General features: G+C 35.9%; 1 protein-coding gene across 1 annotated transcript; it reads right to left on the bottom strand.

Moving 5' to 3' along the window:
- Positions 1 to 4,637: 4,637 nt before the first annotated feature.
- On the bottom strand, positions 4,638 to 76,061 carry LOC134751823 (homeobox protein OTX1 B). The gene is made up of 5 exons (XM_063687313.1): positions 75,676 to 76,061; positions 47,844 to 48,156; positions 13,420 to 13,574; positions 7,716 to 8,459; positions 4,638 to 6,503 (listed from the first exon to the last, which is right to left on the bottom strand). The coding sequence occupies exons 2-5, from the start codon at positions 48,073 to 48,075 to the stop codon at positions 6,213 to 6,215; spliced, it is 1,422 nt and encodes a 473-aa protein (XP_063543383.1). The 5' UTR covers positions 48,076 to 48,156; positions 75,676 to 76,061; the 3' UTR covers positions 4,638 to 6,212.
- Between the last annotated feature and the right edge of the window lie 33,193 nt (positions 76,062 to 109,254).

Here is a 109,254-nt window from a genome sequence, read left to right as displayed (position 1 = left end):
GACAGACGGACAGACGGTCATCGGAGTCTTAGTAATAGGGTCCCGTTTTTACCCTTTGGGTACGGAACCCTAAAAAATTACACATCCTTTTCTTTTGGGTGCTAGTGTAAGATAGTATGATTCTCTCTGCCTATGTTTGAAATGAGACAGTCTTTTGACAAACTATATACATAACACTGGCACTGCGTGTGCTGTCAAAATCTGCAGACTTTTCTTGGTCTAACTCTATCACTCTTAGCAACCGTGAAAAACCTATTTAGGGCCACCCCACACTAGCGTCTTTTCCAATATAGTGAACAACTACCATATATAATGCATGGAAAAATGTGACGTTTTCAACCAAAAGGTACCACATTGTCGCTTGTCGATAAGGTTGATTTCGAATTGAAGCTATATCGAAATAGCGCCTTATTGACAACCGACAATAAGTACCCTTTAGGTTGAAAATGGCAAAAGTGATCACATCTGTGTCATCCCGATACATTTTGCTTGCCGATATAGCTTGCACGATTGTCATCTTGGATACAGCCCCTTATACGTAATATAGTGTCTGTGTAATCATGGTACTACTACTGTACTAAAAGACCGAACTAGTACAGTTGTGAGATTGTACTAGTTGGGAGCGATTTTTTCAGTGAACGTGTATGCACAACTCTACATGGTATAGTACCTACCTAGCAGACTGTGGGGTTTAGGATACGGTCGAAAAAGCCCGAACAACTTCTTTCATTTTCAAACAAATATAGTCTAAACTGTGTTTTTTACAATATTTACTTTTCTAAGTTACAAATGTGAGTTAAACTTAAAGTACTACAGTCGACCGACATTCGCGAAGGGCTTCTGCCGTTGAACCCGGTGTTTGGTTACACAGCTAATCTATACGGAGTGCCACTGCTTAATGCTCTATACAAAATATTACTACATAATTATAAGAACTAGAATTAAATGAGCAATTTGTCGTTTTTTCTTAAGTAGTTCCCCCAAGCTGAGGATTGTGACATCATGACCAGTTGAAGCCCAGGTTTCTACGAAGACATCTGTTCCTCGCTAGTGCATCCGAGACCACCATCTAGCGGCCGTCATTCTGATTGTAACATTTAACATTACCTATTCGGACATAGTTATTTACGATACAAGTGCGGAAAAGAGGAAATTCGAAACGAGTGGCGAATTCGACACGATCCATTTTCCGATTTTTTACTTAAATTTACGCAGTATTTTAATTTATAAAAATTACATTTGTTTTAAGACGAAATTTGGAAAAAACCAGAAGTTGATGATTTTTAGTGGGGTCCCTTTGTTTGACATAATTATTGAAAGTCATAATGTGATGATTGGTTCATTAGTCATAATTCTGAAACCGTTAACTTTTCAGGATTTTCCTCGGGTTATTCTATAGGTAGATAGGTTAGGTTAGGTTAGGTTTGTTTTATGGCAATCCTGAAAAGTTACGCATTTCTGAGAAAAAACCAAATTATGACTAATGATAATATGACAGTCATTACATTATGACTTTCAATAATTATGTCAAAAACAATAGAGACCCGGCTTTTAGTATGTGAGTTTGGGCGTGTTTTTTGGGGTTTGTAATTGTTTTATATTTAAACACTTTATCATAGGTAGGATATCACAAATAGTGTAGGTACCTTTCTGATGGTAGTAAGATTTTTCATATATCTCTTACTGAAAATTATATATTTACATAAATATGATTTAGCCTATGCAACTTCTAACACTGATTTCGCAGTAAAAGTCGATGTTATATTTTTTTACAATTTTCCCAGAATCAGCAAACAATTACGTGACACATATACCTATTCATTTCGGGCAAAAAGAAAAAACCGGCCAAGTGCGAGTCGGACTCGCGCACCGAGGGTTCCGTACTTTTTAGTATTTGTTGTTATAGCGGCAACAGAAATACATATTCTGTGAAAATTTCAACTGTCTAGCTATCACGGTTCGTGAGATACAGCCTGGTGACAGACAGACAGACGGACAGTGGAGTCTTAGTAATAGGGTCCCGTTTTTACCCTTTGGGTACCGAAACCTAAAAATCATGCGAAGAAGGGTTAAATATTTTGAAACATAATAATTTTCTCATAATAGGTGATGTAAAAAGCAGTATGTGTCACATGGTAGCAAAATTATTTTCACCTTGGGCGTTAACGCTTGAATCCCTCACTAGGATTTTATTTTAGAATCCTACGCTTCATTCAGGATTAAATGTACGCTCTCGCCGTAAATATGTAATTTTGCTCCCTTGTGACACAATCTCCCATGCCTAGTCTCACTTAGCCAATTGTTAATCTCAGTTATTAACATAACCACGCTATAGTCAACTAAAATAACTTCTCATCTACCTATTTGAAGTGTTATCAACTAAGTAGGTATAGTTATATATACCATTTCTTTTATTTTATAATAAGGGCCACCCCACACTAGCGTCTTGAGCGTCGTCGTCTAGTCAGCGCTATGGAAGAGTGCGTCGCTGCGCAGTTGCGGTAACGTTGCGTCGAGCAGCAGCCATAGAGTTGACTCGACGCCGACGGTCGGGAGACGCTAGCGTGGGGTGTAAAAGTGTTGTTACAAATACACTTCCAGCTATTATTGTAGAGGGGCAGCCAGGGTATCTCTCCTGCAATAAAACACTACACCTCAATCATTGACTATTGTTTCAATGTTAAGACTGAACCACACCAGATACAAAAATGGTTCTAATTTGTATTTTCCGTAACCAGTAGGTAAGAACAGGCGGCCTGGTCAAGATTACTATCGTACATCGTACGTAGAGAAACGCCAAAACGAAAAGAAAAAACGGCCAAGTGCAAGCCGACTCGCGCACGAAGGGTTCCGTACCATTACGCAAAAACGGACGAAACGAAATCGAAATTACGAAAAAAATCACGTTTGTTGTAGGTATGGGAGCGCCACTTAAATATTTATTTTATCCTGTTTTTAGTATTTGTTGTTATAGCGCCCACAGAAATACATCATCTGTGAAAATTTTAACTGTCTAGCTATCACGGTTCATGAGATACAGCCTGGTGACAGACAGACAGACGGACAGAGGAGCGGAGTCTTAGTAATAGGGTCCCGTTTTTACCCTTTCGTTACGGAACTCTAAAAATGTATCGGGATGACAGATGATACGAAAAGTCACGTGACTTACCATACATTATCTAAGTTTCGACTAGCGTTTTCAACCGATGTTCACTGGCTTATATTTTTTACATAGGTACGATGTATCTTTTATTGTGCAGACCGACACAATGGTGATATTTTGTACAAAAGTCCCTGCAACTTGTTTTCGTACATTTTTCGTAATATGCTTTCTTTCCCCCTTAAAACGCGCGTATAAGCGGGTTCTACTGTAGCCTTTAATTTTCTCAAACTAACTAGGGAACAAATCAAATTATTTTTATGAAATATTTTGATTTGTGTTTTTAAGTAGTCACACTACTATATATAAATAATAAACTGAAATAGATATCATACACTAAAGATATTTTTTTTTGGTCACTTTTGTGACCAAGTCCACCGGTGGCCGAGGTGGGAATCGAACCCGCGTCTTCAGCTCACGGCGGTACCCGTCTCAAACTAAGGCAAACCGGTGGGAATAGAGTTCTATAAACGCTTTGCCAAGTTTCTGTACATACAATACAAGGGTGACAACATCACGGTTATTATTGTAGAAGGGGTAGCCAGAGCCCTTGCATTGTTAACACTCCCCTGGTGAAACATTACGCTGACGACAGACCATTGTCACAATTTCGGCAGTTTTGTGCAGCAGCATTTAAAACGTTAATTACGACGCAAACGAGCAGACGAATCGCCTGATGGTAAGCGATTACCGTCGCCCATGGTCAGAGATGAGGAGATCCGCAGGAGAACCAAAGTTGTCGACATAGCTCAAGAATTGCCAGACTTAAGTGGCAGTGAGCGGGCCACATTGCTCGCAGAACCGATGGCCGATGGGGCAGAAAGGTTTTTGAGTGGCGACCGCGAACCGGAAAACACAGCGGGAAAAGACCCACGACGATCTGGTTAAGGTCGCGGGGAGCCGATGGATGAGAGCAGCGCAAGACCGGTCGTTGTGGAGATCCCTGGGGTGGGCCTATGTCCAGCAGAGGACTTCTTTCGATATGTTGATGATGGACACCCACAACATTAGAGCCTGGAGGGGTTTCCCAGGTCCCAGGGTTTCATTTTTGTAACCACACTAAATTCACTGCCATCTATCGACACACTTTAAAACTAAAAATGAAGATTTTAAAAATACGTTAAAATATAAATATGGATAAATGATTTTTTTATTTGTAATAATTATTTTTATATGATTTTGACCCATGTTGTTTCACTGATATGCGTCAAAATTGTTAAATAACAAACGAAACCGTCAACGCCCTCTATACGAGAGTAGGCCAATGGTAGTGGCGCCATCTGTTCGAGAATCAAATTTTCTTGATTTTCGAGGCACGTTTTTTCCTTACACTGTATCCATCTATTACGGAGTTATATTTTTAGTGTTGTTAGCTTTATGTTTAAGTTTTGATTAGCCCAAAAACTTTAAAGTCCATGGTTGAGTCTATTCCACATTCCGTATTTTGACATTAGATAATACAAATAAAACAATTAAATTGTATTTTTATATGCATATATTCGGATTCAATATTTCAATAGCTATTTAATTCATACAACTTAACTTAAAAAAAATACACTGACTCGTATGCACCTAACTTAGCTATGTCCAAGCTTAATAGCAACACTATAAATTACAATTCATTACATTATACCTACAAATTTGAAATTAAAATCAATTATTTCATCAACTAATAATCTCTTTGTGATTAATTTCATATTAAATGCGAATTGAATCACTAAAAGTGATTTATAAATATAATACATGTAAAGGAATGTTCATGATATTTTTGGTGTGATGTTTTTAGGCAAAACACACTGTGCCGCGCCGTCTAGCGTCATACAGTTACGAAACTAATATAGACCACCGAACGCTGAAAAGAGTGGTACGGTGTGTTTTACGATTACGCCTAATAATGAAAATACAACAAAAAACTTAAAAAAAAAACCGGTATTGCTTTTTCCACAAAATCAGCAGCGAACGATTTCCATTTAGATTTAAAAGGTTAAAACTTTTAACCTTTCAATCAAATGTTGACAGTCCACTCAATAATTAAGCAAGATTACTTTGCAATAAAAAGAACATATAGCTCATATGATCCCTAATTGCCCAAAGTAATAAATTAGGAGTATTTGTATTAGACAATCACAGTTGTCCACTGGTCATAAAAATAAATCTTAAATTTAATCTAAACTATATAAGTCACATATACATCCGGAGCACACACATTTACAAATTGTCTTTAAAAATAAAACTCTTAACTTATTTACAGGATTAAAACTATATTTATTTAGCGAGTTATGTTACTAACATAGCCTATTTTCTTTAAATATAATAAGTGATATGACTGGTCTTTTTACATAGGAAGGAGGCAAGTATATGAAAATGAAATCTCTATACATTAAACTAAAGTTAGTGGGTAAAAACAATATGGCAAATTTCGATACAATATCAATTAGGCCTTTTGATAACCAATTTTCTTTCGTTGATTCTCGTTATTTGGTAATTTTTAGTTAAGCACTTTTAAATTTATTAGTAAATTATTATTCAAGCGGGAATTGAGAAAATCGCTGTCCAGAAAGGTGTTTTTTTTTTAGTTTCAAAATTAGCGGTACTTTTAAGAAAATTAACAGTGTCCGTAATATGAATTAAGTATCTCGGTAATTTAAGAAAAAGTAACGCTAAAGTTGTCGTTTTAAGTTGATTAATGTGAGAATATATAAGTAAGCGCAAAACGTAATCCCTCTCTCGCTCGAAACTTTAATTTACAAAAGAAACTTCGTCTCAATTTCAGCGCCGCCGGGAAAACCGCGCGCCGCCGCTCCGAGTTACCAAAAACGTTATTCTTGTTAACAATGATATGTCCTATAAACGTATATTCAAAACTCTTTAAAAGCTACTCAATATCCTGTAAAAGGAAATAATTTAGAACACGCTCACGAATATTGAATATCATTTTAAAGTTTAATGAAAATACGCGTCGAAAACAAGAAAGAACGGGAATTTCTCCGGCGCTCGTTTTTCCGGCGGCTAACACACTATTTACAAAATAACCTAAGAAAGACTAGATACACTAAACCATGTTGATACCGTATTTTTCCGGCGCGAAGTAACTATTACCAGTGTTCGAAAAATTGGTGATTTGCGAAGCTTGAAGCATGCTCAGGTGTGGGGAGTTCTGTGACTGGTTCTCTGGTGATTCCGGGCCAGAGGAGAGTATGTTGTGGTGGGACGGCCAGGCGGCTGGGGGCGAGGGGTTGCCGAAGGACACCTGGTTGTAGAGCTGGTTGCCGTTGGTGGTCAGGTTGTGGCCGTGGTGGCTGCCGTGCGACTGGTTGACGGAGGAACCGTTGAAGTATTCCATCTGTGAATTGAAGTGGACTTTAGAATTTTTACTCTTTGACGACAACAACGACAACAAAAAAAGTGAGATATACGATACTTTTGTGAGGTACTTTTGCGGTATACGAGTAGTCGCCTGCAATAATAACTTATATGTATAACGAAGCGCGAATAATATATGACATACTCACTCAAACATGACTAGCAATATGATTGTGCATATGTTTTTCCATGATACGTTGTGTTAGATATGATTTTAAGTTACTGGTTTTAATTTTAATTGTAAAAATGTTTTAGGGAAAACACTTAACTCAAAATTCTAATTCTAATTATTCACTTTCCAGGTTATGGTACATAATAGTAAATATCTGGGAGACCAAGCTTTATTATTATTAGGGGCTTTGCTCGGAAAAAATATAAAAACTCAAAAATGCGTGTTTTCCCAGAGATAAGACCAAGCTAGATCGATTTTTCGCCCCCGAAAATCCCCATATAGCAAATTGTATCGAAATCGTTAAAGCCGTTTCCGAGATCCCCGAAATATATAAACATATGTAGATAGATAGATAGATATATACAAGAATTGCTCGTTTAAAGCTATAAGATTATTTAATTTGAATTTAGATAGTTTTAATAATTTACTACTGTTTTATTGATTTTCAGCTCTCAGAATAAATCTACCAAAGAGATAAATCATTTCGTATGCAAAGTCTATTAAAAATAAATTTAAGAACCTGTTATTTTACGAGTGTTGCATTTTAAACTTTGAATTAGCAAAAACCAGTAGCAGACATTAAAGCAAACTTTTATTTATTACTTTTGTTAACAAGATTATTGATCGAAGATAAGAAAGTTAATTTTATCAGTGTGAATACAAATTACGACACAAGAGTTTTATTTGACAAAATTTCTACTAAAAATTTAAATAAAGGCAAAAATTTCGATTCACATTTTAACCTAAATCAAAATTTACCTTTTGTAGGAATTCTACAAGTTCACTAACTAGATCATAACATAAATAAGTAAATAACAAAATGACGCCAACCATCAAACATCTACAAAAGTAAGTGGTACTGTGTGATCGCCCGAACCAGGAGTTAATATCCTAGAACTGTCCTTCTCATAAGCTATGTCTAATTTGTCCACGATTTTTAAAAGACAAATTTGACCTCTTGGGCAAAAATGGATGTTCTCATGGTTATAAATATAATTTATAATAACATTGAATCCTTACCTGACTGGGATAATACGGGGAATTATAGGCGCCCTGCCCATACCCCTGATGATGATGCGACGACGAATAACTTCTTATATAATCCGAACTGCCCGGCCAATGGAAGCTGTTGTAGCTGTCCGGGTGGTACACGTTCCCTGGCCCGTTCAGGCTCTGGGGGGTGATGGGAGGGGAGGGGGTGGTCATTATAGAGGAATTCGACCCTAAAGGCGTTAGGTTACCGGTTAATCTCGAGCTGTACTGGTCTTTTACCAAGCTGCTACCGAAAGACTTTTCAGAATAGTCCACCTTGCCTGAGTAATCCAGTCTTTTCGGGCTGGAGTATAATTCCTGTTTCGGAGTGACTCCGTATCCATGGACGTTTGAGTCATCCTTTCCACTTAATCGTAAAGCGTCATTGGAGTAATGGTGGCTTATGGACGATAGTGTGTTGTTTTTGGTGGAAGAGTCGTAGTTTGGCGCGGACTCTTTCTTGCAGATGACATTTATAGGAGGACTCACAGAAGTAGTAGGGGTTATAGGGAGGTTTGGCGATGATGTAGCTATACTGGATGTGTTTGTAGTGAGACTGTTGCTTGAGCTCGTTAAGGACTTGGAGGTGGTGATTTTTGAGGAAGAGGTGTTGGAGGATTTGAGGCTGGAGGAGATGGAGGTTTTGGAGCTGGACGACTTGCTGGAGATCTGCGTGTTGGTCTGCTGCTGCAGCTGCTGCCGGCATTTTGCTCTTCGGTTCTTGAACCAAACCTGTTGGCAAAATGTTATTTGTGTATTAAGTGCTTAAATAAGCAAAGTTAAAGTTTGTTACGTTACACTGTTACATAGATTGAAATTCTTATTTATCTTTTCTTTTACACATCTTAAAGGCAGAAATTAATTACAATATCATTGTAAATTTCGGTAATCAAGATAAAATGTTTTTAAGTAAGTAAGTAACACTTTATTGTACGAAAAAGAAAGGAATCAAGGTTAGATCAGATAAAAGTAGTACAAAGGCCAACTTATCCCTAAGAGGGATCTCTTCCAGTTAGCCTAAAAAAGTCATTAAAATGTAATGGTTTTCTGCGTGTTTTAAAATTTTATATGCAGCATTTAGTATGACTGTACTTTAGTCGCGGACAAAATGCATATGACCGCATTTGCACAATCTTTAACAAACGGCAACTTCGTCGACTGTACAAATGTGTCGTTTTCAAGCAAAAGGTACATTGTCGCTTGTCATAAGGACGCTCTGACAGGTTATTTGTATAAAAATACAAGTAAATTTCGTCCTTATGGTAAGCGACAATGTGGTACCTTTTGCTTGAGAACGCCACAAATGTGCAAATTAAACAAACTACCGCCCTAACTCACGCACTTCTCGCCTCATGAATCAGTCGCAAATCGCTGCGCAAACAGGGGCGAGTACTCGTAATTGATACGCACTACCGAGGGCACTCGGGTCACGCTAATTGGTTTACTCTTTAACTAATGCAGTTGAAGAAGCAAAAGCGAAGAAATTCAAACGGGATATACCTAATTTCTAAGCTTTTTTCTTTCTTTAAAAACAAAGTACAGGGCTAATAAGTTTTCTAATAGATTTTCGATTTAGCGTAAACAGCGGGGCGAAGTAGTTGATAAAACTTGCTACCGAGGGTCCTTTGGTCACGCTAATTGGTTTAACTAATGTAGTTAAAGAAGCAGGAGCGACGTAAGGAATCAAACGGGATATATCTTCCTCGGTTCCTCATGGCTGAGAGTTGCGACCACATGAGGTCGTTATTTTGTGCACCAAGGCTCTTCATTCTGCACGATTTTCCGCCTTCCTGATAATAGGCGCCTGTGTAGATCCCTGGCAGGCCTTCTTGACAGTGTCTACCCAGCGGGTTAGTGGGTGTCCACTACCCCGTCCTCCATCCACCATGCCAACCATTATGCGATTTTCAAGGTTGTCTGGCTCTCGTGTGGCCACGTGTCCAAAGTAGCAAACGGGATGTATAGTTGAGCTCATATCTTTTGAACTTTTAATTTCACCAGCCCGAGCCAAAAAGTGCATCTGATATTAGGACGCCATTTAGGATCCAATCCACAAAAAACTGTCAATAGAATTCGAACTTTCTGTCAAAACGAAGTCTTAAAATGGCAAATTTTAGAGGAGAGGAGAATTTTCCTTTTCGCTAAATAGCGTCTTATATTGTCTATTTACATTGTTCGTAATCAAACTTACAACAGTTATAATCCTAAATCCTGATGTGCTGAACTAACTTCAACATCAATTCAGTACCTAATAATTTGGTGGGGCTATGGCATAGCCTTACTGAGAATCATAAGTGACTTTCGGTAAATAAGTGTGCCCTAGTTTTGAGAAGTATTCTTGTTAGGTCCTCCTAAAAAACAACCCAAAGTGTGAGGGAGGGTAGAGTTTTGTAGGGAATATTTTTTATTTAATCATGCATAGTAAATAATTTAAGGCATAGTTTATGTAGGTATATAACTGGGTATTATAACAATGATTCAAATCGCCCATATTAGTGAAATGCTAATCCTTCCGCCCCAATTCAAATAAAACTTTCAATCATTTGCTCTTTTCGTAAAAATTACTTCATTAGTCATTCAGCTGGCACAATGGCTACAATGGGGTACAAATGTGCACAATGGGTACAAGTTTGGGGCACTAATCCGTACGGGCCGTCGTGGAGCACGGAAGGAATGACTTTGGCGTGATTCAGGTTTTAAGGGAGGTTAGGTTAAATAACTAGCTGTAGACGTTCCACGAGCCAGTCGTAACGGCGGCACAGGTGATTCAATACCTATAAATGGCAGTCATAACGCCATAAAATTTGTGTTTTGGGGTGGTTTGGGTACCCACAATTGGTGATTATTTTCACTTTGTTATACTTAGTAAAAACTCTTTATATCCTAGTTTTCAGAAAGTTCGCATTAGTACACTAGGCAAATTTTGATTGTTATAGCAGTTTATGAATGTATCTAGATATTATGGATATGATTTGTCATTGTCAAAAGCGACATTTCATCAACCAGAAACGTCACTTTTGACATTGATAGATCGTATCCATAACAAATCTAGATCAAATTGATAACCTGTTATTACAATCAGAATTCGTCCCCAAGACAAACGGTACATCATTATGCTTCTAAAACTCTTGGCTTTAATGTTGACCTATAATTAACTTGTAAAAAGCCTACGAATATTTATAAGTAGGTATCTGAGCGCTAAATAATTACCTGATCAAAGTACATATATTAATTTTTCATTAAAACGGTTTTTGTTGATTATAATTTGTGCTGACTTTATGTTTATGCTGTGTGTTTATATCCTGTATGTAGATAAGTTCAAACTTCCTTACTTTCTCTGATATAGATAGCAAAACTAAGTTCAATAAATTTTCCGAGTTACTACAGCGGGACCCCATTATTTTTAATCCAACAACAATAATTACAAAAGACTGCACTATGACCAACAAGATCGTTATTAAAATAATTAAACTCATGTTTGTCCAATTATGTTCTCGATAAGATCTTCTATCGTCATCTTATCTCGCTAACGAGTCGCTGTCGGCGGCCATTTTGTATTGTTTGTTATGTTGGCTGAAATGAAAAGCTGCGCGCTTTGCTGTAGTCTATGGTTTTACAGGTCGACTGAACGAAGTAAATTAATGGGCTTCACAGACGTCACTGATAAAAGCAAGCGACTTGCGCTATTTTATCGATCGATGATTTGTTGCAAGAGTGCAACATAAATAGTACTATGGAACTAGTAAAATGGAACTAAAAAAATTCCATACTAAACTGTTGCCATGTTTAAGTATTTAACGAGAAAAATGTGACAGTTAGGTAAGTAGAAAGTGGTGCCCTCAATTTATGTTACACTATTTTATGTCGCACTGTAAGAACTACTTAAAGATAGAAATCAAAAGGTTTTAACCTTTTGAACGTCAATGCCCGATATATACGCACCGTGGGTTCAACGCCAAAGAAAAGACCGATGAATCGGTCATAGACCCAAGAGCAACATAGACCTACGTGCATATGCATAAAGTTCAATTTCAGTTTTGACACTTCGGCGGCGTCTGGATAACAGCATTTGTGTTTGACACGGCGTCGAAAAGGTTAAAGTTTGTGTCTCGTGAACTTGGTAAATGCGTAATATAGGTTAACACAATGTTTAAGTATACTAATACATTCTAACAGGCTATGTATGGACATAGCGGGAGGCTCAAAAATTAAATTTCCAGAAGATCAGACATGTCGGAGAGAACATGGGGCTCATAAATATCTTAACAGGACTCTATTGTCAATACGTCAACCTTTTGAACGCCAAGAGCCACTAGTGGTCGTTACTAGTCGTGCCCACAGCGTCAAGGACCACTATATGGGTTATGGCAGACGCTGTCAAAGTAACCTTGACACTTTCAAGTAAAGTTTACATTCGCTCGCTTGCGCCCGTTACCTTGGCGTGACAGTGACGTTTCATAAAGTGTTCAAAAGGTTAAAGTATATGTTGAGATATTTTTGAGCACCCTGCGAGTACAGACTACAGATATTAAAACTGTTCGATACACTCGAGGGCCGTGACTATCTCAGCATGTAAGACCCAATCCGGTTACCTCACTTATGGGTGGTTTCCCATTATACCGGATTATACTTTTTATCTACAGGCTATCTTAACTGAATTGAGAATATCGAAAGAACACAGACGGAGACCTTAAGTGAAAGCCATAAAGGCTGTTTTGGAACTAGCCTACTTAAAGTAGGGGGATTTAACAAATCACCACACTCTCGGTATTTTAACGTTATTATCTATAATTATCGGAGTAAATAAGCTACCGTTTGAAGCTTCTTGCTTTATCGATTGGGATGAGATTTAAGAGATAATCTTAATAGTGTAGGTAGATAAAGAGTTCTTGGCTTTTAACATGTCTCGGAAATTGGATTTATAGTTGGTCAAACCAAATTGTCAGTAAATAAAAACAAAAAAAAAAGTATACTCATCCTTTTCTTTTGGGTGCTAGTACTAGTGTAAGACACAGATAGTATGATTCTCTATGTTTGAAATGAGACCGTCCTTTGACAAACTATAACATAATTTTATTTAATATTCAGTTTGACATATGTGAACAATTCACTAATAAAAAAATTATACTTAAATCAATGCCTATACTCTTATATGTATTATTTTGCTACTACATATTTACCAAAATAAGATGGATAAGTATGTAACGGTTTGCTATAAAACCTCGTTCGCGTTTGGCGCTTTGTGCTGGCCGGTTGACAAAATTTAAATGTTTGCAGATCTCGTTCGGTAATCTGTCACAGGAAAAAATGGTTATCTTCTGAAGATTGTTGCAAATAATCTTTTAAATATCATTAATTTATAAATATCGTTAATATCTATCTTGATACTATGTGTGCGTCTACTGCGTTTCCCCGGATCGGGTAAGTGTTGTGAATATTTAATTTAAGTTACTATATAATAGGAATAAATTTACTTTAATTTCTAAACTAATATTTTCTAAAAATATGTCCAATATCCTAGGGACGAAGTCAAAACCAAAGATAATATCCTCTTTGTCAAAACCAAACGAAATGATCGTGATGAAAACGTTCGATTGTTCTGTGAAAAAGGGCTTGACTTCTACAATTACACACAAGTGTTATATTGTTTCTATTCTACAACCTTAAGTAAGTAAACTTTTTAGACAGTTACCTGGACTCTAGACTCTGGCAGGTTGATCTTGAGCGCCACCTCTTCCCTCATGAAGATGTCGGGGTACCTCGTCTTGCCAAATAACGCCTCTAAAACGTCGAGCTGCGCGCGTGTGAACGTCGTTCGCTCCCGCCGCTGCTTTCTAGGATTCACGCCTGAGAAAGAGAAAATATATTTGATTATTTATTTGCAAATCTAAAAAATCTATGTATGTATATGGATAAAGATGAAGTGCTTTGATGTCATACGAGTGTATAATTTATATGAATTTTGGGCAACTGAGCTAAGCTATTGACGGATTAGACAGGCAGACAGATAGACGACAGTCTATGATGAAACTACCAGGTTCTCCTACTGTGCTGTGGGTCCCAGAAGCTTGGTTGCAAAACCTGCGAAACAGCATTATGACATGCTTGCATCAAGAGAAATGTTTGGAATTGTTTGTTCTGAGATTACAGTAAAATTATGAAGTCTTAGTCGTATCTTTTGTACTAAGGCTAAGCTAACCATTGAACATACGATATATTCAGGCTTTCTCTTTTTATAGTAAAGGCAATTTATCAAGCTAAACAAACAAGCTACCAAAACTATTGAGTACTTGTAAACGTGTAATCTTGACAAACAATAACATTCCTTAACTGAAAATGAAAAAGAATTAGTCTATGCTCTATGGTACACAAAAGTCGAGACAAGCAGTCTGTCTTTGACCATTCATTCAACGCGCATAGACAAAATTAATCTTTTTAAACGTCTGAAACAGAGTTCCTAGTTGTAGAGATGTCGATTTTTTCTAAGTTTAGATGTAATTTTAGTTTGAAATATGATGGTATAGTTTATAATTGTGTAGGATTACAGGTATTAACATATGACCCGCTTTAGAGTTTGTTTTGTTGTGTGAATGATGACAGATAAATTCCTAAGTTGAATTGAAAGACATTTTTGTAAGAGTAGGTTGGAGATTTACTATGAAACGTTGTGTACGAGACAAATGCGTCAAGCAATAGTAGACCTTTTGCCTATGGTTTTAGAGTTTTGCGAGCTATTGTAACATGTTAGTGGTAACAGGGCTTTACATAAGGCACGAGCGAAGATTGCGTTGCGAGTACTTTGTCATTTACAAAATGAAAGTGCTACCAAAGGAATGTCTGTGATAAATTAAAGCATTATGGTAGGTACTGTAGCGTTTAATAAACTTCTATTAATAGTGTACCCAGGTAGATTGCAATTACAGCGAATCGGAAATGTGTTAATTTTGATTTAACTTATAGTAAGTAAGTATAGCCGGTCAAACAACTTTGTCAGTAGTAAAGGCGCGAAATTCAAATTATCTATCTATGGGACGTTAACACATTTTTTAAATTTGCCGCTATTTTCTACTGACGGAAATGACTTCACAGACTATAACTTATGGAGACGAAGAAAAAGTTGTGTCATAAAGAAAAGATAAACTGCAGTGGCCAGCATTATATTCATTGAGGAAACATGTACACGTTAAATTTTAAAAATAAATGGGGGTAAACAGGTAAAGCTAAGCACACTTTATTGCCGTTACAATGGTTTCAGTTTAAGCTTTCGTATGGTCAAGTTCTAGGCTTACTTTTTTTTTTATTAGTCTATAGTCGGTCAAGCAAATTTTGTCAGTAGAAAAATGCGGCAAATTAAAAAAAGGCGCGAAGGGATATCGTCCCATAGATAGAATTTCGCGCTTTTTAGACCTGTACCAATAACTTCTGAGGTTATAAGAATATTAATGTTGCTTATTTTTTATATATAGTTTCCAGACCATATACTAAACCTAAAAATAATATTTTGTGTCATCCTAGGTATTTGCTTAGGTAGAAATTTAGGTATTTCTTTTTTCAATCAGCATTCTGTAAAAAAAATATTCGAGACGAAATTCTTTGTTTCCCTGTAAAGGCAAAGTGGCTTCCGACGTACACACGCATTTTGTGTCATTTTCATCCACGGCTATAATGGCATTTAATAAATACCTAATATTGATCCTAAAACGCCTAAAAAAATATTAGAGTCGGTAAGTGAAGTGTTGTACTTTAAAGAACATTGTTATATGCTATTCAAACAAATCTGTGTCAAATTCATCCACCGCTTTTATTTTAAAAAAAATTTTTTCTAATTAACACCCTGTATCTGCCACAAAAAAAAATTCATATTATTAAGTTTACGTCTATAATATTATAATACCACATTGAGACATCATTCATAATTTGGGTCATTTTGATCCACGGTTTTTTTACTATCTGGCAAAATAAAACTCAATTGAGCAAGAAGGGCGTGCGCGGGGAAGGGTACCTACGCGGGTGGGGTGCTTATTATACTTGCCGCAATATCAGCTGGCGACTGAGATCTTAATACTATCTCCTTTACCCTTGTTAAGTTAAGACCAACCAAGAGAAGGCATTATGAGCTGTCTCGCCACTTAGTTTTGCGATACAGTGTATTTATTTCATTCGGAGGCATAATTACATTGTCTTATCAATCTTACCGTAGTAGGTATATAAATATAATTAAAAATAAACTGTAGGCTGCACTCCTCATACTGACCAACATTTGTGACGTTCCTAATCAAAAGGTACCACTTTCTCTGACAGGTTATTTGTATAAAGATATAATCAAATTTCGTCTTTATGGTAAACGACAAAGTGGTACCTACCTTTTGATTGAGAATGTCACATCAGCGACTTAAAAATTACTTTTGTTTCGATTTTTAGTAGACTTTTTAAGTTTATTTTAAGACGCAATTTATTGTGATTTTTGTTATGTTTAAGCGTGGCAAGCAACATTAATTACATTGATGATGATGTTCATTAAATACAATACTTTTTCATACTATACTGAACTGTCACCCTATACATGAGAATGAACAGCGCCCTCTTGACAATGATCATATATCAGTGTCATAATTTAGTAAAGTCCCCTTTGTGGATTCTAAGTTTCCGAGTTACAGCAGTTTAGTGAAAGCGTTTTTTTTTAAATATAAATTAAGGGTTGAATAAAGAGGAAAGAAAATTTGATTATTTTTGCGCTACGACGCACGGTTTAGGAGATACAGCCCTATAAAGTTTTTTTTATTGTTTTTTTTCTTTTTTACATTGTGTTTTTTGTATATTACTTTGGGGTTTCATAAAGGGGAACGAAAATTTAATTATTTTTGCGCTACGACGCATGGTTTAGGAGATCAAGCCCTATAAAAAAACTTTTTTTTTGCGTTTTTTTTTTGTATAAATTAATGGTTACATAAAGGGGACCGAAAAGTTGATTATTTTTGCGCTACGACGCACGGTTTAGGAGATACAGCCCTATATAGATTTTTTTCTTTTTCTTTTTTACGTTTTTAAATCTTAATTAAGGGCTTCTTAAGGGGAACGAAAATTTGATTATTTTTCGCTACCGTCACGGTTTAGGAGATACATCCCTAAAGTTTTTTTTTCTTTCTTTTGTCATTGCGTTTTTTGTTATTACTTTGGGGTTTCATAAAAGGGAACGAAAATTTTATTATTTTTGCGCTACGACGCACGGTTTAGGAGATACAGCCCTAAAATGATTTTTTTCTCTTTTTCTTCTTTGCGTTTTTAAATCATAATTAGGGGCTTCTTAAAGGGGAACGGATATTGATTATTTTTGCGCTACGATGCACGGTTTAGGAGATACAGCCCTATAAAGTTTTTTTGTTATTATTTTTTTCTTTCTTTTTCTTGTGTTTTTGTATATTATTTAGGGGCTTCATAAAGGGAAGCGAAAATTTTATTATTTTTGCGCTACGACGCATGGTTTAGGAGATACAGCCCTATAAAGATTTTTTTTTTAAATTTTGCGTTTTTTTAAATATAAATTATGAGTTGCATAAAGGGGAACGAAAATTTTATTGTTTTTGCGGTACCACGCACGGTTTAGGAGATACAGCTCTATAAAGTTTTTTTTCCTGTTTTTTTTTTGTTTTATTTTAAGTATTAATTACGGGTTTCTTAAAGGGGTTTTTTAAATTATTTTTGCGCTACGACGCATGGTTTAAGAGATACAGCCCTATAATGTTTTTTTTTTTTTAAATTTTGCGTTTTTTTTTAAATATAAATTATGGGTTGCATAAAGGGGAACGAAAATTTTATTATTTTTGCGCTACGACGCATGGTTTAGGAGATACAGCCCTATAAAGATTTTTTTATTGTTTTTTTTCTTTTTTACATTGTGTTTTTTGTATATTACTTTGGGGTTTCATAAAGGGGAACGAAAATTTTATTATTTTTGTGCTATGACACATGGTTTAGGAGATACAGCCCTATAAAGATTTTTTTTTTAAATTTTGCGTTTTTTTAAATATAAATTATGGGTTGCATAAAGGGGAACGAAAATTTTATTGTTTTTGCGGTACCACGCACGGTTTAGGAGATACAGCTCTATTAAGTTTTTTTTTCCTGGTTTTTTTTGTTTTTTTTTAAGTATTAATTACGGGTTTCTTAAAGGGGTTTTTTAAATTATTTTTGCGCTACGACGCATGGTTTAAGAGATACAGCCCTATAATGATTTTTTTTTAAATTTTGCGTTTTTTTTTAATATAAATTATGGGTTGCATAAAGGGGAACGAAAATTTTATTATTTTTGCGCTACCACGCACGGTTTAGGAGATACAGCTCTATTAAGTTTTTTTCCTGGTTTTTTTTGTTTTTTTTTAAGTATTAATTACGGGTTTCTTAAAGGGGTTTTTTTAAATTATTTTTGCGCTACGACGCATGGTTTAAGAGATACAGCCCTATAATGTTTTTTTTTTTAATTTTGCGTTTTTTTTTTAAAAATAAATTATGGGTTGCATAAAGGGGAACGAAAATTTTATTGTTTTTGCGCTACGACGCATGGTTTAGGAGATACAGCCCTATAAAGATTTTTTTTTTTAATTTTGCGTTTTCTTTTAATATAAATTATGGGTTGCATAAAGGGGAACGAAAATTTTATTGTTTTTGCGGTACCACGCACGGTTTAGGAGATACAGCTCTATAAAGTTTTTTTCCTGTTTTTTTTTGTTTTTTTTTTTTTAAGTATTAATTACGGGTTTCTTAAAGGGGTTTTTTTAAATTATTTTTGCACTACGACGCATGGTTTAAGAGATAATGATGAGATGTTTTTTTTTAATTTTGCGTTTTTTTTTAAATATAAATTATGGGTTGCATAAAGGGGAACGAAAATTTTATTATTTTTGCGCCACCACGCACGGTTTAGGAGATATTATATCTATATATATAGCTATAATAGCTCTATAAAGTTTTTTTTCCTGGTTTTTTTTTAAGTTTTAATTAAGGGTTTCTTAAAGGGGAACGAAAATTTGATTATTTTTGTGCTACGATGCACGGTTTAGGAGATGCAGCCCTATAAAGATTTTTTTTGTTGTTTTTTTTTTCATTGTGTTTTTTGTATATTATTTTGGGGTTCCGTAAAGGGGAACGAAAATTTTGTTCTTTTTGCGCTACCACGCACGGTTTAGGAGATATAGCTCTATAAAGATTTTTTCCTGTTTTTTTTTTGTTTTTTTTTTAGGTATTAATTAAGAGATCCTTAAAGAGGAACGAAAAATTGATTATTTTTGCGCTACGATGCACGATTTAGGAGATGCAGCCCTATAAAGATTTTTTTTTTGTTTTTTTTTTCATTGTGTTTTTTGTATATTAGTTTGGGGTTCCACAAAGGGGAACGAAAATTTGATTATTTTTGCGCTACGACGGTTTAGGAGATACAGCCCTATAAAGTTTTTTTTGTTTTTTTTTTTCATTGTGTTTTTTGTATATTACTTTGGGGTTCCGTAAAGGGGAACGAAAATTTTATTATTTTTGCGCTACGACGCACGGTTTAGGAGATACAGCCCTAAAATGATTTTTTTTCCTCTTTCTTTTTTGCGTTTTTCAATCTTAATTAGGGGTTTCTTAAAGGGATTTTTTTAATTATTTTTGCGCTACGATGCACGGTGTAGGAGATACAGCCCTATAAAGTTTTTTTGTTATTTTTTTTCTTTTTTTTCATTGTGGTTTTAGTATATTACTTTGGGGCTTCATAAAGGGGAACGAAATTTTTATTATTTTTGCGCCACCACGCACGGTTTAGGAGATATTATATCTATATATATAGCTATAATAGCTCTATAAAGTTTTTTCCTGGTTTTTTTTTAAAGTTTTAATTAAGGGTTTCTTAAGGGGAGCGAAAATTTGATTATTTTTGCGCTACGATGCACGATATAGGAGATACAGCTAATACAGCCCTATAAAGATTTTGTTTCTTTTTTTTTCATTGTATTTTTCATGTATTACTTTTGGGTTACATAAAGGGGAACGAAAATTTTATTATTTTTGCGCTACGACGCATGGTTTAGAAGATACAGTCCTATATATTTTTTTACAATGCATGTGCTCGAAAAGTGCGTTTCCTACGGAGCCATATCGTGCGGAAAGTACTGCTTTTCCGCACTAGTGCTTTTTGTTTTCAATTTTTTTTACAGTACATATGGTGGTACTTTCTCGCACTAGTGCGGAAAAGAGCACTTACCGTGCATATGTCGAAAGTTTAAAGGGCCATATGTACTGTAAAACGTACGATACACGTGCGAATAAGTAATTCGCAACTCGTGTCGATTTAAAACACTCCTTTTAATAATTAAACTTATTTGCCATGACATGTTTTTTTATTTACTCGCACAATGCATAGTAAAACATTGTATGATACACGTGCGTAAAGATGACTTCCGCACTTGTTGCATAAATAGCAATTTTTTTTATCAAAGAATGAAAGAAAGTCACGGTATTAATAACCAAATTTTACTTTAGTGGTACCTTTTCCCTATCACTGTCACAAATGTATGTGGCGTTCACTTAACGCGATATTTTTAAGATTTCCCTGCGCAATGTTGCCAGCTCGCTCGCAAATCAAACATGTACTTACAGTTCTTTTGCATAATGGTGACATTGTACAATATCTATGAGTTTTAAATAGGTAAAAGATAATTCGACGCATTCATTGCTTGCTTCTTGCTTGTTGTTGTGTTGTTTGCGTAACTTCTTTGAATAAGTTGCGTTAATTTGGCGCACAGGCGAAGTAAACATGCGTTGCGTACGGCAAGGTCACGCCGCGGCCCCACCCTGCACGGCCTCCGTTGCCCATTCAGACCGCCCGCTAGCTTCGTTTGAACGCAAATAATATTTTTGTAATATTTGTTTATGCAGTGGATGCAAGTGACACAAATTCATACATCTTATTTATCTTGCATTTCAAATTAATAAGATGTAAACTCTAATATCTTTAATATTCTTTTGTAACGGTGACAGCCTGTTACAACAAAATCATCAAATATCTTATGAAGCTATGCCTTAATAAGACACAAAATCATTTAATGGATCTATTTAAACGATTAAATTCGACCTAAGTAATTTTTTTTAACTCTAATTTTTTTTTGTGTCATTTAGAATATTATGACATAGTATCAGATTGCAGTGGACGTAATTGACACAAACTATGTTTTCACACTAAAAACACTATCCTAAATGCAACACAGTTACATGTGTTCTCTCGAATATTTTTTTCTCCAAGATAATTCAAAATAAAAAATAATTACCACAAAATAACAAATTACTAGAAAAGCAAATTATATATATGACACAAAACAAAATGTAAGATTTACATCTTAACAAAGTATTCATAAGCGAAAACAGAATTGACTTTAATATTTTTATAACCTAGGGGTCAAAATATAGCCAGCGGTACAGGTCTATTTTTCTGCTGACAAGATTTGCTTGACCAACTATAATTTATTATTTATGGAACGGAAACTAAAGGTATCATATAATAAAGACGTGACTTACTCGTATTTGGTTAAAAATAGTTTGAATCAGTATAATCTGTGGGGTTTTAGCCCCATTGCTGACAGTCTGCGATAGCATTTTAACTTTTTAACACATAAAATAAGTTGTAAATTCTAAAACTAATTTGTAATTGTAAATTTGGAGAGGAATTCGGTCCGTTTTATAATAATTATAACAATAAAATGAGGAATCCGAATACGCACAAATATACATATTTTAGTAAACATGATATTCAGCGAAAACTGGTTATTGTGTGATGTAGTCAATTGGAAGTCATTAATTATGATTAGTTTTTTTTAAACTACTAGTGTGAAGCATTTTTTGTTAGGTTATGGTCATGGTCATTTGCCAATGCCAACGTTATTAAAATATAATATATCATAGAGAAAACGGTTACGGGTCTATGTTTCTCATAAAGTTTTAACTTTTAAGTCATAATATATTGTTTGTCTGAATGTTAGTAAATAATTTAGGTTTTCTCAGAAACGCGTAACTTTTCAAGATTGCCATAAAACAAACCTAACCTAACCTATCTACAGAATAATTTTACGAAAATCCTGAAATGTTAACGGTTTCAGAATTATGACTAATGATAATCTGACAATCATTACATTATGACTTTTATACATCACAACAATAAATTACTCTTACTCTAAACTATACTACCATAGAAACTAATACTAATAATAGTAATAATAAAGCCCGCAGGGCAGCTTGTGGCGAGCTGTTGGGGAGTGACGACCTCACGGACCCGAGTGCTCCAGAGAGTCGGTCAGGGTCTCCGTCTCTGGCGTGTCTTCGTCGGTCGGAGTGGACCCTAAGGGGACCCGCAGGACTCTCAGCTCTGGCTTGCCTTCATTGGCCGTCCAGAGGGGAGTCGTAAGAGCTATATGCTCCAGGGGTGGAAGTGTTAAAGGGCATAACGCCGCGAGTAACTTCGGAGAAAGCGCAGCCCGACACCCCTGACACCCCTGAGCCGCTCACGCCGGTGTTGCGCCTGGCCGTCTTCACGATGGCGCATCAGGTGCCCATCTTGCGAGTGGCGAGTCACCGCCTGCCTCGATAGCACTGTATAGCACAATGTTATGGCAGGTGTCCGGAACTCTTAGCAATAGCCCAGTATTATATTCCACCTAAATTTAAGCCATAGACCAGGACTCTTTCCACTTTTCTATAATAGCTCCCAATGCCTGCTGAAACCGGTTTACGGGTATCTATTTATGTACCCGTGAATGGGATCCAGCAGGCGTTCTACATGACATCAAAACTCTCCAAACGGCCTCTACGTGTTGGATCTATATCCCCACGCACGCCTTATAAATGACCGGGCCTGAAAACCCGAGAGTTTGTAACGGAGATACAAGTAATAATAATAAATGTCACAATTAAAATAAATCCACACATTTCACATACACACATTCAGTCACATCTTAAATAATCGCCCGTATAAATCGTTCCGCGACCCCCCCCCCTCCCGATGCAAAGGTGCCCATCACGCTCGCCGCGTTGCCACGTTGAACCGCAATGGACAATCTTTGCATCAGGAAGGACCCAGAGCGAGAATCCAAACCTCAATATTTATGACTTTCAATTATGTGATCTAGTGGCATTCCCCACATTATAAACATTTCACACATATCATTTCAAACTCGAGTGAGTTCAAATCAGAGTTAGGTTATTAGACGGTTTCTAACTCTACATAATACTATGTCAAATCTAGTTTAAAAAAATGATTATTATTTTCATTAAAATCAAGTTAACCTTTGAATCTAATCAATTTTCGCTTTTGAATGCCCATTGCCAATTACAGAAATTTAAAAATATAACCAATTAATCTAATAACGAAAGTGACATTTCGAATATAAGCACTAAACACTCGATAAGTTTAACACAATTCCCCAAACTAGTAAGGTGAATGACCAGCTATTTTATGAGCGACGGCGTAATATTTCATCTCGGTTGCCTAATAGAGGCAATGATCAAATAAGTTATGATCATTTTTTTATGATCACTTTAGCACGTCGTCGGTTATCTAATAGGCTACGATGTGTGAACTTGGACTAATGGCACTGGCACAGTTGACTTACGTTGGTAGTTTACGTGGGGACCTTTTTATAATATTCCTTGATATTTTTAGAGGATGCTATTCTGATCTATTAATTTGTCAAATCAGAATCAGCCTCTTGATCATCAAAGCCGTGAAAAATCTGTGTCATTAGTTTGTTGGGTGTACCGTGTACCTAGAAGTTTTTAGAGCAGATGTTGAGCATATTAATTTGAAATAAGTTTATAAAGGGCTTTAGAGCGTAATGGAATATGATTTTTCGAAGATTTATTACCTAGCGGAAAGGCATATTCTTTATTCAAACAAACACAAGTATAAGTTTACAGCGACCTATGCCAAGACACATACCGTATGGGTCTCTATTGTTTGACATAATTATTAAAAGTCATAATGTAATGATTGTCATATTATCATTAGTCATAATTGGGTTTTTCTCAGAAACGCGTAACTTTTCAGGATTGACATAAAACAAACCTAACCTATCTATAGGATAACCCGAGCAAAATCCTGAAAAGTTAACGCTTTCAGAATTATGACTAATGATAATATGACAATCATTACATTATGACTCAATAATTATGTCAAACAAAGGGACCCCAATAGGGATAGTCAGTATCATAAACATTATACATTTCTAATACATAATCTCTAGGAACTTAAATTAAACATACATATTACAGTTACATAGGTAGAGTTTAAAAAAATCCTGACACTACGTTGTAAGGACCGCCACTTGTCTGCGAATATATAAAATCAGCTTGACAACAAAAGGTAGGTATAATATGTAACCCTTAGTGGATTTACTTTGTGAGTTTACGAAGTACTTTTCTAATATTTTGAAACATTATTTAAACATGTTTTTTTCTTTTATTTCTCCTCTCAACTGAGCGTTCTAACCTACTACTATCCACTTTAATTCTCGCGATGATTTCCAACTTATTATAATGATCATTACTGAATCTACATCTACCGTTCTGCCTGATACTTACTGAAGGGAAATCTATATGCCTAGTTCTTATTTTGCGGTTTATACCTTTATATAAAACGTACTCATTATTTTCCTTCGCGTCTGATATCATATATTTATGATTATGAGATATCGACGAACCTGTTAGTTTATCAAGAGATCTAGGTATAAGAGCGTTTTCACATTGTCCGATCCGATATCGGATGTCGGAAGGAAGTAAAATGAGATATGTGTTTCTCTGTATATCATAATTGCTAAAAAAACGATTAATAACGCAAAAAAGGCGGACTTAATGCCAATGGCACTCTGTTGCAGCTGTTTTTGTCATAGGCGCCTTCCGACATCCGATATCGAAAAGGCGCGCTTCCGATAAATTCAGCCATATCGGAGCCCCCCGTCAGCTGTCGGACCGATAATATTTGTTTATGTGCGTATGTGTAGGCATAATGCCTGTTGTACTGTGCGTGACCGCTAAAGACGGCGCCCGGGCGCGCCTCCGCGGATGTAGGATCCTACATCCGATCGGACAACGTGAAAACGCTCTAACACCCAAGAACTTTATTTACTTGTGTGTAGCAATCGTATATTATAATTTGCCCTCTTAAATCGCATTAAACGGCGCTACTCCTAATCCAAACTACGAAACTACATCTTTGCAAGCTTTTTAAACTGACAGGCTTACCATTTAAACTCAGCCTACACCTCGAACTCTATGGAGCGTGAAATTGTTAAGATTTGCATACACGGCGTGTGGGTTTGTTTATCGTAAACCAGTTCCGTGTTTGGATAATTGATAGATTAATTACAATTTGCATTTATGATTTAACATTTAAAAAGGGCGTCTAGCATTTTAGTGATGCCACAAGAGTCTGCTCTATTTTCTAAGTCGATAGATTTACGTACTGAGTTTCGTGTTTGGATAATTGATAGATTACTGATATTTCTATTACGTGAAAGTTTTAGATGTATACATCCTTTTGATTTTATTAAGAAAACAACGACATTCAACAGTTTGGTGATGATACAAGGTGCAATCTGGGTCCTGAAGTATTTTTGTACACGTATTAGGTGTGCCACAAGGCAGTCTGGTCTAGACGTATCGGTAAGTCGACTATAATTTAGTATAGAATGTAAAAATTTTGTTCCTAATATCTATGGGTGTTAAGGTAAACATTGTGTAAATTTAATCATTAGTTCAAAAGTTGAAGTTAGTAGGTAAGATTATTTGCTGGGATCTTAGCTAGAATTATGTTATTACTTGTACGTTTTGATAATGGCAAAAGGGCAATTCAGCTGCATAATAAGTGTATTTGTTTTAGAATGTAGTGAAACTCTCGGTAAGGCGTCAACATCAGATATCGATTTGAATTCTTTGTCCGCCGTTTGACAACCATTTTAAAATTAGCCTATCAGCCAATCTCCCAATAACCAAACACGATGGAGAAATTCGACCCAAAGCGAAACCACCATATTATCGGCTCCATCGCTTTCGTAACGAGACACGAATATACCATTAGCACCATAGACAACCCCGCCGTAAACAAGCGGTAGCTATCAGAAATCGGGCATAGAGATAAAAATCTAAAAAAAAAAACTACGTCATGTCACGAGGATTAGCCCCTATTGTGAGCTACGACAATTGAAATACATCCGTCCTTTTCCGACCCACGTCAGATTTGGCGTTAGAGAGGGACAGATGTCAGTCTATTTATTTTCACTTCTCTATGTCTAGGTAATGTGACAGTTTCGTATGAAATGTTTGTTTGGACGTCGTTTGAATGGACGGTTCGGTTGTATTATTCGGTTTTAATCCGGTATCGGTGGTGTAACGATTTTTCGATGAGCGCGCTTGGGACGAGCTCGGAGGCATGCGAGGATACTGTTTCAGGAAAATGCGGTTTGTGGTTTGGATATTTTGAATCCATTTCACTGTTACGTCAGTGACTAGCCCATTAGTTTGTTATTTTATGAATGAAAATGAATACCTACAGATTTATGGCGTTATTCATAAACGCGTTACTGGCGGCCTAGCCAAGGTGACAATCGCTACCGCTTCGCCATCGAATCGCTTTGTGTCTCTCTATCAGTTCAGTATCACTCTTCCATATTAATGTGACAGTGACAGTTGCGTTTCGTTCGCTACGGAGCGTTAGAGATCATGTTGTCTACGGGGCCTGGTCTGAATTCGCTATGAATCGTTTGTCTTTATCTGTCATTTTGACTTATGCATTTGTAGGAAAGGGATAAAACATAAATTAACTAAATCAGGCCCGTAAAGTTTTATGAATAAGGGGTTTAATATTTACAAGCAGTACCAAAACGAGATAGATCTCAACACAACTTATTTCCCATATATTAAGAGAATTTTTCTTAGATTTAAGTAGTCGTAATTTTAAATTTTAGCAAACTAGTGTGTAGTATAAGTGTAGAATAAGTTCAACCTGTATTTTTTTAACGGATGCGGTGGTCTTCTATAAGTGATAAGATAAGGCGCATAGCTTTTTATTGTGCATGCTAGTTAAACTAAGAAACAGTGTATTTATTAGAGTTTTGAATGATTCACGGTTAGTTTCACTAGACTTATATTGACCGGGATATAGACCGTGATTACCTTTTGTATTATTTGTGAGCTCGCGATATTTCGACGCAGTTACATGCATCATGTTCACGGGTGACTGAAGATAGCGGGTTGGTGTCAAAGTTGTGTAGACAGCGCTCTGTCTACCCTCATTCTTGCGCGTCGGCTGCGTTCACTTTCAACGTTACCAACACCCTTATTTAGCAAATTTTAGAGTTTAAAATCTCCAAAACACGTGCATTAAAGTTTGTTTCTTAAGTGCGTCTATCAAAAGGTAATCACGGTCTATATCCCGGTCAATATAAGTCTAGTGTATTTATTGTTGAAGATCCAAATAAATAAAATAAATTTGATGTTGGATTACATTTTCTAAGCAGAATACTAGTTTTCCATGCGTGCTTAGCTCAATTGATATTAAGTATATCTTTTCGGTTTATCATTAAATTAACTTTAATGAACATATTCGTTAATTAAAACAAAAAAAAATTGATTCAATGGCCATGCCATATCATGCCAAATAATGATCAAATTAGTTTTAATTTATAAAAATTATAATCGCATATTAGATTAGATTACAAACAGCTTATTTTATACTAATATGTGTATGTAGTATGTACATACTTATTTCTAGTGTTGAACGAATATACTTAGCAAAAATGTACATATTAAAAAACTTTCAAAGTCATGACCATTAACTCCAAAAATCCACAGCACGCGCCATCACTACCTATTAGCATCGGCAAACACATTATCTCCCGTTTTTCACGGTGTTTGACCGAGACCCTCCCTATCTGCTAATGATGTGTAAAATATTCTCAAACGCCCTTACAATAAGACGTGCGATTCGAACAATTTTAAACCTTAAATCTATAACATTAAAAACGTTGATAGACGCACTTAAGAAACAAACTTTTTTGCACCTGTTTTGGCGATTTTAAACTCTAAAATTACCTAAAGAAGGGTGTTGATAAATGTTTCAAAAGTTTGTGATCCGCACAGCTGCAATCGCTGACATCCGCCATTTTGAACTCTAATGTCATGGACAACTTTTTTTAGAGGGAACGTCAAATGTCAGTTTGACAGTTGTGAAAGGGTGATGTGATGGTCGTTTGTTTTTAATCCGGGATTGTTGTTTTAGATCAGGGAGTTGCCAGGATATTCTAAATTAGCTGATTAAGATTTTGCATCAGATTAGAATTCACTTTGGTCCGAATAATTAGGCTGCTGAATGCATCTGCTCTTAATCTCTGTACATTTTATAATTGATTGTTAATATAACATAAACAAATACTTTTAGGCATAATTTATCATTAAACTTAGGATGTAAAATTTTAATAATTTTGAGTGATATACATTCCACGTCTTACATTATTGAACTAGACTCTGACCACGCTAAATTTGCATAAACTTGGCAGTACTAAGTAGTAAGAATGCATTGTTTAATAACGAAATTAGAGTGAGAAATATGTAATCTCAGGTGTTTATAATTATTAATTACCTTCCGAAACATGAATTACCTACTGGATTGAGAGGAAGTGTCTAGATATTATCGAAGCGGCCAAGGTAATCAAAAATATCTGAACAATCTGAACATGCTCTTTGACACGTGACACCTTGACAAAAGGAAGAGGTGTTCAAATATTTGTGTACAGATATTTCACAGCTTTGAGCTGATAGATCACAAAAATCTATTGTTAATATTGGTATTATAATTTCCAGTTGCTTTTAGTATTTTCTATATACATTTAGTATACTTATAGTTCCAATATAAACAACAGATTTAGCTTATGAGAATCGCAACAACAGATTTAGCCTATGAGAATCGCCCCAGGTGCTTCCTAGTGCCCAGGCTAACGTAAACTTACTCCCAAAATACATAGCCATTTATTCAAGCAACACCCACCGAGGGTTGCCAGCCTATAAATCATGTTAACACATAAATTGCGTTGGCAACACAGCCCTGGGGGACGCGACAAGTTGTGACAGATTAGCAAACGAAAATAACCAAAACTCCTGCGAAACTCAACCGTGTTTTCGGGTGAACAAAGTAGATTTTTGGTTGAGGGTGCGCCTGGGATACTAGGTTTTATTACCATCATAATGTTGCCAGTGTTAGGGCGCTAACTGAATTGGTGAATTGAAATTTATCTAATAAATTATTGCTTATTTGTTGTAGCGGGGGTAATGTGTGGAAGCATTAGATTATTCTGGGTTACATGTTAATGGAAGTGTTTGCTCGGTTTCGGTGAGAGTCATAGGTTGGGGAGGATTTTTGAGACGGGACGTTATTAGGTATGTGTTTTCTGTTTTAGTTCCGTTTAAGAATAGTTCCAGCCAGAATTTCCTGCTGCAAGGACTAGGAAGAGGAGATTCCGAGGGGGAAGCGATGTTGAGGCAAAAAGTTTTAAGGTGACGTTCGTATTTAAAATTTCAACTGCAGGTGCGTGACTCGTGCGGCGTCGTTATTGCCGCCCCTATCTGTCAATTTTATTGACAAAAAAGTGATGAAGGAACGTCATAATCGCGGCAGTAATGCAGCGGCGTCTTTAGCGGTCTCGCACATTACAACAAGCATTAGGTATGCCTAGACATACGCACACGAAAAAATATTATCGGTCCAACAGCTGACAGGGGGCTCCGACATGGCTAAATTTATCGTAAGCGCCTTTCCGATATCTAATGTCGGAAGGCGCCTATGACAAAAACAGCTGTAGGAGAGTGCCACTGGCATTAAGTCCGCATTTTTGCTACATAACGCAACAATGCGGACTTAATGACAGTGGCACTCTCCTACAGCTGTTTTTTAGTAATAATGATTTATTAAATGCATAAATAAATACAGAGAGACACTTATATCTTACAATTTACTTCCTTCCGACATCCGATATCGGATCGGACAATGTGAAAACGCTCTAAGGGTTGAATATTGAAATACACTTAACAACCGGCCAACAATTTCAAGTGCAATGTGAAAGTATCTATGTTTATCTTCACGCCCCACGCCGCACGTGCCGGCGCGTGCCGTGACTTTATCAGGTAGTGCACTTCGGCCAATTATGGATGATAATAATAACTACTGTAGGGCATGATGATGATTTTATTATGGTGAAACGACGAGGCCCACTCTCAGTGCTTAAAAGTGAAGACCGAGCTCACCAAAAAATGTCGTGCCTGGTTACCAAAAATACGTGATTAAAACTCGTTATAGTTAACGCTTTCTCTACTGAGCTCGTTCACTTATACTAACAATGGCATTCTGTTAAACAAAAGCCATTATTTCTTTTGTGTGAGCGCGTGCTGGCCTTTGTGCCTGAGGCTCACACACAATGGCCACGCGCCCAATCACAAAGGCCACGCGCTCACACAAAAGAAATAATGGCTTTGTTTAACAGAATGCCATTGTTAGTACAGGTAAGTGAACGAGCTCGGTAGAGATAGCGTTAACTATAATAACATATATCACTTACGGAAGCGAAACCTTCAATATTCATAAATATTTAAAATTAGTATAGGTACCTGTCTAAATTGATATAAACGATCGTGATTTCGATGATTACCTCGATAAAGCATACTTGTAAATCACCAGTTATCACAGACATCAAACGTGATTCAATGGTTTTTATACCTATTTAATCGTTTTTTTATAAATGTCTTTATTTTCAAGGTTCTATTCCTTCTCATTTATATAAAATACCTGAAACTCAAGATATTTTTCAGACCGCTGTCCGATCACTCAATGTAATTATTTCAGAATAATACTTCTAATGCAGGCCATGCCAATGTGCCTTTGTTATTATTAAGTTTTATATTAAATAAATTATTTTTTCTCGCTTTCACCCCTATTAAATCTGACTAGCATCCCTAGCAGCCACACTAACACCATCTAACACCGTCCCTCACGCTCCACGAACATAGCATGTTGACGTTACAATGCAGCGGTGGAAATGGGAAAATAGGCATGGAAAATGTACAAGCATTTCACATGCCTTCTATTTCTGGTTAGTTTCTGTCAGAAACTTTCTGACTGCATTGTATAACACTAAGCAGATTTGTGAAAACAGAAAGCATGTTTCAGCGGTAGTGCAAAAAATATTAGTTTTTTATGAGGGGGCTTGGGGCTAACTCAAAATTGCAATTTTTTTTATTGAATTTTCACACATTTTATTCAAGGGCAAACGCATTTACAACGGCAATCTAAGCAAAACCTTAAAAGGGTAAAGTTGGCTCGATAGAACAAAATCACGAAAACATTTTGATTTATTTTCAATTTTATATCGATACCCTGCATACTATAGTAGTATAATTTTAGTACAAAATTGCTAATGATATAGCCGAGGGATATGACATGCAAATTTTTAAACAGAAGTAAACTTTCAGAGATATTGAGGTAAATAGAAAACCCCCCGCGATCGCCAAATCTTCCGTCGCAAGTTTCGCACGTCGCGCCATATCTTTTGGTCTTTGAATACCATATTTGTCGTTGCTATAAAACTAATAAATACGTAAGCATTATGCCTACACATACGTACACAAACAAATATTATCGGTCCGACAGCTGACGGGGGGCTCCGACATGGCTGAATTTATCGGAAGCGCCTTTCCGATATCCGATGTCGGATAATATTTGTTTGTGTGCGTATGTGAAGGCATAATGTTTATTGTAGTGTGCGTGACCGCTTAAGACGGCGACCCCGCGGCCTGACTACGTATGTAGGATCCTACATCCGATATCGGATCGGACAATGTGAAAACGCTATTAAAACTAGACAAACAGCATAGCGTTTCTTTACACACTGAATACACTACTCTACAGTTTTGCAAGCTTTTTACAAAGTCAACTGCATTTTTACTTTTTTATTACACTTCAGTGTTGCCAGCTTTTTACAAAGTCAACTAACATTTTTACTTTTTTACACTCGAGTGTTGCCAGCTTTTTTACCATTAACCGTGCGCGTGCCGCGGCCGTTCCACAAACATCGCACTCGGGGACTAATGGGGCAAACAATGGTGCTCAAAATAAACAGGGCACTGACTCGACGGTTGAGGTGTGAATTTATTCGGAGTTGCAATTTGCAACGTACTTAACTTAATCACAAATATACTTTATTATAAGACCTGAAAGGGGGTGCATTTTTGCAGCCTATACAAGAATATTCAAGAAATCCAGGAGCGTCTTTTAAAGTCTAAAATAGCTCTATTGCTCCATAGTTTTTACACACAAAACCACGGTTAGGAATGGTTAGGCAGGGATACTTATTACAGGGTACAGGTTAAAATTCCATTTAGTTTATCGTGCCTTAAAACTTTCAACACTTGGTTTGAGTCGATATTAGTGTGTGAATTTTCATATTGTCACCATAAAGTGAAATCTTGCAAGTTCGCTTTTGCTCGCTTCTAGACAAATGATTGATTTGTGATTTGACATGCGCAATAATTTGGTATGCGCATGTTGCGTGCGAGTGTCAATCAGTGCAACAATTAATAAAGTCAATAAATAAATTGACTTTGATTAAATGAAAAAAAAAAAAACAACTTACTAGATCGTAACTTAGCAGTAAGCAGGTTTCGTTTTTGTTGCTATCTTACCTACGGAAAATTATTACATTTCACAGCCCGGAAAGTTACTCTATGGTTTACTAAAAAGGCTAGTACTGCACTCTGGTGGCAGAACATCCCCTATTAAATAAATTTCATATAGACATTACCGCGGGAGTTTACCATCCGAAAGGTTATAGTCATAGTCACACACACACACACACACACACACACACACACACACACACACACACACATATATACACATTTAATGTAGATAAAATTGTATTAGCTTAAGTTTTCTTTCTGCTTTTGTTAAACTAAAAATTACTTGTTGCTACGGAGGAGCGGGGCTTCCTGATACAGGTATAATATACTTAAAAGGAAGTCCCAACCTACTACCTTGTAATGTAACATTTTATTAATGAAATAAAATATTTTCATTTTCATTTTCATTTTCATTTTCATTTTCATTTTCATTTTCATTTTCATTTTCATTTTCATTTTCATTTTCATTTTCATTTTCATTGTCATTTATTCATACAACAATATACATTGCGTTTGAATTTCACATTATATCACAATTACAATTTTATAAATAACAATTAAAAATTAAAGTATTACAACTATCTAACATAATAACAATTTGGCTTATAATAAAATAATAAATAATAATTCCCAAGTCTATGTCAATTCATCTAAATTAATTATTCGTTAGTTCGTTACTATTGATTATGTCAGAAAAAAAGAGAAAAAAAAACGAGTTATCAATACTATATTGTACTCTGAGCTGACAAAAACTCATCAACCGAATAAAAGCTGTACTGTGTTTGTATATTTGTTTGTATATATGTGTGTGTATATATTTAAAACTGTACTGTGTTTGTCAAAATTAACATTAATATTGACATTTTATACAGGTGAGAAGTTATATTAAAAAAAAAAATTATATACTTACGACCTAGGTAAGGTAAGTACGTATAGCTGTTTAGACAACTATTTTGAGATTCATGTCAAACATTACATTCGAAATCAAACACTACAAGCCTCATTTTCCACCCTCCCTTTCCTTTGTTTGTACTCTAATCAAAATGCACAATCGGTAATCAATTGAAAACAAACTCGGAGCGTTACACGAAAAACGAATCAAGTGAAAATTGCGCTGTCAAAACATTGTCACTTCAGGGGCAAATGGCAACGGGGGCAACAGTGGTAAAGGGGGCAACCTGCGGCAGCGGGAGGGTTCCCACGGTATCTTACTGTTATATTAAGTGTTTAGAATGGGTGATGGAAACACAAATGTTGACTATTTTTATTTACCTTGTTAAAGAAAATAGTGTTTTCTAGTTGTGAGGTGTTTTTTACCAATACCCTAACATAATAATATTTACACATTAATATTAACATAATAACATATATATATATATATATATATTTTTTTTTATTTTTATTAAGTAGAGATGGCCACGAATATTCGGAAACTAGGTATTCGGTATTCGGCCTATTCGGCCACTTTGCCGAATATTCGGTATTCGGCCGAATTTTCCGTACTATTCGGCCGAATACCTAGTACACCTACTTATGAAGAAAAATTGCTTACTTAAAGTGCGTTACAAACCATTATATTTAATATTTAAAAGCACCAAAACTTAAATCTTAGCAGACATTGTCTTTTGTAGGCGACCAGTTTTTATAATAAATGCGACTCAAACTGCATAATATTCGGCGCTTCGGCCGAGAGTGTGGCCGAATATTCGATATTCGACCAAAATCACTATTCGTGGCATCTCTAACATTAAGGTAGCCCGTTGATGTCTATTTCATTAATAAAAATAAACTTCAGTCCGTCTAACTAAGCTAACTCTACAGCAACTAACGGCCCGATTCGAATAAGATACGTCAAATAATAGGTCTAGAAACGATATGGATTAGATACGTCAGTCTCAAAAGTGACGTTTTTGTTTGAAGAAACTTTTGACACTGACATAATCTAATCCATATCGTTTCTAGACCTAATATTTAACGTATCTTAAACTTCGAACCGGGCCGTCAGTCAGGTAATGCACACATCATAATTTTAAAGAAATTTGACGTTGACGTCATGATTTCGTATAAATTTGACGTATATGGGTGCACTTCCATACTCTGCCGAGGGTCAAGTTGCCGCAGAGTTAGCTTGGACGGACTCTACTACAACTCCCTTTTCAATTATAAAATAATATCCATTTTATTTTTGTTTTTGCGTAAGGTATTATAAAAGTACCTACCCACAAATGAATCGATTCATTTCATCAAAATGACAAGCCTTAACATTATTTGCATCAACTATTGTAATTAATATACGAACCTGAAAGATAAAGATAAGGTAAGATAAGTTAATTGGTACAGGAGGCAATAATCCATAATTGTGTGTCCGCGGCGGATGCTAATCGGTCATGTTCTCGATGTGTCTGTCTGTCTGTCTTGACGGTTTTAACTGTAGGTTGATGCCGTGCCGGTGGGGAAAAGGGGATAATGTGTTTTGACGAGTTAGGGTAGGAGGTAAACTAGTTAGACGCTTATTGCATTTTAAACATTGGCTTTTGTCTGTGTCTGTGGTCTGTGTATACTTATCTGGCACTGATAAGTTTGTGTCGTATGCAACGTTAAATGTACAAAGCCGAGTTTACATATTATCAATCTGCGTGTCAATTTATTTGTATAAATTGTAAAAGAAACAGGAATCTGGTGGTTCGTTTTTAGGGTTCCGTACCCAAAGGGTAAAAACGGGACCCTATTACTAAGACTCCGCTGTCTGTCTGTCTGTCTGCCCGTCCGTCCGTCTGTCACCTCACCAGGCAGTTGAAATTTTTATAGATGATGTATTTCTGTTGCCGCTATAACAACAAATACTAAAATCAGAATAAAATAATTATTTAGGTAAGTGGGACTCCCATACAACAAACGTGATTTTTTTGTCGTTTTTAGGGTTCCGTACCTCAAAAGGAAAAAACGGAACCCTTATAGGATCACTCGTGCGTCAGTCTGTCCGTCTGCCACAGCCTATTTTCTCCGAAACTACTAGACTAATTAAGTTGAAATTTGGTATACATATGTAAGTTTGTGACCCAAAGACGAACATGTAACGTAAACAAATGAATTTTAAACATGGGGGCCACTTTTGGGGGGTAAATGTGAAAATTAAAAATAAAGTTTTTCAAACTATATCGTGTTACATATCAAATGAAAGAGCTCATTGTGAGAATCTCAAATATTTTTTTTAAATAATTTTAGGATAAACAATTTAACTTCTAAATTGTTTATCCTAAACTCATCAAACAAAAATTCCAGAAAATAGGCAAAAAATTACCATTCCCCCCCCTTTATCTCCGAAACTACTGGGTCTAAAATTTTTTTTAAATACACAAAATAGATCTTTACCTATAGATTACAGGAAAACCTATTGGAAAAGTGTAGTCAAGGGTGAGTCGGGCTTAATTACTTAGTTTTTGATCCGACCCCTACGGGTTTTTTTAAAGACATTTCACTCACGTTTCACATAAAAAATACATTGTTTAAATTGTATAATGTACGGAACCCTTGGAACGAGAGTCCGACTCGCACTTGGCCGGTTTTTTTGCGTAATGATATGAACCTTTCGTGCACAAGTCCGACTCGCACTTGGCCGGTTTTTCAAATGTCAGGACAGAAAACATTTGCATGATAACTAGCGACCCGCCCCGGCTTCGCACGGGTTACATAAAACTTTAACAGATTACACCTAAACCTTCCTCAAGAATCACTCTATTGATAGATGAAAATCTCATGAAAATCCGTTCAGGAGTTCTTGTCGCGAACATACCGACATACAGACAGAGAGACAGACAGACAGACAGATAGACAGACAGACGGACAGACAGACGCGGCGGGGGACTTTGTTTTATAAATTTAAAATACATAATATAATTAATATGTAGTGATCGGGGAATGAATCGTTATTGATTTAGTACAGTCCTGTATATCTAAACAAAATTTGTTTATCACCACAATACTTTTACTAATAGGGATAGGATTTGAGAACAAAAAACGTAACGTATGACTCATCTCAGGACATTTCAATATCTTTGAATACCAATTTTTTTATTCACCCAAAAATATCCTTTTAAGCTACTAAAAACGGGCCTTTTTAACTGACCACATTAAATTGTTTATCAAGCCGGTAGCGAAAACTTTTTCCAACAAATATCTCATAAAACTGACGTTTGAAGATAACGGCTGACGGTGACAGGGCCGTTGCATTAAAGTTAAAAAAAAACAAAACAAACATGGCGGCGCAAGATGGCCGTCAAAGGTGCCGCCGGTAGCGGTATTCGTAAATGATAAATTTAATATTTTTATACGGTTCAGAGAGGTTGCGATGCCACTGGGTTGTTTTGGTGTGACAATTTTTATGACTTGTATCGCATCGCACGCATTCTACGCATCGTATTAAATATTGAGATTAGTAAACAAGTGCACTGACCACCTGATAATAAGTACTTGCTTAAAAAATACTACAGTCCCTATGATGCCTAATGCAGTTATGATTATGACAGACAAATCTGTATATGTTCGTAAATCTGCAGGGTATTCTTATGATGTTGCTATAAATCGAAAAGCTAGTGGTAAATAGATATGCCTCCTTTTTTCCTCGACTTGGCGGGGGAACTACCGTGCCCCCAGATACTCAAAGAGTACGTCTGAATGTCTGTCAAGTTACACCAGTTTTACAGTACTAGCTTCCCTCGAATGCGGCTGACCCTTTGGCATGCATGAATTGTGCGGAATGTAGTAACCTAAAATGCAAAAGACAACAGCGAGGGAAAAATGTGAACTTTCACAGCTTGAACCAGGGGAGACGACGACGACACTAGGAATATAGTTAACGTCAGTAAAGATGGAGAATGACGGCGGCAATTTGAAGAAAGAAAGAGAAATTGCGTAAAGGAGACTTCCGATTATACAAATTACAAGGCAATCAAGGCATGAATACAACATTGAAAAGGTTGCATATACCTTTCTTTATTTATAATGTTGATTACTGCAACTGTTGTTTACTGTCAGAAAAAAATGTCGTAAACAGATATATCTCTTTCTTTTTAGCCTTTTTAAATCCTTGAGATGTAGGCCTCCTTCAATCCAACGCATTTTTGGAAACCGGGCGTGACCACCTCTTGCACCTTGCACCACGAGCCGTCTTTACGGGCCACATGTCCAACCCACTCCCACTTCAGTTTCGCCATTCGTCTGGTCTCTGGTTACATCAGTGACTACTATGTTCCCGAAGCCACTTGTTTGTTTTCCTGTCCCTTGGTGACTTCTGTCTCACTTAGTGAGATTCCTACCAATCTTCTTTCCATCGCTCTTTGGGTAACTTGTAATCTGTGCATTGCAAGCAAATAACCTTTTATAGTTACAAAAAATCTAACAAAAAATTGACTTGTAACCCGCCCAACGGATGCATATGTAGATGTGCATGCACACATACATAGTAGTTTCGGGAGCAAATCAGAGATGGTGCTCTCAAACGAGTTTCCATAAAATGCTTCAAGAGGGCTCTCTTTGCCTATAATGATTACTTTACTCTTTGGCTTGAACAGCAGAACTTATTTGACAGCTAATTTAATGCTTTCAACTGTCAAGTTGTCAACTAACTATTATAATATATATAACAACTAAATAATTTTGCATATCTTCCACGGCGGCGCCACAGTTATAGAGCGAATAACAATAAGTTTTAGCGGTAGTATCAACTCCAAACTGTCCATAGCATAAAATGTGGTCCGGCCGGACCGCGATTTCACGCATGACACTCTTTCAATTATTATTCATTTGTCAATCCTTAAGTTCGATGGCACAGTTCCTAAGGTAACATTGTACGGTGTTTTCTTTAATAAGTCAAGGTAAGCGAGCGTTTGAACTACTGTACGGAAGATACACTTTATAGTTTTTAAACTTTATTTCAATGACGATGAGATCGAATATTGTTCGACTTGTATGTTCTTTGCTTATAAACTCGACTGAATATAGTTTGACCCCAAGACTCATAGGAACTATTTTAAGAGAAGGGTCAGAAATAGCCGGCAGTCTACACGGTCATCCCATGGTGGCTAATCTTATTTGGTAAACAAACTATAGGTTCAAAGAGCAAGATCATAAAGTAGCGATTTAATTTGTAAATAAATTTTGTTGATAAAAGTTACGCAATATTAATCTCAGTATGCTATATTTGTAAGGAGTAATGAATATCCCATCAAAAACATAAATTAGAATTTAAGAGCCATGTTCTATTAAAAATAGCTTTGCTTTTGTCTTCGACAAAAATATTTGGGTTCTAAATGGGATACAAGTTCTGTAGATAATCAAACAAGTTTTGGAAAACTTATCACAAAAACCGGTCAAGTGCGAGTCGGACTCGCGCACGAAGGGTTCCGTGCCATTACGCAAAAAACGGCAAAAAAATCACGTTTGTTGTATGGGAGCCCCACTTAAATATTTATTTCATTCTGTTTTTAGTATTTGTTGTTATAGCGGCAACAGAAATACATCATCTGTGAAAATTTTAACTGTCTAGCTATCACGGTAGATAGATAGATAGATATATTTATTTCTAATTGAAAATTACATGTTATTTTCACTTAAATATATCACAAATTCACAAAAAGATGTGATCGGTCACAAAGAACGGTTCATGAGATACAGCCTGGTGACAGACAGACAGACGGACGGACAGCGGAGTCTTAGTAATAGGGTCCCGTTTTTACCCTTTGGGTACGGAACCCTAAAACAAACATTACATTCTAAAAGACATAGCGATATCTTGCAGTAAAGAAACCCGGTAGCTTCGTATCGATCGGAATCCCGCCAAGTGTAATCCGGCGCGGCGGCCGGTGTGAGTTACCGTTTGTGTCGCAGGATCGTTCACACTTTCACGTGCAAAGGTGAGCCACCTAACGAAATAGGTACCTAAATACCTATAACATGGGTTCCTAACTTAATTTATTTATTTACCTCCTTCTTAATTATAATTTGCAAACACAAATGTCAAGATGACTGATAAGGGCAGACAATATCAAGGGCTTAAAGGGTCTCCGGCAAGCTCGGTTCTCCATACAAACGTAGTTCTGCTCTCATTTTAAAACGACTAGCTAGATTGCTCTGAAACTTTGTACTTACAATAGGATAAGGTATGTCTGTAATTAGCTTACATAGCTTCAGATACCATAATTTAAAAAAATACAGCGAATTAAAAATTTTCATACAAAACTTGTTTTTGCTCTATTTCGTTTGTTTTATAAACTGGAGCTATATAAACTAATTTCAGACCTAGATATACCTCAAGTCAAGTTGTATGTGAAAAGTTTCATTACAATCCAACACGTAGTTTTAAAATGAGAGCGGAACTACGTTTATATGGGAAGGTGCAATTGGGCCGAGCTTGCCGGGGACTCTTAACGGCCTGTTTCGAATCAGGCCTTTAGACTTGACGGGCGTTTATAAATAACGCCATTGAACTTTATTGCACAAACAAAAAAATACAAATGGCGCAATTAATGCCAAAAGTCTCTACCAGTCAAGTAATGGGTCAAACAGAGACATGTCAGAATCAGAATCGTTGCATTTATTCGTGATAAACATATATGTTGGTGTATAGGAAAGATACAATTTCAAGAAGAAATTTTAACCACGTTCAGCATTGTAAGTGGGTAGTGAATATACTTACGGGTCTTACTGAACGTCTTTGGTGAACCCTGAAATCACTAAAACAGTTGTGCCGCACCCCGAAATGATCCTCAGATTCCATCAGCGCCATTATTATCATAAATAAATCCTTACCACAGCCCCTCTCCCCTTAAGAATTTTCATACTTAATGTTTAAGCGCTGCAGCAGTTTCCATCATTTGCAGTTTTATAATCTTGAAAAATGTATAGAAAATGACAACTAAGTACAATGGCAGACGATAAAAACAGCCACCAACCAAATACAGAACCTCCTTGAAATTGAAGTCTCCATCATTTGCAATTTTATAATCTTGAAAAATTTATAGAAAATGACAACTAAGTACAATGGCAGACGATAAAAACAGCCACCAACCAAATACAGAACCTCCTTGAAATTGAAGTCTCCATCATTTGCAATGTTATAATCTTGAAAAATTTATAGAAAATGACAACTAAGTACAATGGCAGACGATAAAAACAGCCACCAACCAAATACAGAACCTCCTTGAAATTTAAGTCTCCATCATTTGCAATTTTATAATCTTGAAAAATTTATAGAAAATGACAACTAAGTACAATGGCAGACGATAAAAACAGCCACCAACCAAATACAGAACCTCCTTGAAATTTAAGTCTGTTAAAAAGCACCACCATCTCAGGCCCGATTCGTTGGTCCTTAGGCACGTGTCAAAAAGGTCCTTATCGGGCTAATGACACCCGGGCCGAAACTAGGGCAGTATGCTACAACACCGGGGCGAAGACAGAGAAGCCCTATTACCTAAGGCGATTAGGGAGGGTTTGCCAGATATCGAGGAATTTTGACAATTAACGGTATTTCTGCCGTTTTCTGCCTACTGCCATTTAAAGTTAACTACATCAATCTTATCGACACACTATAATGTGGTAGGTTAAATTGTTTAGAAAAATATTTCAATTTACCTTGACGTTTTGTTTAAAGGGGCCCACTGACTATCAGTCCGCCGGACGATATCGGCCTGTCAGTTGTTCGGAACTGTCAAATTTTTGTTCTAACTGACAGGCCGATATCGTCCGGCGGACTGATAGTCAGTGGGCCCCTTTAAACAAAACGTCAAGGTCCCCTTAAGACACAGAGTGAATGCAAAAGTAAAACCTGGATGAGAGATAGAGAAGGAGAGTTTTAAAGAGCAGTAACGCCTACTTTTTTCAGTAGCCCAGGAGACGCAAGGCCCATTTATCTAGTTTAAAAATATCGGGCCTCATAACTCACTTCATACAACGTGCATTACCGGCAGACAAACTGTAGGCTTCATCTTTCTAATCGTAGGTACAACTGTGCATCAGCTTAATAAAGTTCCTAAACGCATTCTAAAAATTCTTAGATCTACGGGACAGGGAAATAAAAAAAATTACATTCTCGTGTTTGTAAAATATGACTTAAACAAATATATCCGACCGGAACGACCTTATTCACAATAAAAACTAGCAGCGGCTACTTTTTATTTACGGTATTGTGTAAAAGTAAACAAATAATACATTTCATTTCATATCAAATTGATTTAAATTAGTTAAAAAGCACCCCCGATGCGATAAAATGTATATTATAGTATAATCAATTAATTTCATTCCGCCCAAGAGATTAAAAAAGCAACTGGCCGTATAAAATTCTAAGGGATGCCAATACAATGAGGAAAAAATAAATTTCGAAAAAAGAACGCCCAGCTGCCAACGTAGCGCGAAAGAGACGACAATGGGAAATAATGGGGGCGAAAAGGACGGGTATACGGATTAAAAAAAGTCCGCGGATTAATTTTATTCCTGTATTAAAATGTGTATTCAGTTTTTAAATGGAAAAAATGGCGAGCCGTTAATTTAGTTCGGTGATTTACAGCACTGAAATTTGGAGGTTTGAGGAAAATTCAAATGTTTTATTTTTAATTGGGAGTTATAAGATTTACCTTGGCAACATTGCATCTAACATTAGACACAAATGCCTATCTCTAAAAGAAAAGTTTCAAACAAAAAGATGTCAAAAAATGAATGACTATTGTACTCTCAGCGTAAAAAACGCACCCGTCGATTTAAAAATATCACAGAGTTTTCCATAAAGCAACCCTTTTTGGGATTAAGCCCCACTTTTTATGGGTTCTGACAGTACCTATAGATAATAAAACATGTACCATAAATTCTTGGTAACGTATTGCGAAGGGACTAATTTTAGTAATTTTGCAAAACTGGAAAAAACGATAAGGCTGTGTCAGTCAGGTCAGAAGCTGTAACCACTACAATACTTATTTACTAGGGATATAATTATGCCGACGAGACATGGATGAGAGATGGTGAGAGATCGTGCGAAGAGCTGTGTCTGCCTCTACTACCGATTACCACACCAATACGACAGAGAAGAAGAAGAATTATAGTCATAATCGTTTCACTAAACGACCAGTTTCATTGTTCTTCGTAAAAAATAAAATATCCGAGCATAAAAACCTTCCCGCGTATATAAACACGATTTAGTTCAATATCTTTCGCACTATCATGATACATTTTTGTACCGTTTATCTGGACATATAAAAAATTTACAATTACATAAACACAATATACACTACGTACAGATGTAGTGAATATAATAATCCTTTACCATCGTACCGTACATTATACACAGTTCAAAAATACCTACCTTGTAATGTTACCAGCACAAATATCAATTCGTCCAATCAAAATGAGCTGTCTTACTGTAGATTTTGAAATTTAGTGCGATGATGACGATTTCAATCACAGTGTCGCATACACAGGTAAAACAATAAGAATCCAAAATTTAAAATGACTACTTCAGTCTCATGTCTGCTCGACTGCTGTTGCGTGGGTGGCCTCTCCATACGACTCTCTTCTTCATCTTCTTTCCCTGTTCCCTTTATCTGGGGTCGGGCCTCCTCACTCTTCTGCGCCAAGCTCTACTACTACTCTACTCTGTTTTGGTTTGTCTCTTTTGACATCTGGGATCTTTTAAGGTCTCTTTCTATGTTTGACCACCCAGGTCGACGGAAGGCGGCCTGGGCCTCTCTTAAGTTCTGGAATTTTCAATGCGACTTTGACGTCATAATCATCACTACGCCTGTTCACGTGGCCGTACCACCTACGACGATTATAAAATATAATCTCCTTACGACTCTAAAACCATAAAATTTATATTTTATCATTTATTATATCACATTTTTCGTAAGTTTAAATCATACATGTAAGTAGGTACAATCAGCTTCAGAAATGAATTTCTGACCCAAAACAGGGAGTTAGGTTCCCTTGCAACTTGCAACCGATTATTTGTGTACCTAGAAAACCTAACAAATCTCTCTCTCTCTCTCCTTAGCATTATTATTCCCATCTGATTGTGGGGTCTGCTTTTCTTGTCTTTTCTTTCCACTTCACACTATCGGACGTGTCGTCTACTGAAACGTCGCAGGCCCTCATGTCTTTTGCTATGGTATCTGCCCATCTCATCTTCGGTCTTCCTCTTCCTCTGGACCCAGCAATGTTCAGATCCATAGCAACATTCCCGATGTAATCAGGAGGTCTTCTTTTCACGTGTCCAAACCATCTCAGTCGACTCTCTTGTAGCTTATCGGCGATATTACGTACTCCGAGGCTACCGCGAACGTGCTCGTTGCGTATCTTATCAAGCCTCGTTACTCCTCACATCCACCGAAGCATCTTCATTTCGGCGACTTGGACGGACCGGGCATGGCTCTGCGTCATAGCCCATGTTTCACTCCCATAGGTTAGAACCGGTCGTATTATGCTCTTATATACTAGGCCCTTAAGCTTCACGGGCATCCTCCGATCACAGGTAACGCCAGTCACTTCCCGCCATTTCAGCCAGGCAGCGGCGATCCGGTGCTGCAAGTTCATCTCCAATTTTCCTGAGGTGTGCAACATGGTACCCAGATATTTGTATTCGTCCTAACAAATAAAACATGGATAAAAAGGATGATAACGAACAATGTCGTCACTGCACCTGTTAAACCAATGAAAGGGAACGATTTGAATTTTTAAAAGCGTTTCAATACGGGGAGCCTAAGAGAGGATTAGGGCCCTTCGCGGAACGGCACAGTTTGCGGCGGTCGATTGTTTGTGCATAGAGAATAGAGGGCTTGTACCATCCATACTCCATACTAATATTATAAATGCGAAAGTCTGTCTGTCTGTCTGTCTGTGTGTTCCCTCTTCACGCTTAAACCGCTGAATCGATTTAGATGAAATTTGGCACAGAGATAGGTTGAGTCCCTGAGAAGGACATAGGATAGTTTTTATCCCGAAAATCATCCCTTAAGAAAGTAAAAAACGGGGTGGAATTGAGATAATTAATGAAGTGTCTGCTAATTTGTGTGCATAATATGCTCAAATTGAATAATTGCTATGAAATTTTTTCCAGGCGCTATTTTTACTCTAGCTGCGGTTACTAAGTCCACGCAGACGAAGTCGCGGGCAAAAGCTAGTAAACTATAGATGTAGTAGTTGTAGCCTGGCAAACCAATTTTATCAGTAACAGTCAAGGGCCTGACACTCTTTGATAGAGAAAGATAGTTTTATTGTGATTCCTATCCCGCCCACCTACAACCACTATTCCTTAGAAAATTACATAATTGGCTTATGAACAAGTAATTTTACTCCCTTAAAGAATATTTAGCATGTAAAGGTTTGTAGTAGCATGTTCTTATAATTTAATGACTGTTTTGTTATTTATTAATTTGCTATTTTATAGTTATAGCTAAATTAATTTAGTTTGTAGTTTTAGAATTAAGATATATTGCGTGCTGGATCTCGGCAGATTGTGATGGACTTTTGTATATACTAACACCTTTTGTACTCACTTTCATGCAATAAAAAAATATGAATTATGAATTATAAGAGGAAAGAGGAAATAGTGCCATGTTTTGTCCTTATCACGAACCGGGTGGCATCATAGGTAGGAGGCGATGGCGAAATACCGAAATTTATAAGAATGAAAGAGAAAAAATCCTATGCTGCCCAAATTTTATATGAATATTCTTGCTTCATGGACAAGCTACTTTTAGCAAACTATAAGAATGAAAGAGAAAAAATCCTATGCTGCCCAAATTTTATATGAATATTCTTGCTTCATGGACAAGCTACTTTTAGCAAACTAGCTGCTGGGAAATATATAAAAATCTCATAGTACCTTAAAGAGTCCCCTGCAAGCTCGGTTCTCCATACAAACGTAGTTTTTATTTTAAAACGTCTAGCTAGATTGCTCTGAAACGTTGTACTTACAATAGGATAAGGTATACCTATATAGGTCTGTAGTTAGTTTATGTAGCTTCAGATACAATAGTAAAAAAATACATCGAATTCAAGTTTTTCATACAAAACTTGTTTTTGCTCTATTTCATTTGTTTTATATACTAGAGCTGTATAAACTAATTACAGACCCTAGATTTACCTCGTGTCATTGTATGTGCAAAGTTTCATTACAATCCGACACGTAGTTTTAAAATGAGAACGAAACTCTGTTTGTATGGAAAGGTGAAATTCAGCCGAGCTTGCCGGGGACTTTTAATATATTTCACGGAAACTGTGTAAAAAGTTAGCCATATTCGATGGCTAACTTTGTTTATAAAAAATAACCTTAAAAGTTTGTTTATAGAATAAAAATTACTACTTAATCTATGTTCGACCTTCAAGTGTAGGATTAAAATTTTGTTAAGGTTGAAAATTTTAGTTTTTTTTTTAAAGTTCAGCCAAATATTTAGATATAATGTATCTTTTTTCGTTAGCAGGGTAAAAAGCTAAAATATTTGCCCCTCACAAATCTCTTACCTTCATTATTTATCACAAGTGAAATTACTCGTATGTAACAATATTTATGTCTTTTTCTCTTTCGCTTTGCCTCGTATATTTACTCAAAAATACTACACTACATAGTAAATACCCACGCAACTAACGTAACAATATCAAAAATAACAAACACAACGCTGCTAATTAAGGCCAAGCTACTTCCTCCGTTTCCCTACATTTCGGGGGGAGGGGACACTGGCAACACTCAGGAGGGGGGATAAGCGGCTTACGCGGGGCTGTTTTGATTATTCCGAAGGATGTCTTCTTGAAACGTAAATTATGCAATGCTCTCCCAGTTGTTTTCGCTTGTCATGTCGGTGTTGCCATAGGGAATGCTAATGGTACCCCTACGAGTTTTTAGTTCCGTGAGATTTGGGAATCTAAGATGGCTAACGGCTAAGGTTAGGTTAAAAATTCTTAATGGATCAAACTTTATCATTTTAAATGAGAGTTGCATTCAACAGAGATCATATGTCTTTCGCGGACAATGTATCAATATTTAAAGTAGATAAAACATAAAACAAGAGTTCCTTCGTTATGCGGAAGATCTTAATCCTATTAATGTCAATGCATACCAGACTTCATTATTTTTGACTTGAATGTGCAAATTGTGCATTCGAGTAGGTATACTTATGATAACAAAATTATGAGAAAATCAATTGTGCCACAAGAAACTACTTAATTAAGGAACTTATTGCTCCTTTTTCTTATGCTTTACACTGAAATACCTAATATGTACTAATAGAATTATACGATAGGTAAATACATGGAATTGGAAATACACGTTTCACCAGCTTTCAAGCTTATGAATCAAAATATAAAAAATAATTTAAAGACTGTCCTCAAGTAATCACTCGAATCTTGAAGCACGCAACTCACTAATAAACTAATGCTAATCTTATTGTACCACTCATAAATCCTACCATTTCTACTAAGCACGTTTGATTTACAAGCCTCCTTAAATTCGAGCTGGCAACAGCGGAAGGTGTTGCCATATAAATGGTTGTAAAACGTTAAAGGATTGTAAACTGACGTGGTTTGCTGTAACATAGGAACGCTTTCAACAAATTGCTTGTTGGATGTGGTTTTTGAGAGTAAATTAGGTACGTATGTATCGGTACAGGTTAGTACAGATGTTACTTAGTGTGTAGAATACGGAGATGTGAGATACATAACATAAGTCCTATTTACTTGTTACAGTTGTTACTAAAGAACATAACGCGATTATATACAAGGCTAGAAGGATGTGTTCCTGACGGTGTTGTACCTACACAGTGTCTCTGTACTTAAAATAGGAATACGATAATTAAGGTCTATATAAGTTCTAAAGCAATTTTATATTCCACATTCTATTAGCCAATCGAACTGCCCTTTAAAGGATGACTCACGTTAGACCGGGCCGGGTCCGGGCCGGAGCTTTCGGCGCTGCGTTTTCTATGGGAAGCATCACGTGATCACCGGTCATCTGTAAAAGAAAAGTAAACGCCGGAAGCTCCGGCCCGGACCCGGCTCGGTCTAACGTGGGTCATCCTTAAGTTGTTGGGATATAAAACTGAGATATGTTGCTATCGTCCAAAGAAATGCAGTTGTATAAATTAAATTAAATTAAATTAAATATATCTTTATTTCAGACCCACAAGTCCATATATATATATAGTATAGTGCGACATAAAATAGTAAAAATTAAATAAAATGAAACTAAAAAACTTATATAGTAAATTGTTGCCATGTTTAAGCATTTTACATCAAAAATATGACAGTTACGTAGAAAGTGGCGCCCTCATTTATTTTCTACCATTTTATGTCACACGTCAACCAGAGATGGAGGCCATCTTAAACAATTGAAGCACTCACCTTGCGGAAACCCAACAGCCTCAAGCCCATGATGCGTCAGTCCAAACGGGCCAAGCCCGCCCAACGGTCCAGGTCCCATCCCCATATGGTGCGCGCTCGTATGATGAGCGTAAGGATTCTGCGTCAGCGGCGACGGCTGCTTCAAGTAGTGGAAGTAGTGGTGCAGCGGTGTGGCGGGGTGCGCTTGCGACGCCGAGGCGCTAGGCTGCGACGAGTTGGTGAGCAGCGCCATCTGTCGTTTGGTAGTCACCGTTGCCACGCGCGCGTTTGTGGCATTTTTGGGCGTTTATTGGCTGTCTGCCATTCTTTCGATCTGCAATAGAAAAAGGTACATTGTGTTAATATTTTTAGAAGGAAAGTAGACCTCTACTTTGATTGTAACTTTAAAAAGTGCAAAAGAAACACAAGTGCTGTGATATACACACATCGGCTCCAAGAGCTGCAGTGCTAGTGTATAAAGAAATAATAATAGACACCGACTTCGCTAAGTTTGATCCAGTACTATGCGTTGAGTATTCAGTTTTTTTTATACGATGGTGAATCATAGGTTATGTTGTTGCCATGACAAAACTAGGTACGAAATATTGGGTAATAATTCAATGTCAAATGTATTTAGCAAACTAATATTGTCAGTACAAAACCGTGGCATAAATTTCCCATAGAAATTTTGAATTCCGCGTCATCTACTGCGAAATTGGTTTGCCAGACTATATTACAGTTAACTGAGTTCGTACGAGTCTACTTAATTGGTTAGGTACAAGTCTCTATTCATCTAAAAATAACCTTATAGCCATATCAAAAGCAAATATTTATTTCTAACAAGGCAACGTAATTATATTCCAATAAAGACCAATTTTTCACGGCTCATACACACGACATTGAAATTACACGTTCGATTGAACACATCAATTTCAATTGCATTTTTTCTATAACTCCACAATTGCCCGTGATTTTTTCTGCATTGCAACACAAAGGTCTAAAAGTCAAACACGTGGGACGTTAAAGATTGAAAAACGCCTCATTCGTCACGATTTCGGAGTTCTAAATTTAAAAATTGCAACTGTAAAGGTTTTTTTGGGAGTAGGTACATGTTTGCCGACATTCTGTCACGTCTTTTTTGTAGTTACCTGGTCTTGGGTAGTACGAGGGGTTGTATTGTCAGAAAAAGTGTGCTGACATACGAGATGTAAGCGATGAAAGGTGGGCATGATACTCGTACTAATCGAGGTCTATTCATGATGTTTCTAATGGTCCCCTCTGTGTCTGTGTATGTTGATAATGCATTCCGTAGTGCATAGTTAAAATAACTTGAAAGAAGTGAGAGTCCGCCTACAAGCAAATAAATTAAGCTAGTTACGGTTGGGAGTTATTAGAACAATACAGTGTAAATTAATTAATTTCGTAGTACCAATTATTTAATAAAATGAGTAGTGAAAGTTGCCAAAGTTTAGAGCTGGCAACATTTAACACGGTGCGTTCATAATAACCAAATAACTATGCTCGGCAAACCATTGAAATTTACAACAAGCACTATTCTTCTTTAGTTACTAGGTACGAGTATAGTATAAGTCTCAGACAAAAATGTAGGTAATTTTTCATAGCATTTCATCGAACCCAGGAACCAATAAATTTTTTTTTTTTTTTTTATACCACGTCGGTGGCAATCAAGCATACGGCCCGCCTGATGGTAAGCAGTTACCGTAGCCTATGAACGCCTGCAACACCAGAGATATTGCACGCGCGTTGCCGACCCTTTAAAAACCTGTACACTCCTTTTTTGAAGAACCCCATACTGTAGCCCCTCGGGAAAACCTCGGCAGGGAGCTCATTCCACAGCCGAAGCGTACGCGGGAGGAAATTCCTCTTAAACCGCACAGTACGCGACCATTTAGGTGCTAGGGTGTGAGGATGAACACCCTGCCGATGGCGAGCGGTGCGGTGATAGAAAGCGGCCGTTGGCATCATGTCAAACAATTCTTCAGAGCACAGCCCATTGTACAAGCGGTAGAACACACACAAGGAGGCGAAGTCTCTCCTTAGACTTAAAGGTTCGATACCGCTTGTGAGTTTGGGATCGTCGACGATTCGTACAGCGCGCCTTTGGACTGAGTCGAAGGGTCCAAGCTGGCATCCAGGTGCTCCTGCCCAAAGGTGACAGCAGTACTCCATATGGGGTCTGACTTGCGATTTATATAGCAGCAGTCTTTGCCCCGGAGTAAAGTATCGCCGTGCTTTATTGAGCACACCGAGTTTTTTGGATGCCAGATCAGCCTTCCCTTCCAGGTGGCTACGGAATTGGACGTCACTGGAGATGTCGACACCGAGGATCCCAATACTCCCTGACATGGTAAGGGCTGTGCCTTCGAACTGTGGGACCACAGTAAATGGGGTTTTCTTAGCGGTAAACGCGCAAACTTGTGTCTTGGTGGGGTTGAATCGCACTAAATTGTCCCGGCCCCACACCGAAACTCTGGATAGAGTGCCCTCAATATCCGACACAAGCTTTTCACGACTCTCTAGCACCACGGAACGAGGGATGTTGGCACGGCCTGCGTAATAGGCATCCCCAGTACTGTCGTCTGCATATCAATGAATGTCGTCGATAGACAACATAAATAAATATTTGTGACGTTTTCAACCAAAAGGTAACACATTGTCGCTTGTTGATAAGGTTGATTTCTAATTGAAGCTATATGGAAATAGCGCCTTACTGACAAGCGACAATAAGTACCCTTTTGGTTGAAAATGGCACATTTGAGGACAATCTTACACAGATCGACCTAGCCCCAAAGTAAGCAAAGGTACTAGGCGACGATATACATACCTAAAAAGATAAATACATACTTTTATACACAGAAAACACCCATGAGACAGGAATAAATATCCGAGGTTAACACACCCACTAGGCCAGACAGGTCGTTTATAGATTCCAAAGGTCATTACAACTAGTCCATATATTCGTATGCTATCCTAAATGAGTCGTGTATGTAAAAGGTTAATTTTCTGAAAACTAAATTATAATGGAAATTATTATCAGCCTAACACGGCAATTCATTAGTAAATCTCCGCTTCCTTCTTGCACTAACCGCGTCACTGTCGCCAACATATTCCCAGAAACCACATTGTCACCAAGGCACCTTGAATTATCAACAAAAGATTATCCTAAACCAATCCCGGACAAAAGCTTCCACAAGCAAACAAATATGTTCCTTAAACTTATAGGTTCAAGATGTAGAATCGCTCGGGCAAATTTACTAAGGATTTCTGCTCTGGTGAAATTTGGCAGATCTCAAGGTGTTCATTTGTTAACGCTAAACCCGAACGCCGGTGGGTTTGAAGTGTTTTCACGTCACTGGACTTTCTTTTTTAGATTGAGTCACTTCTAAGGAAAGTGTAGTGTACAGGTATGTTGGTGTTTTTGTAATCACGCATTTTTTCTCGCTGGTCTGAAGGAGTCCGTGAATTTTTAGTACCTAAATGGGTGACTTACGCACATAAGGTATACGAGTTTGACATTTTTATTGCTTGGAATTAAGATTGGAGGTGACAGTGTCCCAGAACTGAACATTTACGTTAGTTTCAATTCATACATTAGAATTGGCTAATACATACGTACTAAGTGCTTACATTAGTTTTCTTATATATTATACTAGCTGTTGCCCGCGACTTCGTACGCGTGGATTTGTAACATTATGCAGCAAAAGATATCAGTTGGGACGGTTAATCATTTGTTAATAATTATACAACGCATGAAATTTGTCTTTCACAAAGTACGAAGTTTCAAGCCCCTAACAGAAAAAAATTGTTCTCTATCTAATCCTTCTTAACACTTAGATTTTCAAGTCCACTATTAAAATAAAATGTTCGCTCCCGATGCAAACTTTATTAATACAAACTTTTAAAACACGGTGCAATCAGTTTTCGTCTATTTTAATATAATGCCCTTTTACCAACTTTCATGTTCCTAGCTTAAACGAAAACTTGTACTACATATAAACTCACATCCCCCTTTTAACCCCCTCAGGGGTTGAATTATTAAGAACGTTGAAATAACTCTTTTTTTGTAATATTATACAATGCCTTTCTAAGAAGTTTCAAAGCATTTGTAATGGATTCAAACTTTCAACCCCTTTTTAACCCTTTTAGGGGATGAATATTTAAAAACGCTTAAATTGCTTTTCTTGTATTCTAATAATATGCCATTATACAAAGACTGAAGTCCTGTACTCAAAAAAGGTTTGATTTCCATACAAACTTTCAACCTCTTTTTTACCACCTTGGCGGATGAATTTTCAAAAATGCTGAAATAAGTTTTCTTCCCTTTTAATTACATATCTTTCTATGAAGTTTCAAGTACCTAGCTTAAAATAAAATTAGGACCCCTACAAATTTTCAACCTCTTATTAACCACTTGATGAAATGAATTTTTAAAAACGCTGAAATTACTTTTCTTGTAAGTATTCTAATAATATGCCTTTAAACAAAGATTCAAGTCCCGCACTCAAAAAAATATTTGATCTCTATACAAACCTCCTCATCCTCCAAGGTGGCGAAAAGGGGGTTGCTTTTCGCCACCTTGGAGGATGAATTTTCAAAAACGCTAAAATCACTTTTCTACTTTTTTAATGATATATCTTTATACGAAGTTTCTAATTTCTAGCTTAAAATAAAATTTACCCTATACAAACTTTCAACTCCTTTAAGGGGTGATTTTTTAAAATCGCTGAAATTGCTTTTCTTCTATGCTAATAATATACCTTTATACAAATATTCAAGTCCCATACTCAATAAAATGTTTGATCTCCATACAAACTTTCAACCCCCTTTTCACCACCTTGGGGGATGAACTTTTAAAAACGCTGAAAGAAGTTTTCTTGTTTTTTAATAATATATCTTTTACCCAAGGTTCGAATTCATAGCTTAAAATAAAACTTGAACCCCATACAAACTTTGGACTCTCATTTCATCCCATGAATTTTGAAAACCCCCTTCTTAGTGGATACTAACGTCATAAAAGCTACCTATTGTGAAAAATTCAGCTCTCTAGGTTTAACGGTTTGGGCTGGGCGTTGATTTAAGTGAGTCAGTCAGTCAGTCAGTCAGGACTGTTACGTTTATATATATAGATAATCAACATCGATGAAAATGAGTTACCTACTTTAAGGGAATCGGCTTTCATTGCTTTTCAGTGTAGGTAGGCACGAAGCTTATAAAGGATGACACACGCTAGAACGGTCCGTGTCCGGGCCGAGGCGTCCGACACTTAGTTTTCTATGACTTGTGGTCTATGATGCTTTCTATAGAAAACGGAAGTGACGGATGCCTCGCCCGCACTCGAATCGTATTCTCAATTAAAAAACTAAGGTAGGTACCTAATCCAGAATTAGCATGCACCGTAAACATCATATTATGTGTTACCTTTGTCTAAACTACCAAGTTCATTTCAGATTTGCAGTAACATCTGCACTGGTATATTTATAGCCTAGATATAACCTGTAACCTTTATCTTCTATAGGTATAGTTATCCATATATTTTACGATGTTTCTATAGGTAATATAATCGAAGAGCAATCAAATAGCTTGGCTTAAGCTCGAATCGTTAAAACTGCCTATAACATTTTATGACATATGATATTTATGTTGACATGAGTTGAGTAAGTAGTCTAGTTGAAAGAAACTGTACTCAAGTGAAGAAGACATTTTCTAAAATGAATCTTTTTAAATACGCACACTGCAAATATACCCTTGGACTTTTAGAATAGGTAAGTACAAAAGGAATGTTTAAATTTTAAATCCTTATGTTTATATTATAACAGTAGGTATCTACGAAGTCTCTGATATAAAGATTAAAACTGCTCTACGATTAATACCATTTTATTTTTATTTTACTAAGAAAACAAACGAACGCTGACAATTATTAAAGAAAAAACACTATCAATTCTCCCCCACACAAAAGGTGTCAATGGCGAAAATCTATTTGTCAAAAACGCAACGCGTCATAAATATCGCGGGCAAACATTCGCCATATTGTTTAAAAACAAACATTTCGCGCCCTTCGCTGATGTCTTGTTTGCGCAGTTGGTAGCTCCGCGCAAGGTCTTTTTTGGGGGCGCATTGCATTTTGAGACACAGAAATCAAAATTGTCGCAATAATGTGGGTAAGCTAACCTAACCTAACCGAACTCAAATGGAGTTAGGTATTAATGTTAATTTAATTACCTATCTAACTTACCTAATCTTAAATAATATGGATTGAGACTATTTTATTTATTTGAATGGCGATTTTAGTTTTTATTTTTTACAATCTCGTATTAGGTTGTAGTCGACCACGAAAAATGGTTATGCCTTAGCAAAGTAATGTCAAATAAATTTTATGTTTTAAATTAGCATGTTGTGCTAAGGAAACTTTTTCCAAATATTTAATTTAGGCATCATCATGTTTTATGTTGTTTCTTAGCAGTTATCTTAAACTTATTTATATTCATACAAAATTTTCTTTACGAGTGGGCGTTTTTCTCCACAACATTGTATTTCGTTTTCTAGGTGTTTTCTGCTATATGTGTATGTCTGACATTTGTCACAAACGAATTACTACCCAACATTTACATCAGCCTCGATATGCTAGCGAGCTAGCGACTAGTGATGGGCAATTACATTGTGAAATTATAATTTTTAAAACTGCTAATATTTTAATTACCAAGACTACATTTTGCAAGTTGCTATGACGCAGACAACGAAAATTGGAATTATTTACAATAAGTTATAGAAACGTACATAGGTGGTTAAATTAGATTTTCGTTTTTTTTTAAATTATCAGTGTAATTTAAAAAAATGGTTACTAAGTAGGAATATGTTCAGTAATAGAAACATTAGGTATATATGGCCCATCACTACCCAAAACTGCGTAAAACCGTCGTTGTTATGACAAAAACGTTAATTTCGGGCGTGATAATTGCCCACTGGGACGCCATTGTCAAGAATTTCTCGCTTCGGAGGACACTATTAACTATTTGTAAAGTTTTTTTTTATTTCCCAATAACTATTTGTCACAAGGGACCCTTTCGGCACTTTTTGTGCGACGCAATGAATGGGTTTGGGAAATGTGGTTAGAGGGAAAATTTGAATCGAATGAGGTTTTGAGGTAGCTTTTACGTCACTTTTTTAAATTTATAGTAACAATGGTACTTATCCATCACGGTGGTCGTTAAGATTTACGAAAATAAATAAAATAATAAAATTAATGTGTATATTAAAAGAGTTTGAGTAAACGATCAATAGACCTAAGTAGGAGCAACGAATTCAATCGATCGATCAAATGCCACAATGTATTGCAAATCGTATGCGATTATCGCCTATCGGCAAAGTTTGTAGAAGCCATTCCTATCTCGTTTATCTCACATTAGTACGTATAGGTATAGGTACGGTACGAGGACAGTCCCTTCCTTGCTCTACAATTTATTATTCTGCATCTAACAACAAGAAAATTAAAGGATGGGACACACTCCTGTCAAAAACAAGATCAAAAGATAAAATATTTCTTCACAATATAATATATTCTTTCTCAAAACAAATATGAATCTACATTCTATCAAATAGATATCAAGAATCCAAATTAAACAGCAACTAAACACTTTTTTGTAAGAAATAAAATGTTATTGGACACGAATTTGGGGTGCGTTCATATCATGACCATTGTTGTCCCTGACAGTTCACTAAACACCTCGGAATCCCATTCAAATTTTGAAATTGGAACATCTCTGTTCGAATTTCAAAGTGACAAATTTATTGTGGCGCTAGTTTTTGCCGTCGTAAGAAATATGCCCCGATACAAATGTACAGCTAATCAAATAAAGCTGACATATTAATGACATGTTAATCAATATGACATTTAAAAATTACGTACACGTTATTAATCTGTAATTACATTAAAATACAAGTACACATTTTTTATCTTTCTTGTTATCTATGGTCCATAATTGCACCGGTCAAATTGAGGTATTTTACAATTAAAAAAAACTAAATGGGGTGGCGTAATGGAAATAATTCCCAAAAGATTCATTCGGAGAATAAACAATTAGGTAGTTGTAGGAGGGAATCTAATATTCAACCAGACAAAATACTAAAAGTAAATCAGTCGACTCCCCTGGGAGGCAACCCGATGCCTCATTAGGGGCAATGGTACAAATGATTATGTTGGCAGAATTGATGGGGGTTTGGCGGGAAGTGTGCGAGAAATAGCGGGGAAGGAAAACAGTTCAGAGATTGCTTTTCTGTTTTTTGTTACAACCAATTTATTTTTGTAAAACACTACTTACTTTTGAAATATATCAAAGATCATTGAAGTCATTGTTTTAACAGCACAAACTAAGGTAAAAGGTAAAAATAACATATACATATAATAATGTCAACTTTTATACATTCAAATAAAACAGTCATTAAATTAATTTCAATTATTTTATTGACAGTCGCTACACTCGCTACGCTCTGCGCATAGGCGAATAGAGTCGAACCAAGTTAACTCTGCATGGCGTATGCAATGTTAAAGTGTGGCAATGTGGCCTTTTTTCTCATTAAAACGTTTGCATTCTATATGCGTCGACTGCCTCGTCGTTCATGTGGTTGAAAATACCTATTCTATACGTAGGTGTAAAGTATAAAAGTGTATCGACATTTTAATTCTTCATAAAATACCTACTTGTACTTTTATTACTTGAATCTGTTCAAAGATGAAGCATGACAAACTGAGATCTTCTCTCCCTTTTAGCGTATCTCGAGGGTTTGTAGTCCCGGGAGGTCTTAAATGTAATGGCCGCTAACAACCAGTGGTTGCGGAGTCATAGGTTTTGTAATAAATTATACGCTGTTTTACCGCCATAGGTAAGTATACTTTCCTGATCAAACGCTTAGGACCGTTATACTCCCTAATGTAGACGTTATAGGTAGTTACGTTGAATATGAATAATATGATTTAGAAAGATAATTGCCGTAATGCAGTAGTCAAATTTGAATTACCAGAGATTATCCAGAAAACAGGTCTGATAAAGGTAGGTAAAGTATTTTAAAGTGAAATTACGTAGCTCGTAGGTGTGTTTATGCGATATGTATAGGTATATTTTAACAATAGGCAGATACCTAATCCAGCTAAGTAATTTGTATGCCTTCTTAGGTTCAAAAGTGAAAGAGTTACGATTCGAGTGAAATTATGAAGACGACTATTTTAGGTTGCCGTCCTCTACATTTTCAGCAGAGCTCCATGTACGAGAGATACTCATTGTAAATATAAAATGAAACTTTTGTCTTTGTAAGTAGGTCACTGTTTACTCAGACTTACTTTTTTTAAGCCTAGATATTTCCATTGCAATACTTATAGTTTATTACCAAAAAGTTTATAGACTTTGACAATCTATTTTTGACGTGACATCAGGGCCAAGGTGTCCTCATTCAGACGTAACCATTAGACCGTTCATTTCCCCCCGCTTATAATACAAAACTAATCGCCATCCAATGTAGCCAACATAAGGCTTCTAATTCACTTCGCATATTCAATTTATTAGCTCCCCCATGTTGGTAATGGCACAATGGGCACGCGCCTTGGCCATTCGTGCTCTAATTGAGAGTTTTCGAGTTTTCGTCTATGGTGCGCGGAGATAAATGGAATAAGTTATTGTTTATGGTTTGCGAGGGTCGGATATTGCTACTTTTGTAATTGCTACATGTGGGCATGAAATTTGTCGATGATTGGCATTGGACAGATATGGTTATGACTTAACTGGCTATTTCGAAATAAAAATACCTAGATATGGTATATGGTACAGTTTAAAGTGTTTAGGTATATAACAACATAACAATAAATAATGTTAATGGATCTTAACTTAATTGTAAAATCTAATTTTTTTTATGTTCAATCTGTGATGACAATTTGTAAAATATTTGGTAAAAACGATTTGTATTTGTTATAAGAAAAGTTTAGAATACATACTAAGTATACATAGGTGCGTACTATTTTTGTGAGTCTATGTACTATGTGGTAAGTAAGTACTTACTAGACAACAACATGCTTTTCCCCTCACTAGCTCGGAAAGCCGTCTTTTATCCTTTAAAACAAGCGGGGAAAAACGCATTTTATCCACTAGTAGGGAAAGTAATTTGACCTTGGATGGAGCGTGTTTAAGTAGCTTTTGACAGATAACAAAAAGTAAAACGCTCATAATAATGGTTTGTTCGATATTAATTATCATTAAATAAATGGTTTCAGTATTTAATAAAAAATACCAAATTTAGCTTTATTTAATTATTTTAAGTCATAAACCTTAAAATTCTATAAAAACCTTTGTTCTTTTATAATGATGTTGATCATAATTCTGGACGCACAAGTTGAGTCGATGCAATTTCAAAACGCATCATTGACATTTCATACGTCAGAAATGTCAACATTGTCAACAAAAATTTTACTTAAAAACTTCTTACGTAAAAGTACAGAATTTCCAGAGTTTTTTGTTATAATATCGTAAAAAAATGAGTGATTCCAGTTGATGAAGATGATCTAACGCCTGTGGATGTTGCACTTTCCTCGCTATAGTAAGGGGAAAAGTTTTGTGTTACACTCGGGTGCAAATGTGTTTTACTTCTCGTGTGTTAAAACACTCGCTACGCTCAGGATTTTATTTTAGAACCACTCGCTTCGCTCGTGGTTCAACTATAGAATCCTTTCGCTTGCTCGTGTTTCAATTCCACACTCGCGGGTAAAATACAACTTTGCACCCTTGTATAACAAATAACTATTATATCAGGTCAGACTCCGAAATCAGATTTTTCAATAGGTAGGTAAGTTTACTTAGTAGGTGGGTGTCAGAGTTAAAACTCCGAGAAATATGATTTCTGGATCCATGCATTTATTTAGTTTAAAGTTGCTTTGTAGGTAAATACCTATGTAAAGTAAAGCTGCCTATGTTACTTTTACTTTTAAAAAGATAATAATATTGTGCATTACGTAAATTTGCCTACCTGATTTCAATTCTCCCCTCATCTAGGTATTCGAAACTTAGCTGATAGAGATCCCTTATAGGGATAAGTTCGCCTTTGCACCTCTATTTCTGTAAATTTTATGTAAACCTGTGTTGTGTTCAATAAAGTGATCACTACTACTGCTACTACTACAAATTAAATGGTATGTAAATAATATGACAAATGATTCATAGTTAATTCAGGCTTGTAATGCGTTTATGAATAACGCCATAAGCCATAAGGGTACTTATGGTCTAACTTAGACTTCAATTACTTCAAAACAAATTTTATTTCAACTCTTTGTCACAAATTTATATCTACGGACGATTGCACTTTAATCCTCATTTCAACATGCGCTTCGTTTTTATTTATTTATAGTAATTGCACTATAAAATACCCCAACAAAAAATGTTGGCAACACATAAATCCAGTTGCAATTACAACTCTCCCGCGTAAAGTCAACACGCGATACCAAGAAATATTCGAAAAGCGAACACTGGCGGCATTCAACCAAGTAAACAACATGAAAAAACGAAAATCGATACCAACCGTCAGCGCGACGCAACATACACTTTGCACAAGAAAGAACAGGATAGAAGAACTTACAGAGGGTGTTGCAAGGCGTGGCTTTAAAATCACCCGCCTAGCAAACAAAAAGAGATAGCTGCTTTTAAGTTACCCGCTTCCTAAGTGGGAGCAAGATGGGTATAGATGGGTGTTTTATTGGGTTTTCGAGTGATTCTGGAAATCTAGACTCGATAAGTTTAAATAATGCAAGAGCTTTGGATCTTTAGATACATTTGACGTATATTAAAACGACGTCGAACATTTTCTTATTTTACGACTAACTCGTAGTGAAATACTTAAGTATAAGATGTCAGTGATGCTGATGTCGAATAAAATATTATATGGGCCTATTTGAAATAAATTACCTACAGCTTGCTAATAAAATGTCACCGAAAATATCAGATGGATTTTCAAATTTGATTTAAATGTTGCCTCTACGTGACTTTTTAAAAAGCCGTGAATACAATAGGTATTTTATCGGGTAAGTTTCGCATGCATGAATGCAAGTGGAACGTGATAGCAACAAATAGTAACGCGCAATTGTGTACAATAAAGAACCTACCTTATTCATCGGTAATTTATAGCGTCGTGTGTGGGCGGTATATTTAATTGTACGAGATGTGGTCCGTTTTAACAACCTAAATTTAATGCCAACCTACGAGATAAAATAAATGAATGTTTTTATGACGCTTGATCGCAATTATAATTTCAATAAAAAAATACCTAGGTATGCCGTAACAGGATGACTTTATGTCCGTGCTGCGTGCTGCTGTAAATGACCTATATAGGTAAAGTAAATGAAATGTATGATTTACACGATTGCTCATCTTTTTTTTAAAGATTATTAATTTGCTTATACTCCTTATTTTATTTGTACCAATAACTTTGAGTTGTTACTACTTACGTAAGTACTTACTTCAATTTTATGGGTTCGTGACGACAACACAGAAAACCATAAATAACATCCTAGTTTCATACAAACCGACCAAACCACTGCCATCTACCCTCACCAGAATGGTGACTTTTTTTAAAGGGCGGCTAATCCGCAAGGCCCGTGAAAGGGCGTACCACTAATTATTATTATTTCCCAACAAACACATAAACATCATTGGCAGTATGCGCTCGAACATCTGCCTCTTGTGAAATAAAAAAGTTATTGTCTATGGGCGATTTTATTTTTCAAGTTGGCATTGCTTTGTTTTGTTTTGCAAATTGCGCACAGTAGGAGGAGGTCTCTTTAGTTTTTATTTATTATGTGCCATAAAAACTACAGTCATAATATTATAGACGTAAATATAATTCGTAGCTACTTTAGGAATTACTTTCCACTTGTCACTTATTATGTATTTATAGTTAGTGGACTAATAGAAAGTGTAAATAGGTATACTTTGTGTACACAAACCAATTTATTGTATCGTTGTTACTCGACTCTAGTACCTACCTCCTTTTAAACTAAAAAAAACATTGGTAGGTACTAATTATTTATTTATTTATTAAATATTTAAATGAAAACTATTACGTCACCTACCTAAAAAAAAGTATGAATCTACTGTAGTCCTGAGTAGGTATGTATGTAAATCGTAGAAATGTATCATGATGAGAATAATCAAGTCATGATTATTGCATGATTTTAATTTTTTGGTTGATTAAATATCAAATATGGAGAGTAGCCCTGGAGGACGGCGGACTGCGTGTAAGCCGACAGAAGACCGAAGTGATGCACTGCAACTTCAGTGGCGCCAACCTCCGCAGCACAATTTACTTGGACGGCAACCCTCTGAACGAAGTAACGAGCTTCAAATATCTTGGTTCGAACATGCAAAACGACGGATCTATAGATGCAGATATCGTCAACCGTATCAATACTGGATGGGTGAAGTGGCGTGAGCTCACGGGCGTTCTCTGCGATAAACGAATGCCAGTTCGTATTAAGGGCAAAGTTTATAAGGCAGCTGTGCGCCCGGCAATGACATACGGCTCTGAGTGTTGGCCACTCAAAAAAGAACAAGTCGCGAAACTGCATGCTGCGGAGATGAGGATGCTGAGATGGGCTGGCAGAGTAACGTTGTTGGATCATATTAGGAATATCCACGTTAGAGGCAGTTTCAGAGTAAGGCCAATCGAAGAAAAGCTCACCGAAAATCGACTACGATGGTATGGCCACGTCATGAGGCGCCCACCAGACCACATGACGAGAAAGGTGCTAGAGATGAGTGAAAAGCCTAGGGATCGCGGAAGGCCCAAGATAACATGGATAGGTCTTGTAAAAAAGAACCTTAAAGAAAAAAGATTACCACCAGAGACGACCCAGGACAGACGCTCCTGGCGACGCCGTATAAGGAGAGCCGACCCCAAGTAAATGGGATATAAGGCTAGGAAGAAGAAGAAGGAGGTTGATTAAATATCAAAGCAATGTTTGAATGTTCATGTATCGTCTTACGCAGCGTACTACGTAGGCGAACAACACACGAACGCGAAGCGAAGCGATGCGGCGCGGGGTGAATCAATCCTTTGATACCTATAGAAGTGTCCTACGTGGGCGATCTCGTTGCGAACGCGAGCGCCGTGGGCCCGCCGCGCCGCTTCGCTTTGCGTTCGCAAGTTCGCTTACGTAAGACGCTGCGTTACAGTTACGTAATTTTGTGGTGGATTGACTACTGTGGCTAGTTGGCTACCTAATTTTATACGTCTTTCTTTATGTATGAAATAATATGTTTCCGCTAGCCTAGCATAGCTTAGCGGAAACGTTAGAAACCGTTGTGAAAAACCTTGTTTAAAAAATTTTAAAGCGATCGTAATGTAGATCCATATATTTAATTTTATTATTATAGTATGACTGATTCTACAAGCAGGTCAAACTATAGGTACATGTTGTAGGTACATACATATACAATGTTTAATGTCTAGTTACAAGATTGAAAATTAAACATGCACCTACACTAGAAAATTCTATCTAGGTACCAAAATAAGTGTTTACCAAGTTTAAGCCTAATAATAGTATTAACAAATAATCTGGCAATACAGTCGCATTACGCGTGTTCCATACCGAATCACGACTTTTTTTATCAACCAAAGATTAGCTATTGTGATAACAAGACATCATTAGCAAAAGTGGTACAATAAGAAACAAAATAACACAAAATAAACGAATTTATATCTTTTAATTCATGCCACAGATATTAAATTTGAATGAAGTAAACGTTTTGACCATAGATAAGATACGAAAGTGTCAAGAAGCAGATTTTTATCAGATTGATGAGATTTGGTAATCAAGTTACTAAATGTAATCGGTTTTTGTAGTGTAGGTAGTATCTGATTTTGTCAAATTTTTATTATTATAGGTACTCGTCAATGTGATGCGATTTACATGAATTACATGTAATGTGAATACGCTAGAAGTTTTGTATACAAAACTTCTAACTACCTACCTTCTACGGTATACTTATAAAATAAAATAAACTTACTTATGTATAAGTACCGTATACTACATATTCTAAAATATGTATACATTAAAAATTATGTTTTTATTTGTGTGATTGCTTAATACTCTAGTATTCTTAATAATGTACTACCTACATTTTAAGTAATACCTATTTTTAGCACGTATGTATACTTAGAAGCATAATAAAACCAAAGGTTATCAGTTTTATGAAGTTTTTTAAAGAAATTTCAGAGATTCAGAGGAGTTGTCGACAACTAACATACCAATTTTATGAAATAATTAGTTTTCGTCCACGAACGGACGGACGGAAACCCAAATAGCTAGGCGAATATTTAGTAGATATGGTGATTTTATTTAAATATATCTACAAAATACTATTGTTTTTCCTCTCCATATGATCAGTATCGCCTATTAAAGCAGGCATTTAGTTTACGTCCACACAAACTCCACTCCTTCGTCAACGGTGTGTGAATAAAATGGTATTTTGTACAATTGATTCCAGATCGTTTAGGTTTAAAAATTAAGAATTGTTGAGTAAAATAGCCTGAGTCCCAAATAAGGACATAGGTTAGGTTTATCACGAAAATAATCATTCAGAAGTTATAAAACCGGCCATGTGCGAGTCGGACTCGCGTTCCAAGGGTTCCGTACATTACACAATTTAAACAACGTATTTTTTATGTGAAACGTGCGTGAAATGTCTAATAAACCCGTAGGGTGTGATCAAAAACTAAATAATTAAGTCCGACTCACGCTTGAATCCACATTTCTAATAGGTTTTTTTTCCTGTGATCTATGGGTAAAGATTTATTTTGTGTATTTTTTTCAAAATTTTAGACCCAGTAGTTTCTGAGATAAAGGGGGGGGGGGAATGGTCATTTTTTGCCTATTGTCTTGAATAACTTCTGAACTGTTTATCCTAAAATTATAAAAAAAATTCATTTGAGATTCTCACAGTGAGCTCTTTCATTTGATATGTAACACGATGTAGTTTGATAAACTTTATTTTTTAATTTTCTCATTTACCCCCCAAAAGTGGCCCCCATTTTTAAAATTAATTTGTTTACGTTACATGTCCGTCTTTGGGTCACAAACTTACATATGTATACCAAATTTCAACTTAATTGGTCCAGTAGTTTCGGAGAAAATAGGCTGTGACAGACGGACAGACAGACAGATGCACGAGTGATCCTATAAGGGTTCCGTTTTTTCCTTTTGAGGTACGGAACCCGGATTTATATATAACATAAGAACTAACATCGAAATAGGTATAGTAATAGATTTTCAACTCAATAATGCAGTGGTCGAAAACTAGCTCATAGGTGGACGGAAACTAAAATAGCACTAAGTACTTTTACAAAATATATTTTTTATAAAATAAACTGCAAATATTATTCATGGTCAAGTAATATTAACCAAAAATAGACAATATGAGCAATACAAACAAATACAATACGTTAAAGTAAGTGTACTTTAAGAATTTTTTTTCGCATTTCAAAGTTGACAACTATAATTGGACGAAATCTAACACATATATACCATACACCAGGGGCCCTATTCGAGATTCACAACTGTCAGTTTCGGCATCCACATCAGTTCAACAGTGGAATGATTTGCCAGTGTACTTTTACCAAATGAATGAATGAAATAAAGTCGTATATCCAAGCAGGAGTAGCTATGCGGGCGAAATGTTCTAAATTATCCATATTAAATTTATTGTAAAAATCTGAAAAACCTGCCAAGTGCGAGTTGGACTCGCGCACTAAGGGTTCCGTACTATTACGCAAAAACGGCAAAAAAAACACGTTTGTTGTATGGGAGCCCCCACATTTTTAGTATTTGTTGTTAGGTATAGCGGCAACAGAAATACATAATTTGTGAAAATTTCAACTGTCTAGCTATCACGGTTCATGAGATAGCCTGGTGACAGACGGACAGACAGCGGAGTCTTAGTAATATTGTCCCGTTTTTACCCTTTGGGTACCGAACCCTAAAAAAACAACACTACACTAACACAACATTACATTCATTAAACAACATTTATTTATTTCGTACTTCAAATAAGACTCGTGATACAGATAAACATTTTAATTCAAACAGATTACTATCACCCCCGCGTAAAGCGACGATCTCCGGATCTATCTTCGAATCTACTCGTTACGACTAATGATGTGCAGTTAATTGGCACTGCACCGGTCTGAGATATGATATAATCGTGGTAGTAGAGATATGATATAATCAAACCTGCCAAATATTTTTATGCGGTTGTAGCATAGGATCCATAGATTAGGACAGAATTGTAACTTAGGGGGCTAAATAGGTATAATATAAGTATTCAATATGAATATTCATTTTTATGTTGAATACGTATACTTACTTACATTTTTATCAAGAAAAAAATCACACGGAAACTACATTACATTTGCAAGGACACTCAAAGTAAAACCTTACTACTTAGGTTAAATTTGGCTCGATAGAAGAAAAACCCGAACACTTAATTTATTTTGTGCCTATACTTATTTTATGTTTGTATAAAATAGCTAGTGATATAGCCAAGGGAAGTGACGAGCACACATTTAAATATAATAGGTATATTTTTTGGAGTTATTGAGGTCACAAGTTTCGCGCTACGGGCCATATCAGTTGGTCAATAAAAATGCTTCTAAATCTTATAATAATCAATATTTTTTGGGATTAAACAACCCAGCTAAAGTTTTAGTTCATTTTGAATGGTCTTAATAACTTGTCACAATCAAATAATCATAAAGAAACATCATATTGATCTAATACAGTTCTATTTTGCAGGTAGTTTACTTCCCTATATTGTAGCACGCGCATTTATTCTGTATCTGTCATCTATCAAAGAGGATATAATAAGATATAGCGGTACTGTCATAGTAAATTTTGTAACTTTTGTAACCACTGTAAATTCACTGCCATCTATCGACATACTTTAAAACTAGAAATGATTTATAAAAATACGTTAAAATGTATTTAAATATAGATAAATGTTATTTTTATTTGCATTAATTATTTTTATATGATTTTGACCCATGTTCTTTCACTGATATGCGTTAAAATTATAAATAACTAACGAAACCGTCAACGCCCTCTATACGAGAGTAGGCTAAAACTAGTGGCGCCATTGGATCGAGGATCAAATTTTCGTGATTTTCGAGGCACGTTTTTTCCTTAGACTGTAATCCATGTATTACCGAGTTATATCTATCTTTGGTACTATGAACACCTATTTATAAACATCTACATTAATTTCGCGCTGGTAAAACGGATAAAAACAAAAATAAGTTGTAAAGGTTAAAGTGAATAATTAGTTAGGTTAGTAAAATAAACAAAAAGTTTAAAAGAGTACAAAAATATCAAAAAACACGTAAAGCAATACACACAAGCTACCTAGTCTATTAATTAAATATAGAATGACGTACAGACGGTTACAAAACCAACATGGCGCCTTCGGCTATGAAACGGTGATTAAGTTGCGCTCGCGCATGGGAAACTCTTAATTGATGTTTTATCGTCGTGATGATGATTACTATGATATATTAGCTCTGGATGAGCTTTGAGCACGATATATGGGTTACATATACGATTATCCACAGACAAAAATCTTGTTGCGAGGACCATTGTTTGTTTCAAGATCTTTTCGAATTTCCATATACTTAAACTCGAAAATGTCTTTCAATTTTTTAAGCTTGAGAATCTAACATTCTTAAGCATAAATTCTTTTGACTGACTTTTGGTTCTTGTTTAAAAAAAATGATTTTTTCCTTGTGTTACCATGTGATAGGTACACAATTTTACTTATGAAATATCTCATGTCTAAATATCTGACACTTACTTAGACTTGAGAGTTTTGGTAAAAACAATAGGTAATTAATAATAAGGTTTTATATCGATCAAGAATACAAAAATGTCCAAGTATATACTTCGGGGAACGCCTAAAGTTTTGAGTTTGATTATTTAAAAATACTTTCAAGAAGATAAAATATTTAAATACAAATAAGTCAAAAATGATACTCTCGATTTAAAAAAAAAATTGTACTAAGGAACAAATTTAAAGAACGATTTAAGATTGTTACGTGCCTCGTGAAAAAGCTTTGAAAAAGTTACACACAATAGGTACTTGTGGGAATCATTTGTAGGTAGTAGGTACTAAAAAAAACCATGATGACACTCGCAAGTGCGAGCCAATAGCCAAGCGTTATCAGCGCGACATCGTTCGCCACGGGCATACTACACCTGCCTGTCTTGCGGTCGTGGTTGCCGCCTCGTAGGGGCTTACACACAGTGGCGTAACTAGAGGGGGGGCAAAATGGGCAAAAGGCAGCAGTAGGGAAACTTTTGTCAATCGTCAGAGGGCGCAAATTTGGTGACTGCCCCGGGCGACATATCCTCTAGCTACGCCCCTGCTTAGGTACACAACCATGAAAAACCTTGTCACCCTACCTGACACTGTTTGTATAGACTGAAAGACCTATGATGATGACTAACTATCAACGGTCAAGTGTCTGCTTTTATTTGTGTGGTAGGTGTAACATTTATGTAAATAACAAAACACTTTCAGATTACAAGCAATAATTTCTCACAGATAAGAGCCATGCTTTTGTCTTCCACAATTATAATCAAAGTACCAACCTACAAACAGTTTTTATGCTTTTTCGAATTATAAGTAGGTATTTACTTAGGATACAATATTTATTTGCGATAGGATAATTGTTCTACATATATAATGTAGTGCTACATATTATATGTTAAGATAATTATTATTATTATACCTACCTCTCTCGTCGTCCTTCGAGTTTCTCTTGGTTGGGCTTAATTAAAAAAAATGTTTTACCGTAGCTATATTTATTACTTAAATGCAAAGATAGATATAACTCCGTAATAGATGGATACAGTCTAAGGAAAAAACGTGCCTCGAAAATCAAGAAAATTTGATTCTCGTTCAGAGGGCGCTACTAGTTTTGGCCTACAGTAATATAGATGGCGTTGACGGTTTCGTTTGTTATTTAACAATTTTAACGCATATCAGTGAAAGAACATGGGTCAAAATCATAAAAATAATTAATGCAAATAAAAAAATGATTTATCCATATTTAAATACATTTTTTCGTATTTTTATAAATTTTCATTTTTAGTTTTTAAGTGTGTCGACAGATGACAGTGAATTTATTGGGGTTACAAAATTTACTATGACAGTACCGCTCTAGTATAAGTTACTCTATGCTCCGATACTTACTACTTACTTAGATACTTTTGACGCGTAGTCTGATCCCCTACTTTGATGCTGACTATAGCTATATACTTACATCCATGGCGTGTAACTCGGGTGAACAAAACATTTTCTGATGCAGCACTTCTTTATCTAACTGCCATGAATGGTATTGCTTTACTCATAAATAATAAGTTGGGCTCAAGGCACCATATTTAGCTGGAAGAGGACCCTAAAAGGGTTAAGTTCGGTGTTTTACTTATTCTAGGTACTTTTTGTTTGGCATATATAGAGTTAGACCAAGACAAGTTTGCAGAGATTTTGACAGCACACGCAGTGCAGGTGTTATTTTAAACGTCAAACTTCTATGAAATTATGACGTATAAATAACACATGCACTCAATGCTATCAAAATAGTTGCAGATTTTTCTTGGTCTAACTATACTCGCCTGGTTTTGAAAAGTATTTTTTTTATTACTAATTAAAATAACAAAGTACTATATAGCTTGAAATTCGAGCTAGAAATAGGTATGCCTATAAGCAATAAGTAGTCTTGATTAAAAAATTTTTTTATTATAGCCATTTACCAGAGGCCATACAATTAATACAATAAGTTATAGTTATGGATCGGACCTGGGTGATCTAGCCTAATATATACATAGGTATGTATTGGGCTAGGTCACCCATATTATGTTTTATTTATTTTTTAGGTATTAGTTTTAGTTTTGTAGGTAGTTTTAATTTTAGGTTAATTAAATTAGGTTTATGTTTTTAATAAACGATTTTAAATTGTATAAGTATCGGAAGTTAACCTATACAAATAAAATAATGTTAACCAAAATCAAGGTTTCAACCCATTAGACCGCGAGCCAGGCACAGATTTCCATGACCAATCGCCTCCCGGGCGAAAACTCGTATAGTGGTTAACGGCTATGTTAGATGAACGTCAGCTGCCGCTCTGTTGGTGGATTGAGGAATGGCAGCAAATAAAGTCTATAAAAATTTAGTCATCGCCTCCCGCTTGATACTTTGTCAGATGATGGTTTAGATGCTATTGTGAATAAACAAAATCGTCAGCCGGTTGTATCGCTGTGGAAAGACCGTCAGCTGGTCACATGAACATGTAAAAAAGAAAATTATTTTCAGTCATCGGCGTTATCGCCTCTCGTTTGATACTTTGTCAGATGATAGTTTAGATGCTATTGTTAATAAAACAAATCGTCAGCCGGTTGTATCGCGGTGGAAAGACCGTGTTACGCGTTTCGGTGGCTGCCATTCCTCAACCCACCAACGGAGCGGCAGCTGACGTTCACGAGGGTTCATCATACATAGCTGTTAACCGTTATATGAGTTTTCGCCCGGGAGGCGATGACTGACGAAATTTGCGCCTGGCTCGCGGTCTACATTGTCTGTCTGTAGGTATATGATAAGGATCGAGTGTTTAGTTTTACGCTTTGGGCAATATGTAAGATTGTACGTAAGTATTTATTTGATAAAAAAATAAAATAAAATAAAAATCCGATTGTATTCACATATATATTTTATGTATATTTCTTAATGATACCTTTTACCATGTCTCATTCAAAAGCCATACATCCTTGGTGCGTAACTCGGAAGGAACAAAGCGCGCTGACTCGGCACTTCTCTATCCAATTAAAGTCGTGAATGGCAGTTTTGAGGCTTTTGTATGGTTGTCTATGACTTGTATGGGTGTTGGTTTGGCGTCTTGGTAACGTTAGAATTAAAAACAATTTACACGGTACACGGTACAGTAATCTTTATTTGTACGAGTATGTGGAAAATATGTATTATATAAAAACATTTAAAACTAAATTGCAAAAAGAGCCAGTAAATACACAAATCAAAATAATGAAGTACCTACATAACTTACATCGTTTTATGGCATAATAGTAGTTTATGTGACTGCTACATAATGAAAGGCATTAAAACTCGAGTGTGGGTTTATGAAACGAACTTAGTGAGTTTCATAATAGAATCACACGAGTGTTTTAATGCCTAATCATGTACAGTTACATACACTGCTTTATCTACACACATATTATAACTTTCTATGATATATTCACTAACCTCATATTACAGCCGACATTGGAGCATAGTTGCTCTCTGACGGAATTCGCGGATATAAGGTGGCGTCTCCGAAATATCTTTATCGCACATTTTACACAAAACTTTTCCTAGTTACTTTAAAAACAACAAAACAAATTATTTTTTACTTACAAACTAATTAAAAGATAAACTGCACGTCAAATGGCGGCAAAGAAGACTTTTTTCACGCATGTCACGCATCCGTAGTTTTTTTTAAATTCAGAGACAAACTAGAGTGGGGGTCGATTGCCATATCGTTCGATACCAACTAACAAGCGAGATTTGTCAAATTTGTATGCAATTGACATTTCATTTCGAATAAAACGTCATCTCGACTCGAGAATAAAGGTCAAATCAAATTTCTTTGTTTTTCAGAGATGTTCGAAATTTGAATAAAATAATATTATCGAAATCGATGTTATTATTTAGCAATAATAACATTTTCACAGATAAAAAAATTGCTGTAACAAAACAGTTTATCTTAATGTTGGCCATTATTTACGGATTTTGAAGGCATCATAGAGGGTTTATGATATGTGTGTAGATAAAATAGTAATACCTACCATAAAGGTACTACTATACTTTTGTATGTTATAGTTTATCTCGAATAAATGCGATGATTTCTGATTTTGAAAAGGCCGACAGTATTTTATTTCTTTTTATATGTTTGTTTCCTTTATTTATATCTATTAGGTGCACTATCAATTATTATTTTCATTGATTGATTTACATGTTTAATTGATTAAAATACATAATTCCCTACAAGCTTAAACTCAATACGCTATTTTATCAAGAGGATGGGAAATACCTATTTTATTTAACATTATTTACCACAAAAAAATGTCAATTATACTTTTCATTCTGCAGTAATTTTAACGCTTTCGTAATAGTAGATTGTTAACCAAGGGATGAAAGGCACTCATTTCTGCCGAGGTATTTTGGTGCTCGAACACAGTGAGAGCGCCAACAGTCCGAGGCTGAAATGACGCCTTTCACCCGAGTTAAACACTCTACTTTTCATTTCGAATACGAGGAAAGTAAAATGCATGTGTTTTTTTTAAAACATGACCAAGTATACATTTTTATAGTATTTCTTAAGGGTACTTTCGGTTAGCAATTTAGGCAAAAGTATCATTATTTATGGAATGGAGAGTCAAATATCAGAATGGAAATTGTATAACAAATCCATTTAAACTCAAATTTGAATTGCTTATCGTAAAAAAATCAAAAAAATCGTACTTCGAACGTAAAATGCTCTAGTGCAGACGCGTATCATTTTCTGCACACCTTTTAGAACAACAATGACCCTCTTTCAGAGCATGAGAAATGAAAAACTTATTATCCCTATAATGACGACAATTATTTTTCAACATAACCAAATTAATTAATATATTTAATAACATTTATTACCACGAGCATTGTTTAACAGTTGCATAAAGTTTGTTTAAAACATGTAAAACATTAAAGGGGCGTGGTCTGGGCGACGCCCTCTCGAAGATGGCTGAGCTTTATATTTATATCACTATGTTAGCGCTGGGGGATATATTTATAAATTTATTTTTAACTCTACCTTTTGTTTGTTTGATTATTATTTACATAATATCATTTTGATACCTATGACTAGTAACTATAGGTATATTGACATGCTAAAGTGACTAGTATTATAACTATAGGTATATTTACATGCTAAAGAATTAATTATAATGATTAGTACCTATTGCTGCAGAAATGCAGTTGTTTTAAGTTAAAAAACACTACACTTTATTGCGTGATTTTCTTATTTCTTTTTTCACTTTAAAGGAAAATTGAATCGAACCGGAAAAGGGTAATCATAATTCAAACATATGCTAACATAGAATGGTAGTTAAAGTAATAAAACAATAAAACGCTTAGTACGCTTATATTCAAGAAATGTCCGAAATTCCATGAAAATTAGCAGCCGCTATAATCTCCATTAAAGTAGAGATTACGATGCGTTAATGACAGACTAAAACGTGGCTTTAAATTATGTCTCGTCAATGCAGATTAAAGTTAAACTATAATTCAAACAATAGCCGATTTAGTTAATCCGGAATTCCGGATTAATGATAATTTTACCTGCGGTTGAAGGTGGTCTAAGAAATGTTGTATTTTATTAGACGTCAGTACCTATTACTTTCATAGTTTCTGTAATTGTTAAATTTTTATTTTAGTTTTTTTAGTTATTGTGTGTTTTTTAGTGGTGGTTTTTACTACCTACCTGGTTCCTGCCTCATTTTAATTACGTATAATAATTATATACCTACTACAAAATTAATTACCTATCAGTTCAAACATATATCATTAAACATGGCAAGTATTTAAATAAAACTTTTTACACGTATATAGTCTGGCAAACATAATTTGTCAGTGAATAAGAAGAAGAAAACTAAACACATCCCTCTTTTTGGGTGCTAGTAACTAGCATAAGACAAAGACAGTATGATTCTCTCTGGCCTCTGGACTACATTCGAAACGAGACGGTCCCTGACCCAAACTACTATGTATTATTGAAATTTGAAATTGAAAATCTTTATTTCAGGCACAGAACAGAACCTATATAGTGTTAGTACAAAAATTATAATATGCTACCTATATCTATGTTAGTCTGTTCACTATGTAGTAAAACAATAAATACCTAAAAAAACTAATTAAAACTAATTATTTCGATGATGCGCTGGGCTCATGTAATTGGTTCCAACGCCTCATCAGTGGGCAGTCCACTCTGACGACAAATGCGTTTAGGAGACCGTTGGTGCTACCCTGCAATCTATGCAATAGGGATGCCGCTCTTTTACGTATAATAGCGTAAAAGTCATCCGTACGGGCATCGGCGAACATCCCCGACGCACTGCAGTGCCGAGGCAGACCCATCAGTATCCTAAACGCATTATTTTTCAATTAAAACTACTATTTTTTTACCAGGTCTAACGTTATAACGTTTCATTGGTGAATTGGCATGATGATAGCAACAAAGAATCATTGAAATAATGGTTTTAAAGAAACATATATGTCAATATGATTTTAAAAAAATGGCCCAATTTTAGTATAAACATTAGGATTATTAATATTTTCAATAAAATAAAAGTGCAAAATTCTCCAATCGGCCATTTTGACTGAAACTCCAATCAGAGGCGAGCCAAACCATGACGGCATCATTACATGACTTGTTTTCTTTTAGCAGAATATAGCATAGACAACCTCATTGAACGTAATCCATAGGTATGTCCTCAGAGTTTGAAATTGAATGTTCAAATTTTTTATTTATTTCATCATTAAACATTTATTACGAACAAAAAATATTATTACGCGGTATAAAGTAAATATTTATTTGATAATATATAAATAAAATGCTAAATAGCTAATCAAAACTTTTTTAATTATTTGGCTGAACGGATCTATCATGGCCGTCAAGGCATTTTCGCGCGAGGTTGAAACTAGCTATAAAAATGCAATTATTTATGTAAAAACTTATGAGTACCTATAGCTGAAATATTGTGTTTTTCGGCACCAATACAAGTGTACCGACAATATTAAAAGGGATTTCTAAATTTGCCATTATGCCAATTACACGCAAAACATCAGTATAAAATAAAAAGACCACTCACTAAAACCATCCAAGTAACAATTCCCAAAAACCACGCTTTTAAAAATAAAAAAAAGCACAATAGACATCAAACCACTATTACGCAACGATGTTGCCAGTGGTGGTTCCACCCCTGGGCGGGGAAGCTTAATGGTTTTCAGCGAGGGGTAAAGTACGTTTGAGAGGTAGGAGTAATTGCTATTGTGGGTAGGTACTCGTTCCTAATTTGACGGATGGGTGTATGTAGTTTTTATTTATATGTGTTTGAAGGAACTGCAAAAACCTATTTTTTTGTATTTGTATGAAAATTTAAAAAAGAATAAGTGGCTACCGTAGCCTATATCTTGCAACTATAAGGTACGCTTCGTGCGTTTCAGATCCTTTCAGAAATTGAACTACTTAGGGTACTTTCGTTTCGAAGAACCTTTTTCAAAAAATAAAGGTAAATATGCGTGCTAAATATATACAAACAAGGTAAATAGTGCTTAATGTATTTAGTAGCATTACTCGTCCATACTGGAATATATAATAGAATATACCTATAAATTCATTTTAAAATCATCACAAGAACTTAAACAATGAATGGTAAAATTAAAATACGTAAATAGGTCGGTGTATGTTTTATTTTATTTTTATAAAAAAAAACTAGTCGCAGTGGGTATAGGTACCCTATTAAAATACCTAAAGCAATAGACCGACGGAAGATTATTCATAAAATAGGTACTTAAGTATACCCATAATACTCCATTGGTTACTCAATATTTATATCCCTATCTAACTTATATTATTGATTAATCATTTGAAAAGCAGAATTTTCTCATTCAAACACGATTCATTGCTAAATCCAAAATGTTACCTTAGTTATCGGTTGGTTTGTAAAACTGCATACCTTACTTTTTAATTTTTGCCATACCTTTCAAATACCTAAATAATAATGTTGTTAGTGTTGTTACAGTTTAGTCAGTAACTAGAAAAAGTTAAAGCATTATCTTTCAAGGGTTTAATCGGTTGATAAGTTCATATCACAATTTGCTCTATTTATCTATCTATCTGTCCTAAAAATCTAAATTACTCACTACTTTTTCAATACCACTGACTGATACACGGACACATATATCAACCCCCATCTATCATGTGGTATTGAAAAAGTAGTGAGTAATTTAGATTTTTAGGACAGATAGATAAATAGAGCAAATTGTGAAATGAACTTATCAACCGATTAAACCCTTGAAAGATAGTGCTTTAACTTTTTCTAGTTACTGTAATGTAAAGTTAGCTCTAAACAACCGTTATTTGTTAAAATCTATTTTTGAAATATTAATTGCAAAACTAAATCTAACCTCAAATGGAACATCATTACTTTTTTCATTAATATTAATATTAATGTAAGAGCATTACTTTTATTATATTTAGATTTAATTGTAGTTTAATTATTGGAAGGTTTGCAATCTGTTAAATACTAACTACTTACTCGTAGCTATTAATATATTTTAGTGATTACAAACTTATGTAATAAATCTGATTCCTACCTAACTCGTAAAAATAATGATATTTTAACGTAGTTTTTTTTTAAAGCCAGTTATTGTAGTGTTTTGAAATATTTGTTTATTTATTAGACTTTTTTTATATATTTTCTGATATAATTCGTATAACGAAGGCGTACACAGTAGGCGTGTCTCTAAAATCTAATAAAATGAGGGTAAGAGAATATAGGGCGGTACCGCGCGAGAACCGCTATACAATTGCAAATTCTTAAAAAAAAACACCCAGAACATGGGATTTACTCATTAATACTTAGAAAAAGTTTATATTTTTTAACATTGGAAAACGCATTAGTCTGTTTGTGCTGTAGTTGAATAGTTTCTTTCGGAAAACTTACCTTAAAAGCACCAAAATCCAATCTTTTTACAACACTAGTAATACCGCTGCACTGAAAAGCGTTAATTACCGACACTGGCACGCACACTCACGTTATCGTTCGTTAAAACTTAATCTTATCGAAATTAAAAAGAAACACGATTCTATACGTCCTTTCAGTCTTGGAGTAATTTCTTTATCTAAATCGATGTTAAAAACTTCGTTTTATAAATTGAAACTAGTTAAACTGTTGCTTAAAATAAATGTAAACTACTAAAACTACGTTAAAGTGAGGATTTGTTCGATTTTTATGATCTATTGTTGATAAAGCAAGCGGCACGGCGTCCCCTCGAGCGGCCGAACCGAGACTGCCGCGCTCCGCGCCCTCCGCGCCCCTCCCCTCCCGCCATTCAATTTTCAGGTAAAAAAAAGTAAACGTGTCAATTGTCTATTGTCGACTTTTTTTTAATTAGGTAGTTTCATGGTGCGTAGGAGATCTTTTTGTTTAAATTGCGCGAGTGGCACGTGCTGTCCCTGTCTTGGTCATTTAAACAGTTCTGTTGGTCTCCACCGCGGTGGAAAATGAATTTGTTTATATTTTCCTTTTATTAAATAGGCTAAGATGGACTTTTTTTACAGAAGTGCTTAAGAGTACCTATAGATCGTTTATGTTATAGGTGAGTAGGTAATATATTAAATAACAATATATTTTTCAATTACATATAAAAAATATAAAAATGTTTTTTTATACCCCTTGAAGTGACAGGAACCGCCTCGAGGTCAATTAACGTCATTTAAATTTGGAATTTGATTAATTAAAATAAAATCGAAATTCCTTCAACTCATAAATGACGTATGCCACTTGAAAGGGTATACATAATCTAATAAATAAATGCATCGTCGTATGCAATAAAATTTAAATTTAATGTATTTTCGTTAAGGTAACAAAATAACAAGGTTAAGTAAAAAAAGTATTTTTGCGGTTATGAGGTTATGATCCGTTGCCCATAAATATTTTGATCATAATTATTTCTGGCGTCATTCATAAACGCTTGTTAAGTCTAACAAGCCCTTTATAGAGTTAGACCAAGGAAAGGTTGCAGATTTTGATAGCACACGCAGTGCAAGTGTTATTTATTTATAAGCACCAAAGAGGATATAATAAGATAGAGCGGTACTGTCATAGTAAATTTTGTAACCACTGTAAATTCACTGCCATCTATCGACATACTTTAAAAATAAAAATGAAAATTTATAAAAATACCTTAAAATGTATTTAAATATAGATAAATGATTTTTTTATTTGCATTAATTATTTTTATATGATTTTGACCCATGTTCTTTCACTGATATGCGTTAAAATTAAAAATAACAAACGAAACCGTCAACGCCCTCTATACGAGAGTAGCCCAAAACTAGTGGCGCCATCTGATCGAGAATCAAATTTTCGTAATTTTCGAGGCACGTTTTTTCCTTAGACTGTATCCATCTATTACGGAGTTATATCTATCTTTGTAAGTACGTCATAATTTCATAGAAGTTTGACGTTTAAAATAACACTTGCACTGCGTGTGCTGTCAAAATCTCTGCAGACTTTTCTTGGTTTGACTCTAATCGTTTGTCCTTATCCGTCATTTTGACATTTGTGTTTGTTAGAAAGGGACAACATTTTACAGAGGTTTGCTAAGTTATATGAATAAGTCTTTGTTGATACCTCTAACCTAACCTGTACTAGCGGCGTTTTCTTGTTGTTGGTAATTTTTTTTTTTATAATTTTACATTATATATATAAAAGTCTAGTAGGTATTATAAAAAAAAAAAAAAAAAATTTTTATATGTAATATAAACTTAACAATCCTTTTAGTTAATTATGGTAATTAATGTAATTAGCATTGAAAAAACAAAAATGTTGTTGATAGTCTCTGTTTTGTCACAAGGTTTAATCTCTGAAAGCATTTTTTTAGGTATGAAACACTACAATTTTTTTTTGTTAAAAATAGGTCACGGTAGCTCTTAGTTGTTGATATATGTTTCAATCGACCTTGAAACCCCTGGTCCTAGATGGGATTCTTCAAGGACCTGTCAAAGAAAATTTACATGAGACCCAAGCACTAGCAGCTTCCTCGCTTTTGGACGCCAATGACCGATATATACGCACCGTAGGTTCAACGCCAAAGACCGATTAATCCGTCATAGACCACAGAGCAACATAGACCTACGTGCATTCGCATAAAGTTCAATTTCAGTTTGACACTTCGGTGACGTGGCGTCTGGATGACAGCTTTTGTGTTTGACACGGCGTCGAAAAGGTTAACAATCGATTGACAGTCTTACAATTAGATATGTATAAGTAAATGCTGTCAGCATTTTTCATTTTTACAGGTGCCCCAAAAATAGATTGATAATTTTTTTGTTACAATTTTCTTACTTACACGTATTACAAAATGTCATTAAAAATTTAAACTACAGACATATTATCTTCAAAACATTCTCCTTCGATTTATTTATATTGAATTTAGTTTTATTCTTAGACAGCGACCCGCCCCGGCTTCGCACGGGTTACACAAAACCCTAACAAATTATAAAATTCGTATAAAAGGTACCTATTGAGAAAAAAACACCTACTTACAAAAAAAAACAGTATTTATCTAGAGTTTTGAATGATTCACGGTTAGTTTCACTAGACTTATATTGACCGGGATATAGACCGTGATTACCTTTTGTATTATTTGTGAGCTCCCGATATTTCGACGCAGTTACATGCATCATGTTCACGGGTGACTATCGGGAGCTCACAAATAATACAAAAGGTAATCACGGTCTATATCCCGGTCAATATAAGTAGTGTTTATCTACTCAGTACAGAGTCAGAGATAATATACCTAATCTCTAGGTTGGGTAAGCTCTTGAAATGTATTGATGTTGGTGGCAACAGGTCCCAGGTCCGTTTGTCCTATAACATATCTGAAGATTCTGAAGGCTAGCCGCATGCTTGTTTGTCAACAAACTGTATAAAAAAGGTTGCCAGGGTGAGTATTAAGGTTGCCAGAGCTCATCGAGCTCATTATACGGAGTGTTAGGGTCGGCAACGCGCCAGTAACACCTCTGTAGTTGCAAGGGTCCATAGGCTACGTAGACTACTTACCATCAGGTGGGGCGTATGCTTGCTTGCCACCGACATGGTAAAAAAAAAGAAAAAACACATAATTACCTACCTATTGTAATGTCCTTATCTTAACCTTGCTTTAATCAAATATTCGATTAATCACTCGCAATCGATATCGGACATTTCCTCAAGAATGTTATCATCGAATGTTCAGTCTAACTAATGTTCAGTCTGTATACGGGCGATATATTAAACAAGATATAGAATATCCGTGTCATCAATTATTAAGTAGTTCTTTTAGTTACAATAGACATCTTTTAGGTAAGCATGATCCATCCTAGTCTGCATCGGCACTTACCATCAGGTGAGATTGCGGTCAAATGCTTGCCTTAGTTATGAATGAATGAATGAATGAATAATATTTATTTCAGATTCATATAAATTAATATTCTTGTTAGTACACATATTTCGAAACGTTGGTTAGTAAACAGTAAATAAAAATACAGTAGATGAATTAAAATTAAAATAAATTAAATTAGATGACATAACACATGACACATAATTAAATTAAATTAGAAACTATAACACTATACATTATTAACTATACATTTCCCGGATATTAATTAGGTACAACTCGATGTCGTATGTATTTTCATCCAGAAAAATGGAATTGGGTTGACCCATCTCTCATCAATGACTTCCAAGAAGCTGTTGGTGGTGTTGATACTCTGTGCATCAGGGAGGCGACTCGTTTACGGATTATTGTAAAAAAACCATCCTCCGCAAACATTCCCGATGCACTGCAGTATTTGTTCAACCCCATCAGCACCCTGAAAGCATTATTGTATTAGTTATGTGACCCCGTAATTAAAATTTGAAAATTTACCGAGCATCAATGTACTGCAAACACCATGACATGACATAAGCTTTTATAGTAACTGCCAACAAGCGTTGACAGTTACTATAAAAAGCTCGTATCTCGTAACTTGCGTGTTGCTTTACATTGCGGGCCGAATAATTTTGTATTTTAAATATTTTCATTGTATTTCTAAGCAAAATTTTAGTTCAATATACTTCCTATTAGGTGTGTATTAGGTCCTATGCTAACCACCGTTAAATAAATAAAAAATTAAGATTTAAACTGTTTATTTCATAAGGGGTTAGGTACAAACATTCGTCTTAACTCAGTTACAATCTCTATATTTAATATTCACCCGTATTGAATTTACATTTCCACACTGTATATTGTTGGTAGGTAATATAATAAGACCTGCAAATATACCTTTATTACTTTATTACCCTGTAAAGGGAATGAATGTGGCCTACCTATAGAATGTAATGACCTGAGGGGTCATCTATTAATTACATCACACGTTTAGGGGGAGGGACGGGATCAAGAAAATGTGACATGTTGTGACAAGGAGGAGGGGGTTCGCAAACTTTGTGACGTCACTTTATCTTATTTAAACTATTTTATTCGCTGTACAGTTCAATAACAAGTTTTTGGAACGATAATCGTTATTATTTGTTTAATTTTCTTTCCTAATCAGTTTTGGGTTAATAACATTACTAATATTTCTTTTGTCAAAAATATTTAATTCGATTAATACTTAATTCGATTTGCAGATTTCGTTGAAAAAATGTGACGTCACACCATGGGGTAAAGGGGCTTGCCAAATGACACCAAGTGTGACAAGGAGGGGGGGGGGAGAGGTATCAAAAACCTAGAAATTCTCGTGACGTAATTAATGGATGACCCCTAATGACCTAAAAGAAACGAAGCCTACATGAGTCTTGGATACAATAATAACTTATTTTGTATTAATATTCAGTCTATTCAACACGCACAAGTTATATCGCGCCGTCCATGCCTAACTGGCCGAGCGAGTGCGAAGCGTCTCCGTTTAAGCTTATGCAAAAATGCTTTCGTATCTCCGACGGCAGTTATCACACTAGGTGTGAATTATTTTTCTAGTATTAATTATTGCAGAGATATTTCTACATAATATACGCAATGCTCGTTAATTTATCATAGTATTTTTTTGAGCCTACCTGTTTTTTTAGTTGATTCGAGATTTTGCTAGGTAACCCATATCCCATAAGTTTTTACCAAAGATAATAGATGGATAAAGTCTAAGGATAAAACGAGCCTCGAAAATTAAGAAAATTTGATTCTAGATCTGATGGCGCCACTACCTTTGGCCTACTGTCGAATAGATTGCGTTAGCGGACTCGTTTGTTATTTTACAATTTTAACGCATATCAGTGAAAGAAAAAAATATATAAAAATAATTATTGCAAATAAAAAAAGTCATTTATCCATATATAAAATCATTTATTGATATGTTTATTTTTAGTTTTATTCGTGTGTCGATAGATATGGCAGTGAATTTACTGTGGCACAAAATTTATTATGACAGTACCGCTCTATCCTATTGTATCCTCTTTGGTTTTTAATAACTAGATATAATTTTCCTTCTATAGGGACGTATTAAGTGCCACGAAGGTGGCATAAATTTACGTGTAGGTAATCTTAATTTACATAGATAAATTCGCAGAACAGAAAGATAACAAATAATAGTGAACAAATAAATTTTAGTTTTTACGCTAATATAATCAGTGATCAAACTGATCAAAGGAAGATAAAGCTTAAATGAAAACGGCATTATCATATTTATCAGGATAATATTGTCACATAGGTAAATCTGTCTAAGCAGTTTTCTAAGTTACATTTTTTTTTTAAAGAATTAACAACATTTATTTACATACAAGATACACAGATATACAGTGATACTACGTAAACGATACAGATAATGATACAGTTACATTAGATACGTACTTACACTCAATGGGCATGGGAAAACGGGTCACAATTTTAGAAGATTTTCTTGATATTAAATATAATTTCAATAAAAATCTACACAGTAGACCTCAACTGTGTGTAAATTGTTTCTTCGGTAAACCTGATTAGCAGACCACCTAAATGGTTAAACCCATGGAAGTCAAGCAACCCACCTATTAAGCAGCTTAAGTGTGAAAGTTTCGATAGTTAACTGTATAATAACATCTATTTCATTCAATTGTCAAACCTTAATCATAATTACTCAAAACTAAATAAAAATAGGTACAAAGGTACACGAACGATTATCACCCATTATTTAAAGAACAAAAGTTCGCAATGAAACAATGGTGTGTCGCTACCCTAATGATAATATTGTTAATGTTGGTAGCCCCTAATCCTTCTTTTGTCTTTACCTATTCACAATAATAACAAAAACGCGTCGAAAAATCCTTTTTAATGTCATTCGAAATTCAAAATTTCCTCTAATTCTTCGGTAATCTGTGATACCGGTTTGTTGGCATTTTGGGAAGACTGTGGTCCAAATCTGGTACCTGTTTAAAAAGATTAGCTGTCATAGAGTTTCATGAGAACCGTAGATAAGGTGAAGACGTATTAAAAAATTTGATGTGCGGTACATTTGATGTAGAGTTAGACCAAGACAAGTCTGCAACGATTTTGATAGCACACGCAGTGCAAGTGTTATTTTAAACGTGAAAATTTTATGAAATTATGACTCTTAAATAAGGCGGAATAACACTTGCACTGCGTATGCTATCAAAATCGTTGCAGTTTTCTTGGTCTAACTCTATTCGTCTCTAAAGTAAAGGATCTAGACACACAGTACTTAGTAGTAGAGACCGCCTAAGCTAGCTTTGCACCGACTATAATAGAACAAAGTGAGGAAGTGTGATTATATTTTAAATCAAATTTCTGTAAAGAAAAGTACCTACTGTATGTAATTGCATGAAATAGTAATTTAAATAGTATTTTTTCTTATTTACTGTGGCGGAGGCGGTGTCCCCCACCAGACACATATGTACCAGTGTCGGAGCACTTACCACCCGGCCACAAAGAAACATGGCCCATCTGGAAGGCAATGAACAGGCTCAGGTCTCAGGTTGGCCGTTGTAAGAAGAGCATGGCTGAATGGGGACTGCTTCGTGGCCACTCTACCCAATGTGCTTGCGACACAGCAACGCAAACTATGGTGCACCTGCTGGACTGCCCCGCGTGCCCGCATTCTTGCTCTGAATCTGACCTGAGAGACGCCACGGTCCGGGCTGTCAGCACCGCTGCTTTCTGGGCATCCACTGTTTAGGGGAACCTCGACACGAGAGAAGAAGAAGAAGAATGCATGTCAATTATAAGATGTATTGAAAAGATGTGTCCCGCCGAGTTTGTTGCCGATTGGGATACTCTCCTCAAATTGAGAGGGATTTATATCTTCTCGGGGCAGAGGTGTAGGGTTAGAGCCGGCGTAGCTTTATTTGACGTTCATAAGCGCATTGTAATATGCCTACTTGAATAATAAACTATCTTTATCTTTATCTGTATCTTCTTTATCTTATAAGCGTCATATTTTGATAAACAGAATTTTTTTAAATGACGTTTCGGTAGATTTCCAACCCCTTCCCTTCACAACCTGTTTTCACTTGTTTTATTAAAAAAAAATCAAAACAGCCGCCTTGAGAGGACGCCGAATTAAATCATATTTTTTTCTTCTAGCGCCTACTAAACATCAGACATCAGTAGATCCGTAATTAGTACACGAGTGCTATGCAATACAAAACTAAAATTAATGTAGGACATATATTTAGGCTAAATAATGTGATTACATAAACAGATTTTAGGATTATCGACTCGATAATCTTTGTGAATTAACAAATAGATAGGTACATTAACGGAGATGCATTCAACCTTTAGCAGTCTGATTTTAATTTGATATTGACTTGCTTTTAATGCATCTCACCAGTCTTCAAATTGGATAGTTTGGGTGAGCGAGTAGCAATGAGAGTAAAACCATATTGATTTCAATATTTTGAAGCAAGATTAGAATTTGAAAGGGTGAATACAGCTCCAGAGCCGGCTGTGATAACAATAATAATATACAAACTCGTTCGGGCCGCCATTTATAGTCATTGATACGACACCCATAAATATGGGTACTTGGGCAATGACTGGATAGCTAATATGGGCCTTAAATTAAATAGCTTTATGGCTTTATTTTTTACTTAATATGTATTATAAAAATGCGAAAGTAACTCTGTCTGTCTGCCCGTTACCTCTTCACGCTTAAACCGCTGAACCGATTTGGACGATATCTGGTATGGAAATAGTTTGAGGATCGAATAGGATAGTTTTGAAAATCATCATCATCATCCCACGCAGACGAAGTCGCGAGCAGAAGCTAATTTATTATAATAAAATAGGTACATAATAATATGAACAACGGAGGCACCCCGTATGTGGTTCATATTAGGGTACCATAATTTTGCCTATTTGACTATATTGCCATAGGATTAAATAAATAAACATTATAGGACATTCTTACACAGATTGACTAAGTCCCACAGTACGAGTAAGCTCAAGAAGGCTTGTGATGCGGGTACTCAGACAACGATATATATAATATACAAATACATAAATACATAGAAAACACCCAAGACTCAGGAACAAATATCTGTGCTCATCGCACAAAAATAAATGCTCTTACCGGGATTCGAACCCAGGACCATCGGCTTCACAGGCAGGGTCACTACCCACTAGGCCAGACCAGTCGTCAAATGTAAATAATATAGTCCATTTTCTCATAAAACTAATCACGCTATCACGTATGTAAAATTTAAACTCCGAATGCCTAGCAATCCGGTTAGAATACCGATGGCTGCTACTGTGCCGCCATATTGGGTACGTTATAACAATCACATGCGATTAGGAAAGCACTTTTTTTTATTTTTAAGCGCGCTTATGTTAGAAACGCGTAATAATCAAAATATAATTTTGACGATTATTCAAGTAAATATACATATTAATTTCTAAAATGCTTTCCTTTCAAGAATGCTTTAGCTAGTTTGTACTTACTACCTAGCTTGTGCTTGACTTTTTTGGATATGACTAATAGCGTTCAAAAGTTTGATCAATTTATCCCGTCTTCAAAAATCAACTTCCAAATCCATCACTCCTAAAGAAAAAACCCTTAGTTTCCTTTACCACAAACGACCGCAATAAAGAACCCAATTCGACGTTCGATATTTAAAAATCAAATTTCAACTGCGCTGCGTACATTTTCAAATGTCATACCTTTCACACCTATCCAAACGTGTTAATTTAGAAAAACGGTACAAACGAATCTAAACCGTTATGCTTATAAAATAGAGTTGATTTTCTAATGGTGCTGTTTGGGGTTGTGTCGTTTGGTCATGAGGATGGTGATAGTAAATGTCATTGGTTTTGTTCGGCTAATGAAGGAGGCTCGAACATGAGATGACTAGGTTTGGAAGGATAAGATTATGCTACCGAGTCTACCGACTGCGATTTTCATTGTGATAAACCGACCAAGTGCGAGTCGGACTCGCGCACCGAGGGTTCCGTACTTTATAGTATTTGTTGTTATAGCGGCAACAGAAATACATCATCTGTGAAAATTTCAACTGTCTAGCTATCACGGATCATGAGATACAGCCTGGTGACAGACAGACGGACAGACGGACAAACGGACAGCGGAGTCTTAGTAATAGGGTCCCGTTTTTACCCTATGGGTACGGAACCCTAAAAATTTATAATTTTTATTTTTGTTTATTTAATTTGTTTCAGATATGTATTAGGATTTTTAAGAATTAATAGTTGATTATATCTTCAAGACCATAACTGGCGATGGCGGCAGATTATGCAGTCGATACAACTGCCTTTAATTCTTTGACTTTAGTCGGCACACTATATTTATCAGAAAGAGGACAATTCTAACCTCAAAATCCGAGAGAATTTCCACTTTTGCCTTTTTCTTAGAAGTATCCGTTCAGTTCTGTTACCTGATAGGAGCTTTAATCCCTGTTTGGAGTCTAACAAAGTATCTTCCATGGCTGTTGATTCTTAAGCCAATATATCCTTTCGCTGTTTTATCAATTTTAACTGATAAGATGACAATGTTTTATGTGGGACGTGGGACATTTAATGTAAAAACTGTTATGTATTTGGTTTTATTTCAGTAACTACCATTTCGTACCTTGTCACAGTGACAATCAATATGAAAGTCGCTAGGGACCTCATACTATTGTCACTGTGACAAGGTTAAATTCCTAGACGGTACCGTACCTATCTCCTCTTATCGCGCAAAGTCTGGCTAAGGATTGAAAACAACTTTTATTTTACAGAGAAATCATCTGTGAAAATTTCAACTGTCTAGCTATCACGGTTCATGAGATACAGCCCGGTGACAGACAGACGGACAGACGGACGGACAGACGGACAGACGGACAGCGGAGTCTTAGTAATAGGGTCCCGTTTTTTACCGTTTGGGTACGGAACCCTAAAAAACCAGATTGCGAGTCGGACTTAGGGTTCCGTACTTTTTAGTATTTGTTGTTATAGAGGCAACAGAAATACATCATCTGATATATTACGCTTCATGAGCTTCTCTATATCACGGTTCATGAGATACAGCCTGGTAACAGACAGACGGACAGATAGACCACAGACAGAGACGGACAGAGGAGTCTTCAGTAATAGGCGCATTTCCTGATACAGTACCTAGTGTTATTTCCAACTTTAAATTATGCATTCTGTGATTGCTTCTAAGGATCAATAAAATTGTAAATGTGCTCTTATATTATGTAAGTTATATACTCTGGCAAAACCCACATTGTCAGTAGAAAAAAGCGCGAATTTCATATTTTCTATGGGAAGCCAAACCTTCGCGCCCACAATTTTTTTATTTGCGGCCTTTTTCTACTGCATGAACTATATAGGTATATAGTATGTATATTAAGTCACATTCACATTCGGGTCTAACGCGAATTTATTTTGTTACATATATTTACCGACGTTTCGACACAGGTTTCACTGCCTTCACTGGTCGTGGTCGCTGCTAACTGACGTCTCAGCAATTTAACCGCGACCACGACCAGTAAAACCTGTGTCGAAGTCGAAACGTCGGCAAATAAAGGTAACAAAATAAATTTGCGTTAGACCCGATTGTAAATGCTATTTAATATGTGTTCAAAACGCGAAAGTTTAAAATGTTATTTTTAGTATGTAAATTGTATCTTCTGTTGGTAATCCTAAAAAAAACATAAACAAATAGATATGAGTCAGTCATGGTAATGTCGTATCCACGTGTCGCTAGCGCGCGGCGCGGCGAGCCACAAAAGTGAGATATATGTTAAATACGATATTTTTTACTTTTCAGTGCCACGCATAAATTTATATTTTTGTCGGTTGTTTATCTTTGCCGCTGCCGTGCGCGCCCTTTATCGGAGCTACGAATGGAGGTTTGTTATATGCAACTTATTAAAACGCGCATACAGTGGTCAAAATACTCAAAATTCTTTTCGTTGTATTGTTTCTGTTGTGGAGTTCTGTCACGCTTCTATTTTTGTCTTTTATTAAATCCATACTAATATTATAAATGCGACAGTCTGTCTGTCTTTCTGTCTATGTGTTCCCTCTTCACGCTTAAACCGCTGAATCGATTTAGATGAAATTTGGCATATAGGTTGAGTCCCTGAGAAGGACATAGGATAGTTTTTATCCCGAAAATCATCCCTTAAGTAAAAAGCGGGGTGGAATTGAGATAATTAATGAAGTGCCTGCTAATTTGTGTGCATAATATGCTCAAATTGAATGATTGCTAAGAGAATTTTTCCAGGCGCTATACTTACTTTAGCTGCTGTTACTAAGTCCACGCAGACGAAGTCGCGGGCAAAAGCTAGTAAATAAATAAAGTTGAGTGCTATTGCATGTCTTTCTAGCTGTTGATTATAATTCTCTTGAGAAAAATTAAAAACTAAATTTCACCCCATGCAAAAAGCTCCACTCCATCACATTTTTTGGAAACAAAAAACAACACAACGAAAAGAATTTTAACTCACAGACAAACATTCGTTGGTGCGGGGTGCCAGGTTGGTGGTAGGTTGGTTGGTGCGACCTTTCAAACTGATAGTCGTGGGTTCAAGCCCCGGTTCATAACAATGAATTTAGGGAACATCGGTAATCATCTGTACTAAACATCATTTAGAATAGAATAGAATATCTTTATTTCGCTTTAAAATGTGGTTTGACATTGCCAATCTCTTTAACGTGAAGGAAAACATCGTCAAAAGTCGGACAAATGCCAATAAAGCCCTAGTTAGCCTAGTTACCCCTCTTAGTTGAAAGAACAGATTTTTGGGATTGGGTTGCCGAGCAAACCTCAGGCTCCCCAAGTCAATAGTGGTAGGACAACGCTAGAAAGACATAGATGATGATGATTTAATTAAGGAATATTTCCACAACTAAATATTCTCGTATTTCAATATGGCCGGGGTTCCCTTTGTTTGACATAATTATTGAAAGTCATAATGTAATGACTGTCAGATTATCTTTAGTCATAATTCTGAAACCGTTAACTTTTCAGGATTTTCGTAAGGTTATCCAATGGTTAGGATCCTTAAGGATGACTCACGTTAGACCGGGCCGTGTCCGGACCGGAGCTTCCGGCGCTTACTTTTCTATGACATGACAGGTGATCACGTGATGCTTTCCATAGAAAACGAAGCGCCGGAAGCTCCGGTCCGGACACGGCCCGGTCTAACGTGAGTCATCCTTTATATGGAGGTCCCTAAGGACCTAACCTAAGTTAGGTTAGGTTTCGCGATAGACCCGATAAATGTGATTTAATATGTGTTCAAAGCGCGAAGGTTTTAAATGATACAGGTTAGGTTTGTTTTATGGCAATCCTGAAAAGTTACGCGTTTCTGAGAAAAACCGCAAAAAATTATGACTAACGAAAATACAGACAAACAATACATTATGACCCTAAAACTTTATGAAAAACAATAGAGACGCAATTGATATACACCTAAGCGAATTTAAAACGGGTCAGTTCGTTTGGAAATTGATATCCATTCAACACGCTTACCGCCTCCATAATTTTGTACCTGAATGTTAGTGCACCGGTGGTCCTAGGTACAGAAATATTATAATTATATATCGTTCCTTACAATAATCCAGTAGCTATAGCTATAACAGTTAAGTAGGTATGTTGAACCTATATCACAGAATAAGTAATAGTATTATCATACAGAACGGCCACGCACCGCCCCGCCCCAATTCGAATTACCTCGCCCCGCGACAGCAGGGCAAGAACCGCGAAAATCGAAGTTCGCAAATTGCAAGCATCTGTCTCTGGCTTTCTAATTACGCCTTCATTTGAGTAAAAGAGAAAGATCCTCGAAATTTGCGAATTTCGGTTTTCGCGGTAGCCCCTCAGATTGACGGCCGTTTGCCGGCCGCTCAGTACGATTTTTAAGCAACTTACTCACACTATGACGCATGACGCGTGTACAGACGTGCCGTTCACATGTGTTAAACGCAAGTGATTTTTGATGTATAGCGTGTCCGCCCTGTGCCTAAAACGGCCGTAACTTTTTTGACGTTAACTTAGAAGTTTAATTTTTTCACAGCTTCAAGAGGCTGTAGACCTGAGTATCGATACCCTCCACGCGTTCCCGAGATGAAGGTTCTTGAAAGACAGACGGACGGACGGACAGACAACCAAGTGACGATCTTATAAAAGTTCAGTTTTTTCCTTTTGAGGTACCTGCGGAACCTTAAAAATAATAGGCACTTTCAAATATTATTTTATATTTATAGTGCAAAATAGGTATTTTTATAATACCTAATTATAACAGCAAGGTCACTGACCTCAGATATCAATATGGCGTATTTAAAGTACAAGTTATCAGTGAGCATCCCAAATGAAATAACATCAGTGACCCACATCAAAGGTCGTTTAGTCACACTCCGCCGAATAAAAACTACGCTCAATAAAGTTAACAATTAAGTTTGGTCCGGGTACATTGCTGGCTTGGAATAATAGTCATAGGTAGAGGTCCTCCATGTTTTTACGGTAGAACTCTTTTTTATGGGTCTCTATTGTTTCTTATAAATTATAAAGTTTTAATTCATAATGTATTTGTTTGTCCACATTTTCGTTAGTCATAATTTGGTTTTCTCAGAAACGCGTAACTTGTCAGGATTGCCAAAAAACAAATCTAACCCAAGCTAGGTTATAAGATAACCTTACGAAAATCCTGAAGAGTTAACGGTTTCAGAATTATGACTAAGGATAATCTAACAATCATTACATTATGACTTTCAATCATTATGTCAAAAAAGGGACCCCTTTTTTGTATTTGTAAGTGATTAGGTTATTTGAGGGTAGTAAGGTAGACCTGGGTAGACCTCACTACTTTAGGTAGTCTTAGTAGTAGTATGATAATACTATTACTTATTCTGTGGCACTATTGATTGCCTCTACCTTATGGTTTAAATACTTCCACAGTTAAATTCCACCCCTCGCTTCACTTCCGGGATGATTTCTGTGATAAAAACTATACTACCTTATAAACCTACCTTATGTACCTATGTCTTTTCCCGGAATTTACTAAGTTAGTAGGGATTCGTAGAGATTAGAGATGGTAATTAAGTTAACCTAACCACTCCATGTGTATTGGGCAATGGGTAGAAAGCATGTTTGACATCCTAACATTTGTAACTTACACATGTCTATGCCGTTAATACCTAATTAAAAAAATACTAATCTTCCTTCCTCTCATTCTCTATGGCCAGCAATGGAAACAAACTCTTTTAAACCAAACGGCCGTTTTTGTAATTGGAATCCGAACGCCCGGAAACGCATAAAAAGCGCGGCGATTTCAAACTCAGAGCATGAATGGACGTCATTTTTTACCTCTCACAGTTGTCGGTATGAAAAATGATATAATTTATATCTGGTAGCCGCTACCCGTTTTGTGGCGTGATAAAATATATAAATAAAAAATAAATTTTATAATATTTTTTCTTTTCTACTAATTTAAAATGGTTCCTTATCAACGCGCGGCGCGATGCGACAATAGGTGTAGTGTTGGGAACAGGTTCTTAATGGCTTATCGATTATTTTGTTAAAATGGTTTTTAGTTGGTTCTATGAAATGATGCTATTTTAACACATTCACTGCCCCCAATGCACATGTGCGTTCACCGTCATAAAGTTTGTTCCTATAGACCACGCCCCCTGGCAGTGAATGCGTTAAAGGCACATTAACTATTTTGTTTTACTTAAATTAAATTGAGTATTGAATTAAGTAGTACTTACGTACAAACTAATCAAACTACAAAAATGGCTTAACTACCTAGCCAATTAAATGTAACATAATAATATAGTTTGTCAAAGGACTGTCTTATTTCAAGGATAAACAGAAAGAATCATACTATCTTTGTCTTACACTAGTACTAGCACCCAAAAGAAAAGGATGATCAACTATAAAAACAATTGTAAATACCCATTTTTTTGACTTTTCAACAGGATATAGATATATAGTCTAGTATTAAATTTCTAATTGGATAAAATGTGCAAGGAATATTATTGTTTTCTTAACAAAGGATTACGAACATACAGATTGATTATCAGGCTGTATAACTCCGGAAAATCACAAAATAATTCCGCGGAATAACAAAATCACTAACGCACGCGGGAAAACTATTTTTTTATACAAATAAGGCTAATCCAAAAAAACACCATGTGAAATTTACTTTCACAAAACAATTTCTATTATTATCTAGTTATAATTGTAATTATCGTTGCAATTTAGTTCTTAAATTATTCTAGACAAATGCACTCAGTGCTTGCTTATTGTTGAGTGCACTAAGCTGCTAATTATGCAGTTTGCATGCAATGATTATTACTCGTTAGTGTTTGAATACAACGCGATAAGGTTTTGCTATCAAGGGAACAGTGTAATTAACGTTACTGCCGGTATTTCAACATAATAATATTATGATCATAACTTAATATTAAGTTGTTATGGCAAACAATTTATAGTTAGGGGTTTGACATTTAACAGTACCTACCTAATTAAGTACATTATTAAAGTCGTTTTCGGTTACGCGGAAGTAAAAATAACAAAACAATATTGACAAAAAAGTATATTCCCTCATCTCATGGTAACATAGAGCAAAATAGCGCCAATACGATTTGATTCACAATAACCACATCTATCTATCGATCACAAAGATCTTTATCGATAATCCCTCACCCCTACTCTACACACACATACACAAAATAACACACACAAATCAAAGCTCACGCCGTACGAGCAGGAATGAAATATTCAAATTTGGAAGCTGATTCCGTTTATGGCTACTTAATTTGGGTGATTCGATTTGAATATTCAATAAAAAAGGAACGACGGCATATCTACATTCCAGAGACGGTTGAGGTGGACACATTGTGTTTTTTTTTCGTTGGACCTTGGATCCTGGCGTATGGAATATGTTTGTTGCGAAACTAGGTACTTTATAAATAATAATATTAATAATATAAAGGTGATATTAGCTTGCATTGTGTCCTATTTAAAGTACGTAAAGAAGTGTGATTTTATAAAGTAAGCTACAACGGCTTCAACCTATACTTACTCATAAAATGAACTGATGTCGTTGTAGAGCCACGCTAAGTTGAACCTTGTGTGAAAGCAGGAAGAATGTTATTATATTAATTCTATTATTAAGTTTGACATATCTATAATAATTCAATGTTTTTAAGAATGTGTTTGTGTTTCCACAATGAGTACAATCTGGGGCTTTTCAAGGCAAGTTAATAGGTATCTCATAGGTAAGCGTGCTCCACCGTAGACCGCATCATCACTTACCATCAGGTGGGATCGTGGTCAAACGCCTGCCTATATCCATCATAAAAAAAGAAAAGAATAATAATAAGTGCATTAATAAATTGCTCTGATATTTAGATTAAGGTAATATTTGTAAAACTTGACAATTTAAAAGTGCTTGTTGCTAGGCCTATTTGAATAAAGAATATTTTGACTTTGACTTTGACTTTATAGTTTTTATTAATAATCTTAAATATCTGTTTGGCGAAGTAAGCCTTAGCTAACTCTTCATGGCATTCGCAATGACAAAGTGTGGAAATGTCATCATCAATGTCAAATTTCTATGAAAATATGATGTTTATATTGACATTTTCTCACTTTGTTCTATCCAAGTCAGTACAAAGTTAGCTTCAGTTAGCTTAGCGTACTACGTAGGCGAACAACACGCGAACGCGAAGCGAAGCTATCCTCCTAAGTCCCAAAATCGTTACTTTCATTTTTGAATTTGAAACCTTGACTTATTTAAATAAAGTTAAAATAACGTTTTGGAATAAAGCCTTTATAAGGGCCTCTGGGACACAGGAGGCTATTTGGCCTTCGTTACGTTTTTACCGAGTATAATATGACTAGGATACAAATCAAAATCAAACGTTGAAGAATAAACAAGTGCGAGTCGGACTCGCGCACGAAGGGTTCCGTATCATTACGCAAAAAACGGCAAAAAAATCACGTTTGTTGTATGCCTTAATAATGTACTATACTTAATTATTTATTTTATTGTTTTTAGTATTTTTTGTTATAGCGGCAACAGAATCTGTGAAAATTTCAACTGTCTAGCTATCAAGGTTCATGAGATACAGCCTGGTGATCTGTCACCGGACAGACAGACAGACAGCGGAGTCTTAGTAATTAGTAATAGGGTCCTGTTTTTACCCTTTCGGTACGGAACCCTAAAAACGGTTTCGTGTCCGGGCCCGGGCTTCCGATACTTCGTTTTCTATGACGGAGTCACCCCCGTCGGGGATCACGATCGCTTTCTATAGAAAAGAGTCGGACACCTCGGCGAGGACCCGGACAGTTCTAGCACAGAATAAGTAATAGGATTATCATACAGAACGGCCACGCACCGCCCCGCCCCGACTCGAATTACCTCGCCCCGCGACACAAGATTGACGGCCGTTTGCCGGCCGCGCAGTACTATTTTTAAGCAACTTACTCACACTATGACGCATGCCGCGTGTCCGTAGCGTGTCCGCCCTGTGCTGTGCGCTAGCGTGAGTCATCCTTAAAGGATGGTGATATGCACTATATGCAGGCAATGGTTCTGCTACTTTACCATTTAAAATATTTAAAAAAAATACGATTTAAGAGTCCCCGGCACGTTCGGTCGATTTGCACCTTCCCATACAAACGTAGTTCCGCTCTCATTTTAAAGCTACGTGTTGGATTGTAATGAAACTTTGCACATACAATGATATGAGGTATATCTAGGTCTGAAATTAGTTTATATAGCTCCAGTTTATAAAATAAACGAGAGCAAAAACAAGTTTTGTATGAAAAACTATGGTATCTGAAGCTACATAAAGTAATTACAGACATATACCTTATCCTATTGTAAGTACAAAGTTTCAGAGCAATCTAGCTCATGCATAGCAAAATGAGAGCGTAACTACGTTTGTATGGAGAACCGAGCTTGCCAGGGACTTAAAGGATGGTGATATGCAGGCTGTGGTTCTGCTACTTTACCATATTTTTTTAATACGGATTAACTACGTAATAGTCGCACTCAAAACTTAGCATAGGTACCTATCTCGATCTTAAAATACTTTCTGTCTCCTTTTCCTAATACTCATGTGAGATGTGAGAGTGACAAATAGCAATTTAACCGACCAATTTGAACTATAGTTTATATTAGGTTGTAAACTAGCTGCCGCGGTAAGCTAGAATTAGCACCGATTTTACGGCTAGTGGTGGGACACAGTTATCGATAGATATTAAATATTTAGGGCTTTACCTATAGTTGGTCAAACCAAATTGGCAGTAAATAAGAACAAAAAAAAACTATACTCACTCATCCTTTTCTTTTGGGTGCTAGTAGTACTAGTGTAAGACAAAGATGGTAGACATGATTCTCTCTGTCTATGTTTGAAATGAGACAGTCCTTTGACAAATTATGTCTTTAAACTTTTTAACTGTGTCTGTCAAATCTGTCTGGCAAATGTTTCAAACTAAACCATTAAGACCATAACAAATTAGTGTTTTATAAAACACTAATTTTATAAAACATTAATTAGTGTTTTATAAAACACTAATTTGTCAGGTACCTATTAAAGTGGACATTTTTGTCTCCATAAAAATATAGGTAGGTAGTCATTTGTTTTGAGATGTAACACTTTGTGTCTGTATACATTCGCTACAAATTGTATAATATCTAATAATATATATTAAATTACTTACACATTAATCTGACCGCGAATTTCCCTTAAGTAACATAGGTACACACATCTGCAAAAGTGCATACCCTTTTTATAAATAAATTTCATTTCATTTCCTACCTATTTCACTTCGATCTCAGTTGGCAGCTTGGCTTAAAAAGAAATAGATTCTGAAAATAAATAAATAAAGTTCTTAAACGAAATTTAACAAATTCCTATGAAAATGTAGCGTTTATAGTAGTACATAGGTACATACCTAGGCACGTCCAAACTTTATCACTGCAAAGTCATTGCAAAGTGAGCTTAAACGAACAATAGGTACAGGTTTTTTTTTTCGGCTATCGAGAAACTAAGCCAAATTATAGTCTACCGATGTTTCAGCAGGACAAACCATAACGGTCTTTAAACATGTACCAAAGATATATGTAACTCCGTATAAGATAAGTAAAGTCAAAGAAAAAAACGTGCCTCGGAAATCAAGAAAAAGTTATTCTTGTATAGATGGCGCCACATCTTTGGCCTATACTACATAAAGAACATGGTTCAGTCATATAGCGTTCTAAAAAAAATAAAAAATAAAAACCTACACCCCTGCCAACCACACCCCTGCGTACAATCGTATGTAGGTACGTGCAAAGACGAGAATAGAGTGTATAGAGAGTTACTGTCATAGTAAATTTTGTAGTCACAGTAAATTTACTGCTATCTATCGACACAGCATTAAAACTCAAAATGAAAGTGTATAAAAACATAAAAAATGTATATAGATAGATGGCAGTAAATTTACTGTGACTACAAAATGTACTATGACAGTAACTCTCTATACACTCTATTCTCTTTGCATGTACGATTGTACGCAGGGATGTGGATGTCACTCAAATATCGATATCGACATGATCCGTAAGAGTAGAGCTCTTGTAAAACTCACGACAAGCGCATCGATTGAGTCGAGCCGACAGATTACGACAGATTGCGAGACCAAAATAAAAAAATCTCGATTACGAGGGCCTTGTTTTATAATTGATGGCCGGCTTACATTTATAACTATAAACGATGTGTTTGTTTCTAGAACAATTTTTAATTAAATGATCTTGAGTAATGATGAAGAGCTCTAATAATGTCAACTCAGAAATAAATAGGCAGGTTGGCAATAAAAAAAACTCGTAAAGTCGTCTGTAATCAGCTCTTTCATCCATGTTTGCATAGTGATAGGTCAAAAATAGAGACATCTCTTTTTCAACATAATGTATTGGGTTTGAGATGAATGGCTATAAAAATAATAATTTTGTACTAAGCAGAAACGTCTGCGAACGATAGGTGCCACGAAGCTTACAAATAAATGAAAAAAGTGGTGGCTATAAAGTCAAGGGCGCAATGATCGTTCCTTATACCACATTTAATTTCCAATAGGCCTGATAGATCCGGATTTGTCAACAACTTGCAGCGGTTTCAAAGCATAAATAAAAATAAGTAAAATCGTACCTAAGCATCTCTACATCTTGCTTGGTCAAAATCTATGCACTAATCAGCTCATTAGTTCCACTCAAACAGCCATTCGTTAACTATCATAATATAATTATGAGCCTTAGACTTCTTATCAATTGTGAGTCATGCGTCCGCCTCGGCATTCGACGCGAGAGTGAACGGAATACAGAAAACGTGCCAGACGCTCATCTGAGCCGAGCGGGGAGGGGCTTCCAGATCTACCAACCTATCCATGTTACAAACACACAATTATAGACCCTGTTTACAGGAGATAAGGGCGTTAACAATTCAGAAACAAATTGGTACTGCACGCATCCCGCCCCTCTAACGAAGGCGAACCATTGGCTTATTTAAAAATCGATGCCATTTTATAAATATGTAACCGTTGCGTCTTTCCGCTCTCCAAATGGCTTTATTCCGCAAACATGCAACTATGAATTCAACCTTATAGTATAAGTAAGAAATTATAATTTTGAATAGCGAGAGAATAGTGATGCGCTGTTCATTATCGATATTGAGTCAATTGTTTTACCGACATGTCTACGTCTTTGTTTTATTTAAAAGAGGCCCACGAGATGTTTTTTTCTCGACAGTTTCATGACAGTTTTTTTATGCGATGAAATAAACAATGAATGTCGTACTTACGTGGGTGAAATTGAAACGGTCATAAATAATGGTGTATTTATGATTTATGGAAAGGTAAGGGGATTAGGGCACAGTCTAGCGATGGATATTTAATGTAATAGATACAAGGGGCTTATTAATGGGTAATGATCGTGATTGTGTTCGAGTGAACCTGACTAGACGCCTATTAGAGAGTAGAGTAGGTATTAGAACGCTTATTATTGAGACTCAAGACTTCTTATTGAATTTTCGGCACTCATAAATATACCTTTAACGTTTTTGAAGGACTTTGCGAGATTTTATATGACTTAAGGGAAATCGATTTAATTCTCTGCTTGTTTTAGGTTATCAGATACAGTGAAACCTGGATAAGTGGGACATCGAGGGACCAGCAAATTTGTCGCGCTTAAAGAGGTATGCCTCTTATTCAGTGTCTCGGATAGCCAGGTATAAATAAGTATATATGTATGTCTTATTTACAGAGGGTTCCATTAATAGAGATGAGAATAGAGATTATTTCAGTTATGCAGGTACTTACCTACGATCGTTAAATAAAATATCGTTATAACTATCGACCCGCCCCGGCTTCGCACGGGTAGTTCAACTAATTTACACAAAACCTTTACAAATTATACATACATATAAACCTTCCTCTTGAATCACTCTATCTATTAAAAAGAACCGCATCATAATCCGTTGCGTAGTTTTAAAGATTTAGATCTTAGGCATACATAGGGACAGACGGACGGACAGACAGCGCAAAGCGACTTTGTTTTATCGTTAGAATTAAAGATTAGATAAAACAGGTTAGAATCCTTCAGAACATTTTGATTGAAACTATGAAAACGGATTATATCGCGTATATTGAATTTATAATACATCCCGACGTTTCGAACTCTTTACAGCGTTCGTGGTCAACGGGTGACTGAGGAAAAATTACAAAGTGCAAAAATACCCACATACTAAAATAATGAACAATCATAGACTACAAACTTTAAGGCTGGTTGTTCATGCAAAATCGGTTCTTAATGCTAGTTATACACTACAATTATTTTCAAGTAAAGATATATATACGCGATAAAAACTACGCCGGCTCCAACCCTACACCACGGACCCGAGAAGATTTAATTCCCTCCTAAATTGTAGGAGGGTATCCCAATATGGGACCGGCAACAAACTCGGCGGGACACATCTTTTCAAAACATCAGAATGTCCAGCATCATCCAACACTAAGGTCTCACAGTCTATGTCTCGCTTGCTCCTTTATCAGATGGACTACAGGATCCCAAGCTGGTGGTAGAGAAAAGCCATCTTCCCTATTAAAGTTTGGATATTTCTTAATCTCAATGGCCTCGCGCAGTTTTATTTCATGAGTAACTATCGCGGTAACCGAAGACAATATTATATAATATATTTATTTAGATATATTTATTCTGAATAATTATATAGGTAAATCTAGATTATTCCTTTCTTATTGGAACTATTCATTAATATTTATTTTGTCCTTATTAGAATTTACCTGGTTTCCTCACGATGTATTCCTTTTCTGTGGGTACCTATGGGTATAGCTATCGCTACTTTTCCACTATTATAAGTTTTCATTAAAAATCTAATCTTATAATGACTTCGTTGGCAAGTTGATTTCTGTTTCCTTAATAAATGTCAGATGTCTATGCCAGAAAATTTATTACCTAAATTAGTTTTTCAAATCCCATGTTAGTCGCAAAAAAGTGTTTAACTAGAAAAACACTGAAACATTGTTTTAGAAATAAAATAAAGCTTCATTCATATTCTAATAAGTCAGCCTTAAAAACATTGTAAAAAATATCTAAAACGTAATTGTTAGCGAAATTAAAATGTCCCTTAGATTTGTTGTCCATTAAGTAATGAGGCGCCGGTGGGTAATGGCGCGTTTTGGCGGCTATTCGGCTTTGCCTCGGGGGTTCCGTCATAGACATAACATATACATATAGGTACTTCGTAAAGACCGGCCTTACGAGCACTACGAATGATGCCGATACATTGGAGTCAAAATCGCATTTAGTTACACCAGCGCGCTCAGTCGTGTGGCGAATTGCGCAGTGGAAAGGCGTCATTGGTGTAAACAAAGTATAAGCGTACGCATACAATTCCGACCGAACACAGGGACCTCATGTATTGTATTAGGTATGTGCAAAGTTCCATTACAATCCAACACGTAGTTTTAAAATGAGAACGAAACTCCGTTTGTATGGGAAGGTGAAATTTGGCCGAGCTTGCTGCGGACTCCTTGTGTAGGTATTATATAAATATCCTTTTACTAAAGTCATCGTTTAGCAATTTTTAAGAACAATTTTTTTCTGCTCGACTAAGGTCCTAAGATTTTGGATCACCACACACACCTATGGCTAATCTGCTTACATGTAGTACGCTATGTAAGCAGATTAGCCATAGGTGTGTGTGGTGATCCAAAATCTTAATACCTTAGTCGAGCAGAAAAAAATTGTTCTTAAAAATTGCTTGAACAACACGCGAACGCGAAGCGAAGCGATGCGGCGCGGAGTGAATCAATCCTTTGATACCTACAGAAGTGTCATACGTGGGCGATCTTGTTGCGAAATTAAGGATTCTGTAAGCCTCTATCATCTAGTCGAAAGTTCTAGTTTCGGCCGAAACCAAACCTACCGAAACCGAAACTTCGGCCGGACAGTATATAGGTATAGGTACTACCTAAGATAAAATAAAAATTGGCGTAACCTAAAGGTTCGGCAGTTATTTGGCCGATACCGAACATACGTCCGAAACATGATTTTTATGCCGAAACCGAAACACCAACAAGAACTAGGTAGTATAAAGATAACACCATCGGTACGATGTTTAAATAAATATAAGTTAAAACCGCGTATTAACAGCAACTTTATTAAATAAACTCAGTTTTAATATCCCGCTGTTTGTTTCCTTCCATTACCGAGGTTCAAATTAAAGTGCGCCGGCTTACGTTTGCAAATAATAAATTGAAATTTTTATCCGCCAGGGTTCCATCGGAGTTGGAAATAATTCAATAATGTAATAATTACTTTTATATCTTGTCAGTGTTAGTATTTCATTCGTACAGTCGCCATCAGATATATCGGAGAGGCCGGGTTGCTCAAAAATATCTGAACACGCACTCGGCGCACTCTAACGCCTTGACAATAGAGGCGTGTTTAGATATTTGTGAGCACCCTGGCCGCTTCGATAAATCTGATGGTGACTGTACCTAGGTAATTATCATTAAACTAGTTTCTGACCGCGATTTCGACTGCGTAGAATGGTGGTTTCCGTGATAAAAACTACTTATCATTGTCCTTTCTCAAACTATTTTACAGTTCTTTTAATATAAAAAGTTCATCTTATCGCATGGTTTATAAATCTAGAAGTAATAGACATACGGCGGTCCCATCATCGCGGTTAGAGCGAATATAAACAGGAGTTGCCATATGAATATTATTAAATTCCACCCCTTTAAGTGATGCAACATACGCCATCTCTATCAATACAGATATTATCGATAGTTTCGTGTTTTATTATAACATTTTTTATGATATATGAGGTAAACAAGCAAACGAATCGCCTGATGGTCGGTAAGCAATTACCTATACCGTCGACCATGGACACGCAACACTAGAGGGCTTGAAAGTGCGTTGCCAGTACGCTATGTTCTTGAGGGTTTCTTCATGACATTACTTAAGACAAGATTTTTATTAACTTCTAATAATATTAATTGTTTGGCTTCGGAGTACGTAAACCTCATCAAATAATGATTAGATTTTATAAATTTTATTGTAAAGTTCTTCAAATTAATAAAATACAATTGTTTATGCTCTTGCCAACGAAGCTGGAGATCTTAGGTTCGAATTTCGGTAAGGTCATTTATTTCCGTAGTGACTTGTATTACTATATAGGGACATACCTAGTTCCTGAGTTATGGATGTTTTCGAACTAGATAGGTAGGTAATTATCTTCCTATTTATTAAATATATCCTCGTCTAGTACAACTCCACTCATTCATTATGTTATATGTATATTTGTATACGATTATTATAAGTCTTATAAACCCACATTATTTCATTATTAATTATTATACCTATGCCACATGTTTTAATTATTTATTATCTCTTACTGTACCTACGGAACAGATAACCAACTGCTATGTAGGATGTCCTAATGTAGTTCCGTGTGTGAGAATATTATTCTACACAAGGTCATGGTGATAATGATATTAATGATAACGTGTTCATTGCACGAGGTGTATTTTTTTACTTGATATGTGACTGTACCCATTACTATGAGCAATTTTTGTTACCAGAGCAACCAAGAAACGCAAAAAAAATTTTAGGTGCCCCATACAGAAGTTAAATTTGACACGAATACACAATGCACAGTATGTGGAAAACAGGATATATTTTGTGTTTTGCTGCAATAGGAAAAGTTGATCATAGAAGTTGAGTACAATCGCGTAAATTTATCTTGTATCAGCTAAAAAATTACACCCAGTAATTAAACCAAAACATCGATAACTTACTCTACTTTGAGCACCGCACTATCACGACGCAAGAGATTTCGCGCCAATTTTCTCCGCGGGGTTGCTAGTAATGAATATTTGCGCGTTCCGGACGTTCCAAATCGCACATGTGGCTAGATTGCGTACGCGAAGCACCCACTTTGGACGTATTTCACGCTTGCCTGGCAGGGGTATGAAGAGTGATTCGGACCCTTCTTTTGAAAACAACTACACTCTATGGCGTTGTCGTAGAGACGTTTTTTCAAAAGCATGTTGAAATTTGTTTTGAGTATCAGATTTCGGTAGTTTGCCGGCATGAGGTCTTTAGTGTTTTTACTTTTTTGGTTATTTGATAGTGAAAGTATAATGTAAGGGTGTAGGAGGTTTAGTTTGGTAATTATTTCGTAACATTTGTAATTTTTTTTTTTTTTATTCCTAATACTTAGTACAAGACCTAGGTAATTTAATTAATGTACTACCTGATGGTAAGCGGTTACCATAGCCTATGGAAGCCTACAACATGCGCGTTACTGGCCCTTTAAAAACCTGTAGGTACTCTTTTTTAGGTGCCCAGTATTGCCTTGATACAATTTAATCTCTCTCGATAAACAATAGAAGCAGGAGTGTTCGCGGAAGAAAATTCCAAATACCTCACTTGCAAAGTATTCAAAAATAAAATAAAATAAATTGTTGCTTTGAATATATAATACTTTTTTATATTTCATTAAGTTCCCTTTGAGCTTTTCTGCTTTAATTAACTAGTGGAAACTGTTTTAGCTTTTTTTATTAATATTAATTCATATTGTGTAAGATTGTAAGCTGTTTGTTTCCCAATAAAATAAATAAATATAAAAATAAATTAAATTGTTCTTAGGTGACAGTGGCGAAATCTACCTACCATTAGATTCCCAATTTCTATGGCGCGGTCATATTTCAAAACCGGCCAAGTGCGAGTCGGACTCGCGCACTGAGGGTTCCGTACCATTACGTAAGAAACGGCAAAAACATCACGTTTATTGCCCCACTTAAATATTTATTTTATTCTGTTTTTAGTATTTTTTGTTGTTATAGCGGCAACAGAAATACATCATCTTTGAAAATTTCAATTGTCTAGCTATCACGGTTCATGAGATACAACCTGGTGACAGACGGACAGACAGACAGACAGCGGAGTCTTAAGAATAGGGTCCCGTTTTTACCCTTATTTTGTCTAGCTATCACGGTTCATGAGATACAACCTGGTGACAGACGGACAGACAGACAGACAGCGGAGTCTTAGGAATAGGGTCCCGTTTTGGGTACGGAACCCTAAATATTAGCATTTAGTTTTCCACAAATTTTCGAATGAGATATCAAGCGCTCGAAATTCAAAAATCGGCCCCTAACCCTCCGTCTCAAAGTATTTCCATTCCATTGTGTGAGTGTCGAAAAACGCATCAATTCAAATAAATAACGTTCGCTTCACACTTGTTTAATGAGCAGGAGTCGCGAACAATTTGCAGTTTCTTTAATACATCCATTTTAATGTAGGTATACCTACCTCTAGCATCAAATGATGGTCCCACGACCACACATATAAATATATCATAGATGACGCAAATATATCTACTTCGCGTGTCCGAACCCCGCGAAATACTCGGGGTTGACTGTGGCTCTTGATTGACAGTCCACGCGCATCAGTTGTTGCAGCCTTCCGTGAAAAATTAAAAATGCCTCGTTGCGTAATAATTAACTGCAACAGCCCAAAAATTGCGAGCACCCAAAGGCAAAAACATATTTCCTATCACAGGTAAGTAATTTTAAAATTATATTATGCGTAAATTTTCTATGAAAAAGTCGGTACGCTTGGTTTCAATACAAATCGTGACATTTGCGTCATCTAGCGTATATATTAAATCTGTGCCTAATGACAGTTCCTCTTTTTGTTGGGCTTTATTTAAAAAATAATTAAAGAAATACGTTTTTACCGTATTTTTATCCGTAATTGTTACATTACATTTCTAAATAAATGAATAAGCTAAACTTCCAAAAAAAAATCTACAAACTTTTTACGTGATAGCTACTCCGCATAAAAACGATCTGTGGCCGCGAGAGATATAAGAAACCTTATAAAACGTGCAAAATGTTATCGACCCCTGCAAGCAAAGACAATAAATTATTTCCTCTGTCGGCCAGCGGTCGCTACCGAACCTACCGGCCAGTCTTAATTTCGAAAAAGATTTATTGCCAACCGCTACTAAAAAAGACCTATAAAATATTACGTTCAATTTGTACAAATTAAATAAAGAACACATATTTTCGAACGATCTTCCATTAAATAGATATTTGATTTTAAACTTTAGCCTTTTAACTGAAAGTCTATAATCGTAGGGAGTTATCTTGTTATGATTTACAAAAGCGTGAAATCAATGTTATTGTTTTTTTATGGTTAGGTTCGTAATTATGCAAATTTATGTTATAAACGCGTGATGTTAACTTAGTGAGCTTAATTTTATTTGGTGCCCAAAATTTTATAGAAATACCGCAAAAATATAGTATAGGTGGGTACTGGCATGCGTGGCTCACTCCGCAATTTCGTCGCGTCGCTACAAGTACATGCGGCCCACACCAATTTTGGTGTCTAACCATAGTAGTTGCCGCGCACCGCTACGGAACGGACGCAGCTCGCGCTTGTAGACGCGTTTTGTGTGTAGTGAATTTTCTGTCCCTAATACTATTATTTGTGACGTTTTCAATCAAAAGGTACCACATTGTCGCTTACCATAAGGACGAAATTAGATTGTATCTTTATACGAATAACCTCTCAGAGCTTCCTTATGGCAAGGGACAATACCTTTTGATTAAAAACGACACATTTATTCAACACAAATGCGTGCAAATGCTAAGCGGTCAGAGGCTAGTATGGAATAATAATCTTCTTCTACTTCCTCGCGTTATCCCGGCATTTTTGCCATGGCTCATCCTGCCTGGCTGCACGGCCTGGGATCCGCTTGACAATTAATCCCAAGAATCATTATTAAATCGATATCGACGTTATTATTACTAAGCATTGTAAGAAAAGTACTTATATCTTTATGCTGGTCGTAATTTGCGGTTTTTAATGCATCATAGAGGGTTTATAAGTGTGTAGATAAATTAAAAGGACTGTTAGAGTTGAACCACGCTAAGTTTTTCTGCCAAGTGCTACGTCAAATAGGGTCAAGGCAAGAACGGTGGCTCACTTAACCTAATTTCAACACGAGAGAGGCTATTTGCTTCCCTTTTAAAAGAGCGTTTCGTAATCTAACAAACTTAAATGGACTAGTAATGGTTATTCTAACACGCGAGGCTGCTACGATATTTTAGCTACTTTGCCACTGTTTCCGCCTTAACCCTATGGCACTTCTATGGGATATGTTTTGTTACTGCCAAATCAGTCACCGACACGGGACCGGACACCGGGTGAAGACACCGGTCTCAAGATGTCCTAAGTGACTATTGCTGTTAACATTTTTGCAGGCGTTAAAGTTTGAATGAAAGTGAGAAAGGTTGTGAAAACTGCCAAACATGTCATAAGTAATTGTATTATTTATTATGAAACTGATGTTAATTAACAGTAAAAGGGGACGGCCACTTCTCCATACAATCGTAGTCCCCATTTTCCTCTCTGGATATTGACATAATGGAAAATATTTTTACATAATTTGATGTATATTAACCATAGCTATGCCCCTACGTTTGTCTTTTTTAGATTTTTTGATTAATGTAAAAATTAGGAGCGAAAAACAGATTCCATACAAATTTTTAAATGCTTCTAATTCTTATAATAATTAAACATTCTAAAAAAATCAACACTAGACCCTACTAATAGTGTTGTGTTCCTGCCGGTGAGTAAGGTTGCCAGAGCTCGAGGGAGAGGAGTGTTAGGGTCGGCAACGCGCATGTAACTCCTCTGGAGTTGCAGGCGTACATAGGCTACGGAGACTGCTTAACATCAGGCGGGCCGTATGCTTGTTTGCCACCGACGTAATATAAAAAAAAATGTAACTTTGTGTTAAAATATTTTCAATAATGGTAATATCCAGAGATGAATATGAGGACTACGACTACGTTTGTATGAAAAGGGGATTTCGCGCGGATCTCCTCCGCTCTCCTCTTTCGTCTTAATAAAAATAGTAGTTTTTGGGGGGCGTTTCTCAAAAGCCAGCTTTTAAGACAAGTGGAAGTCCCTTTCTAACAAAAGCTGTCAAAAAGTGACATCCGCTTGTATTACAAGTTAAGCGAGGTTTAGACTAGCAAGAACTTGCATGCAATTTACGTTACATTGCCGACTACTAGGGGAAACTGCATTCAAAATGTTTATCAGATACCCCAATGTAATGAAAATTGCATGCAAGTTCTTGCTAGTCTAAACCTCGCTCTACATTTAAATTCAAGTGCACAGAGGTGAGTAAATTTACAAGAATAAAAAAACGCTTGTGAAAAATACTTTTTATTAAATTAACCTTAGTAACAAAGAATAAATTAATAAATACTAGCTATAACTATAAAGCGTGGTGCCACCACCATTGCCCACTGCTGGGCCCACAGCCTTTAGGGCAAATATACCCAGTGAACATACATCATAAAAGTTCAATGAGACTAAAGTGTATCTAAAGTCTAACTAAACTATAACTAAAATCTGGCAAACTACTTGGGGGTCATCCATTAATTACGTCACACGATGGTATTGACACCCAACTTAGTATGTGAAGGTTCAGCTGGAAGTGGGACTAGTTTAAATGAACTCCCCCAAGTCAAGAATTTTTAATTCCACGCCTTTTTATACTGACAAATTGGTTTGCCAGACTATAACTAAAATGACAAGTCGATATGACAATAGATGCTATTATAGACATACATTAACCGATAGGTTAGCCTATGTAGCATCTAAAATAAAAACATCGAAGAATAAATCATTTGAATAATCAAGAAAGGCTAAATGATGTGTTTTTCGATAATACAGTCAAATGAGGGCTACCGTTTCTGTGCTCACCAGTTGGCGCCACTGTAGATGTAGGTCCAGCAGAACAGATCTCATAATTCTTCTACGCTTATGTTTATAAAATCAATACGTTCTAATATACACAAAGGTATTTTAACGTCTAAATGTGCCATTTTTTCAACCTGTTTAATTTTGCATATATTTTAAAAGTATAAAATGTAAAAAATAAATAAAGTATATGTGCCATTTTCAATCAAAAGGGTACTTATTGTCGGTTGTCAATAAGGCGCTATTTCCATACAGCTTCAATTTGAAATCAACCTTATTGACAAGCGACAATGTGGTACCTTTTGGTTGAAAATGTCACATATATTGTTTATTATTCAAAGATGGACAAAGATTTACCACAGTTATGAACAAGGAGTGAAAATTCCCGATGAAAAAGCTAGAAACCCCCAGAACTTTTATGTATTTGACATTTTGAAAGACCTCCATCTACACTAGCGCCCCTAGCGGCGAAATTAAACGCAGTAGCCCTCATTGAACAGTAAATGAGTCGCTTAACTTAAAACTCGGGTAAATCCATTTTTCAGATTATGCGATTTTGGTATTAAAAAAAACCGGCCAAGTGCGAGTCGGACTCACATACGAAGGGTTCCGTACCATTAACTATAAAAACGGTCACCCATCCAAGTACTGACCCCGCCCGACGTTGCTTAACTTCGGTCAAAAATCACGCTTGTTGTATGGGAGCCCCACTTAAATCTCTATTTTATTCTGTTTTTAGTATTTGTTGTTATAGCGGCAACTGAAATACATCATCTGTGAAAATTTCAGCGGTCTAGCTATCACAGATCACGAGATACAGCCTGGTGACAGACGGACAGACAGACGGACAGCGGAGTCTTAGTAATAGGGTCCCGTTTTTACCCTTTGGGTACGGAACCCTAAAAAAGGTAATAGAGATATTTGCTGAGAGGGTCGAACCCGAGTTTGAAGATAAGCGACACAAATATACGGTATGACTTTTGTCTGAGTTTCAATCGTCAACTTTTGACAAACACTGACAGCATAATCTAAACCGTACAGCGCCATCTACGTTAGCTGTAATATTAAGGACGAGTTAGACTTTACACATACAATTTATGAATTTTTGATTATCACCCAAAGATTGCCATATCACAATATCTTATATCGTTCTTTTTACGAGTAATTTTAATATTATTATGCATTAATTATTACTAGAGTTTAACCAAGAGAAGTGTGCCACGATTTTGATAGCACACGCTGTACAAGTGTTACTTTAAACGTCAAACTTCTATGAAATTATGACGTATAAATAACACTGGCACTGCGTGTGTTGTCAAAATCTTTGCAGACTTCTGTTGGTGTTGGTGGTAAATAGGTGATGTGTAGAAATAAGTAAAAAAATTGTGACCTGTAATATCTTATTACCAATAAATTATGTCTATGTCTATGTCTAACTCTATGAAATATAGTCAATATCATTTTTAGACAAGTACTTACAAGCTTTAGCACTGGTCCTAAAAATTGAGCATGAATAATTCTACATACATATTTTAAATTCATGTTTTACAACCATAGTGTCGCTTATTTAGCGCATTTTGATACTTTTGACACTTGAGTTTTTTAAGCAAAGCCATTAAATATCACCCAGACCAAGTAATTCGTTGTAAAAAAATTATGTTTAATAGATATTTAATTATGAATATATAATGATGAACTGTTTTTTTTTTCAGTAGTAGTTATCACTGGTAAAAAATAAGAAGAAAAAATCCAGCAGATATTGGTAGTAACTACTGACTGGCCTTTTTTTTAATTGGTCCTAATGGTAACAGGTGAGAAAAAATACCTAATAAATGGGTAAAAAGTACAAAGAGTGGGTAATTTTGACATTACGGTGTGTGACGTCAATGTACTTACTTCACAGTAACTGACGTTTAGATAAAAACTGTAATAGATGTCATATATTAAGGAAAAAGTGACGAAGCCCTCCAGTGGTGAAGGCCGAATATATGACATCTATTACAGGTTTTAATGTATAGTAGTGTGTCTATTTAAAAAAAAAACACATCAAAATATTTAATAAAATAATTTTACTTGGTTCCAAACTTGTTGACGTTTAGATAGTTTGATAAATAAGTTAGATTTATCAACGTACCTCAATTAAATTAAATTAGTATTAATAAAACAAAGTAGATGTCTGAAATAAGTATACATTATATCATGTATACTTATTTCAGACATTTAAAACTTTCGCGTTTTGAACACATATTAAATCACATTTACAATCGGCTCTATCGCGAATTTATTTTTGTTACCTTTATTTGTGGTGTTTTCTATAAAAAGGGACCTTATTGTCGATGGCGCTTACGCCATTATTAACGATGCTCCGATATAAATACAATGCCGCGCGACGCTGTGCGGCGTAAGCGCCATCGACAATAAGGTCCCTTTTCATAGAGAATGCCCCATTTACCGACGTTTCGACACAGGTTTCACTGGTCGTGGTCGCGGCTAAAATATATTAGCGATAGACCCGATTGTAAATATGATTTAATAAGTAGAGTTGGACCAAGAAAAGTCAGCAGAGATTTTGACAGCACACGCAGTGCAGGTGTTATTTTAAACGTCAAACTTCTATGAAATTATGACGTGTAAATAGGACTTCCGGTTGGAACGCCATCTTGATAGTAGCCTCGTGATTAATTCCTTTATTTTTTGTTCATTAATATTGTTTAA

This window comes from Cydia strobilella, chromosome 23 (assembly GCF_947568885.1).
Source record: "Cydia strobilella chromosome 23, ilCydStro3.1, whole genome shotgun sequence".
Taxonomy (NCBI): domain Eukaryota; kingdom Metazoa; phylum Arthropoda; class Insecta; order Lepidoptera; family Tortricidae; genus Cydia; species Cydia strobilella.
The sequence above is the reverse complement of the archived record's forward strand: the minus strand, read 5'-3'. Positions and strand labels throughout refer to the sequence as shown.

Coding starts and splice junctions, on each gene's coding strand:
- LOC134751823 (XM_063687313.1), bottom strand. CDS start 48,075: ATGGCGCTGCTCACCAACTCGTCGCAGCCTAGCGCCTCGGCGTCGCAA. Junction 13,575..47,843: donor GGCTGTTGGGTTTCCGCAAG/GTGAGTGCTTCA, acceptor TCTCTTTCTCAG/GCGTGAATCCTAGAAAGCAG. Junction 8,460..13,419: donor TGCCAGAGTCTAGAGTCCAG/GTAACTGTCTAA, acceptor TTTTGCCAACAG/GTTTGGTTCAAGAACCGAAG.